This window comes from Rousettus aegyptiacus, unplaced genomic scaffold (assembly GCF_014176215.1).
Source record: "Rousettus aegyptiacus isolate mRouAeg1 unplaced genomic scaffold, mRouAeg1.p scaffold_m13_p_12, whole genome shotgun sequence".
Lineage (NCBI taxonomy): Eukaryota > Metazoa > Chordata > Mammalia > Chiroptera > Pteropodidae > Rousettus > Rousettus aegyptiacus.
This window is the reverse complement of record NW_023416287.1, coordinates 51,777,311-51,921,489: the sequence shown is the minus strand read 5'-3', so window position 1 is coordinate 51,921,489 and position 144,179 is coordinate 51,777,311. Positions and strand designations below refer to the sequence as shown.

Genomic DNA, 144,179 nt, shown 5'->3' with positions numbered 1-144,179 from the left:
CCAAGTGCCTACTTTTACCACTAAGGGCACCATTAACTAGGCATATACTAGGACTACCTTCTAGCTGTGTCACTTTAACCCTTTAAGGTCTTGATTCCCATTCCCCATCTGTAAACTAGAGAAGCTGCACGTGGTTTGTTCTGAAGTGGCTCTAACCCTAAAATCCTGTGATGTCTCCTAAGTAAGGTGAAGGTGCAGGAACAGAAGGCAGGAGCCCTGCAGGTTGGTATTATTGTAATTTCAGAATGTGGTCACCAGATGACAGCATTGTACTTCATTTTGACATAGTTCTCAGGGGACTTATTTTGCCACCAAGTAACTGCCCAAGTGCCTGTTATGAAAATAAGTGTTTCTCCTAGAGGCATTCTGCTTATCACAGAATTTTACAAAATGCTACTGTATTAAGCTTGTGGCAGCAATATCACCTCCCCATCCCTCTCCCAATGATTTTTAAATAATTTGATCTTTCAAATTAATAAGTGCACTTAAAAATAGTTGTTCTGAAAAAAAAGTTCGAACTTCTTTGTCTTCCCTATACTTACTTTATCACGTAAGATTGATTTCATCATACTTTACATGTGTTGGGTTGAGTCTAGAAATATTTTCATTGCTTAGGGCTTTCTGAGGACTTAGTGTAGCTTTGCAGTTAGTTGGGGTCAAACAAGGAATTTATAAACAATATGTATTTGAATCTTTTTAAAAATATTCATGAATGATCCTTTCAGAAACAATTACTTTTCTAATAAAAATGGTTGACTTATTATTTCAAACTGAGGAACTTTCTCAGCCTTATGCAGACAAAATTGAGAAAACGCTCTTTACTTGACCTAGATTCTCAAACCTCTCAAAAAATCCAAGGCTTTTTACTCACTATAAAACATTTCTGAATACAAAGGTCATTTCTTTTATTCAAATATTAGACTTATTCTTTCTATGTTTTCAATTAATTCTAGACTCTAAAACCTCCAGGTTTGGGCAATTTCCACATCAGAAATAACAATTTCAGGGACCTTCTCGTTTGCATGTCAGCCTGGAGCCCTGAGCACCTAAGATGCTGCCACCCGCTCAGCACCCACCTGATTCCTGTTAAGGTTAGCAGGTTCCAAACACACACAGTGACTTCGGAGAAATTGGACCCAAGATTAATGCTATATAAAAATTCCCGCTATGAATGTAGGCTCTGAACTGCAGAATTTCTGTAAATTAGAAGGGAAATAAAACCTTAAAGGCATTTTCTCTCATTGCAAAATGTTAAGTGACCACACATGGAAGACAAGGAACATAGATGTAATGATACAAGGAGCATTATTAAACAGAGAAAGTTTTATGCCACCCATAAATAGTCATAGAGCAATGCATCATTTCACAATCTCAAATTTCATTTCAATGAGGAATCCCTAGGAAGAAAAAAATATACCACTAACAAAAAAAAATAATAATAATAAAATAAAATTCTTAGGGAAGCTATTTAAAAAATAAATGGTCATTAAAAATACAAATGCTAGTGGCACATTATTTCTAATATCTCTAAGGCTCCTTTCTTAAACCCCAAAAATATACAACACATAGTAAAAAAAAAAAAAAAGTATGTTTATTTGTCACTAAGAAAGAAAGATGCCTGCCCTTTACATTTTAAAATTCTCTCCAAGCTAAAAAAAATTTTTTTAAAAATCCTTCCATAGGATTGAGAAGGGCAGAAGGCAAATGAGATTTCAAATTTGAGATCTCTCTTTGGCTTAATTTGACCTGCAGGATATATTTCTATGACGCAGCACAGCCATGTTTAACTTATATTATCCCGAATTAAAGATAACACAGATGTTATGTCATTATTTTATTTTCTGATTTTCAAAATAGATACCAATTATCACTCTCTTATCCTCTCCTTTTTGGAGAAAATATCATAAACCCACACCTTGACATGATATTCCTTTCAAACTAACACATTAATTTATTTCAGATTACACTAGCCCCAACAATTATAACCAAAGAGTGCACATTGAGTCCATAAAGTGGGGATTCAGGCATATAAAGCAATTCCTAGAGAATTGCTTGAAACTTAGACAGGCTCTAGGTAGCATAAATTGTTTGTGATACTTAATTGAACTTCATATGCTAGGATTTACTAATTCAGAATTCTTGATAATTCAAGCTACATAAGCTTTTATTCTTTCATTCACTCTTCATTCATTCATCAAATTTTCATTCAACAACTTGTCTGACACTCTGCTAGGAATTAACAGTCATGAGCAAACCCATTCACATGGATGTTAAAGGCTGCAGTTGGTGCTCTATAGAAACATTCAGAAAGCTTTGTACACCTAGGCTCACAGAGCAGAAGTGAGAAGACAAGAGGGATATTTAGGAATTGGGATTGGCAGGACTTGGCAATTGGACATGGAACTGAGAAGGATGTGTCAAGAACAAACCCTAAGTTTAATTAGGTATAGATTTATCTAATTAAAATGTAGTGTAAAACAGTAAGTTTTAGGATGACCTTTAAGTCTATTAATAAACATAAAATTATAGTAGAGAGTTTATTCATAATGCCAGGGACCTATTGCTTCCAGCTTAAATAGTATTTCTGAAGTTAAAAAATCTTAACTTCAAAATGACACAATATTTTAGAAATACACTTTAGCCCATAAGTCACTGGTATCAAAAAAAAATGGTATATATAGTAAGAATTCAGTAAAACTTACAATGTCTTTTCTTTAGTACGAATCAATTGAAGAATGTATTGAGTATCATCAATTCATACTAATTAACACTACTTAGTTTTATCTACAAATTAGCAAAAATCATATAATATTCTGAATATTTAATACCATAAACACAATGAACACATTTAACATATTTAACATAATTTTGCACACACAAAAAAATCAAAATTAGCACTATATTTTTATTTACTCTTAAAATAGTAAAACTGTAAAATATGTGTGGAAATGTTTTTCTGGAAACATTTACTGACCTATAGTTAGAAGTATGACAAAAATCACTCCCCATCAGAAGTGATCTTTGAAAAGATCCATCGGTGCCCTCTGCTTACTCTATCTACATCTTCCTTCACAAATTTTGCTTGTCTATAACACCTGGAATATATCTTGCTGTGGAGTAAATGAACTTTGTTCCATACAACTTATAAGATTTTCATAACATCGAACAACTTCTGACAGGGTCATCTTTCATATGTCTGTTATAAACTTCATCACACTGTCTGGATCATGTAGTTTAGGCCACTGGGACATATCTCCCCATTTCTGCAGCCCGGCATATTACACTCCTCTCAGTCCCTAAAGTAGACTGTAGTTCCATTGTGGTGGTAGTAATTACAAAATGATCATAACAAAATTCTTTCAGAAGTATCCTGGTATTTGGATACCTTTCATATTTATGCTCCCAAATAAATAAATTTCTGTATAGCCTCATGTATTTTACTGAAAGCACATGAACTCAGCACTGAGCAATGGTCCCTGTCCTCGAAGACCTCACAGTTTATTTGAAAAGCTACCATGAATACACATGAAACAGTGGTAAGCATTCCAGATGTGCTCCATCAAGAAGCAGCAGGGTCTTTAAGTTATATGGTAGGTAGTTCATGGAAACAGCCAGGCTAGGATTTGCCATTGGTACTTCAGTAAAGGCTAGCTGTGATTTTTAAAAGGACAGCAGAATTCGTCAAGAATAAAATATGAGGAAGAAACTAGTCCTAGTTCTCTATCCCCAAATCTAAAGAAATCCAAGCTACTCAGAAATTGTAAAAATAAAAATAAAAATAAATCCATTAAGAAGTGGGGATGTTATGATGTGTCAGCATAGGTTTATCAGTTGTAACAAATATACTACTCTGGTGAGGGTTGTTGATAATGGGGGAGGTCGTGCATGTGTGGACCAAGGGGTATTTGAAAAGTCTCTGTACTTTCCTCCCAATTTTGCTTGAACCTAAAAATGCTCTGAAAACTGAAGTTTATTTTAAAAAGAAAGAGAGAGAGGAAGGAAAGGGGGGGAGGGAGGGAGGGAGGGAGGAAGGAAGGAAGGAAGGAAGGAAGGAAGGAAGGAAGGAAGGAAGGAAAGAAGAAAGGAAGGAAGGAAGGAAGGAAGGAAGGAAGGAAGGAAGGAAGGAAGGAAGGAAGGAAGGAAGGAAGGAAGGAAGGAAATGTAAGTTTCTTTAAAAATTGTTTCCATCCAGGCTCTGGTCCCTTAGAACTTAGAGTGCTATCTTCTGCCATGTAGCTGGCTTTCTGGCTAGAGGCAGCTCCCTGACTCATCTTCTGCTCCATTTCCCTGAACATCATAGTGGTGACTCTGTGTGTTCTACTTACAGGAACTGAGCCTACGTTTCTCAGTCTTGCCTTGTGTTTTTGTCCTGAGAAACAGTAGGTGGGTTTGTGAGGGAAGCATTCTGTTTCAATGCACTCTGTGCAAACGTGCTCGCGGCTAGGCCAACACAAGCAGCTTTAATTGTTCCGAGTGGGTCATGCTGGATAAGCAGGCGTTATCTAAGAGCACTCTGCCAGCTCAAAAAAAAAAAAAAAAAGCCCACTGCTGGCCAGGCCTTGGCATGAGTGGCAATATTACCCATGCCAAAGGATAATTCGCAGCAACACTCAGAAGTCATGTCTATGTGGAGCAGAAGATACCCGAGACAGCCTCCTAACTGTCCTCCAATCGAATGTCATGTCCGCATTTTAAATCTAATTTGAAGTCAATGGTATACGTGGGCAGCCAATGATCTTTAATTAGCCTCTAGTTTTTCTGTTTGTCAGGAAACCTGCCTTCTGTTTGTGGAGGCAACAGTCGCACATTGGTGGCATAGATCATTGAGCCTGAGTGTGCTGTAAGACAGCGACTGGATAGTTGTGGAAACGATAGCCCCCAATTTTCTGTATTGTGGAAAAAATGCTGAGTCATTGTGTAGATACCACTTGACGGTGGAAAGAACGGCTTCCTCAGAATTTCTCTACACCAAACCTCAGACTACAAATTCTGAGAGGGACTGGCTTAACCACCAAGAAAATAAATCTGAGATATTGACATTGAGGCTGTTCCATCAATGTGTTCTAAAGGGTCTGATTGTAGCCTAGCAGAGGAAAGTGAGGTGGAAGTCATCTGGGAATCTCTTAACAAGAATAAGGGAATCTAGGGATACTCAAGAGTCTTCTCTGCGGGATTCAAGTGACTTTAAGAGACAGGCCTAAGGGCATCACAGGGAATCACATAATGTTGGGTTAATTTGTGGCTCTCACTTTGGATTTACCCTTCTCTATTCCTTGGTAAAATTTAGACAACCACTAAGAAAATGATAGTGCCTATGGAACATAGCCACTTAATGGCCTCCAATCGAAAGGTCATGTTTGCATCAGAAGGTTTGCTTGAAGACAGCGGCATAGGTTAACAGACATTTGTTATTAAATAACTGGCCTTAGGTTACATCTGTGGTCAGGCAACCTGCTGGAGCACAATGGAAGCTGCTGTCAACACCAACTGCATTGATATTTGTAGGCTGATTCTTCTTGACGAAGATACTTTAGAGTAGTTTAAACTGAAAGCGCCATTTGGCTATATTATAGCAAAGAAACTGAGTCCCCGTGAGCGTAACTCTGAATGGCTTCATGTAGGACTCCTGAACTATTCTTTTATGTGTACCTTTGGACACTATTGTCGACAGGGAATTGCTTAAATGCCACTGACTCAATGCTGAATATTAAAAATAAGACTTTATAAGATGAGGTTTGAAAACATTTGTTTGAAAATAGGGGAAAAGGAATAAGTTGGAAATGACCTGAAATTCACTTAGATCTCCAGGGAAATCACACAAGGATCAAGTAAACAACTGGTGGATTTCACATGGGGATCAAGGAAAACCCCGCACTAATCTGGTATGTACCAAGTGACCAGTCTTGTTGCTGTGGCCTTAGGTTTTCACTTTTCTTTGCAGAATAAACCAGGCTTAAGATCATGAATCATATTGCAAACAATTTACCTTATATATGAGATTGGGGTGATGTTGTGTTTTCAAACATCCACCCAACTTACCCCAGTTCCAGCAGAGGACTGCCTCCTAGGCCAGGGACTTCTAATAACTTTTCTTTTCCTACCAAGAATGTCTTGTGACTGTTTGCCAAGTCCTCTACCTAAAGATTCATTATGTAAAGTTAGTCTAAATTTTGTGGGCCAAGGTCTCCACTCTACTTCCTAGAAATAAGAGCAATACTTAGTTTTGATTCCGGTTCTCTAATCAAGTTTTTTAAAGAACAGTCCACGCTTTAGCCAGGGTTCTTAGTGTCCACACTACCTTCTCTTACCAGAAGAATGGCTTGGTGCTACAAGATATGGTCACCTTTCAATAATTGTCTAAAAGGAAAATTGGCAACGTTGGACATGGTTGTGTTAAATGTACTGTTTGATGACACAGGGTTGGTGCCATCGACCCAAATTTTATCGTAAATGCTTACAAGGGAGTACAGACTTGGAGGCATGCCCCAAGTCCTCCATTCTTCCTCATCCTTGATGATGACAGCTTAGTTCTATAGGCCCAGGTGAGCACAAGAGTTTCAGGGAACAAGGGACAGGATAGATGTTTGTGGACCTAGGTCTTCAGACTGGACATTGTAACCAATTGGATGGTCTTGATATTGTGGGCCTGGGCTTTAACTATGTCCTTTTAAGAGATCCAAGCTTGGTTCAGATTTTCATAGTCTGTTTTATTTTTCTTACCTAAAGAAGCCTTTTGCTTTGAGACAAGGACTTCAGGCAACATTTGTTGACAGAGAACAGGACTGGAACTGTGGGCTTATGCCACCGTTTCAGTCTATGTCACAGAAAGTCATAAGAAATGCTCTGGGCTAATTTCTCAAATCTACTCTCTGGAAATAGAGATAGGATTGTAACTGCAACCAAGGAAAGTACACTGAGTCCCAATAGGAAATGTAGGCAGAAGTCAAAGTCCTAAGTGTAGAGATAAAACTCAAATTACATTAGGACAGACCTGCCCTGTAGTTTAAGTTATCCTATCTACTAGTTTACAGAGAGGATAGGATTAGTGCTTTTGTTCCCCGTCTCCCTTCTAATTTTTGATAGGAAAAGATATGCTTTGTATCTTGTGCCCATGTCACCAATCCACTTTTTCACAAGGGAAGATGATTTAGTGCTTTCTTTGAAGTGACAAGTGCATATCACTGAGAAAATTCACATCGACACTAAGAAATCATTACTATCCCTGGAACAGAATGTGGCTGAGACAGACTTCATAATGACCTCCAATCAAATGTCAATCAAATTATGGAGGTCAACAATATATGCAAGCAGTCAATGATCTGTAATTACCTCTACTTTGGTCTGTTTGTCAGGAAAACTTTCTATGTCAGTGGAGACAAAAGTCACACCTTAGCTATGTTCATATTTGAGCCTGAGTGTGCATGAGGAAGCGAATGGATAGCGGTTGAATCCATAGCTGCCATATTGCTTTATTGTAGGAAAAAATGCTGAGTCATTGTGAGGTTACATCTTCATTGTAAAAAGAACGGCTGCTGAAGTATTTCTTCATATCAAACCAACGACTAAAAATCTGCGAGAGCCTGGCTAAACCAATATGGAAAAAAAGCTGAGAAACTGACATTGAGGCTGTTTCTTCAACATGTTCTTAAAAGGCTTGTATTATCCTAGCAGAGGTAATGAGGTAGAAGTCCCCTGGATATCTGGTACCAAGAATTAGGAAATCTCATGATACTCATGAGCCTTTCCCTAGGGATTCAGATGACCAAGAAGAGACTGGCCTGAGGGCAACACACAAAAATCACGTGAAATTGGGGTGATGGTGTGGTGCTCACTTTTGTGTTACCCTTCTACATTCTTTGGTAAAATTCACATAAACTTTGAGAAAATAAGATTGCCTGTTTAACATAGTCACCAAAGAGCCCTCCAATCAAAAGGTCATGTCTGCATGAGAAGGCTTACTTGAGGTAGCAGCATAGGCTAACCCACACTTGTCTTAGGTAACTGCCCTGAGGCTTAGTCTCTGGTAAGGCAACTTGCTTGTATACAATAAAAGCAGCAGTCACACATTAAATGTGTTGAAATTTAGAGGCTGAATCTGAATGATGAAGCTACTTTAGAGTGGTGGAAATTCTAAGTGTCGTTATGCTGTATTGTAGCAGAGATGCTGAGTCACTGTGAGCATAATCCTTAACAGTTCTGGTGGAAGATTCATGCTATTCTTGAAGGTGAATATTAGGCTACTATGGTTGAGAAGAATTAGCTTAAAGGCCAATGACCGAATGCTGAAATATTGAAAATAAGAGTTTATGAAATGTGTTTTGAAAACACTTGTTTGAGGATAGAGAAAGAGAAATAAAGTGGAAGTCATCTGAAAATCACGTAATACGTTGGGAATTACATGAAGGTCAGTGAATACCTGGAGAGATTTGCATGGATATCAAGAAAGATCCTGCAAGAATCTTGTGTCTACCAACCAGGTGACCTGTCTTATTGCTGTGGCTGTAGGTTTTTACCTTACCTCTTATCATGAATCAGGCTTCAGTTTGTGAAATGTTTTGCACCGGAGTGTACCATTTAAATGAGACCAGCATGGTGTTTAAACATCCTCACAACTTACCTGAGTTTGGGCAGAGAACTGCTTCCTGGGCCATGGACTTCCATCGACATTTTTTTTTTTTTTACCAGGAAGGTCTTGTGACTGCGTGTAACGTCCTTTATCTAAAGATAAGTTCAGTAAAGTTAGGCGAGATTCTGTGTGTCAAGGTATTCAACCTACTTTCTGGAAACAAAAGCAATGCTTGGCCATGCTTCCAGGCTCTCTGGTTTTGATCCAGGTTTCTTAGTGCCCAAACTATGTTTTATTATGAGGGGAAAGGCTTGGTGCTGTAAGGTTTGGTCACCTTTTAATAATTGTATCAAAAAAATTGTTGATGTAGAACCAGTTTTTGCTGAATGTGCTGTTATGATAACACAGGTTGGTGTCTTCGGCCCAATTTCTATCATCAGTACATTCAAAGGAGGACAGTCTTGAAACCGCGTCCTCCATTCTTCCTCCTTCAAGGAAATGACAGCTTTATTCTATAGGCCAAGGCATCCACAGTAGTTTCAGTTAGCAGTGGCCAGGCTGCATGTTTGTGGACCTAGGTCTTCAGACTGGATATTGCTACCAATTGGATGATCTTAACGTTGTGGCCTTGAGTTTAACTACTTCCTTTTAAGTGGTCAAGACTTGTTTCAGATTTCCACAGTTTCAATTTTATATTTTCTTCCATAAAGAAGGCTTTTGCTTTGAGCCAGGGCTCCAGGCAACATTTGTTCACAGAAAACAGGCTTGGAACTTGGACTTTCGCCACCATTTCAGTCTACATCGGAGAAGGTCAGAAGAAATATTGTGGGCTAATTTCTGAGGTCTACTTCCAGAAAATGAGGGAAGGGATTGGAATTGCAAAACCAAGATCAGCATTCTGGTTCCTAATAGGTAATAGAGACAGGAGACAAGGTTGCAGGTTTCTAGATAAGGCTCAAATTTCATGAGGATAGTCTAGTCTTACACTCTGGATTAGGTTTTCCTATCTGCTAGTTTTGAGAGTAAACAGGCTTAGTGTTTTGGGTCCCAGTCTCCCCTCTAATTTTGTTAGACAAAGACAGGCCTTGAGTCTTGGGCCCGCTTCACCAATCCATATTCTCACAAGGGAGGATGATGTCATGCTCCCTGTGTAGTCAAAAGTGCATATCACTTAAAAAAGTCACATCAACAGTGAGAAGTCATTAGTCTACGTGATGCAGAAGGTGATCGAGACAGCCTCCTAACTATCCCCCAAACAAATGTCGTGTCCATACTACAAATCTAATTTGAAGTCAACGGTATATGCAGACAGACAATGGTCTTTAATTCACCTCTAATTTGGTCTGTCAGGAAAACTGCCTTCTGTTCATGGAGGCAACAGTCGCGCGTTGGCAGCATAGACCATTGAGCCTGAGTATGCTGTGAGGTAGCAACTGGATAGTGGTGTTATGGGTGGACAATTTTCTAGTAAGCCAGTATTAAATATTTACTTCTGATTCTGTTAACCAGGGTGTGGTAATCTGATCAAGGAGATGCTGTTAACCAGGGTAATCTGATCAAGGATATGCTAACGGCCAACTGTTAACCAGGGTGTGGTGATCTGCTCCGGGATGTGCTGGTGGCTATATAAACTGCCTCTTCTGGGAGCCCTGGGGTGATCTCTTCTAACCCTGCATGGTAGAGAGTCAGTCGCCGGCCAGCTAATAAAGGCTCACAATTCATCTCAATTGGCTCTGTGGGTCTTGGATTTGATCGCACCACAACTGTCAATAGCTGCCAATTTTTTGTATTGTAGGAGAAATGCTGAGTCATTGTGAGGATACCACTTGATGGGAGAAAGAATAGCTGCCTCGCAATTTATCTATACCAAATCTCAAGCTACAAATTCTGAGGACTGGCTGAATCGTCAAGAAAAGAAAACTGAGATTGACATTGAGGCTATTCTATCATCATCTTCTGAAGAAGCTTATTTTTACTTAGAGAAAGTAAGGTGGAAGTCACCTAGTAATCTCATCACAAGAATTAGAGAATATCATGATATTCACTGGGCTTCCCTGCTAGATTCACATATCCATCAAGAGACATGCCTGAGGGCATGACAGAGAGTCACATGATACTGGGTAGATGGTGTAGCACTCACTTTAAAGTGACCCTTGTCCATTGCTTGGTAAAATGTAGATAACCACTGAGAAAATGGTAGTGTCTGTGGAACATAGCCACATAATGGCCGTTCAATTAAAAGGTCATGTAGGTATGACAAGATTCACTTGACGATGGCAGCATAGGTTAACAGGCAATTGTTGTTGGATAACTGGCCTTAGGTTTTATATTATTAACTGCGTTAATTGGATGCTGAGTCTGCTTGACTAAGCTACTTTAGAGCAGTGTAATCTGTAAGCACCAGTTCGCTGTAGTATAGCAAAAATACTGAATCAGTGTGAGTATAACTCTGAACGGCTTCATATGGAACTCAGCACTTTTCTTTTATGCTGACCTTTGGCCACTACTGTCGACAGGTAAATGCTTAAAGGACAATGACTCAATGCTGAAAACTGAAAATAAGAATTTATTAGATGAGTTTTGAAAACACTTGTTTGAAAATAAGGGGAGAGGAATAAGGTGGAAATTACCTGAAAATCACTTAGAAATCACTAAGGAATCACACAGAGAGTTAGTAAACACCTGGTGGAATTCACATGAGGATCAAGGAAAACCCCACACTAATCTGGTATCTACCAAGTAACCATTTTTGTCACTGTGGCTGTAGGTTTTCACTTTACTTCATATAATGAACCAGGCTTCAGAGCATGAATCGTATTGCAAATGAGTTTACCTTATATATGAATTTGGTGTGGTGTTGTGTTTTCAGACATCCACCCAACGAAATACAGTTCCAGCAGATGACTGACTCCTAGGCCATGGACTTCCAATGACTTTTCTTTTTCTACCAAGAATGTCTTGTGATCGGTTGCCAAGTCCTCTGAAGTTTGGCTAGATTCTGAGGGCCACGATCTCCACTCTCCTTCCTAGAAATAGGAGCAATACATGATTGCAATTTCAAGCTCCCCAATTGAGTTTAAAGAACAGTTTAGGCTTTGGCCAGGTTCCTTAGTGCCCACACTACCTTCTCTTACCAGAAGAAAGGCTTTGTGCTGCAAGATATGGTCACCTTTCAATAATTGTCTAAAAGGAAAATGCATGACATGGAATCAGGTTGTGCCAAAAGTACTATTAAAATGACACAGGGTTGGCGCCATCAGCCCAATTTCTATCACAAATGCTTTCAAAGTAGTACAGTCTTGGAAGCATGCATCGAGTCCTCCTTTCTTCCTCTTCCTAGTAGGTGACAGCTTGATTCTGTAAGCCAAAGTTCCATCATAGTTTCAGGTAGAATGGCCTAGCTGAATGTTTGTGGATCTTGGTCTTCAGAATGGATATTGTTAGCATTGAATTTTCTTGACATTGTGAGTCTGGGCTTTAATTATGTCCTTTTAAGAGGTTCATGTTAGGATCATATTTCCACATTCTCCATTTTATTTTTACTTCCGTAAAGAAAGCTTTTGCTTTGAGACAAGAACTTCAGGCAACATTTGTTCACAGAAAACAGGCTTGGAATTGTGGGCTTACATCACCAATTAGTCTATGTTGGAGTAAGTCTTAAGATTTGCTTTGAGATAATTTCTCAAATCTACTTTCTGGAAATAGAGGTAGGGATTGTAACCATGGACAACACACTGGATCCCAATACAAAATGCAGGCAGGAGACAAGGCCCGAGGTTTAAAGATGAGACTCAAATTACCTGAAAGACAGGCTTACATTGTGGTTTAAGTTATCCTATCTACTACTTTTCAGGAAGCATAGGCTTAGTGCCTTGGTTCCCAAATCTCTTTTCATTTTTCTTAGGAAAAGACAAGCCATGTGCCTTGGACTCATGCCACTGATCCACATCATTGTAAGGGAAGATAAGGTAGTGCTTTCTTTGAAGTGACAAGTGCATATGACTGAGAAAATTCACATCAACACTGAAGATCATTAGTATGCGTGGAACCAAATGTAGCCGAGAAAAACTTCGTACTAACCTCTAATCGAATGTCGTGTCCATATTAAAAAACTTGTGTGAGTTCAACAGTATATGCAGGCATCAATTATCTTTACTTCACCTTCTACTTTTGTCTCTTTGTCAGAAAAACTGCCTATGTCAGTGGAGGCAGAATTCGCACATTGGTTGTGTTCATAATTGAACCTGAGTGTGCTGTGAGGAAGCGAATGGATAGTAGTTGAAACCATAGCTGCCATATTGTTTTATGTAGGAAAAATGCTGAGTCACTGTGAGGATATCTTTTTCATTTCTAAAAGAACAAATGTTTAAGAATATCTCTATATGAAACCACAGACTAAAACTCTGCAAGAAACTGGCTTAAGATATATGAAAAAAACAAAAGGTGAGATGCTATCACTGAGACAATTTCTTCAACATGTTCTGAAAAGGCTTGTATTAGCCTATCAGAGAAAATGAGGTGCAATTCACCTAGAAATCTTGTACCAAGAATTAGATACTCTCGCGATACTTAAGAGGGTTTCCCGCGGGATTCAAATGACTAGTAATAGATTGGCCTGAGGGCAACACAAGAAAATCACCTGAAATTGAGGTGATGATGTGGTGCTCATTTTTGTGTTACCCTTCTACATTCCTTGGTAAAATTCATATAAGCACTGAGAAAATAAGATTACCTGTGTAACATAGCCATCTAACAGCCCTTCAATTGAAAGGTCATGCCTGCATGAGAAGACTTGCTTGAGGACTGCAGCATAGGAAAACCCACACTTGTCTTAGGTAACTGCCCTGAGCTTTGGTCTCTGGTCAGGCAACCTGCTTGTGTACAATGGGAGCAGCAGTCACACATTAACCGCATTGAAATTCAGAGGCTGTGTCTGATTGGCGAAGCTACCTTAGAGCGGTGGTAACTCTTAGCGCCATTAGGCTGTATTGTAGCAGAAATGCTGAGTCTTTGTGAGCATAACCCTTAAAGTTGGGATATTAACGCTATTCTTGAAGGTGAACTTTAGGTCACTAATGTCAAGAAAACCAAGATCATCACACTGGTTCCTAATAGGAAACAGAAGCAGGAGACAAGATCCTAGTTTCCTAGATAAGACTTAAATTACAAGAGAACAGGCTTACCATTTAAACTAAGTTCTCCTATCTACTAGTTTTCAGAAAGGACAGGCTTAGTGCTTTGGGTCCCAGGCTCTTTTCTACTTTTTTTTTTTTTTTTAGGACATACAGGTCTTGTGCCTTTGGCCCATGTCACCAATCCATATTCTCAAAAGGGAGGATGATGCCATGCTCCATTGGTAATTACAAGTGCATTTCAATGGGAAAATTTTTATCATCAATGAGAAATCATTATCTACACAGAGCAGAAGATTTCAGAGACAGCCTCCTCCTCAAACAAGTGTTTGCAAAACACGTCTCATAAACCCTTATTTTCAATATTTCAGTATTGAGTCATTGGCCTTTAAGCAATTTCTTCTTGACAAAAATAGCCTAAGGTTCACCTTCAAGAATAGCATGGATCTTCCACCAGAACCTATAAAGGTTATTCTCACAATGATTCAGCATTTCTGCTACAATACAGCATAAGGGCACTTAGAGTTTCCACTGCTTTAAGGTACCTTCATCATTCAAACATAGCCTCAAAATTTCAGCTCGGTTAATGTGTGACCAATGTTCCCATTGTATACAAGCAGGTTCCCTGACCAGAGACAAACCTCAGGGCGGTTTACCTAAGACAAGTGTTTGTTAGGCTATGCCACTATCTTCAAGCAAGTCTTTTCATGGAGACATGTCCTTTCAACTGAAGGACTGTTAGGTGGCTAAGTTACACAGGTAATCTTATTTTTTCAGTGCTTCTGTGAATTGTAGCAAGGAATGTAGAAGGGTAACACAAAAGGGAGCACCATACCATCACTGCAATTTCATGTGATTTTCATGTGCTGCCCTCAGGCAAGTCTCTTCCTGGTCACCTAAATCCCACGGGAAAGCCTAGTGAGTATCACGAGATTCTCTAATTCTTGGTAACTTTGCAGGCAACTTCCACTTTGCTTTCTTCTGCTAGGCTAAAATAAGCCTCTTCAGAACCATTTCCATATTAATATCTTAGTTTTCTTTCCTTGGTGTTTAAGCTAGTCCCTACAGAATGTGTAATCTGAGGTTTGGTACAGAGAAATTCGAGGCAGCTGTTCTTTCACCATCAAGTGGTATCTTCACAATGACTCCGCATTTTTCCTACAATACAGAAAATTGGCAGTTATTGTTTCCACCACTATCCAGTCACATCCTCGCAGCACACTCATGCTCGATCATCAATGCCGCCAATGTGCAACTGTTGCTTCCACGAAAGAAGGCAGTTTCTTGACAAACAGACAAAACTAGAGGCGAATTAAAGATCACTGACTGCCAGCACATCTGTTGACTTCAAATTACTTGTGTAATGCAAACACAACATTTGATTGAAGGACAGTTAGGAGGCTGTCTTGGCTACCTTCTGCATCACATGGACTAATGATGTGAACTTTCTCAGAGATATGTAGTTGTCATTACACAGGGAGCACGATATTGGCGTCCCTTGTCAGAATATGGATTGGTGACATGGGCTCAAAACACAGGCCTGTTTTTTCTTAACGAAAAGTAGATGGTAGACTGGGATCCAAAGCACTAAGCCTGTACTCTCTGAAAACGAGTAGATGGAGAACTTATTCCAAAGGGCAAGCCTGTCCTCATGTGATTTGAATCTTACCTAGAAACCTAAGACCTTGTCTCTTGCCTCTATTTCCTATTAGGAACCAGGGTTCTGACCTTGGTTTTGCAGTTCCAATCCCTACCCCTATTTCCAGGAAGTAGATCTGAGAAATTAGTCCATAGCATTTCTTCCCACTTTCTCTGACGTAGACTGAAATGGTGGTGTAAGCTCAACTTCAAATCTTATTTTCTGTGAAAAATCTTGCCTGCAGCCCTGACTAAAGCAAAAACCTTCTTTACGAAAGTAAATATAAAACAGAAACTGTGGAAATCTGAATCAAACCTTACCCACCTAAATGGAAGCAGTTAAACTCAGGGCCACACCCTCAAGATCATCCAATTGATAACAATATCCAATCTGAAGACCTAGGCCCACAAACATCCAGCCTGGGTTCTGCTACCAGAAACTATGGTGGACACCTTAACCAATAGAATCAAGCTGTCATCTTCTAGATAGAGGAAGAAGCATGACTCAGTGCACGGTTCCAAGTCTATACTCATTTTGAAGTATTTACGATAGATTTTGGGTGGAATACACCAACCTGTGTCATCATATCAGTACATTCAGCACAAACCAATTCCAGGCCATTAAATTTCCTTTTAGAAAATTATTGAAAGGTGACCATGACGTACAGCATCAAGCCTTTCCCCTGGTAATAGAACAAAGTTTGGACACAAAATAACTTTGATCAAAGACTGCACTGTTTTGTAAAATACTTGATTGAAGATCATAAAAGCATGGTATAGCACTGATTTTATGTCGAGGAAGTGGGTAGGAGACCTTCACATAGAGTATCTAGTCTAACTTAACTGAACGGATCTTAGATGGAGGATGTGGCACACGGTCACAAGACCTTCTTGGTAGGAAAACATGTCAATGGAAGTTCATGGCTCAGGACCCATTTCTATGCTGGCAGTAGAGTAAGTTGTATGGACATTTGTATATACAACACCACACAGGTCTCATTTACAGAGTACATGCCAGGGCAATATATTTCACAAACTGAAGCCTGATTCATTGTAAGAGGTAAGGTAAAAACCTACAGCCACAGCAACAAGACACGTCACCTGTAGACACTAGATTCCTGCAGGGTTTTTCTTCATGCCCACGTCATCCCTCCAGGTATCCAACTAACCTCCCTGTCATTCCCTGGTAATTACTACATGATTTTCAGGTGAATTCTACCTTATTCCTGTTCACCTATTTGCAAATATGTGTTTTACTAACACTTCTTATAAACTCTTATTTTCAATATTTAAGCATTGAATCATTGGCCTTTAAGCAAATTCTTCTTGACAGTAGTAGCCTAAGGTTCATATTCAAGAATAGCATGTATCTTCCAACATAACCATTAAAGATTAAGCTCACAATGACTCGGCATTTCTGCTATAATACAGCATAATGGTATTGAGAGATTTTATTGCTCTAAGGGAGCTTCATCATTCAGATCCAGCATCTCAATTTCAAAGACATTAATGTGTGACCTCTGCTTTCATTGTATACAAGCAAATTGCATGACCAGAGACAAAAGCTCAGGACAGTTACATAAGACAAGTGTGAGTTAGCCTATCTCGCTGTTTTCAAGCAAGTCTTCTCATGCAGGCATGACCTTTCGAATGAAGGGTTGTTGGGTTGGCATGTTACACAGGTAAACTTATTTTCTCAATGCTTATGTGAATTTTACCAAGGAATGTAGAAGGGTACACAAAAGTGAGCACCACACTATCACACCACTTTCATTCGATTTTTGTGTATACCCTCAGGCCAGTTTCTTCCTGGTCACATGAATCCCTCAGTAAACCCTTATGAGTATTGCGAGATTCCCTCATTCTCGCTGAGTGATTTCCAGGCAACTTCCACCTCATTAACTCTGCTAGGTTAATATGAGCCTTCTCAGAACACATTGAAAAACTACCTCAATATCAGTATCTCAGCTTTCTTTCAATATAAGTTAAGCCAGTCTCTCGAAGATTTTTAGTCTGCAGTTTTATATAGAGAAATTTGTAAGCAGCTGTTCTTTTTGCAGTGAAGATGTACCCTCTCAATGACTCAGCATTTCTCCTACTATAAAGCAATATGGTAGCTATGGTTTCAACCACTATTGATTTTCTTCCTCAGAGCATACTTCGGCTCAGTTATGAACTCTGCCAATATATGAATTCTGACTCCACTGACATAGGCACCTTTCCTGACAAACAGACAATAGTAGAGGCAAATTCAAGATCACTGACTGCCCGCATATACTGTTGACCTCACATAAGATTTGTAATGGGATTTTGACTTTCGATTGGAGATCAGTGAGAATTCGGTTTCAGCTGCCTTCTGTTCCACCTATACTAATGATTTCTTGGTGTTGATGTGAATTTTCTCAGTGATATGCACTCATCACTTCAAAGAAAGCACTACATCATCTTCCCTTGTGTGTATGTTTATTGGTGACAGGGGCCCAAGGCACAAAGCCTGTCTTTGCTAACAAAGGTAGAAGGGAGACTGGGAAAAAAGGCACTAAGCCTATCCTCTCTGAAAACTAGTAGATAGGAGTAAGTTTGTCCTCATGTAATTTGAGTCTTATCTCGAAACTTAGGACTTGTCTCCTGCCTACCTTTCCTGTTGAGATCCAGTGTGCTGTCCTTTGTTGCAGTTACCACCTTGAACCTCCATTTCCAGAAAGCAGATTTGAGAAATTAGTCCAGAGCAGTCTTTCTCTGACCTAGACTGAAAGCGTCACGTAAGTCCCCAATTCCAAGCCTGTTTTCTGTGAACAAAGGTTGCCTGAAGTCCTTGTCTCAATGCAAAAGCATTCTTTACATAATAAAAAACAAAATACAGACTGTGGAAATCTGAATGAAGCCTAGACCTCCTAAAATGATATAGTTAAAGCCCAGGTCCACAACATCAAGGCCATGCAACTGTTAAAATTTTCCAGTCTCAGGATCTAGGCTCACGAACATCCAGCCTGGCCCTTGTTACCTGAAACTCATGTGAACATCTGGGCCTTTAGCATCAAGCTGTCATCTCTTAGGATGAAGAGGAATTGTGGGCTCAGTGCATGCCTCCAAGGCTGTACTCTTTTGAAAGCATTTGTGATAGTAATTGGGCTGATGGCACCAACTTTGTGTCATACTAGCAGTACATTCAGCAAAACCTGCACCCACATCATCAATTTTCCTTTTAGGTAGTTATTGAAAGATGACCATACTTTGCAGCACCAAAGATTTCTTATGGTAAGAGAAAGTAGTGGGGCACTAAGAAAACTGGCCAAAGCCTGGATTGTTATTTTAACAACTCAATTGGGGAGCTTGGAATCACAACCAATTCTTGGAAGTAGAGTGAAGACCGTGGCCCACAGAATCTAGCCTAACTTTACATAACGAATCTTTAGGTAGTGGACTTGGCGAACGGTCACAGAACATTCTTGATAGGAAGAGAGAAATCGTTTGAAGTCCATGGCCTAGGAGGCAGACGTCTGCCAGAACTGGGGTAAATTGGGTGGATATTTGAAAACACAGCAACACACTAGTCTCGGATATAAAGTTAACTCATTTGCAATATGATTGATTCCTTGAAGCTTGTTTCACTCTACAATGTAACATAAAAAGCTATGGCCACAGCAACAAGACTGGTTACTTGGTAGATACCAGAATAGTGCAGAGTTTTCCTTGATTCTTATGTGAATTCCATCAAGTGTTCACTTGTTCTTCATGTGATTCCTTTGTTATTTTGAAGTAATTTTCAGGTGATTTCCACTTTATTTCTCTTTTCCTATTTTCAAACCAGTGTTTTCAAAACTCGTCTCATAAACTCTTATTTTCAATATTTAGCACTGAGTCATTGGCGTTTAAGCAATTTCCTGTCGACAGTTGTCTCCAAAGTTCTGCATAATAGAATAGTGCAGGAGTCTCACGTGAAGACATTCAGAGTTATACTCACAATGACTCAGCATTTTTGCTATACTACAGCAAACTGGCGCTAACAGTTCACGCCGTTCTAAAGTAGCTTTGTCAAGCAGACTCAGCCTCCAAATATCAATGCAGTTAATGTTCGACCACAGCTTCCATTGGCATTCAAGAAGGTTGTTTGCCCACAGATGAAACCTAAGGTCATTTATCTAACAACAATTGTCTGTTAACCTATGCCGTCATCATTAAGCCCAGATGCTCCTACAGACATGACCTTTCAATTGAAGGTCCTTCAGATGGCTATATTACACAGGCACTATCATTTCTTCAGTGGTTATGTAAAACCAAGGAATGAAGAAGAATAACTCAAAAGTGAGTGCCACACCCTCACCCAACTTTCACGTGATTTTCTTGTGTGCCCTCAGGCTAGTCTCCTCCTGGTCACGTGAATACCGCTGGAAAGCCTTGTAAGTATCACAAGATTCCCTCATTCCCTGTATGGGATTTCCAGGCGACTTCCACCTCATAATCTCTGTGAAGCGAATACAAGCCTTTCTAGAACATGTTAAGAAACTGTTTCAATGTCAGTATCTCAGTTTTGTTTTACAATTGGTTGAGCCAGTCTCTTGCAGAATTTAGTCCTTTTTTTTTTTCGACATAAAGAAATTCTTAAGCAGCCCTTTTTTTACAATGAAGACTTCCCTTCACAATGACTCATTATTTTTCCTACAATTAAGCAATACGGAGCTATGGTTTCAGCCACTATCCATTCACTTTCTCACAGCACTCACAGGCTCAATTATGAACACAGCCAATGTGCAAGTTCAGCCTCCTCTGACACAGGCACTTTTTGATACCAACACACAAAAGTAGAGAGGAATTAAAGATCATTGACTACCCACACATACCATTGACCTCACATAAGATTTGTACCATGGACATGATATTATTAGAGGTCTGTGAGAAGTCTGTCTTTGCCACTTTGGTTCCATGCATACTAGTTATTTCTCAGTGTGAATGTGAATTTTTTCAGTGATATGCACTCACCACCTCCAAGAAAGTACTTCATTATCTTCCCTTGTGAGAATGTGGATTGGTGGCATGGGCCCAAGGCGTAAGGCCTGTCTTTTCCTAACAAAGTGTAGAATGAAGACTGGGAAAAAAGGCACTAAGACTATCCTCTCTGAAAACTAGAAGATAGGAAAATTTAAACCTAAGGGCAAGTTTGTTACCCTATGTCACTGTCATTAATTGAACCTGCTCCTACACAGATGACCTTTCAATTGATGGGCCTTTAGGTCGCTATGTTACACATTTCCTCAGTGGTTATCTAAATTTTACCAAGGAATAGAGACAGATAACTCAAAAGTGAGCGCACACCATCACCCCACTTTCACATAATTCTCTGTGATACCCTCAGCCTTGTCTCTTGACGGTTATGTGAATCCCTCAGGGAGGCCTTGTGAGTAACACGAGATATCCTAATACTTGGTTCGAGATTTCAAGGCAACTTTCACTTCACTTTCCTCTGATATGCTAATGTAAGTGTCTTCAGAACACCTTGATGGATCAGCCTCAATGTCAATATCTCAGATTTCTCTCCTTGTTGGTCAAGCCAGTCCATCTCAGGATTTGTAGTCTGAGGTTTGGTATAGAAAGATTCGGAGACAGCTGTTCTTTCTGCCATGAAGTGGTATCCTCACAATGACTCAGCATTATTCCTACAATACAGAAAAATGGCAGCTATTGTTTCCATCTCTATCCAGTTGCAGCCTCGCAGCACACTCAAGCTCAGTTATCAATGATGCCACTGTGCGACTGTTGCCTTCATGAACAGAAGGCAGTTTTTCTGACAAACAGACAAAACTAGAGGTGAATTAAAGATCATTGACTGCCCATACATATCATTGACTTCTACTTAGGTATATAATGTGGACACAACATTTGGCTGGAGGACGTTAGGATGCTGTCTCGGCCACTTTCTACCCTACATAGACTAATGACCCCTCAGTGCTGATATGAATCTTCTCAGTGATATGCACTTGTCACTAGAAAGGGAGCACTACATCATCCTCACTTGAGAGGATATGATTTGTGACATGGGTCCAAGGCACAGGCCTGTCTTTTCCTAACAAAAAGTAGAAGGGAAACTGGGACCCAAAGCACTTAGCCTGTCCTCTTCAAAAACTAGTAGATATGAGAACTTAATCCTAAAGGCAAATTTTATGTAATTTGAGTCTTATCCAGAAACCTAGGACCTTGTCTCCAGCTTTTATTTCCTATTAGAAAACAGGGTGCTGACCTTGGTTTTGAAGTTCCAATCCTTGCTTCTATTTTCAGGAACTAGATCTGATAAATTAGTCCACAGCATTTCTTTCATCTTTCTTTGCCTTGGACTGAAATGGTGGCATAAGCCCAAGTTCCAATCCTGTTTTCTATGAACAAATGTTGCCTGGAGACCAGGCTAAAGCTAAAACCTTTTTTACGGAAGAAAAAATAAAACAGAGACTGTGAAAATCTGAACCACCTAACAGAAAGCAGGTAAACTCATGGCCACCTCATCAAGATTATGCAATTGGTAACAACATCCAGTATGAAGACCTAGATCCACAAACATGCAGCCTAGCCCCTACTACCTGAAATTACTGTAGACACCTTAGCCTATAGATTCAAGCTGTCATCTCTTAAAAAGAGGATGAATGGAGAACTCGGTTCACAGTGGCAAGATTTTCCTCCCTTTAAAGTATTTAAGATAGAAATTAGACTGGAGACACCAATCTGTGTCATCATAATAGTACATTCAGCACAAACTGGTTTCATGTCACCAATTTTCCTTTTAGACAATTATTGAAAGGTGACTATAACTTACAGCAGCACCAAGCCTTTTTCTTCTAATAGAACATAGTTTGAGAACTAAGAAACCTGGATCGAAGCCTGAAATCTTTTGTAAGTTACTCGATTAGAGAGCCTGGAAGCATGGCCAAGCATTGCTTTTATCTCTAGGAAGTAAAGTATTCGGCACATACTATCTAGCCTAAATTTAATTCATGGATATTTTGATAGAGGACATGGCACACAGTCACAAGACTTCTTGGTGGAAAAAAATTTCAATAGAAGTCCATGGCCCAGAAACCAGTCCTCTGCCGGAACTAGGGTAAGTTGTTTGGACATCTCAATACACAAAACCATGCCAATCTCTCTTACAGAATACAATTGAGTGCAAAACATCTCATAAACTGAAGGCTGATTCATTATTAGGGGTAAAGTGAAAACCTAAAGCCACAGCAACCAGTCTCATTACCTGGTAGACACCGAATTCCTACAGGTACTTCATGATCACCACGTAAATTTCTCTAGGTATTCATTTGCCCTCCATGTAATTTCTTGGTGATTACTACGTGCTTTTTTGATAACTTCCACCTTTTTCCTCTTCACCTATCCTCAAACATTTGTTTTCAAAACACTTCTCATAAACAATTATTTTCAATATTTCAGCATTGAGTTATTGGCCTTTAAGCAATTTCTTCTAAACAGTAGCAGCCTAAGGTTCACCTTCAAGAATAGCATGGATCTCACACCAGAACCGTTAAGGATTATCCTCACAATGACTCAGCATTTCTGTTATAATACAGCAAAATGGCACTTAGAGTTTCAAACGCTATAAGGTAGCTATTGCATTTAGACTCAGCCTCTAAATTTCAAGGTGGTTAAAGTGTGACTGCTGTTCCCGTTGTATACAAGCAGTTTGCGTGACCAGAGAAAAAACCTCTGGGTGGTTACATAATGATAAGTGTGTATTACCCTATGTTGCTATCCTCAAGCAAGTCTTCTCATGCAGACATGACCTTTTGATTGAAGGGATGTTAGGTGACTATATTACATAGGTAATATTATTTTCTCAGTGCATATGTGAATTTTACCAAGGAATGGAGAATGGTCACACAAAAGTGAGCGCCACATAGTCACCCCAATTTCACATGATTTTTGTGTGTTGCCCTCAAGGCAGTCTCTTTCTGCTACGTGAATCCCACAGGAAAGCCTTATGAGTATTGCAAGATTCCCTAATTCTTGTTACAAGATTTCCAGTCGATTTCTAACTCACTTTCCTATGTTAGGCTAAAATCAGCCTATTCAGAAAACTGTTTGGAACAACCTCAATGTCTGTATCTCAGTTTTCTTTCCTTGGTGGTTAAGCCGATCCTCACAGAGTTTGTACTCTGAGGTTTGGTATAAAGTCTGAGGAAGCCATTCTTTTCATCATCAAGTGGTATTCTTCAATGACTCAGCATTTTTCTACAATACAGGCAAATGGCAGCTATTGTATCCACCACTATTCAGTTGCTGCCTCACAGCACACTCAGACTCAATGATCAATGCCGTCAATGTGCAACTGTTGCTGCCACAAACAGATGGCAGTTTCTCTGACAGAGTAAACTAGAGGCAAATTAAGTTCATTGACTTCCTGCATATACCGTTGACTTCAAATTAGATTTGTAATGAGGACACAATATTCAATTAAGGGACAGTTAGGAGACTATCTCGGCCGCCATCTGCTCCATGTAGACTAATGTCTTCTCAGTGTTGAAGAGAATTTTTTCAGTGATATGCACTTCTCACTAAAAAGGGAGCACTACATCACTCTCCCTTGTGAGAATATGGATTGGTGACACAGGCCTAAGGCACAAGGCCCATCTTTTCCTAACAAAATTAGAAGGAAGACTGCGACCCAAAGACTAAGTCTGTTCTCTCTGAAAATGAGTAGATAGAATAACTTAATCCAAAGGGCAAGCCTGTCCTCCTATAATTTCAGTATTATATAAAAACCTAGGACCTTGTTTCTAGCCTCTATTTCCTATCGGGAACCAGGATGCTGACATTGGATTTGCAGTTCCAATCCCTACCCCTATTTCTAGAAAGTAGATCTAAGAAATTAGCCCACAGCATTTCTTTCGACTTTCTCCGACACAGACTGTAATGGTGGGATAATCGAAAGTTCCAAGCCTGTTTTCTGTGAACAAATGTTGCTTGGAGCCCTGTCTCAAAGCAAAAGCCTTCTTTATGGAAGAAAAAATAAAATGGAGACTGTGCAAATCTGAAGCAAGTATGGACAACCTAAAAGAAAGCAGTTAAACTCAGGGTCACAACCCAAGATCATCATATTAGTAACAATACCCGGTCTGAAGGCCTAGGCCCACAAACATCCAGGCTGGCCCCTACTACCAGTAACTACAATGGGTACCTTGGCCTACAGAATCAAGCTGTCTTCTCCTACTAAGAGGAAGAATGGAGGATTCAATGTATGGTTCCAAGACTGTCTTCCCTTTAAAGTATTTATGAGAGAAATTGGGCCAGAGACACCAACCTGTGTCATCATAACAGTAAATTCAGCACAAACTGGTTCCATGTCACCAATTGGCTTTTATACAATTATTGAAAGTTGACCATACCTTACAGCACCAAGCCTTTCTTCTGGTAATAGAACATAGTTTGGCCTTTTATTTCCAGGAAGTAGAGTGAAGACCTTGGCACACAGAATCTAGCCTATCTTTACATAATGGATCTTTAGAAGGAGGATGTGGCACAAGGTCACAAGACCTTCTGGTAGGAAAAAAATGTCAATGGAAGTCCATTTCCCAAGACTTAGTCTTCTGCTGGAACAAGTGTAAGCTGCGTGGATGTTTGAATACACAGCACCGTACTAGTCTCACTTATAGGGTACAATCAAGGGCAAAATATTGCATAAACTGAAGCCTGATTCATTACAAGAAGTAAGGTGAAAACCTACAGCCACAGCAACAATACTCGTCACCTGGTAGACACAAGATTCCTGCAGGGTCTTTCTTGATCTTCACATGAATTGCTCTAGGTATTCACTTGACATCCATGCAATTCCCTTGTGATTACCACCTCCTCCTAACTGTTCTCCAATCAAATGTTGTGTCCACGTTAAAAACGTAATTTGAAATCAAAGGTATATGCGGACAGTCAAAAATGCTTACTTTGCCTCTAGTTTTATCTGTGTTTCGGCAAAGCAGCCTTTTGTTCGTGGAGGCAACAGTTGCACATTGATAGCATTGGTCATTAAGCTTGAGTGTGCTGTGAGGCAGCTACTGGAGAGTGGTGGAAACAATAACCACCAATTCTCTGTATGTAGGAACAATGCTGAGTCATTGTGATGATACCACTTGATGGTGGAAAGAATGGCTGCCTCAGATTTTCTCTATACCAAATTGGCTTAACCACAAAGGAATGAAAACTGAGGCTGTTCCATCAATGTGTTCTGAACAGGCTTATTTTAGGGTAGTAGAGGAAAGTGAAGTGGAAGTCACCTGGAAATCTCATCACTAGAATTAGGGAATGTCGTGATACCCATGAGTCTTCTCAGTGGGATTCAAGTACCTGAGAGCATCACAAGGAACCATGTGATATTGAGTTGATGGCATGGCTCTCACTTATGAGTTACCCTTCTCCATTCCTTGGTAAAATTTAGATAACCACTGAGAAAATGATAGTGTCTGTGTAACATAGCCACCTAATAGCCCTTCAATCGAAAGGTCATGTCTGCTGGAAAAGGTTTGCTTGAGGATGGCAGCATAAGGTAACAGACTATTATTTTTAGATTATTGGTCTTAGGTTTCATCTGTGGTTAGGCAATCTGCTGGAACACAATAAAAACTGCTGTTTAACATTAACTGTGTTGATATTTGGAGGCTGAGTCTGCTTGACGAAGATACATTAGAGCGGTGTAAACTGTAAAGGCCATTTTGCTATATTATAGCAAAAATACTAAGGTCATTGCAAGTATACCTATGAACATCTTCATGTGAGACTCCCACACTATTATTTTATGTGGGCCTTTGGATAATACTGTCAAGAGGGAATTGCTAAAATGCCACTGGCTCAATGTTGAATATTGAAAATAAGAGTTTTTGAGATGAGTTTTGAAAATAATTCTTGAAAATAGGTGAAGGGAAATTAGGTGAAAATGACCTGAAAATCACTTAGATATCACTAGGGAATCACGCAGAGATCACGCAAACACCTGGTAAATTTCGAATGGAGATAAAGGAATATCCCACACTAATCTCATATCTATCAACTGACCAATCTTGTTGCTGTAGCTGTAGGAATACAAGTTTCTTTGCGGAATCAACCAGATTTCAGAGCATTAAACACATTACAATCAAGTTTACTTTATACCTGAGATTGGCGTGGTGTTGTGTTTTGAAACATCCATATCCTCACAAGAAAGAATGATGTAATGCTCCCTTTGTATTGCTAAGTGCATGTCACTGAGAGTTTCTCATCAACACAGAGAAGTCAATACTCTATGTGGAGCAGAAGGTGGCCGAGACATCCTCCAAACTGCCCTCCAATCGAATGTCATGCCCACATGTCAAATCTAATTTGAAGTCCATGGTATTTGTGGCCAATGATCTTTAATTCATCTCTAGTTTTCTCCATTTTTCAGGGAAACTTCCATCTATTCGTGGGTGCAAAAGTCGCACATTGGTGCCATCGATTATTAAGCCTGAGTGTGCTGTGACACAGCGACTGGATAGTAGTAGAAACAATCGCTGCAATTTTTCTGTATAGTAGGAAAAACGCTGAGTCATTCTGAAGATAGCGCCTGATGGCAGAAAGGACACCTGCCTCAGAATTTCTCTATGCCAAACCTCAGACTAAAAGTTCTGAAACTGGCTTAACCACCAAAGACAGAAAACTGAGATATCAACATTGAGGCCATTGTATCAAAGTGTTCTGAAGAAGCTTCTTTCAGCCTTGCAGAGGAAAGTGGGCTGGAAGTCGCCTGGAAATCTCATACCAAGAATTAGGGAATCTCGCGATCCTCACGAGGCTTTCCCGTGGGATTTTCATGACCAGTTAGAGACTGGCCTGTAGGCAACACACAAAAATCACGTGAAATGGGGGTGATGGCGTGAGGCTCACTTTTGTATTACCCTTCTACATTCCTTGGTAAAATTCCCGTAAGCATAGAGAAAGTAAGATTACCTGTGTAACGTAGCCAGCTAACCGCCCTTCAATCTCAAGGTCAGGTCTGCATGAGAAGAGTTGCTTGAAGACAGCGGCATAGGCTCACACACACTTGTCATTAGGTAACTGCCCTAAGGTTCGTCTCTGGTCAGCTCACCTGCTTGTATACAAGGGGTGCGGTGGTCACACATTAACTGCGTTGAAATTCAGAGGCTGAGTCTGAATGGTGTACCTACCTTAGAGTGGTGGAAACTCTAAGAGCCGTTATGCCGAATAATGCCAGAAATACTGATTAATGATCAGTGTTACCCACGACAATTTTGATGAGATATCCACTCTGTTCTTGAAGGAGAACCATAGGCTACTAGTGTCCATAATAAATTGCTTAAAGGCCAATGACTCAGTGCTGAAATATTGAAAATAAGAGTTTGTGGGACACATTTTGAATACACTTGTTTGAGTATAGAAGTAGAGGAATAAAGTGGAAGTAACCTTATAATCACCTAGTAATCACCAAGAAATGACAAAGAGATCAAATGAATACCTCTATGGATTCATGTGGTGATCAAGGAAGACCCTACAGAAATCTCGTGTCTATCAGGTGATGACGATTCTGGTTTCTGTGGCTCTAGGTTTTTATTTTTCTCTTTACATTGATTAGGGTTCAATTTGTGAATTGTTTTGCACTTGAGTGTACCCTGTCAATGAGACTGGCATGGTGTTTTGTTGAAAAACGTCCACACTACTTATTCTATTTTCGGCAAAGGACTGAGTCCTGGGCCACTAACTTCCATGGACATGTTTTCTACCAAGAAGGTGTCGTGATCGTGTATCACTTCCTCTATCTAAAGATCTGTTTAGTATCTTTATTCTAGATTCTGTGTTCCAAGGTGTCCAATATGCTTTCTGGAAATAAAAGCAATGCTTGGCTCTGCTTCCAGGCTCTCCAATAGAGTAACTTACAAAACAGTTTAGGTTTTGATCCAGGTTTGTTAGTGCCCAAACTACATTCTATTACAAGGGTAAAGGCTTATTGCTGTAAGGTATGGTCACCTTTCAATAACTGTATCAAAGAAAAATTGGTGATGTGCCACAAGTTTGTGCTGAATGAACCATAATGATGACACTTGTTTGTGTCTTTGGCCCAGTTTATATCGTAAATTCTTTCAAAGGAGGACAGTCTTGGAACTGTGCACTGATTCTTCCATTCTTCCTCCTTTAAGGAGATGACAGCTTGATTCTGTAAGCCAATGTGTCCACAGCAGTTTCAGGTAGCAGGGGCCAGGCTGCACGTTTGTGGACCTAGTTCTTCAGATTGGATATTGTTACTAATATGATAATCTTGAGGTTGTGGCCCTGAGTTTAACTGCTTCCTTTTAGGTGGTCAAGTCTTGTTTCAGATTTCGCCAGCCTCTGTTTTATATTTACTTCCATAAAGGCTTTTGCTCTGAGCCAGGGGTCCAGGCAACATTTGTTCAAAGAAATATAGCTTGGAACCTGGGCTTTCACCAGCATTTCAGTCTATGTTGGAGAAAGTTGAAAGAAAAGTTATGGGCTAATTTCTAAGATTTACTTTCTGGAAATAGAGGAAGGGATTGTTACTGCAAAAATGAGGTCAGCACCCTGTATCCTAATAAGAAATAGAGGCCAGAAACAAGGTTTTAGTTTCTAGATAAGACTCAAATTACATGAGGATAAGCTTACTCTTTGGATTAGGTTTTCCTGTCTACTAGTTTTTAAAGTAAATGGGCTTAGTGCTTTGGGTCCCAGTCTCCTACTTTTTGTTAGGCAAAGACAGGCCCTGTGCCTTGGGGCTGTGTCACCAATCCATAGCCTCACAAGGGAGGATGATGTAGTGCTCCCTTTGTAGTGAAAGGTGTCTATCACTGAGAAAATTCACATCAACACTGAGAAGTCATTAGTCTCCGAGGTGCAGAAGAGGGCCGAGACTGCCTCCTAATTGTCCTCCAATCAAATGTCATGTTCACATTACAAATCTAATTTAGAGTCAACAATATAAGTGAGCAGTCAGTGATCTTTAATTTGCATCTAGTTTTATCTGTTTTTCAGGAAAACTGCCTTCTGTTCATGGAGGCAACAGTCACACATTGGTGGCATTGATCATTGAGCCTGAGTGTGCAGTGAGGCCGTGACTGGATAGTGGTGAAAACAATAGCCACCAATTTTCTGTAGTGTAAGGCAAATGCTGAGCCATTGTGTGGCTATCACTGATTGTGCGTCAAATGGCTGCCTCGGAATTTTTCTATATCAAACCACAGACTACAAATCTCAGAGGGACAGGCTTAACCACCAAGAAATCTGAGATACTGACACTGAGTTTGTTCCATCGTTTTATGAAAGGGCTTATATTAGCTTAGCAGTGGAAAGTGAGGTAGAAGTCCTCTAGAAGGTTAAAAACAAGAATTAGGGAATCTCGCAATAATTATAAGGCTTCCCTATGGGAGTCACATGACCATCAAGAGACAGACCTGAGTGCATCACAGGGAGTCATGTGATATCGGGTTGATGGTGTGGCACTCACTTTTGAGTTACCCTTCTCCATTCCTTGTAAAATTTACCTAACCACTGAGAAAATTATACTGTCTTGGAACATAGCCACCTAAGGGCCCTTCAATCGAAAGGCCATGTGTGCATGAGAATGTTTGCTTGAGGAAGGCAGCATAGGTTAACAGACAATTGTTGTGAAATAAATGACCTTAACTTTCATCTGTTGTCAGGCAATCTGAACACAGTTTAAGCTGCTGTCAAATAACTGAGTTGATATTTGGAGACTGAGTCTGCTTGACAAAGCTACTTTAGAGTGGCATAGACTGTTAGCGCCAGTTTGCTGTAGTATAGCAAAAATGCTGAGTCATTGTGAGTATAGCTCTGAATGGCTTCATGTGAGACTCCTGCACTATTCTATTATGTGGACCTTTGGAGACAACTGTCAACAGGGAATTGCTTAAAGGCTAATGACTCAGTGCTGAATATTGAAAATAAGAGTTCATGAGATGAGTTTTGAAAACACTAGTTTGAAAATAGGAAAAGAGAAATAAAGTAGAAATCACCTGAAAATCACTTTGAAATAAGGAAATCACACAAAGAACAAGTAAACACTTGGTGAAATTCACATAAGAATCAAGGAAAACCCCACACTATTCTGGTATCTACCAAGTGACCAGTCTTGTTGCTGTGGCTGTAGGTTTTCACATTACATCGTAGAGTGAAACAGGCTTCAGAGCATGAATTGTATTGCAAATGAGTTCACTTTATATCTGAGATTAGTGTGATGCTGTTTTCAAATGTCCACCCAACTTACCCCAGTTCCAGGAGAGGATTGCCTCTTAGGCCATGGACTTTCAACAACTTTTCTTTTCCTGCCAAGAATACTTCTGACCGTTTGCCAAATTTTCTACCTAGAGATTTGTTATATAACATAGGGCTAGATTCTGTGAGCAACAGTCTCCACCCTACTTCCCAGAAATAAGAGCAATACTTGGTTGTGACTCCAAGCTCCCTAAGGGAGTTTTTAAAAAAATAGTCCAGGCTTTACCCAGGTTTCTTAGTGCCCACACTACTTACACTTACCCTAAGAAAGGCTTGGTGCTGCAAGCTATGGTCACCTTTCAATAATTGTCTAAAAGAAAAATTGGTGATGTGGGACCATTTGTGCTGAATGTACTGTTATGATGACACAGGGTTGATGTCATCTTCCTAATATCTATCAGAAATACTTTCAAGGGAGTACAGTCTAGGAGGCATGCACTGAGTCCTCTATTCTTCCTCCTCCTAGGAGATGACAGCTTGGTTCTATAGGCCAAGGTGTGCACAAGAGTTTTAGGTAACAAAGTCCAGGCCAGATGTTTGAGGGCCTAGGTCTTGAGACTGGGCATTGTTACTAATTGGATGGTCTAAACATTGTTGGCCTGGGCTTTATCTATGTCCTCTATCTAGGTCCAGGCTTGTTTCAGATGTCCACAAGCTCTGTTTTATTTCTTCTTCCCTAAGAAGTTTTTTGCTTTGTGACAAGGACTTCAGGCAATATTTGTTCACAGAGAACAGGATTGGAAATGTGGGATTACACCATCATTTCAGTCTATGTCAGAGAAAGTTTTAAGAAATGCTCAGGGCTAATTTCTCAAATCTACTTTTTGGAAATAGAGGTAGGGATTGTAACTGCAACCAAGGACAACACACTGGATCCCAATAGAAAATGTAGGCAGGAGACAAGTCCTAAGTTTTGAGATAATACTCAAATTACGTGAGGACAAACTTGCCCTGAGGTTTAAATGCTCCTATCTACTAGCTTTCAGAGAGGATAGGCTTAGTGCCTTGGCTCCCAGTCTCCCTTCTCCTTTTGTTTGAAAAGACAGATCTTGTGCCTTGGGCCCATGTCACCAATCCACATCCTGACAAGGGAAGATGATTTTGTGCTTTCTTTGAAGTGACGAGAGCACATGACTGAGAAAATTCACATCAACACTGAGAAATCACTAGTATGCATGGAACAGAAAGTTGACAAGACACTTCGTACTGACCTCCAATCAATTGTCATGTCCACATTCCAGATCTTATGTAAGGTAAACGGTATATGCGGGCAGTCAATGATCTTTAATTTGCCTCTAATTTTGTTTGTTAGTCAGGAAAACTACCTAAGTCGGTGGCCGCAGAAGTTGCACATTGGCTGCGTTCGTAATTGAGCCTGGGTGTGCGTGAGAAAGCAAATGGATAGTGGCTGAAACCATAGCTGCCATATTACTTTATTGTAGGAAAAAATCTGAGTCATTATGAGGTTACCTCTTCATTGCAAAAATACACAGCTGCTGAAGAATTTCTCTATATCAAACCAAAGACTAAAAATCTGTGAGAGACTGGCTAATCCAATATGGAAAAAAAAAAAAGCTGAAAAACTGGCATTGAGGCAGTTTCTTTAACATGTTCTTAAAAGGTTTATATTTTCCTAGTGGAGGAAATGAGGTGGAAGTCGCCTGGAAATCTAGTACGAAGAATTAGGGAATCTCACGATACTCACGAGGCTTTCCCACAGAATCCAGGTGACCAGGAAGAGACTGGCCTGAAGACAACACATGAAAATTACATGAAATTGGGGTGATGGTGTGGTGCTCACTTTTGTGTTACCGTTCTACATTCCTTGGTAAAATTTACATAAGCATTGAGACAATAAGTTTACCTGTGTAACATATCCACCTAACAGCCCTTCAATCAAAAGGTCATGTCTGCATGAGAAGACTTGTTTGAGGACAGCGGCATAGGCTAACACACACTTGTCTTAGGTAACTAACTGCCCTGGAGTTTCATATCTGGTCTGGCACCCTGCTTGTATATGATGGGAGCAGCAGTCACACATTAACTGCGTCGAAATTTAGAGGCTAAGTCTGAATGACGGTACTACCTTAGAGCAGGTGAAACTCTAAGGGCCATTATGCTGTATTGTATCAGAAATACTGAGTCAGTGTGAGCATAATCCTTAACAGTTCTGGTGTGAGATCCACTCTATTCTTGAATGTGAACCTTAGGCTACTACTGTCAAGAAATTGCTTTAAGCCCAATGACCCAATGCTGAAATATTGAAAATAAGAGTTTATAAGGCATGTTTTGAAAACACTTGTTTGAGAATAGTGGAAGAAAAATAAGGGATAAGTCACCCGAAAATCATGTAGTAAACACCAGGTAATTACTTGGAGGTCAAGTGAATACCTGGAGGGATTCACGTGGGGGTAAAGGAAGACCCACAGGAGTTTGGTGTCTACCAGGTGATGAGTCTTATTGCTGTGGCTTCAGGTTTTCACCTTAACCCTTACAATTAATCAGACTTCAGCTTGTGAAATGTTTTGACCCTAGTGTACCCTGTAAATGAGACCAGTATGGTGTTGTGTATTCAAATGTCCAAACAACTTATTTTAGTTCCGGCAGAGGACTGGGTCCTGGGCCATGGACTTCCATCAACATTTCTTCCTACCAAGAAGGTCTTGTTACCAGGTGCCACGTCCTCTATCTAAAGATTTGTTAAGTAAAGTTAGTCTAGATTCTGTGTGCCAATGTCTCCACTCTACTTCCTGGAAATAAAAGTGATGCTTGGTCTTGCTTCCAGGCTCTTTAATTGAGTAACTGACAAAACAGTTCAAGTTTTGTCCAAGTTTCTTAGTGCCCAAACTATGTTCTATTACCAGTGGAAAAGCTTGGTGCTGTAAGGTTTGGTCACCTTTCAATAATTGTCTAAAAGAAAAATTGGCGACATGGAAACAGCTTGTGCTGAATGTACTGTTATGATGACACATATTGGTGGCTTCAGCCCAATTTCTATTGTAAATTCTTTAAATGGAGGACACTCTTGGAGCCGTGGACCATGTCTTCCATTATTCCTCCTTCTAGGGCATGACAGCTTGATTCTATAGGTCAAGGTGTCCAAAATAGTTTTGGGTAGCAGGGGCCAGGCTGAATGTTTGTGGACATATGTCTTTAGACTGGATATTGTTACCAATTGGATGATCTTGACATTATGGGGCTGGTCTTTAACTATGTCTTTTATGGAGGTTCAGATTTGGTTAAAATTTTCAGTCTCCATTTTATTTTTTCTTCCATTAAGAAGATTTGCAGACAAGGACTTCAGGCAATATTTGTTCTCAGAAAACAGGCTTGGAAATGTGAGCTTATGCCACCCTTTCAGTCTATGTCAGAGAAAGTCCTAAGAAATGCTCTGGACTAATTTCTCAAATTTGCTTTCTGGTACTAGAGGTAGGGATTATAATTCCAACCATGGACAGCACACTTGAGTCCAATAGTAAATGCAGGGAGGAGACAAGGTCTTAGGTTTCGAGATGAGACACAAATTACCTGAGGACTGACTTGCCTTGTGGTTTAAATTATCCTACCTACTAGTATTCAATAGGACAGGCTTAGGCCTTGGTTCACAGTCTCTCTTCTATTTTTAGTTAGGAAAATACAGGCCTTGTGCCTTGGGCCCATGTCACAAATTCCCATCCTCACAAGAGAAGACGATGTAGTGCTTTTTTTGAAGTGACGAGTACATAACTGAGAATATTAACATCAACAATGAGAAATCTTTAGCATGCATGAAAAAAAGGTAGTCGAGACAAACTTCGTACTTACCTCCAATCGAATGTCATGTCCACATTACAAATGTAATTTGAAGTCAACAGTATATGCGGGCAGCCAATGACCTTTAATTAATCTCTAATTTTGTCTCTTTGTCAGGAAAACTGCCTTATGTTCATGGAGGCAACATTCGCACACTGGTGGCATTGATTATTGAGCCTGAGTGTGTTGTGAGGCAGAGACTGGATAGTGATGGAAACAATAGCCAATTATATATATATATATATATATATATTATATGAAAAATGCTATCATTTGAGAGTAAAACTTGATGGTGGAAGGAACAGCTGCCTCAGAACTTCTGTATACCAAACCTTAGGCTACAAATTCTGAGATGGACAAGTTTAACAACCAAGGAATGAAATCTGTGATATTGGCATTGAGGCTGTTCCATCAACTGTTCAATCAATGTGTTCTGAAGGGGCTGACTGTAGCCTACCAGGGGAAAGTGAGGTGGAAGTCATCTGGAAATCTCATAACAAGAATTAGTGAATCTCACTACACTCAAGAGGTTTCCCTGTGGGATTCACGTGACTGTCAAGAGACTGGCCTTAGGGCAGCACAGTCAAGTGATATTGGGTTGATGGTGTGGTGCTCACTTTTGAGTTACCCTTCTCCAAACCTTGGTAAAATTTATATAACCACTGGGAAAATGAGAGTGTCTGTGTAAAATAACTGCCTAACAGCACTTCAATTGAAACATCATGTCTGCATGAGAAGGTTCACATGAGTACGTCAGCATAGGTTAACAGACAATTGTTGTTAGATGACTAGCCCTAGGTTTCATCTGTGATCAGGCAACCTGCTTGAATGCAGTGTAAGCTGCTGTCGAACATTAACTGCATTGATATTTGGAGGCTGAGTTTGCTTGATGAAGGCACTTTAGAACGGTGTAAACTGTAAGCGCCATTTGGCTGTATTATAGCAAAAATGCTGAGTCATTGTGAGTATCACCTGGAAAGGCTTCTTATGAGACCCCTGTACTATTATTTTTTGCAAAACTTTGGCCACTATTGTTGACAGGGATTTCCTTAAAGGCCAATGACTCAATGCTGAATATTGAAAATAAGAGTTTACAAGACGAGTATTGAAAACACTTGTTTGAAAATAGAGGCAGAGTAATAAGATGGAAATCACCTGAAAATCACTTTATACCTTATATATGAGATTGGCAGCCAAGGGGGCCAAGCTGCAGGCTAGTGGGGACTTGTTAGCATGCCTGACTTCCAAAGAAGGCAATTCTTTGGTCCAAGGAGTATACCATGTAATGAAACGGAATCATATCACCAGCTGTGGCTGTTTTATCAACTTACCCCATTACGCACGGCTTAGCATAACTGATAGAGAAGCAATTCACTTTGGCCTCTGTCCCAAAATAAATATGACATTCAGCATCACATTTATAAAAGTTTGGAATGAGAGGAAAAATGCCTTGCCAGTGAAGAAACAATGTTGAAATTTTCAATCCCAATCCAAGAAAGAATCACTGGCCACAGTTTAGAAGACCAGAAGTATACAGAGATGGTCACTCAGACACTCCTGTTCAGGTCACAACCTACAGGGTCCTTACTTAGCAGCAAAGATACAAAAGCATAAAGAATTGTCAACAGAAGAAAAGATGAGAGTTAATTAATCACGCAAGCCATCTGACCTTGCCTGCCGTGAGGTACTGCTTCCTACAGGTTTTCACAGTACTCCAGAGCCTTAGGGTCCCAGACAAGGGAGATCATAGGCTTTTAAAGATCACAGAGCTTGGCAGAAAACCCACAAGGCTACCAAGTAGATCTCTAGATCCTCAATGCTTGCTACTCTAGCTCATGGATAATGGGGATGGGAAAGGAGGTAGGATATCACCTCAAGGGGTGAAAATCTTTGATTCACTGTAAGTCTAGAACTTCTCTCTGTATAAAAGAAAGCTCTGGAGGTGAAATAAGAAATAAAGGATAGAGAAACAGTTTTATTTTTCTAAAGAACCATCTTTCCTGGTACTGCTGTGCTCTGAGGCAGTACTCTAGTGGTCTTTCTGCACACCATCATTACCAGATATAAAATCTTGAGCATTCTTATAGTCTATGAAGAAGAAATCAGAAAAGAAGAAATAGTACAGAGGAGTCACTGAAGAAAAAACGATAGGTTGGGATCAGATCTAGGATTCTGGTGGAGCAGCTGGCCTCAGCCAGAATAGAGACAACATGTTCTCTAAGACTAGGAAAAACAGGTAACAATTAATGAACACCTATTTGCATATATCATATTGGAATGGGAAGAGAAAACTAAAGGTCATGGTTGATGGCCTCCATGTTTTCTAAAATGTTGGAAGTAAGGTCATCTTCTGAGAAGGAGGGCTTGGAATAGAGAAAGATGCTTAACAATAATGCAAATATGGAATGGTGGCTGATAGAGATGATAGAGGAACATGACCAAGGACAACTATAAGATTTAACAAAAGGTACTGAAGTGCCCAGCTGCATTTGAAGGAGTGAATATATAGCTGAACCAATCTTTGTAGTAGCAGATTTCTTTTTGGCAATGCTCAGCTGCCTAGGTGTAAAAACAAAAGAAGATTCAGTTCAAATTTTACTGGGAAGATAGGAAAAGAAAAGTGTGTAAAAATTGGTGTATTGGTCAAAGTGTTGTTCAGAAGAAAAAAGGGCTCATAGATGGGAAGACAATATAGACATGTAGAAAGAAGTGCTGCAATAAGGAAGTGATTCAATACTTTGTAAGCGAGACAAGTGTAGGAAAAGTGTATGTGAAAAATCAAAATGTTCATCATCAACTCAGTAACACTCAGCAATAATTGCTTGAGTTTAGAGAAGGGAAGATAATTATGGGTGAAAGTTGTTTGGGAACACTTCCTATTTGGGGTCATGGTTTTAAAGCAGATTTAGATCTGGGAAAGAGAGTAGAATAGACTGGTAATAGCAGAGGGCTCACGCAGAAGAGTGGTGAAAAAGTAGGAGATATAAAATGGAATTCGATTTTCCTGGTTCTCAGATAAATACCTTAAGGAATGTAGACATTATTCCTCGGGCTATAGCAAGTCACTGAGGTGTTTGAGCAGAGACGTGGCAAAATAGTGCTTAGGTATGTGAAAAGAGAATTCAAAGGGAGACCAGCCGTAGAAAAGAGAGTAGTGCAATACTTTAAGCATGTGGTGTAAAAAGGTCTTGAACCAATAGTGGCAATAGCGGAGGACACCAGCGATGAGAGAAACCTATGAAAGATCAGTAGAACTTGCTAAGTAATTACAGGTTGAAAAAAAAGGGCCAAGTTAAATATGTCTTAGGTTTCACAGCAGCCTATCCAGAAAAATACACATGAGCTTATCAAAATTGAGCGCAAAAAGGAATTCACTTTTACAGTGAGGAAAAAAATGGAGGAGAGTCATCTGAGCTGTGTAGATAATTATTTTTAATATGTTTAAGAAAAAATAAAGACTAAACATCTTCTACCACAAAAGAAAAGTATTGGCTTAAAAAAAATTTCACAAGATATTTGTAGTAACTGCTTATGAAAAAAAAGATAGAGATTACACTAAGCTTTTGCATTCCATTTTACTGTTTATTGTTTTTAATTCTAATGAAAGTAATAATATTCTTATTTTTGAGAGAGCTTCTAAATGATTAAATAACTTGTCCAAGGTCACACAGTTACTAAATGGAAATAAAATCCAGGGATCTTCTGATCCCAAAATCTAGGCTACTATCCAAATACAACACAAACAAAAAAGCTGACTTAGTCAACTACTGGAGGTTAATATAAGAAAGAAAAAATAAACTTTAATAGTGACAACTAATATTATACCTAATACAATTCTTACCTATGAAAAAGTATGAAGCTACGAACCAAGTGCTATTATCTATATTATCTCTTTTAATTTTTATTAATATTTTTAGGCATGCAGAGAAAATATTGCTGCTCCTACAGAGAGGGTAATTTTTAACAGAAATGGAATACATTACATTGGAAACTGGAATGGTAAGTTAGAAATTGGTTAAGTTGGTAAATATATTTTTTAAAATTATGCAGGTCAATAAGGCCTCATAGAGAAACAGACAATGGAGAGAGGGCAAACCACAGTTTGTACCTGTGGTGATAAAATTGAGATAAGTCTAGAATAGGAGTGAATTCTGAACAGTAAAGTTGAGTTCTATGTAAGGAGTAACCTTATACACAACTCCCATTATTCTAGAATGAGCCCCATATCCTAATAATTGTAAGAAGCAAGGACTAATATAAATAAAGTAAAGGAATGTAAAGGCAAAGGAAGACATTGTGTATGCTACCTCTACTCTGGGAAACGTTTTGGAGAGGAACTGGAGATGTGGCTATGCCATAGACATGGCATGATGTTATGAGTGAAAAAATGTGTATTACAAAGCTTAAGCTAGGACATTATATATGTGTGTATGTGTGTAGATGTGTGTGTGTATGTATATATGTATACATATATATACATATATATGTATATATACATATGTATATATATATGTATATACATATACATATAATCTGAGCTGTCTTTAGTCATTGTCAGAGCCAATAATAAGCTTAATTTCTTGTCAGTGATGCTATTCGTGCAGAGGAAGAAACTACAGATCAGGAAACTGAGACACAAGATTGGATGACATATTTATGATCATATAGTTAGAAGACCTAGCATTAGAGTTCTCATGATGAATAATCCCATGATTTGTTTCTTTTTAACTATGGACAAAAGCTTGAAAACATTTGGTAGTGGCCCAAAGATCATTTGGCTTATTAATTTCTACCAATAGCATAAAAAAAAAAGAACCACTATCAAGTCTGCTTCAAAGGTAAATGAGCTTGGCCAGGGTATATATCCCTAAATACCTATGTCCATTCTTATCTCTTCTGGAACTGACCTAGGAGTTGGATGAGAAGAGTGGGTGAGATTCTAGGGGACAATGTGCCTAAAACACCAAGACATTCAAAATAGTAATAAAATGGGGACTTTAGCAAGAAAATAATGGAAAGCATAAAACCTAATGGAGTAAAAGATTCATTACATTGAACAGGAAAGGAATAAGAGATAATTGAACCCATCAGTCAGAGTCGCTGCTCTTAAGTGGTAAGGAAAAGAATCAAAGCTAAAAGTAGGCTGCAGAGAAGCCGGTGAAGACCCAGGTTTAGAGATTCAACTTTTCCATTTCCTACACTGATTTGGAGTGTAACTCTTTAAATCACTAGATTCTTTAAAAAAAAAATGGTGTTGATGAAGAAGCCAAATCTGTAAGACGCCTTTTCCATCTTAAGCATTGAATGTTGTTGTAGAATACAAAAGCCATTGGTTTATAAAGAGTTGTTTTCACTAGAAACCTTATTCCTGGCTACCTAAAGAATCCAACTGGAATGTATACTAAAACCAAGACATCTGAAATTATCTTTTCACCAGAGAAAATGTTAGGTGATTCTAAGAGTGTCTGGAAACCATTCAGATGTTTGCTTCTTCCTACTTCTGAGACCCTCCCATCTCATCAGGTAGGCAGCTTCTTCCTGAAGTTCACAATCTAGCTGGGGTGACAGTGCCAAGTGAACAAGGAGTGATGATACAGTGTTTCTAGGGTAAACACACTTAGAATTTCCATGGGGGACTTTTGAATGTTCCCTACAGGAAAACTGCTCTAGGAAATATTTGTGGTGCTGTATCACAAAATGTACTTAAATGCTTTTCTGTATCAATTTGAATTCTTTTGGGTGCAAGTTATGAAATCTAGACTGAGTACAACTTAAATAATGGTGGTATAATATCTCACATAAGAAATTCAGAAGAAAGAGTTCCTATGGTTGGTTAGTTCACCAGCTCAATGATGTTACGATTCTAACTGGACTTCTCTGCTATTCTCTTGGCTTTCTCCTCACGGCCACAAAATGACTGTTACAGCTCCAAGCAGTCACATCCTCACAAGAGAAAAATCCAAACCCAAGGATGAAAAAAGATTTCTCCTTTTTTGCTTCAATTTTCGATAGGAGGAAAAACCTTCCCAGAAATCCCAGCTGTCTTTTCATTATGTTTCATTGCCCAGAACTGAATCACAAGGCAAAGAATGGGATTGACAACACGTTTAAATGAATCACAATTTATCCCTGAAGATGAGTCTGTCTTTCCTGAGCCCATTACTATCCAAACCCTTAAAAACCTGAGATTCTATCATCAAGAAAAACAAGAGGAATGATTATTGGGTAGGCAATTAACAAGTTCTGCTCATCAACTATTGATGTTTTCCTGTATTTAAAGGTCTACTTCTAAGTTTACATTTAATATTTATTAAAAAAACATCATCCTAGAAACTGTTCTGAATAAAGCAAATATATTTCAACCCTAACTTCAAAGGAGCTATATCAGAAAGTAACAGAGAAACATGTACACAAAATCGGACAAGAGAGCTAACATGAAGTGAAGGGGAAATGTGTGTGTGTGTGTGTGTGTGTGTGTACACACACACATATATAATTATATATATATATAATACACACATATATTTTATATATGTGTGTATACATATATATATGAATAGCTTAAGTGAAAGCATTTTACTTCTCTGTCATTTATTATATTTTATTTCCTCAAAAGGAAATATTATTCAAAGTGATCTTGAAAATGAGGCGTTATTAGGAGCTACAACCCCTCAATTCTTCACAATAGACCCTGGAGGCCCCAACCCTGCTGCCTATGTTTATCTGCCCCATAACATGTTTGCATCTATAGATATCCCAAGATAGACATTCCAAATGTATTTGTTTATTTAAACATTATTATATAGGTGGATATAATCTCTTAAACCATTAGAACAATACTCTATAGCACATATACTATGAACTACAAATTTTCTTATGTGCTAGATAATTAACCACCATTTTTAAAAAATAAATTTTCAAAAGGTAATTTCAACCTATCTTTAAAATACAATCCATTTGTAATGGAAATTGTAACTACAACTCTTAATCTCTGAACTTAAATCTGTCCTCTATATGCACTTCTCATGAAAAGATACTTCTTTAGTAACGTATTCAAGTTACTCTTCTCCATGGACTACACAAGTTATTAGAAGGAAGTCGATAGAAATGTGTATTTAAATTTGCTAATTTCAGGAGAGTCTGGGTATTGATTGACAGAATAAGGACAAAATCTGAATGAAGCAAATAAACATGTGCTTGAGAGAGCTGCCTGGTAGTCAGCCTGCTTAGGAAACGATACTAGAAGTGGATTGTGATGGTTCATTTTATGTGTCAGCATAGCTAGGTTATGGTACTCATCTGTATGTTCAGATAGCAATCTAGGTGCTGCTGCGAAGGTATTTTGTAGATGTGATCTACATCTACCATCAAGTGACTTTGAATAGATTATCCTCAATAATGTGAGTGAGCCTCATCCAGTCAGTTGAAGGCCTTAAGAACTAAGACAGGTTTCCCTGAGAAGGAATTCTTCATCAAGCCTGTAACATAAAAACTCTTCCTGAGTTCCCACCCTGCCAGCCTGCCCTACATTTTTCAGACTTGCTGACCCCCATAATCACATGAGCCAATTCCTTAAAACAAATATCTCTCTTCCTCTCCCTCCTTCCCATCCTCCCCTTCTCGCTTTCCTGCTAGTGAGCCTATTTTGCAAGAGAACCCTGACTTAAACAGGGATTAATTCAATAAAAAGAAAGGGATTTAAAATCATGTCATTTCATATAACTAAGATTAAGAAAAAGGCCTTTCATAGAACTGACCTGGGAAAATTAAGAACATTAGTAGAGAGCTTTCCTTACACAACATAAGAGAACATTTCATTTCCTGATTGGCAGGGCTCAAAATATATAGTTTGGGGATATGCCTTCAGCCTAGAATGATGGAAATGAGGAAACACAAAGTCTAGGATTTGGCACTGCATAGCTTATTTAAATATGGTATCTACAAAATCCTTAGCAAAATAGATTCAGGATTAAGCTATGCAATACTACTAAAGAATCACTGAAATAGATGGCAGCTGCGACACCCAGCAGAAGCAGTAATGCCCAGTGGCAACAGTGAATTGCCACAGGTCTCCTTGTGGTAGTTGACCTGTCTTATGGATGAGGACTTGGATACCTGAGGATGCTCAGAAATCCCTGAAGTGAATTTACAGGAGGTGTGGAGTCCTGCATCAGCTGCCTGTGGTGTGTGTTGTAAACCAATAAAACACATTTTTCCTTTAGTTCTGTTACTAAACCAAAATCAATTGAAATATTTGAAGAGATATGGCTGCCATAGTATATTACAAGCTTAAGCACTGTTTTATGCATCATATAATTCTCACCATTGAAAACATCAATATTCACAACAGCTACACCTGAGCTAGTAGCACACAGATCAGCCCATAATGAGGTTTGCTGTCTTGCAGGGTATTAATTCAGGAATACCTTAGTAAAAATTATCTTTCTTTATTGCAACCAGAAATCCAACTCTGGAGAATTATTTCTTTCCTTTAAGTTTAAACAACTTCAAAGTCTTCACAACCTTAAACACAAAAAACCATTCAGGGCTCAAAAAGAAGTATCTTTTTTCTAAATGATGATTCAATCTATCTTCTGTGACTAATTAAGTACAAATTTCACAAGCCAGAGCACATTTACACTTTTAAGTCTGGGCTGGAGAATGCCAATTTTTGCAAACCACTTTACTTATCAAAGCAGTAAGAGCCTCAGTAAAGAGTATATTTCAGAGTCATTATTATTTTAGGTCTCTTCCACCACCACCCAAACTAGGTCATTAAAACCCAGATAAAAATTCTAGAAATGGTTGAAAATATAATTTAACCACATTGCTACCGATATGTAAATACAAGCTAATATCTATATCTGTAATGTTCGAGATCTTTTTCTTTCTTTTCTTCTCCCCTCCCTTCCATCCTTAAATCTTTCCTACAACTCCCCATGCTCCCACCACACACCTTTCTTACCTCAACTCTTAAACCCTCTCCTACCCATGAACATCACCAAAATAGAAATCTACATCGGCAGAGGGTAGATCAAAACTATCACCCAAATTATCTACCTCCTAAAATGGGTGGAATCCAATGGTTGGGATGGGGGAGCAAGTGACATTCCACTTTCTGTTTCTGGAATATTGCTTCCCTGGTGTTCTCCAGGTGGGAGCTACAGGGGAACGCCCAAGAATTTATGAGGCAGGAAGTTGTGTTCTTGCTGAAAACAGCATGAACATCTGTGGGCCATAAATCTTTGAGGAACAGTTAACATTTCGGATCCTCCAGCAGCAGGTATCAAGCAAGAATTACTTAAATTTATCCAATAAACTGTACCAACAACATGCTAGTCATTCTGTCAAATGCTAGGTAAACACAATGACAAAACAGATATAGAGATCCCTTCCTCAAAGAAACTTATAACCTAATCATGGAAAAAAAAAATAATCACAGACACATCTATAATGTGGATCAGAATAAGCTAAATATTTCTTCTTTATTTGCTCAAATCCTAGATGTCTATAAAGAAATAAACACAATATAAAGTGTCAAATTATGAGGTGAAAGCTAAGGGGATAAGATTGATGCTTCTCATTCTTTTTGTCTGGATTCAGTTTTAGGCTTAAAGTTCTTTTAACCATGCAGAACTTTTTATTTTTCTTCCCTAAAATTAGACCCTTGGTCTTTCAGAGACAAGGAATTATTAACATTGGGGAGCTGGAGACCAGGTCATATTTATTGGTGACACTATCCCTGTTTGCCAGTAAGTGGTGCTGGACCTGTGGTCAAAGCTACCAGTCAGCTACCACCAGTTCCCACTCACATATTCCATCTTGCAAAATGGTATGTTCTTGTGTTCAGATGCCTATTTTTCTGTGAGCTTTTTTTCTGCTCACAACATATGGAATTTGTCTGAAGAAGCCAGTATTTCGAGATTTCTTCTTTTTTTCCTCATGGGTTTTAAAATTGTAAAATCTTAACAGGAAAGGTTTTTTAAGCTGGCCTTGAACCTGGAAAAACCTTTGGATCTACTAAAGGACTCCCTGAGCTTCTCAACTAGTAAATTGCCAAAAATTAGCTTTGGAGTTAATTTCCCTTTGGGGCCAAGGGCAGCTATCATTCAAAGTGATACCATCAAGGTGAGTGACTTCATTCAGCATAGGAATCTGTAATGAACATCATCCTCAAAACCCAATAAAGATGTATTTCTCATTCATGTAAAGTCTTCAGCTATAAAGACTACACCATTTTTGCAGCTTTGCTCTCTCAGTAGGGGAACTTTGTTTTCCCTGCTCAGGAAGAGAGATCAGAGGTTCATGCAAGGACTTATACTTTCTTAGTCCAGAAGTGATTCCTATAACTTCCACCCAAATTCCAGTGGCCAAAACATGTTACATGGCTCCACCAAACCACAAATAAGCCTGAGGATTCGATGTACCACATACTAGGATTGAAAATAACAATATGAGTCAAGGGCTTATAAAATGGATGAGAGCAGGAAAAATAAAATGAATGACTACAATCTAAAGAGTCATTTCCTTTCCATTGCCCCCTTTGTGATGTATTATCCAGACAGGTTCTAGGCTTGTAAAGTCAAGACATTCTCTACCTTTGCAAAAATGTAGCTACTCATTCCAGTCCTCCCACTTCCACCCACAAATGACTGGTCTTTGCTAGGAATGATATTAGTATAAGAATCAAAGAGAATTAAAAATGATGATGTAGGTTTGTATTTATTAACATAAAAAGGTGGTATTTGCTACATATTTATAAATAAAAAAGTGTGTATTGGTACATATGGTTTTCTATATATATGTACATATTCTTCGTGAATGTTAAAAAAAAAGCAACCACTAGTTAGTAAGCATGGTATATAAAAATAGGCCATAATGACCATATTTTATTTTCTTTATGGTAAGGATGTCAGATAGCCATAATAGAATAGGAATCAAAATCTTCGAGTTTGTATAGCTGTGGGTAAGTCACTTGATCTGGGATTAAATATCTCAAACTATTTTCCCTACAAGTCACTAGTAGCTGTTTGGCTAGGAAGCATCTACTGTAAAAATATACTGCAGAGGCCATTGGTTACAGAAAGATCAACAGGATTCATTACTACAGAACTGTTCAGAGTTCATGTGCATTGTCATTTTCTAAGAGTGAGCCGTGGTATGCAGTTTTTCTCAACTTGATTGCACAAAGAGTGGTATTTTTTTTCCCAGAGCATCTTACAGACTAGCTTCTGCAAAACTCTGAGAAATGCTATTCTGAAAATCACCTTCAGTTCCAGTATTTTATGACTATACATGGTTAATTATAAACTATTAAAGTCAATATAATCAACATTGCTATAATTAAATCCCGTAGTTTAGAAATTTGTATCAACTTTTCACCAAATGATACAAAAACAATGAAAGTCAAAATATGTCATAGTTTCAAACTCTGGAACTCATACATTAAGTGATTCAAAACCCAGTTTCCAACTAAATTTTAAGGCAAATTGAGATTCAGTTAAGCTTATTTTTCTATTAGTTTTTGTTCCAGGAGCTATTTAAGTATCTCCTGATAGACTATAATTCATTCCGCTTAAATTGCATGTTAATTCACTTACAAAAAGAAGCAGGAGGACAATGGGTGGAGGGGAGAGAGATCGGCTCCTTTATAATTCAGTTAAGTAATCCTGCATCCTTGAGAGAAACCTTTTAACTTTATCCTATATTTGAAAGGAACCCTGAGATATGTTCCAGATACAGCACAAAAGGAATAAGGCTTAACAGGCAGTATCATTCTGTAACTAAAATATCCTCTAATCACATTTAAACTACTAATATGCATTTTAAGTCTCATTAACAAAATACTTTAGAGTATTGATCAAGACATTCTAAGGCCAATTAACATTTATGATTTATATATGTATAGTATATAAAGTCTGCAAATACCAATTTATTTAAAAAAAAAAAAAAGGATTCTCCTTTCTTCTGTATCCTACTCCCAGGGCCCTTTACTCTGACCAAGACTTTCAGGGAACTCTGCAGCTTCCCGGTGCCCTCAGTTTCCTCAGTGCAATAAACTGAGAGAAGGAATTCACTGTTGCCAAAACTCCCAACTCCCACATCTCTGTTCACCTAGTGTTTGAAAAATATACTCCTATGCCAGGCATTTTATAACCACCTAGGTATAACTCTAACCCTCACAGTAATCTAACAAAGACAGAGAAGGAGTTCTTGCGTTATACTTCTACACATAAGGACACAACTGGATAAGGGCCCAGTAGAAAGAAGAATTAGGACTTTGTTTTCTGGCTACCCTGTGGTCCTTTCCACTCCATCACATAGTTCCACGATAGGCTGTGGTCACAACTTGTAATAGCAAGGGACTTTCCTCTAGATTCTGATCCCAGTATTTATTAGAGGATGGCTTTGGGCAACTTACTCGACCTCTCTACATCTCAATTTCCCTAACTAAAAAATGGGCATACCGTGATACACACTTCACAGAGAGATAAGATTAAATTGGTTAGTGTGTGTAAGAAACTAACCATGAATTTTGGTATATAATACATACTAATTTATTAATTCATTAAAGTTTCTATCACTTAATTTATTTGCCTAAATATATATGTATATTGAGCTCCAACCCTGTGCGAGGCAAAAGAGTCACAGTCATTTCCCTCATGGACTCTGTAGCTATTTTATTATAATTATTGTAAATTACATGAGCACTTAACAGATGAAGAGACCAGAAAGCTGAAGACTAAGAAATAAACTAGAAGCCAGAATAGTCTCCCAGGGTAGGGGGATGAATTATACCTATGTAGGCCAAAGTATTATAAAATAATGATAATATGTCAGAAAAATTAAGCTTATTAACATTTTTCTAATAGTACTCATACCTGTTTTCCAAAATTTCCATATATCTCTTCAAACTGATTTCTTAGTAGAATAATTTTAATTACACCACTCAAATTTAAAGAACATGTTACTTAAACCACTACCTTAGTTTCTCAATTAGAGAAAAAATAAATTTAAGAAATGTCTAAAAGCTTGAGAAAATATCTTAAGGAAATCATAAGCAATCTTTAGATCTTGGGTGTACAGATACAGTTTTTCTGAAGGAACCAACAAACTCATTTTAATTCAACCTTTGTTTGATTCCTGTCTTGAGGGGGTCTTACTATAAATCACAATTGAGACTGTCCCCTGAGCACTTTTCACCTTCTGCTCAGCAGTCATATTCTTCTCTCTGGTTTGGTAATGTTTGCAATACACTTGAGGGGTGGTTTTTAATGATAGCAAAAGAGATGGAGATAGATATGAGCAATACAAGGAGAACTGACATTACTGGAGATGATACAAAGAAGCAGAATCCTTGTAAGATCTGAGAATCTCTTTAAACCTCTATGTGCCTGCTGAGGAATGGAGTCAGATGACTTTCAACTGTAATAATACATAAACATGATTATTTTCTTTATATCATGATACACATTTGCATTTTGCCTGAGAGTTTTCTGATTCATTGACTTGAAGTATAGGCTGCTACTGAATATCCCTTGGACATAATCATTTCTGTCGTAAGATAATGTATATCTTAGTCTTCATATACCTCTTAGTAGCTTCCAGTGATCATTATAATTAGAGATAATAATGCCCCCACACCCATTTAATCAAATGTGCAAAATAAAAGTCAGACTGAGCAGAATCTCTCTTCATCTGTGCTCCATTCCTAAAATGTAACACATCTCAGAATATACACTGGAAAGTCTGAAAATACAACTCAATTCCACATTTGCTGTGAATAAACCCTATTCAAGGTGCTGTACTATATCATGTGACTCCAAGAATGATTAAGACATGGCCCGTGCCCTAGAAGATTTATAATCTAGCAGGGGAGATGGACACTGTAGTAGGCCATTGCAAGAATATGTGGTAGATACTAAGGCAGCCTAGGAACTTCGAGCACACAGATGATGTGTTTAGACCAATTTCACTGGTTGGATGAATGAAAGAGTAGAGGTGTGAGAAAAACCTTTCAGGAAAATAAGTTGTTTGAGCTGATTCTTGAAAGTAAACAAAAGCTTTCCAGATAAAAGAGGTTGGGGAAAGTGTTCTAGGCAGAAGGGACTGCATGATCACAGGCACGAAAGTATGAAATCAAAAACTACAAGTATTTTAGAAAGTCTAGAGCCTAAAATATTAGGTAGAAAGTGACAAGGAATGAAGCTAAACATGTAGAGGAAGGCCAGAATTTACAAAGTATTTTCAATATGAAAATGTGTTTTTTAAATCTGAAAAACATATACAGTAACTTGGAAGCTTATTTAAAATGATTTTTCTTGCCTTTTCTTTCATATCTCTAGTTTAGAAAGATTTACACTGAAATACTCTTTTCTCTATGGAACCATTCCTGCTCTCCATCCTTTTGTGTCTATCTTAATATAAGTTAAAATGCTTATTTTTTATGTAAATTGTTGTTATAAAATAGGACTACTTTTGATTTAGAACCAAGACCAAGAAATTTCTCTTAACTTCATCCTAAATATACATGTTTAGACTTATGTACACATGCACATTTCTACACTGAGCATAAACTTTATTACTTTCCTGATTTATTTTAGCCTTTTTCTCTCTTTTTCTTCTCTCTCTCCCTTCTCCTTTCATAGTTCAAAATTGTTAAGGGACAGTGATGAGGCAGAAGCTTAGAAGAGGTAGGAAATGATTATTGTAGAGGAATACAAGGAGTTTACAGAACGTTGGACAAAAAAGACAAGAGATGAAAAGAGTTGTCATCTAATAGCACTGGATTCCTTTATTACACACTTCACGTGTATTCCTAAGTAACTATAATCCTATCAGAATTTCCTCACTGCAAACCACTGCATATCAGAAAGCATGTTAGGACAGTAAGTAGTTGCTCAGTGTTGCTTCCAATGTTATGATTTGAGACAAATGAAAGTGAAAATTGAGTTTTCATTCTTATATTTGACCTCACTATCCTAAATGTGATCTATAATGGATATGCTGTCAATGGGTACCAACATGTCTGGATTAATAATGCACAGAATCAGAGGATTTCTGCTCTGGGAAGGATCTAACCCATTGCTCCCACTGCAGCAACTAGATAAAGAGTAGATACAACTTAACAGCAAAACAAACAAACAATCCAATTTACTAATGGGCAGAGAACCTAAACAGATATTTCTCCAAAGAAAACATATGAAAAGATCACCAATGATCAGGGAAATGCAAATCAAAACCATAATGAGGTATCATCTCACACCAGTTAGAATGCCTTTTATCAAAAGACAAGAAATTACAAGTGTCGGTGAGGATATGGAGAAAAGGAAACCCTTGTTTGTACACTGTTAGTGAGATTGTAAATTGGTGCAGCCACTATGGAAAACATTATGAACAAAGAGTATATTGCATGATTCCATTTACATGTAGTCAATAAACGAGGGAAACGAACCTATGATTATGTAGGTCAGAATGGTAGTTAACCTGGGGAAGGTATCAACTGGCAGGGGCACAAGGAAATGTGCTGGGTGCTGGAAATAGCCTATCTCAATCTGGTGACACTCACTTGGCTATATACATATAGAAAAATTCACTTATGTGAAACCTCAATAAAAATTTAAAAAAAAAACAGACTCATTTAATTTTAGTACTAGAAAGAAACTTAGTAATTACCTTGGCCAACTTTTTTTACATATGAGGAACACAAGGCTCAGAAAAAATTAAGAAGCTTATAGGTAATTTATTTGTCCAACGAGTAATGATTAGACACTTGCTCTTTGCTGAGAACATATTAGGATAAAGGTTAAATAAGACAGACACATTATCTGCCTTCATAAGGTTTAGCTGTAGAAACAGAAGTTAAACAAATTACCTAAAAATTAAATATATAGCTCCATTTTGTGACAAATGCGAAGGACTGTTAACAGGGTGTTTTTAGCGATTACACGTGGAGCTAGAATTTAGTTCACCTGGCCTGACAAGGGTAGTGCTCTCTTGACTCCAAAACACTGCATTTTTTCATGAACTTTGAACTTTTTAAAAACTAGGAGCAAATTATAGCCCTGCATGAGTTTCTCCCCACAGTTTTCAAAAAGCAACCTTTCATTGTAAAACATAAGCAAAAGTATAAATAAATGTAAAATGATGACTCTCTCCCAAGACTTGCCAAAAAAGCCTCAAATTCAGCAAGGAAGGCACTGCTAAAATTATTAGACTTGAAATCTGTTTCCTGTTCATTAAATCTGGGTTCTTTAGATTCATGGGTTATATGGCCTGGCAATAGCCTCTCAACTGCTTTCTGTTAACAGAGCGGCCTCTGATGACTGTTTATTTGATATTTATGTGAACTCAGTGGTTACAAATTAGTCATCTTAGAAAACAGAACTGATATAAATCAGTCTCAAGACAAACAACACATCCATCATAAAATTAAAACACACAACACATTCGATTTTTTAGCCAACTCACAGTCTATTACTTTGGGGATTTGTTTTGAAAGATGCCAGCTATCGTTCAATACCTGGCGGGGGCAGAGTGCCTCTGCAGAAAGGCTAGTCCAATTTTCCTGCAACAAAACACAAGTCATTAGTAACCTCAGTTTTCTTTGATAAGAAAAAACATAATACTGCTGTCTTTAGTTTGGTTCCCTGAGAAGTAGGCCCTGAGACAAAGATTTGAGTGAAAGTTCATTTGGGAGCTGACCTTAGGATGTACCAGAGTGAAGATGGTAAAGTGAGAGAGAGAGAAGGAAAGGGCTGTGCACACCTGGGTGGGACTCAGCAGGCTGCCTATGGCTAGGAGGCTGTGCATCAAGAGCTGGCCCCACTGAGAGGTGAGGAGGGTGGGGTACTTATGCACCACCTCCCAGTCATCATCTTTAAAGGGCTGCTCCTTGGGCCTCATCTTCCTGGTGCTTCGAGCCTGTGTGCTAAGCACACAGCTATAGGTAGAAAAAGGCCACAGGCAAAAACTGATAGCTATTTGCACTAAGAAGCCATCTGTCCTTAGGGAAATGACAAATGCTGAGGTCATGTAGATGGCCACTAAGAGTGGCTACACATATAACTCAGGTGTGCAAGAGAATCAATTCTTAGACACAAGGTGTGCAGAGAAAGAAAGATAACCGTTATCAGGCTCCCTCTCACACCTGTAGCTAACTTCTGAGGGGAAGTGACTCAGCACTTCTCCCCTGATGTAACCATGTGCCCGGTACGCATGTGTGGGCTCCCGTTATCTGGCAGTGTGCCACTATTGTTTACCTGGGTATAAAAAGCGCCACTGCCTTGCCAGGGTGCGGCGCTGTGCTCTTGCTGGGTACCACTGGATAACCTGTGAGGTGGGCTATGCCTTAGCTGGAATAAAGAGCTATGTCACAGCTGGCTACAGCTCCTCACATTTTCTTCCAATTGCAGGAGTTTCAGACCCCTTACCTCAGAACCGCGACCCTGCAGCAATGCACCAATGACAGGCATGTGGGGAAAGCACTGGTTAATTGGTTAAGTAGAAATCAACTAGGACAGGATCTACTGTCCAATGGTAACTTGCTTTAAAAATTGAAAAGTAGTATAGCTATAAAACTATCCTTTTCTTTACTTATTACTTAAACTGTGGACCATTTATATCCTAAGTCTAATGATCAAAGAAATTACTTTTCTCAAAGGGAGATCACCCAAGGTCTTCACATGTTGCAAGAGTCTTCTAGGTCAGCTTCATTGGAATAAACGAATAGTGGTCATGTATGACATCAAGGAATTTATATACATTATCTATATATAAACATATATATATAGGTCCCAGGCCTGGCAGGTTCCAGGTCTGGCTGTGATCCAGGCTTTCAGCTAGTAATAGGAGGACCCCAGTTTTAGAATGTTACATTAGCATAGTGGGATGCCTGTGCCTAACATATGTAAACATGATTCAGCTTATTGTGCCACACGTGTGCGGCAGAATGCCACTATTGTTCTCTGACATATATAAAGCTCATGCAGTCCCCTAGGGAGCAGAAGCGCATTCTCCACAGAAGTGCGCTCCCGTGATGAAGTAGGTGCCTGCTATTTCATTCTCACGTCAGCCCCTTGTACATTCTGCCAACTAGGCATCTCACCACCCAAACCATCCCTTCTCCATCAGCTTAGTGCTGATACATGGTATAGTCAGCAGGATGAGGTGAGTACAGCTCCCAGTGCTCCGCACAGTCCCCAGGTGGAGGAGACCCAGGTGTAGGACATGTGGCCCCGGCCTCAAAGTGGAATCCTGTGGCCACGTATCTTGCTACGTGGATGTCCCCAGAGGATTGGAGTGGAATGAAGCCATGTCAGAGGACATGCAGAAAGCCCTGGAGATGTTGGAACCAAATGTCCCGACCGCACACCCGGAGGCAGCACGTCAGGTGGCCCGGATGTTCCTGGCGGTGCTGTGACAGGCCAACCTGGAGGTTCAGGACCAGGCTCAACAAGTACAGCAGCTACGACGCCAGGAAGAAGCACTGGAAAGGCCGCTGGCAGCAGCGGAATGCATGCTGCGGGGTCCTGATGAGTCACTGCCATCATCCCAGTCTGGGAGCCCTCCTGCGACACTGCTACAGGCACAGCTGGTGATATGGCAGCAGGTCGAAGTGCAACACCCATTGGGCCCAGGGTTGGGGCAAGCTGTTGGCACCCCGCAAACTAAAAACCACACCACCATAATCTAGTACACCCCCGTCAAACACCCGGACCTGGCGAAACAGGTACGACAGAGAAGCAGGGAGACGGTTCCAGGGTGGCTTTTGTGGCTGCAGGATGACGGGGCCAAAGATATTGAATTTTCTCTGGAAGAGATGGCTCGGCTGGCCTCTGTTACGACCCTCCGGCAGCGCCTCCAGAATGTGGTGCATACAGTGCAGGGCACAGGCAAACACTCTCTCATTAACTGGCTCATGTCCACTGTACGGACAATGCAGGCCGACCCAGGAGAGCTGCCAGAGACAAAGAGCAGATGGACCACGTACTTAAATCTAGTTCAGATAATTCAGGAAACGGGCATGCAACAGATGACGTTTCGCGCCCAGTATACTAGCCCCAATGAAGAACTATTTACCACCCATGTCAAGGACTTGATTGTGACTTCTGGCCTGGCCAGTACTTTTGGTACCATGGTGGCACAGCTGGCCCCTTGCGTGGATAGGCGGATCTATAAGGTGACAACCACTATGGCTAGGTTGGAGAATGTGGAAGTGAAACGCAAGGAGTGTTCCATCCGAGTGTGCGCAGTACCACCCGATGCACTCCCAGACCGGCCAGTGCACAGATGGAGACATGGCTGAAAGGGGGGGGGGGGGGTGGTGGAGCCGCCTCCAGCTCACTGGGCTGTGAGCCACAGGCAGATGCAGTTTGATCTCCTCCCGGCAGGGGTCGCTGCAGAAAAGATTGAGCAGCAACCAATTGAAGTGCTGCTGGTGCTGTGAAATCAGCTGCGCCCTGACCAGCAATTCACTCTGATTCCTAGGAAAGCCACAACCCATGAGGTGTGACTGGCCAGTTATCTCCCTGATGAAGGATTTGGCCAGGGCACTTGGTTGGCGGGGAGTCGAATAAGGTTACGTGGCCCCTGCATGCCACCATGCCGAACATCGCAGACATCATGGACGGGTTATCACATGAACTTGGACAATACCATTATGTGGTAGACTTGGCAAATGCCTTTTTCTCTATTGCCATAGCCCCAGAAAGTCCAGAATAGTTTGCTTTCACCTGGGAAGGGTGACAGCGGACATTCCTCCTTCCCCAGGGCTATCTGCACAGCCCTACCCTGTGCCATTGACTTGTGGCTCAAGATTTAGTCATATGGAAACGACCACCTGCAGTGCACTTGTATCATTACATTGATGATATATGCTAACCTGATTCTCTTACGGAACTAGAAGCAGCAGCAACCAGCCTGCGAGAAGCTCTAGCTGACTGGGGTTGGGAGTGAACGAGGACAAGGTTCAGGGACCTGGGTTCTCTGTTAAATTCTTGGGAGTTGTCTGGTCAGGTAAGACAAAAGTAATGCCAGAGGCAGTGATTGATAAGATATGGGCATAGCCCCGACTTGAGACTGTGAAGCCACTCCAAACCTACTTGGGAGTGCTGGGGTTTTGGAGAGTATTCATCACCCATTTGGCTTCCTTGATGCGACTCATGTGTTGTCTAGTGTGACAGGGGCCCAGTGGGATTGGACCCCCAAGATAGAAGAGGCCTTTAAGGCTACAAAGCAAGCCGTAGCACAAGCCCAAACTCTACATGTAGCAGATCCAGCCCTCCCATTCCTGCTTATGGTGTAGATGGATACGATGTAGGGTTTGGATGGGGCTTGTGGCAGAAGCACAGTTCCCGGAAGGTGACAATAGGCCTCTGGTCCCAATTGTGGAAAAGCACGAAAGTACGGTGTTCTCCGATAGAGAAGCAACTTGCTATCATATATGCAGCCCTTCTGGCCAGTGAGGCCATCACTGGACTTAATCCTGTAACCGTGCAGTCCACATACCCCATGGAGGGGTGGTTGCGGTCTTGGGTGAAGACCCAAGGGAATTGCACAGACCCCTACACTGACCAAGTCGGGGGCGTACCTAGAGCAATGGGCGCAGTTCTCTGTGAGCCCCATGTCATGTCAACTGCACTCCCTGTTTGGATCAGTACAGTTTCAGGCAGAGCTCCTGACGGAGGCTGCTGAGATGGGAGAAGTACTGAATCCTTATATAGAGGGTTGGGCTCCCATCCCTGAGGATGCCTGGTACACAAACAGCTCATACCATGGAACAGGTAGCAAAATGATGGGGGCTACAGTTGATGCGGTCACGAGTTGCTGTGTCACAATGCCCCTGGTGTGCTGAGCAGAACCCAGAGAGACAGCAGGTAAAAAGTAACCCAGGGTAGATGCCCCGCGGGGCTAAAGTACTCTAGCAACGGCAAGTGGATTGTGGGCCAGATCCTGTGCCACAACGTGTAGGGGTAGAGTGTGGGAGCCAGGCCTGGCTGATCCCAAGTCTGGCTGTGATCCAGGCTCGGGGCTAGGAATAGGACCCCGGATTCAGAATGTTACATTAGTGTAGTAGAGCACCTGTGCCTAAAATATGTACACATACTTCAGCTTATTGTATCACACATATGTGGCTGAAGGCTATATTGCACTCTGATATATGTGGAGCCATGCGGTCCCCTGGAGAGCAGAAAGGAGCACAAGAAGGGGAGCAGAAGTAGTGCGTACAATACCGCACTCCCGCCCAACAGAAGTGCGCTCCCCACGATAAAGTGTGTGCCTGCCGTTTCATTCTCATGTTGGCCCCTCATTTCATTTTCATGTCGGCCCCTTGTGCATTCTTCCAGCTGGGTGTCTCACCACCAAAACCTTCCCTTCTCAATTAGCTTGGCGCTGACAATATATATGTCACTTTATTTTTAATTACATGAAAGAAAAAACTAAATGGAAACTAAAGGAATTGATCAACTTTAAATAAATATTATCATAAGATATATTCTTATATACTCACTTAAGTTTAAGAAAAAGAATGATAAAATCGATTAAGAGGTTAGTATCCTTGAGGTTTTTTAACTAAGTCTTTCAATTTAAAATAGTATAATTTCTCTTTTCTCTAATAGATGAAGTCATGAGCTTGATGCCATTTCCCTTGCCTCACCTCCTGATTTTTGTTAGTTATATTTTTATATTCTCAAGATAGAACAATTTATATTCTTTACTTTAGCTTAACTTTCACAATTATGTAATATTCGCTTTATATTTAAGTGAAGGCACTGCTCTTCACCAGTCCTTTTGCTGCAGCAACCCTAATCCTAGATCCTTTATTTTGATTAATCTTTAAGTGGGCTGAAGTTCATCGTCAATTTTTTCAAGAAGAGCCCTTGAGTACTGGTAACCCTTGGTAATTTCTTTTATGCTTGCCTTTATGCTTGAGTGACATCTTTGCTAGTAAATGACTCACTCTCAGCCTACAAGTTTCAAAATTTTTTCTTTTATTCTGGAAGTACTGCCGTTGGGCATCTTGTATCCATTTCCCTAGACTATAATGAGGAGATTTTTAAATAGATGCTTCCTTTTTTTCTTTTTCTTTTTTTTTCCTCTTTTTTTTTTTTTTTTTTTTTTCATTTCTGCTAGAGGAGGGCGTCACTGCTGAGAGAAGTTCCTTTCCTATTTTGCCTATTTCTTCCCAACAGACATTACACTGCAGCCAGAAGACAATGAAAAAGTCACCCGGTCGTCTTTCCCCAGACCTGGGCCAGACCTGGGTCAGGATTCTGGGGCTGACCAGTATGGCTTCTGAGGAGCAGAGGAAAGAAAAGCTGAACATGTCATGCTGTTGTTAATCTTCCATTTTGTTCTCTCTGGAGTTTCCTGGGTTTTTTTGTTTTTTTGTTTTATTTTGTTTTGTTTTCTTAGTACTCACTTTTTGAGGAAAATGGATTGAACTTTTTCTATTGATGATTATTTTTGTTGGCCCTTTACTATTTTTGATTTCTTACTTAGAAAGGTATTCTATAAGGCAGTTTTATTCTTCCATCTTAATATAAATATTCCTAGAATTTATATTCTTAAACTCCTTAGCTAATTTATACACTCATGAAGTTCAAGATCAGTGATTTATGGATTCTTGTGCCCAATAATACTTGCTTTTTGCCATCCAGGATATATTTATCCTCTCTTTAACACATTGACTTCATCTGCAAAAGGAGAATAAGACCTTCCTGCTTGCACCTTATTGTGAGCAGTAGCATTGAGACAAATAAGATAATGTGAAGTCATATATTTCAGAAAGCTTTCTTATCCTCTAGAGAGATGATATTATTTTAGTTTCTAATCTCTCCTTACAAGAACTGAATGATTTGCTCAAACGTTTAGTCTTTACATCTATTTGGGTAGTAAAATGGCTAAATTAGTTACTAGATTTTTCAGAGACTTCATTCTCTACTGTTTTTTATTAGAACAGTTGTTACAGTGGATCAATTTTAAAATCCTTCTTTTGTATTATTTTATAGAGTCCTTAAAAATCTTGACAATATCCTGAATGGCATAAATTCAATAATTTTTTTAATGATTGATCTGTTTATTTATAACCTGAAATCCTACCATAAGGGAAGACTAAATGGCTAAAAAAGAGAAAAAAGGAAAAAAATAATGAAGGAAGCAATAAGTTGTTTTGTGTCTATTTATAATACTCTTCGTGCTGGATAGATGATTACAGAAAAGCCAAGTAACGTAAAAAATTTTTCCATTATTTGAACCCCAGAGACAAGCAAAATGAAAGATGAACAACTAAACACAAATTTGGAAGGCCCATGTATGCTTTACCATGTGGTAAACCAGGAAGATAAAGGACATGAAATAAGTGTGCCCACTAATTCCTAAAACCAAAAGCTGTGTGCTGGTTTATGATAATAGCCAGTGGAAGCCCTTAACCCTATGTCAAATGATGTTCTGTCAGCTCTTTAAGAATCCAGTAACTTCATACAGATGAGTGCATCTGTAAAAGTCTAACAGATGCACTCATTTTAAAACAGCTGAGCTTCCTTAGCTCAGCTGTTTTAAAATGGCACCTACCATTTTAAATAGGTAGGTACCAATATGGCACCTACCTATTAAGTGCAGGAGTTGCTTAACTTTTTTTTCTTCTTCCAAGAACTTCTCCATATTTCTGTTCCTCACTGTACACTTTCCATCTCAGAAAGATTATGAAAGACACTCAACTTTCCAGATCCACTTACCTTTACTTCCTGAGATCCAAAGGCCACTTCTTAGCACATGTCCTTTTCGGTTCAAGCCTCAGGAACCATTATCCACGGCTTTCCTCACAGTCACAGTGGAGGCCCATTAAAGGAGTGCTTTCCTGGGTCATAATATTTAGAGATTTGGAAAACAGCCTGGGGACGCTTCCTGGTGTCATACAAATGTAAGGTTCACATATAAAATGAACCATAACAGTAGGACATAGAAAACTTTGCTTAAAATGACAACATACTTCAAAGTTGGATATATTTTATTTACAAGTAACATTTAGATACCGAGGTTCATCAGATGTTTTCAAAGATCCCCAATGTGTCAGCACAGCACACAAGAGAGGAAAGATGATATGTTAGTGTGTTTCTACATATGTCAGCAAGATCCATTGCTGGTTATATCCAGACCTCTCAGTATACATAGTGCCAGATTACTTGCAAACTACAAGCATTGGAATTTTGTGTGTGTGTAGTTTCTCCTGGATAATTTCCCTTTATACCTTCATTCACGCTATCTATACTATGCAGTTATCACACATCAGTGATATGCCTTCAGATCAACTTAAATTCATTCTTTAGTTGTCATGAGTTCTGTTTAAAAAATTATGAATAAACCTTATTTAAATTTTAAGCCCTCTGCTCTCCCCTGCTGCCATTCTCCCTGTGAATTTATTCCATCTGTGCATTGTGTGAGCTAGTCTAGCTGAGATGATAAGAGATTATTTTCATTCATCTACTGTTATCAATAGTATCCATTCTGGAAAGTGTAACATATTGGAATCTTATAAGTATACCTTAATATTAGTCATACTTTAGATGTAAATACTTGGCTTTTTAAAAAACTATCAAATGTAGACATTGATACTCTCAAGCCAAAAGGTTTTTAACAAAGGTTAAATTCTTCTTCTGTCCCCAGTAGCATCAACTCAATAACAGTTGTGAAGCCCAGGAAATAGGACTCTCAAGACTCCAGAAAGATGTGCATTATCTACATAGGAATGAAACAGAAGTCATATATTGTTGCAATATAGATGGCTTTATTCATTCACACACATATATCTCAACTACATTCACGACACTGTCACTTTAATATTCCCATTGTATTTTCATGCTTTGGAGAGTTTGAAAAAAAAAGTTTTCCCATTTTAAGTGTTATTCATTCCTGATATGTATGATTTTCATAATCTCAAAAAAATAATTTTAATCTGTCAGTGGGTAAAAGGAAAGTTCTTAGTAGCGAGGTACTAGTGCAAATACATAGCCTGATGGCAACACAGCATTTATAAGGCCCCAGGGCTCCTTTCAAGGACACTGCATCCCAGAATCAGACCCTAGTTTAGCTCCAGGGTGGAATCTACAATTGTAGCTGCTCTTCGTGAGGCTGCTAAAGAACTGAGTTATGGAAAACTCATGCATATAGATATACTTGTCTTATTTTAATTTTGAGATGAAAAAAGAAATCCATAATATTTCCAAAGGATTTCTGCACAGAAAGTAAATACCAACTATCAAACAACTGAGAGTAAAAGACAGTTCTTGAGATGCTAAACTCCTCCTTTTTAAAAAAGTAATATAAATATATGCCTTGGTAAGATCCTCAGGGATTGGTCTTAGAATTCACCTTTGCTTAATTTGATCTTGGACCTGAACTCACTTTAGAAAAGCCTTCAGTTCCATATTTGAAGATGACTGAAACTCCATTTCTTCCTTTTGCAGCAAGTCTTTTAAATATATAATGAACACAGTACTGTACTCAGTATTTCAGCAAAAAGGACTGCTGGTTAAATTCACAGAAAGAATGCATAAAAGGCAGAAGTAAACGAACAAGACAGAATTATTTTTCTTAAAAAGAACTTTAAAAATAAATTGTGCTACAAACTACTTTTGCAATTACAGTGTTGTGTTTGGCCCCACTGTTTCAGAGGCACTGCATTAATATAAACAGACTCGTCTAACGCACTTTTTCAAAACAGTGCTTCTCAGCCAAGGGCTAGTGTGAAATCATTCTACTGCTAGGTGTCAATGACACTTTCGTTTGCTTCACTGGCAACATTTTGGCAACGCATCCTATACTAAGAGGAAGGCTAAGAGCCAAGCATATGACGGCAGCCAAATCCACTGTGTTACTTCTTTTCATGCTTCTTGGTCAATTCCCCCACACCCAACTGGAAGCTGCCCCGACTGTCACGGGCTCTCTCTTCCCTCCGCCGACTCTCCTGGGAGACTTGACGCACAGCCTGCAGGATGGCATTCTGCACAATCTGTCTGCTGGCATTCTGCAGCTTCACTTCTTCTGGCTCATTTCCGGGCTTCTCACCTAGCCGAAAATATGCAAGGGAGGTGAAAAGAACAATATTAATTTTGGGAACTGTGTGACAGGAAAGGGCAGGTAGGAAAGATGAAAGGGAAGGTGAAACTATAAGAACGTGCTAGAGTAGCTCAGTTTACTGTGAGGTGCCCTCTGCAGCACATACTGCTCTTGTCTCCTCTTCTTCCTTTCCAATAGAATCTCTGTTCGTTTGCCCCAGTAATGTGCCCAATTTATAGTCTCACCGTCCCAGAATTCTCTGCTGCTAGCCGTGGTCATGAGATATAGTCTTGGCCAAGGAGCACCTCTGGGAAAGTTTTTAGAAAGCAACAGACTCGTGCCCCCTTTGGCCTTCGGTACCTTTCCCTTCTCCCTCCATGTGATGCAGACACAATGCTTTTAGGTGCTGCAGCCACCTGACAATAGGCATGAAGAAGAACAGCAACATCCTGGATATAGTAGGGGAGAAAAAAAGGGTCTAGTTTTGAAGGCATCACTGAGCATCTGCACCAGCCTTGGACAGTGAACTTCTGGATTTCTTTACATGTGAGATAAATAAACTCATTTTTGTCTAATCCACCATTAGTCAGGTTTTATGTTGCTTGCAGCCAAATGTATGCCTAATAGATGGATATAAAGTCACTGGGGATCAAGAAGACTAGATTATTACTGAATCCATATTAAACTCAATCCTGCTCCTATAATAGTATCCCAAGGAACGAAGCCATTCATTTGTCAAAATCTGTCCTCCATGATCTAGAGCAGAGGTTGGCAAACTTTTTCTATAGAGGGTCAGATAGTCAATATTTTCGGCTATGGGTCATCTCATCTCTGTAACAACCCACTCAACTCTGCTGTTGTATCATGAAATCAGTTGTACACAATACATCAATGAATGCATATAGCTTGGTTCCAGTAACTATTTACGATAAACAAAAAAAACAAAACAAAATAGAAACAATAACAACAAAAAACATTAAAAAAAAACAAAACAAAACCAAAAAAACCACAGAAACGAAAACAGGCCGAAGGCCAGATTTGGCCCATGGGCCAGAGTTTATCAGTATCCCTGATCTAGAATGGTGTTAATTTTCTAATTAGATGGCAAGACAATCTACCCAACATTGATTCTTCCCCTTCTTCCTTAGTTAAAAACAAGACAAAACTTTGATTTTATTTGGTCTGCTACATAACTAGGTATTATTAAGTTCTAATTAATGGGTGGAAATTTGTTTAGTGAAAATTTTAGAAAAGATCTTTGAAAGGGAATAGGCAGATAAAGGCCATTTACCTTCTCTGAATTCTATTGCCTAAAACTCTGTTACAACAGTTGTCATTACAGGGGCTCCCACTAACCATGAGGGCACCTTTACAGTGGAAACCATTTAGAAGGAAAAGTTAGAAGGAGCTGGGGATCCCAATGACCAAGTAAGTGACTACCGTATTGGTCCTTGGCTGATCACCTCCAGGCCTCTTTCGTGTTAGAAAAAATAGATATATCTTATTTAAGGCAGTGTTATTTTGGATTTTTTTTTACTATGCAACCAATGTATCACTAACTCATGCACAACAGAATGATCATGAATCTAACATTTGTCTAAAGTGTGACTGCAAAAATTTTAAATTCCACCTGCTTATATTTCTAGTGACAGAATTGGCATCATTCCTTGTTCAAAATCATCTTTTCAGATATTTCCTCTATGTAAATACACTGTTACTATGAAAATATGTTTTAAGTTAGGGGAAGGGTGTTTTCACCAGGACTGATACATTTACAGCAGAATTTATATACCCATGAGAACAACATCACATAAGAGAATACTGAGTCATTCTAGAATACCAGACAGCCCTTATCCCTTTAGACATATAATTGCCATTTATTCAGCATTTGTATCATTAGTACATCTTCTGAGGGATTTACAATCTAACAAACAAGCCAAGATGAATCTATATTCAAAACTAAAAACAATACTCTCTGCCTTCCCCAATCCCCCAAAAAGGCAGGACAAAATGATAAACGTATACCAAACCCAGCACAGAAAGAGTCTAAAGCTATGGTGTGTAACAGACTAAAACTTTAAAAACTTTAAAGTGACAGAGAGGAATACTTTGAATATTATCTATAGAAAAAGAGCGAACAGTAATATTAAGAGACCTGAGGACATAACAATTAAAAATGTGTGTTTTTAAATACCTCAGAGCTGAGTTCAAGTTCTACCACGTATACCTGTGAGATCTTGGGCAAGTCACCTCACCTCTCTTAGCCTGCTTGCACATCTGTAAAGTGGGCAAGTAGCACATATTTTAGGATCATTGCTAGAGAAAAGAATGACATAACAACTGTTCAGTACTTAATGTCCACTATTGTGTTGGTTGAGATATATAGATTAGGCTATTATAGCAGAGAAACTCAAAACTTGAGCAGCTCCCTCAAGGGAGAGATATTTATTGCTCTCTCACACAACAGCGCAGAGGCACTCCAGTGTGTAGGTGACTGTGCCCCACCAGATTACCTAAGGACTCTGCTTCCTTCCACCTTATTGCTCTACCATTTCCTACTATATTGTCTTCAACTGCATAAGTGGAGCTGGTTAGCTGATATCTGGGGCTGGAATGTAGATAAAGAGAAAATAGAGGTCAAGCAATTCACATTTAAGAATTGTCACAGAAGTTGCAAACATCATTTGCTCACATTCTATTGAGGGAAACTGAGTCACATGTCTGCACCTAGCCACATAGGAGGCTAGGAAATATAATCTCAAGCCAGGCAGCTATATGCCCTACTAAAACTCAGGGAGGTTTTGATGCTAAAAGGAAATAATTAAGAATTTTTTAAAATTACTTCCATATAAAGACTAAGGTTCAATTGAAAAAGGAGAGTATGCACTTGGCAGCAGTTCGAATGTGATCCTCAGGGAGCTCTTCATGCTGCTGGACAACACAAGTGTGTGGAAAAGCCAAAAAAAGTTCGAAGCATCCATGTTTGCTCCAGGAAAGAGTATTTTAGCCAAACCAGATATGTGTTAACTATAAAATATCCCTGCAGCACAGCTATTTTCCTGTCTTTGAATGGAGAAGAGAAGAATCTGGGGACAAGAGTAAGCTGATTCCTTAATAATAGAGAGAGAAAAAAAAAAGAAAATCTACACTATATTTAGCTGTGACCTTATATTTGAGTTAAACTGTCATGTCTTTCTTCATTCATTATGAAGATAAATTGATTAAAAAGTCAAAGGCAGTCTGTACTAAGCTGTGTCAGGAAGATCTCTTTGGTGACTTTCAAGGTTGGTTTAACCCTCACTGTTCTCATTACCACTTTGCTCTGGGTCACGAATATTTTTATGTAGTGGAGGGTGTGGGACAAAAAGAGTGGCAAGTAGCTAGAACAGAGAAAGGGTGGAGTGAAGATGAGGGTAAAAGCCACCCAGTGCACTTAGACAATAAAAGCAAAACAAAAAGTTATACACAGAACCACAAAAGACCCACTAATATGCAAAGCAATCCCAAGAAAAAAGAATAAAGCAGGAGGCATCACACTTGCTGGTTTCAAGCTATGTGATAAAGCTACAGTAATCAAAACAGTATGGTACTAGCAAAAAAGCAGACACATAGACACATGAAACAAAATCAAGAGCCCAGAAATAAACTGAAGCATATACACTCAACTAACACTTAACAAAGGATCCAAGGACACCGGATGGAGAAAAGACCGTCTCTCTAATAAATGGCGCTGGGAAAATTGGATATACATATGTAAAAGAACGAAACTGAACTCATATCTTATACCACTTACAAAAATTAACATAAAACAGATTAAAGACTTAACTATTAGGCCTGAAACCATAAAACTCCTAAAAGAAAACATAGGAAAGAAGCTACCTGACAATGGTCTTGGCAACAAATTTTTAGATATGACATGTAAAGTACAAGAAACAAAATCAAAAATAAATGAGACCACATCAAAATTAAATGCTTCTTCATGGTAAAAGGAATGATTGACAAAATAAAGGAAAACCTACAGAATGGTGGAAATATTTGTAAATCATATATGTGAAAAGGTTTAATACCCAAAATACATAAAGAACTTATATAACTCAACAACAGAAAAACAAATAATCCAATTTCCACTATGGAAAACAGTATGGATTTTCCCCTAAAAAGCAAAAATAGAACTACCAAATGATCCATCAATTCCATCATGAGTATATATTGAGGGAAACAAAATAACTATCTTGAACAGATATCTACACCCCCATGTTCATTGCAGTATTATTTACAATAGTCAAGACATGGAGATAACTTAAGTGTCCATTGATAGATGAATAAATAAAGAAAAACATGATATAAAATATACAATGAAATACTATTCAGCCATAAAAAGAAGAGAATTCTGCCATTTGAAACAACATGGATGGACCTTAAGGACATTATGCTAACTGAAATAAGTCAAGCAGAAAAAGACAAATACTGTGTGATCTCACTTAAATGTAAAATCTAAACAAAGAAAGTCAGAGAAAAAGAGATAAGATTTGTGGTTGCCAGGGGTGGGTAACAGGAAATAGGGGAATTGGATGTAGGAGATCAAAAGGTGCAAACTTCCAGTTTTGAGATAAGGCCTGGGAATGTATGTACAGCATGGTGACTACAGTTAACGCTGCTGTACAGCATATTTAAAAGTTGCTAAGGGAGTAATTCACAAAAGTTCACATTACTAATTTTTTTCTTAATTTTTTTTTCTTGTATCTATATGAAATACTGGATGTTAACTAAAATTACTGTAGTAATCATTTCACAATGTACCTAAGTCAAGGCACTCAATTATATACTCTAAACTTTTACAGTGATGCATGTCAATTATATCTCAATAAGACTGAAATAAAAGTTTTTTTGTAAACTATTGCTACATACCATAGGTTAGGTTCTTTGGAATGTAAAAAAAAAAAAGGTACTCTTAAGGTTATTTTTGGAGGGTGACGGTTGCTATGTGGATACATGTGTCATAGCTAGACATCATGGAAATATCTGGCAAAGTCTCACATTACAATTTAGAAACTGGAATAATCCAATACAGTTCCAGTAATTGGATTATGTAGATAGTTCTCTACCATTAGAGCTTCAACTTTCCCTCAGCTGCTTCCATCTAACAACTCTCCCTTCCTTCTGGAGTCTCCCCAGCTTCAAGATATATACCTACCCTTGTTTCTACTTATTCATGACTTGTAGTGCTTCATGATTTCATATACTGCCTTCTCTCTGGGGACATTTCAGCTAAGGTTCTGCTTGCAACTGCCTGATTCTTGCCATATTTTCAATTGAAATTCCTGAGAGAGAAGCTGAAAGACTCAGCATACCCCCATTATCCCTGAAAAAAAACCATTTTTATGCCAGGTCACCTCTTAGGCCAGCCATAGAGTAAATGACTGTGGCTCATTACAGTCCAGTCAGCTGTGGCCTGAGAGGTTGGCTCAAGAAGTAAGAATGCAGCTACTTAAGAGAAAAAAACCACCAAGGCCCCCTGTCTTGGCAAGTCACCACGGACAGAGGAAGCATTCACAGGATTGGCTTCACCCACCAGAATAACCAACTGGTGCTCCATTTGAAATGCTATTCATTTGAAAGGAAAGGGTATTTTATCTCCCCTTCCTGGTGGGGAAGTACAATACAGCCCAACAGAAGGCAGCCACAGAAATCCTGAGTCTTGCCATTTATATATATGCACTCATTTATTTGAAATTAATAAATCATCTACATGTTGTAGGTAGCCAATTGCTTTTTTTTAGGTGATGCAAATGTCCTCTAGCCTAATTAGCATTTACAAGATCATTTTGCTATTTCGCAAAAGATGAATCGATTTAATTCACTTTAAACTTGAAATGCCCAATATAAGTACATCGACGTCATGAATGTGATGTAACTAAATTTGTATCCAGTGTCTTTCCACCTTCAATCATTACCTGCCTCCTGCCCCCTGCCCCTTGACATATGCACATATTCGGGCAACCCTGGAGTCACGATTTCCTGTGATATCCAGCCCGCTCCATGGGGGCCAGCCTTCCACAGACTTCCCGGAGCTCCATACTCTCCTCCCTCACCTCAGAGCTTACGGTTCCACACGTCAATCTCACCTACCCCAGTGGAAGGTGTCTGAGGAACTCAATTGCCATATGGTTAATAATTTGTCTTAATTCCTAATTTATACCCACTAAAATCATATTTCTAATGACCATAGGAAGGTCCTCCTGATAAAAATTTACTTTAGTATTTTTCCCCCTAAGAACCAAAGTGCCATTTGCCTCTATTACATTAACTCTATAATATTCCAGGGAGGTGTATTTTAGAAAAGATCAGTGTTCCCATTTTAAGGCAGAATTCGATTAGTGATTTCCCCTCGATCTCATTGAGAGTGTGGCGGAGGTCGCATCATAAGCAATATAATTATCTCTTGTCTTTCCACACTGGGTCACTATGTATGCACATTACAGAATTCCCTATTAGGGTAGGATAGGGTTCTGCCTGCATTGCCTGTCCATTCTCTCTAACACACAGTGCTGCTGATAGTGTCCATAAAGCATATTTTTATCTTACTCTTTGACTGCTTGAGACTATAAAGACAGTATTATCATTCATCAATGACTAGCCTACGGAAGGAACGCAGAGAACAAGAACTAATTCTGCTACCCTTATTAATGGAATGATAGTCTATTTTCCAGCTCTGTAACGACAGGAATTTTTCATGAAGGACCAGATGTTAGATCTCACTTATTTATGCCAACTGCTAATGAAGCTGTCCTGGTTGCCCTGCTTTGCCCCTGAGCAAGCTAAAGTTATGTGCCTTCCCAGCAACAGAAAGTCATAGTCTCTTGAGTGTCCAGTTTGTGGCTAAAGCCACCAAGTCATGCTGTGCCCCCATGTATCATAACCAAATCAGAAGCAGCATTTTAGGGTTTCCAAAACGTGGATTTGAAATACTGAAGGCAAAACAGATATAGAACACTTTTGAGTTACATTTGAGTGATGTCCCACTATTACCACCACCCTTAATGAATCAGGTACAGGGCACTAAGAGTTACCTCTGACTCTGCCTACAATGGCCAGGCCCATCATTTCAGAGTGCAGTAAGCTACATTCATAAACTATATGGAGTTCTTTATTAAAATGTCCTATAGAACAATGTGAAATGAACTAGAAAGATATTTATTGAGCATCTGTATGCAAGGTACTATAGAGAGTTACATAGGCCACCAGGTCAAAGTGTATCATTCATTCATGCATTCATTCATAAAAGATTTACAGAGCACTTACTATATGACAACCACTAGGCTAGGTATTAGAGATTAAAATGTTGGGCAACACAGTCACGGATCCTGCCTTATTGGAGCTTACAATCTAATGGAAGCGAGGTGCTAACCAAATAATCAAACAAGTTTATAATTTTGAGCTGTGGCACATGCCATGAAGGCAGCACAGGGAGCACATTTCAAGGAGAACTGATCTCGTGTGGGGGTCAGGGAAGGGTCTAGGACAGGAGACTTAAGGGTTACTGAGGCATTAATCAATAAAAGGAAGGTGGTGGGAGCAGGAAAGGAAGAACATGTCAGGCAGGAAGGCCAAACCCAGAGTGGAAAGTTCCTGAAATGTGCAGGAGCAGGGTCTTGTAGGAAACTGAAGGCAATTCCTGCCTGAGTGGCTGGGTGCCCACTGGGTGAGGGGGAGACTGGAGGTGAAAAGTCGGCTAGCCCACAAGGTGCAGGGCCTGGGAGGCTGGGAGGTGCTGGGTCTTTTTCCAAGAGTATTTCTGCAGTGTATCATCAAATCTGTGTCGCGTAGGGTGACTGAAGAAATCTGAGGAGAGTTATGTAATCAAGGTGGGTACATGGAGGATTTGGAGCAAGCCTTGAAAGACAGATAGAATTTGGAAATGCCAAAGGGAAAAGATAGAAAATTCTTTCTGTAGCCTCGTGGCGGGGAGGGGAGGGCAGTGGGCAGGACAGACATGTGGCACACTGACCTACAGTGTCCTAGAAAGCTTTTACCTTGTAGAGCTATTTTAGTACTTTAGAACATCATTTGACTTTTACTATATTACTGGGCTGCAATGTATTATTTTTAGGAAAGCTGTAAGGAATAGTCCCAACAAAACTTGAAAAGGAAAAGACAATTTTAATTTAGAAATCAAATGAGTATTTTGGTCAAGAAGAACAAAGGTAATTTATAAAAGGACAACAAATAGGGAAGACCCGATTCAGTAGCTTAAACCATGCACAAGATAAAAAGATGCAATTGAAAGACGAAGTAAACATGTATGTGTGATGGTGATGACAATATAACACGGCATACTGTTTCACAACAAACTGTTTTTGTAAGTAGAAAGAGTACATTCTAAAATAATGATAAAAAGTATAGAATGGTAAATACGTAAATCAGTAACAGCCATTTATTATCAAGTATTATGTACTGAACATAATTGCATATGCTATACTTTTATACAATTGGCATTGCAGTAGGTTTGTTTACAGCAGCATCATCACAAATACGTGATGTGTTGCACTATGTTATGACTACAATGTCACTAGCCGATAGGAATTTTTCAGCTCCACTATAATCTTATGGGAACATTGTTGTATATGCAGTTTTTCATCTGTCATCTACCAAAATGTCATTATACGGCACATGGTTGTAACCAAGAAAGTGTGATACTGATATAGAGATAGAAAAGCTGACCAATAAAATAAAATGAAGGGTCCATAAACAGGGTCTTACGCTTATGTGATCACCTGATTCATGAAAACCATGACAGTGTAGTGCAGTGAGGGGAAAAAATGGTATTTTTAAGCAATGAGATTGGGCCAAGTACTTATTCACAAAAAAAAATAAGGAACTTTGACTACCTTGCACTTCACATCAAAAATCAATTCCAGGTGGATTTCACATCTATATTTGAAAAGTAAAACAATCTGGAGCCCAGAGGCTTTTTAGGGCAGTGAAATTACTCTGTATGATATTATAATGGTAGATACAAGTCATTATACATTTGCCCAAACCCACAGAATGAACAGAACTAAGAATAAACCCTAATGTAAACTATGAACTTTAGGTAACAAATGTATCGCTCTGGTGGGGGATGTTGATTATGAAGGAAGCTGTACTTATGTGGTGGCAGGCGGGGGAAAGATATGGGAAATCTCTGTACCTTCCCCTTAATTTTGCTGTAAGCCCAAAATTGCTCTAAAAGAAAAAAGCTCTTTAAAAGTCTATCAAGCTTTTAAAAGAAAATATAAAAGAATATCTTTATGACCTGGGAGTAGGCAAAGATTTCTTAAACGAGACACAAAAAACAACCACCATAAAGGAAAAAAATGATACATCAGGCTACATTAAACTAAATGGCCTTTGTCATGGGAACACACACACACACACACACACACACACACACACAGAGGCTTTTCATTTGAGGACGTTGAGGCAGGGGAAATGCCATCTTAAAAATGTTCTATTTAATTTCCTGAACTTTGGATAAAAATATAATTCAATTAAGACTGGGTTATGAATTTAGAGAGACCCCAAAAGGCTATTTTGACCACTACAGATTTCTGCAAAATTCAACTACAGGTTTTTCTCCTTTCACCCGGACAAATTCAGGAAATCAAACTCCTCCCCAGTTCCTAGTTTCTTGCTGTCAGAAGCTGTTCCAAAATTTTCATAAAGAAAATTTAGGGATGGCAACCCAGAGGAAAGGGAAAACCAAGAATTTGATCCAAAGCAAGGGTGTACATTGCACTTTAGGCAGAAATGATAAAATGCCCAGGGGTTGGGATGAAGGAGATGGGGCCGGGCCACCCTTTGTGACAGCCATTACCGCAGTCTCCTCACCTTCCCTAACCAGCTCATTTCTCCAGAGTGTCTGTGTCACCCAGTGCCCATCCTTCCCTTCCAGAAGTATCAAACAAACCCAGCAGGCCCACACCGTCCGCTCCTTCGTTTCTGCCCAGGGATACGCCAGAAAGGGAGAGTAGGTAGGGGCAGCACATCCCAGACCGACATTCTGGAAATCCGGTAGTCAAGTATTTAGGCGACAGAAAAAGTAGGCACCATGTGAGCCTGTGTATTAAAGAAAGTGACAATACTAGACTTAAAAAGAAAGCAGAAGAAATCTTGGGACCCTCGGGATCACATACTCACTTCCCACCCTCAGAATCCGCTCTTCGCCCTCACACACTAACTACCTCCACCCTCAGAGGCTCAGCGGCCAGTCCACCCCTGTCCCAGCGGCTCCACTGCACGTTCTGCAGCCTCTGCTGCCCCTTAGTGGCCACTCCTGGGGTTGCCTCAGACTCAGGGACCCGCTGTCCTTTGGCAGGGAGCCCTCTGCCCTTGTTCCTGGGTAGCGCTCAAGCAAGGACGTTGCAATGCGCAAATGTGTGTGTTAGTGTAGGGGAAATCTTTGACTCATGAGACAAGAATGTGGTTTTATTTTATCAAACGCCGTAGAATAACTAGCACATCATGGTGCTTTCTGACCACAAAAAAATCATGCAAGGCCATTTACAGATTTGTCCTCCCAAGAGCTCTAGAGCAGCTGAAAATAGTGTAGAGGTTTCCTATCTTGATTCAGATGAAAATTACTTGACCGAATTACCAGATCGCTTAAATATTTAAAAGATTCCAAATTCCTAGGCAAAACTAGCCACACGCTCTCCCTTCCTACTCACTTTGGAAAGTGAGAAAGGGAGGAACAGACTGGAGAGGAACTGATGTTAGCTCTCTGAGTGATTTTTTTTTTAAAGGAATCCTTTAAAAAACAAAAAAGCCCTCTCACACTGTCCTCCCTAAAATAAACAGCATAATCCTCACAATCACTATTTTTCTGCTATAGAATGATTTAAATTCCCAGTTGTGACAAGTCATCAGAAAATGCATGTCTAGAATTTAACTAAACAATCTCTCAAAAGTAATTCTTCATCCCTGGAGGATATGAGTACATAGCAAGACTTAGGAGGAGAACCAGAGGAAGATTATGCTCTAACGTGATGTAAAATCTTTTCTACTCTCCTTGAATTAGCAGCTCCCAACTTTTTGAAGACAATGTCTTTGCAATGTCAAAATATTTCACATATGACAAAAAGAGGCTATGAATTGAGTAATGCGTTTAGATGAATTTGAATGATATTAATCACAACAGCCTCCATATACATGTGAAAATTGCAGGAGTTATGTGAAACTATATTCCAACCACGGATGTGTGCTGCAAAGTTGACATCCCTGTCATTTGAAACAGCTTGATCACTCCCGGGGTCTTTCTTTCTCCTGCACCAGCTGGAGACATAGGAGCAATTAAAAGCAAGCAAACGTCTTAAACTAATTCCTAATAATGAAACGCAAGTAGCAGCCAGGGCACAGAAGTAGAACCTTCCGCCAGCTATTCTCCAATTCTGCCCTCTCCTAGTCATTCATGAAACATTTATTAAATGTCTAAATGTGCCAGGTTTGCACAAGACAAGCCAAATTTTCACCTTCGGGAAGGATTGATGCCTAAGATTTCTCACAGTTTTAGATACCACGAAATATTTTAAGACTTTAAAAGATTGACAGAGATAAAGAATCAATTCTCTCAATTTTTCAAGTGGAAAAATGGTAGTCCAAATTTTATGTGGAGTCACTCACTTGAGGACCTACTCTGTGAGTCCCAGAGCTGGCCTGGAACTGTGCGCTCTGGAGTCCCTTCCATGGGGCACTACTACCTCACCTTCAAGAAGGCGAGGAGTTGGCAGCTAATAATAGAACCCTTAGCTATTATTAGAGCCCTTCTATTATTAGCTGCACAAAATGGAAAACACGTAAATGTATGCCCTCGCTCACTTCCTAAATGTTTTTACCATATCAAGTCACAGTCTTGTTATTACATCTTTTATTTGTTCTTCCACTTGTTCCTCTGACAGCAGTCAGAGTAACCTTTTTAAATGGAAATGCAAGATGTCACTCAATGGCTTAAAGCCTTCCTTGGCCTCCTATTGCAGTTGGAATGAAAGCTTAACCTCTCACCATGGCCCTCAGGACCCTGCTGACCAAGTTCATGTCTTGTCTCTCACCTCATGCCCTTTCTCCTTCTCTTACTTGGCCTTGTATTCAATGCATCACAAATAAGATCTAGTTTTAAATGTACGAATAGCCTGATATCAATTACTGTGTGTTAGTCTGTTCAGGCTACCAAACAGGCTGAGTGGCTTATGCATCAAGTATTTATTTCTCATACTGAGTGGCGTACACATCAAATAATTATTTCTTACAGTTCTGGAGGCTGGATGTCCAATATCAAGGTGTTGACAGATTTTGGGTCTGGTGGAGGCCTGATTCCTGGTTAATAGATGATTGTCTTCTCGTCATATTGTCACATGGTACGTCACATGGTAGAACAATTAAGAGATCTCTCTGGGGTCCCTTTTATAAGGACACTAACCCCATTCATGAGGCCTTCATCTTCATGACCTACTCACCTTCCAAATTCCCCACCTCATACTAAAATCAGCTTGGAGGTTAGGATTTTAACATATGAATTTTGAGAAGACACAAATTTTCAGTCCATAGCATTGTAGGACCTTGGGCAAGTAAGGTTCATCTATAAAACTGGTACAATAACACCACCTCCCTAATAACATTATGAAGATTAAATAAGTGTATATTTGTAAAGTGCTTAGAACTGTGACTTAAAGTGAGCAGTACCTAAATGTCTATTAAACTAATAAAAATAAAAAGAGTTTGGGTCTACATGGATTCCACACAGTCTTTGCTAAAATTCAAAACCTTTGTGTGGGGCATTTCACAACTTGCAGCCACACTGCATTTAGCTTTCTGACTTTAGTACTGAGAAGAAAAGCCTTACATATGTAACACCTCTTTGAAAGTCTCGCATCAAGAGGGAATGAATGTACAGCTGTCAGAAATGAAACTAACATGTCCTATCTGCCAATTTCAGCACAGCCTGTGCTTATTATCCATCTTTCCTCACTAGAGCTTCAGCTCCCAAGGCATGACCCCACTCTGTCCCCAGGACCTAGCACAGCACTGGCTCACAGTGGACACTCAGTATTTGTTCAACTAATGATTGCTGCATTGGCTTTCCAGTTTCCATTTTCCAATTTGTTCTTTCTTTCCCTCTCTCTCTGCTCCCGTTGGTTTCCTGCTCTTGGCCTCCTTTGCCACATTTTGCTGCTTCGCTGCAATTAGAGTTCAAGCACAGGAGGAAGCAGCTGAGGAGATGCTCTTTTGGCACCAGCTCAGACTCTATGCATGAAAAGCAGTGCAGAAGCACAATACAGTAAGAATATCAGAGAGGCTGTTCCAAATTTCTAGGTCATGTGTAACTAGGCCAATTACCATTTTTGAAATTTTGCACTAAGTTCATATCTCTTACTTCCTATCTTCCCGGTTTTCTCCATTCTGTCTTCCTTTTGCCTCCCTATCAACCCCTCTAATGGTCAGTTCTTAGCTCCCTCCATTTGGTTTCAAATACTTTTCAGAACAAGGCAGTGTGAAAACAAGCTCCCTTCAATTAAGTCCAGTAATATTCCTGGGTGATTTTGTTCCATTGGCCAACCATTTGCCATGGAAATGCACTCCACACATTTATAAACTCCCTGAACTCTGCACAAATGATATATTATGAATCAGTTTTCACCAGCTCTCAGAGGCCATCAGGGGCTATGCTGAGCAAGCCCCTGTCCTAGAGGCTCTGACTGTGACTCCTATCTCTGGGCCATTCTGCATAGTCCTCAGCTTTCTCACATAATACACATACAAATATTTGATTAATTTTTTGAAACACAAGAATGGGAAGACAAGTCACCATTCCTTCATCTACAAATTGTACAAAGAAATATAAAACTTCATCTTCAACCATGCATTTCCTTGGGCAAAATTCTAGTATATGTGGCTTTTCTTTCATTATACCTTTTTTATATAACCATGAGAATCTTGGCTTCCTTTACTGTGTTGGGGTTAATTAGAAAAAGGGAACAGGTGGCTGGAAATAGAAAAGGAAGTTAAGAACGAGATCAGATTTTTTTTTTTTAGTGATATTTCAGAAGGCAAAAGAAGCCGAAGGAAAATTAACCCAGATTTAGAAGTGTTTGTTAGAGCTATGTGACAGGAGGCTAATTTCATGTCTCGCCCTGTGTCTCAAGGAGCTTTGTCTGGCAGCATCAAAACTACAAGACAGAGCAAAGCAAATCAACTGAGCATTTGCTCTAAGAATCAGATATTGGAAAAAGAAATAAGGGAGGGAGAGAGAGATGGAGGCAGGGAGGAAGAGAGAATATCTGAGGATACAGATTAAAATTAAATTACATCTATCTACTTAACATTGTAGATAGTACCTTTAAAAGTTTCTAGCAAGCAAGCTACAAAAATAGTTTATAGAAATTAATTATAGAAGACATATTATAACCAGTTTAAGATGCAAAGGTTTACATTGATAGACTCTCTAAAATGACAGGTGGATCTCATCTCCTGGTCTCCTGTATAAGGATTCAGAGCAATCTAGATGACACCTCTGCTCTGATTTCTCTCTCTGTCCTTGCTCTGGTGGGTTGAGCCTACCAGAGAAGATAAATGATACATGGAGTCATTCAAACATTTACCAAGTGTCTATTATGTACAGACAGTGTGCTAGGCATTAGGGATATTTACATAATCCATATTTCCTGGTCCTCGAGATGTTCACAGAAGACACAAGATATACTCCAGCTTTATGAGCAAGCCTCTTAATCCCCTTACCAAGTTTAACTCATTTTTTCCAATAACAGTGGTGAGGCCTTCCCAGGTATACCTCATAGGATAACTATGAGGATAAAAATTTATAAGAAATATTCAAATGTTATGAAAAGTTGAATTTGATATATACATCATATGTATGTATATATACACATACATACATACATGTGTGTGTGTGCGTGTGTGTATATACACACACATATAAAGGCTGATGGGCTTCTTTTATTTTGCCATGCATTCAGAATTCTCATTTTGCACACATTTCTTTTTAGAAAGATCTAAAATCAGCACTACTAGGGCTATAAAGAGAAAAGGGCTTGCCCCATCATGGCACAAGTGATAGGAAGCAGAGAACAAAGGGAAAGTGATAAAGAGGATGACCTGTGTAGGAAAGGTCAGATCTTTGTAACAGGCCTCAGGCAGGTCATTATCTGATTGGTTTGTGGTTCTCAAAATCTAGCATCATAAGAACCACCTTGGATTAATAGTTATAGTGAGCACCATGTAGGATACAGCTCAGAAATTTATATATTTAGCCATTACTGCAGGTAATCTGATTCAGGTCTCAGGCCACTCTGTTATTTAAGACTCACCTTCGATCTATATCCACAGCGCATGAGAAAATTCAGTGGCTAAGAGATCATTTCACAATTGATTTAATTAATGGGACAATCAAGTAGATGATACAAACCCCGAAGTACAAGGTGTGTCTTCTCCATTTACTGAATTAGTTGATTGCCAAATCTGTACTATACTTTGGGAAACAATAATTAGTCATTAATCTTTGACAAGGTTATAACCATTAATTTTAAAATTCTGACTGCTGCTTCATCTACCCCCTGTCTAGGTCTGAAACCAGGGTTATAGAGATTAGTGTCATCTCCAGGGTTTTTCTCTTTCATTATAGTTAAATTTGTCAAAGGACTCAGATTCATGGACAATATAAAAAACAACCTTTTGCTAAAAGAAAATGAACGTGCTTCTATAATTTTTGGATCATGGAAAGATGAAAATAAATCAAGTGAAAAATATTCAGATTCTACTTTGTTGTGAGGCTAAAGGTATTGTTGGCCAGAAATACCCTCAAATTAGAAGTTCTTATCTATGGGAAATTTCCCTCTCATATACATACTTTCAGTTCTTTGTTTGTTAGAGTCATGTTGTCTTCTTGGCAGTTTTCAAGCTATTTATTTCAATACTTGATTGGAGTTAATAGGTATGAATTAAAATGAATTCCAGGAAGTAAGAAAATTAGAAGACACACTTCTGAATCTCATGAAGCATTAACAGGTAGAACATTTGCAGATGATAAAGAAATGCTGGCAGATACTGTTATCAATATGTGTGTTCAGAAGGCTGAACAATATGACTCAATATCTTTTGGATCCATCTGGTATACTTATGTGAGTCACATAATGTACTGGACAGTTTATTTTAAAAATCCAATGGTATGACAATTATCCCTTTTTAGAAAACTGGGAGGGAGGGGGCGTAATTCTATCAGATGAACAGAAAAGATCACTACAGATCTGAATATATATCATAGGCAGGGAGGCAGATACTATACCTGTATTTAGAAAGTATTCTCTAACTGCATGTGGAAAATCTAGAGCAAGGTGAAAAAAGGACAATGGAAAAAAAAAAAAAAACCCAACTAACATTTGAATTTAAAATGCACATAAAAATGATTTGATGTAAAATCATGTTATCCTGGGAGGAGCAATAAATTAATTCATAGCAAGATGATAAAAAATGAAAAATATACCCTATTAGTGCCCACTATAATTACAAAGTTCATTTGCTTTAATAGGCTAGAACTCAGTGAAACAGAGGGGTAAACAATTCACTGTTTGTGATTTGCGGACAGGGTAATACAATTTAAAGCCACTGGTGGATTGCAGATGTACGACAATTTTGTATTTAATTTACCAAATCATTTTTTTATTCACTGAAAAATAAAATTATCTCTGGAAAAGCAAGTAAAATTCTGTATCTAACTTCAACTTTATTATCTCTAATCCAATGAACTCCACTGTTTTGCACAGAGCTAAGGAGGTCAAGGTCATACAAACTGAGATGAGCCAGAAGGCCTCATACCCTTCCAGAAATACAGATAACATTTCTCAGTTATTTAAGCTTTCTTCAGCATATTTTCCAATGGTCATGAGGGAAGAGGTAGCTAAAGGTAAGTAGCATAACAAAACTTCATCAAAAGATTTGAAAACATTTATAGCTCCTGCCTTACAAGTAATGTATGGTACATTAGTGTCATCCTTAATACAAAGGGCAGACAGCTCATAACATTTATGTCACCCACATATAACATACAACTTGGTACAATATGCATTCCTAAGAGAAACTGACACATTACTGTTCTTTGTAGATGGATATTAAAGAGTTGGAGTAAAACCCACTAATTTTTATTTCATTATGTCTAAAAATAAAATTTATAGGTAACATTGTACTCAATGATTTTAATCAATTTCCACTTTTTTAGCCCATTAATTGAATAAGTTTCAATTTATCTTTTCTTTTCCAGCTGTATACAACTGGTGTCTCTCTTATGTTTACTTCCATCTGTCAGCCAATTAGGTTGTAGAGTATGAAAACTAACTGAGGAAATATGGATCAGTACAAGTGCTCACTAAAAAAGAAAGATGAACCCAGCAAAACATTAAAATATTCTATTGAAATGTTTCAACTGTGTGTTCTGCTTATCAAAAGGAGATGTCATCCAAGGCTCTAACTGATGCCTAGTAAAAGCAGATAAAATGGGCCATCAGCCACTGTTTCAATCCTAAACTCAGCTTATAACCAGAGGGTGCCACAGCCTGCCTGGCAGATACCTGTCAACACTCCAAGGGTGGTAGGAAATAATGAGTAAGGTGCAAGAAATAACAGCAACCATGACAAAGCACTTCACTGCCTGGGCTCTATCTCCTCGCTGTAATTATAGTATGAACTTAAACCCCTAAAATCAGTATGAGAATAACAACACTCTGGGCCACAGCCAGTTTTCAAATAAAGTAGAAATGAGAGTTTTCAAAAGCCCCTTAGAATGCCAAGTGTTCTGATCTGAGCGCTTGTTCTAACTGTCCTTAACTCAGGTAAAAGGGAACTTTACCCACATGTGCAACATGTCCTGTGTGGGATCTTTCACATATAAGGCAAGATTATCTACAAACCAGTCTCTAAGTAAAGGAAAGGTGTGACACAGAAAGGGCAGATATGGGCCTCATGTGTCGCCACTTCTCTTTCTAAGGCAGGTACTGCCATCCCTTCATGTCACTTGTTAAAAGTGAGCTTAGCTACTCCTCAGGAACCTTCTCCACACAGTGCTCCAAAGGGCCTTTGCCAGTTGATCCTTGCAGTTTGCATTTCCTAGGTGGCAGAACATGCACTGGGCTTAGATAAAGTCTGGACTCGCAGCCACTTCACCACTAAACTACTAAGTAACTGACAAGTCACTTGACTTGTCTGGCTTCAAGCTTCCTTTTCTAAAAAGAGAATACCTCTAATATTCAACATTCTAAAGTGTGCTTGCAATTATTGTGATAAGCTATTACTTTCATAGTCTTTAAACTATCCAATTTTTAATAAATTAATTAAAACATAAACAGTAACCAGAAAGATTATAAACATCTATTAGTGAAAAGATTCCCTGAACTAAATAACAAATTACCTAGGTGTCATGTGGTCGTTTATGTGTAATCCTCTCTCTTATTGGTAGGAATTAAAATGCTCATGATCTTATAGAAGTGCATTTGGATTTTACTGTTTTGCCACAATGAAATGCTAGGGTTTTTATTTTTCTGAATAAAAAATAAATTTGATTCTTTAGGTACTAGTGAGTTACCAACTTTTCCCCTCTTGCTTTGCCATAGGTAGCATGAAAACGTCTTTCCTATGCTTTTCTTCATTTTCCTCCCTCACAACCAGCACATAGAACCACAGCCCAGTGCTGCTTCATGGAACAGGGCACCATTTTTGTGTCCAAAACCAGCAAATCAGATTCTCAAAACCACCACAATGGAAAAAAAAAAAATACTCAAACCACATCCTAAAATAAATATGAAAAAAAAAAGACAAAAGCTGTTGAAAAAAGTCAATTCCAAACAGAAGAGTCTGTTCAACATGGACAAAAAGAGGGTTAGAACTCAACTTCACAATAAATAAGTAAAGAAAAAGAACCCAGTTTCGCTTTTAGTTCCTATTTTGTCATGTTCAAAATGACATTGGAAATTGTTTTCTTACAAGTGGACAAAGCATTATGTAAAGATGCAAGAATCTTAATCACAGTGAGCATCCTGAATGACTCTAAACCAGCGTTCACAAAAACATAGCATCTGTTTTCTTTTGAATCAGTTATAGGCACTTCTTTTAAATATGCTTCTACTCCTAAAGTCACACTTTCCAGAATGTTTTTCACCATCTGCAAACTGTAGCACATGATTGACTTAGGTGATAGTGACTAGCAACTTGCTATGCTGACATATATAGTCGTGCCAATTATTAAAGAATAATCCCCCTTGTCTATCACATTAAAAAAGAGGAAAGAATTAAATGACACAGAAAGAACATTACATGTAATTTGCACTCCTGCACACTGAAAAGTTTTTTAAATTACATAATAATTAAGGCGGTGTGATCCTAGCACCAGAACAGATAGATGGATAAATAGAACAGGTTAGAAAGGCTGGTACCTCCCATTGGTAGAGATGGTAGTTCAAATGAACAGGAAAAAAGTAATGAGCAAATTGGATAAATGTCTTTAAAATTTTTTCAATCTCTAACTCCAGATAGAGAAGAAGTGGTAATTTTGTTGTAAATAGAGAAAATGCACTAGATACACCAGAATAGATGTATATGGCTGAAGAGATAATGGCACCAAAGCTGAAGGGTAAAAGAACAAAAAACAATAATAAAATAACAAACAGGGGCTCTTCATGCATCAGTGATGATGGTGTGCCATGAACTGAAAAATGTGATTAGATAGATCCAGCACATTTGAGGTCTAAAAATAAATAAATAAATAAAGGAAGAAAGGGAGAAAACGAGAAAATCAAAATGATGTAGTGAATATATATCTGATCTTAGGAAGAAAAAGTCCATCTAAGAATAAAAAACAAAGAAAGAATCAAGAACCAATAAATAAAAAGATTGATAAAATGTACTACACTGCAATAAAATCTTTGGTATATCAACTAAAACAGGGCTCCTCAACCCCGAGGCCTCTGATGGGTACCAGTCCGTGGCCTGTTAGGAACCAGGCCATGCAGCAGGATGTGAGCAGCAGGCGACTGAGCAAAGATTCATCTGTATGTGCAGCCGCTCCCCAGCACTAGCATCGCCAACTCAGTTCCACCTCAGATCACCAGGCATTAGATTCTCATTGGAGCACCAGTCCCTGGTGCCAAAGAGGTTGGGCTAAAACACAAATAATACTTTTAAAAGGCAATAAACTAGAAAAAATATTTGTTGTATGTGCAAAAAGGATTATCTTAATATGTAAATAGGTTTTCAAATTGATAACAACCCAAATACAAATACGAGTTTATAATGAACAATTTGCAAAAGAAATAGTCCTAATGATCAACTAAGCACAAGCATTAGCATGTGCAGCTTCCAATGTATAAAAATACAATAAATAAATAAATAAATAAATAAATAAATAAATAAATAAACCCATAACCATAAAAAGAAGAGAAAATGGAACAGAAGTCGCTAATGAAGAGAGATCTCTACAAATTTGTGGAAGATGGAAATCATATAGGAATAAGTAGACATAGAAAGTAGTTGGAAAAAGCTACAGCCTGGAACATATTATTAAGAGGACTGCCAAGAAAGTGGGTCAGAATCTGAAGAATTGTGGAGGCAGAAGTAAGAAGTAGGATTCAGCACAGGTAGAATGTTCAAAGGAGACAGACATTCATCCTCCCTAGTCAGAATAAAAACTATCCTCATTCAGAATAAAAACACGCCAGAATGACAGCATGCCTTTCTCTCCAAGCAAAAGTAAGCAGATAATAATAATAATAAAATGATGGCTAGTATCTCCCTCATATCCACAAGATGGCTGCAATAGATCCAGGATCACATCTTTATAAAGAAACATCCAGAAGCAGAAATTGGACTTCTTCCTTGTGACTGTTTCTAAGAGCCAAGAAAAGGATCTGTTTTTACTAGATGTTTTCCTCCCTTTCCACTCTCCTCCACACACATCTCAACCAGCAGACTTTTTCTCTTCTCTTTGGTATTATGGCCACTCATGAACCAATCACTGGCAATAGGAATGGAACCATCATTATAGACTATATGAGTCAGCATTTACCTGAGTCACATGGGTGAAAGGTAGATACCAAGACAGAATCACGACTCTTTTAAACAGATAAAGGAGGAGTTGCTATTGTTTAGGCAAGTATTGATGTCTGCCATGTCAATGTTAACTTTGCAGAAATTTGAGCAACAGCATCCCATAAAGAGTTTACAACAACTGAGTGTACAATAAAAGTGATGCTTGACAGGATAGAGTCACATAAACCATTGTAATAACATCCATGTAACAGTTTTTTGAGTTTTATGACATTGTTCTGGTTCTACCTTAAATATTTTATTGTTCACTAATCCTCAGTGCAAAGTTTTTTTCAGTAGATTTTTCCCAGGTGGCTTTTTTTCATACTTTCACTCCACTGGCAGTGCTCTCTGCCAGTCCTTGTAATAAATTACTGCAGCTACTGCTGCTGCTGCTACTTTTTCCAACTAACTTTTATTGAATACTTGCTATGTTCCTGGCATAGTAGGCACATTTCATGAATTACCTTATTTATTCCTGTAAACACCCTTAGGAAGTAGTGCTATTTTCCCTACGCCCAGGCAGATAGATAGGACTATGTATATAACTAACTGCAGAGGAGACTACCATTTACTTTCCCTGTCCTCCAACCCAATCTGAGCCTGACTTTCCCTGAATTGTGGTCGTTGCAAGAATTATGTCACTTTTGCTTTTCCTTAAGCCTTATTACCAAAAAGGGGTAACAATGTGTGCTCTTATTTATCTCTTATCTCTTGATCAGAATGAACAGTCTGAAAGCAGGGACAGGTAAAGTAAAGTAAAGGGAAGAGACTAACTTGGGGGAAGAAATTGTTTAGCAGAGCAGAAGGAAGCAATAAATAAAAACATAACCCATTTATTTTGCTATTTCCCTAATGTGGCTTTTCTTAATAAGCAAAACAGCCAAAGTGGCCACTATTGATCGAGAACCTACATTATCTACTACCTACCAAAAGGTGGACATCATTTCCCCTGTGTTACAGATGAGGAAGACTGGAGCTCAGAAAGGTTAGTTACCTTTTCAAAGGTAACATAGCTACTTGCAGATCACAGTTCAAATCCCAATTCTAAATTCATGCCCATTCCTTCTCAGTACCACACTGTCTCCACATTTCCATATCTTATATTGTTTAAAATGCTACTTTACCTTGAAATCTATAAACAATTTTTTGTATCTTTGTCTTAGTGTAAACACTTCCTTATGGGTTTTGCCTCCAAATCTAGATTTCCTAAAAATGTGGAATTTGGATGATATGGATAATAAACATGTGCTCGTCTCTTCACATGAGGCAATTCTTTTTAAAAGGAGGGGGCACTACATAACGGACCTAAAGGAGAGGTATTACTCAGAGTTCTTCAGAGAAACAGAACCAATAGGATAGAGGGAGGGAGGGAGGGAGGGAGGGAGGGAGAGAGAGAGAGAGAGAGAGAGAGAGAGAGAGAGAGAGAGAGAGAAAGAGAGAGAGGGGATAGTGTAGGCAAGTCTGAAAACTGCAAGGCAGGCAGCAGGCTGGAGACACAGGGAAAAGTTGATGTTGCTGCCTCAAGTCCAGTGGCAGTCTGGAAGAATTCCTTCTGCAGGGAACCTCAGTCTTTTCTTTTAAGGCTTTCCACTGATTAGATGAGGCCCACTCTCTTATGAAGGATAGTGTGCTATACTCAAAGTCTACTGATTTAAATGTTAATCACATCTAAAAAGTACCTTCCCAGTAACATCTAGACTGGCATTTGACCAAAATTTGGTCACCATTGCCTATACAATTTAACACATGGAATTAGCCATCACAGGAGTGTTGGGTGAAATTCACAGCAGAGGGAGCAAATACATAGTATGTTGGTACAGCCAGCCACCCCCTCTGCGTAAAACTATGACAGACACCAATTTATCAGCTGAGGTCCTCTTCCCCAGTGAGTTCCACAAAGCTCAGCTCCAGGAAATCAGGCTGAATTCAAATATGAAATTTAATCTACTAGTCAGTCACCCATGGCCTATGAGGTAGGGTATGTAGTATCCTTCCCTACAACAACGCCATGACCATGGATCACATTCAGCATGCCCACTACCCACTCAATGGGCTGCTTCAGGCTCCTCTGAGGTCTCTAAAGGGTCTAATTGACAGGTTTAGAAAATCCAGACACACCAAAGTGAGAAAAGCACTTTCTCCCAATTAACATGTTTCTGAGCAAAAGATAAAGCTTTATAATAAACTACACACATAATTCTCTATGAAATAAATGAGTACATGCTCATTAAAACCTGCCAAATTAACTATCTACCACTATAGCCAATGCCCAGCAATTATATTTACTGTTCCCTTGCACCCTCTCAGCCTAAAGTTCTAATAACTGTAACCATTCGAAATTTTACATTGGGCGCCATTACATTTGTACATGACTGGCATGCCTTCTGTACTGCCAATTCACTCATTTGCAACATTAAAAATATTATTTTAATAAAAATGGTGTTTATTATGCATTACATGGCAAATATGTGGTACGAAAACAATTTTGGCAGAATTTAATCTGATCCTAACAATCACAAAGGCAAAAAAAATAAAAAATAAAACCTTTACAAATACACTCGAATATACAAGTTAGAAAAAGAACCTATTCCTTTTATAATCAGGTCTATATTCAAATCAGATTCCAAGGATCTCTAGAGACAGAGCATTCATTATTTGATTTAATTAACTATTTATAGGTCTATTTCCGTGATTGTCAGCTCTGTAAGTTTCCATACTACACGGTTTGACCTTAAGTAATAAGTACTCACAATTTTGGACTCGAGGCACCAGTTCTTTAATCTCTGGGCTTCAATTTCCTTATGTTTAAATTAGAGATTGGACTGGAAACTAGAATTCTGAGTCTGCTAATCTAAGAATCTGTACAATCCTCTAGCACATTTTACATATTCAATAATAACAGTAGCATACTCATATATCCTAAACATTTGATATAGGAATCAGCTCATTTAATCATCATGAAAACCATATTAAGTAAGTGGAAGCTTATTATTTTCCAAAAATGACCACAGCAATATCTCTTGTCCTCATGTCTTCAGAACCCTGCCATCGCTTATCAAGAGATGAAATCTATTTCCCTTTTCTTTGAACTTGTGAGAGCATTTGCGACTGCCTTGATTAATAGAAGATGGTAGAAAGAACATGACATGACTTCCAAGGATAGACATGCAGCTTCCAGGCCAATATGATTGATAACAACATTTTAGGAAAAAAATAAAACAAAACAAAACCTCATATGAGAAAAAAATTTTTCTTGGCCTCTTCTATTTGTAGTACCCAAGAATATAAGAAATTAAAATTTTACTGCTGGGAGAAGCAATTTCTAAGGAGCCTGACTCAATTCATTTATATCATAGTTATAAAATTTTCTCTGAGGAACATATTAAGACTATAAATATCAGAGTCCTACCAATAAAGAAGAGTTATAATGCAAGAAAATAGAGTTGGTATCTATATTACATACTTCTTTTAAAGTTTATAGCAAAATTAGATATTTTAAAGCAAAATAAATGATTTGGTGAACAATTTTTTTTTAAACATTGAGTTTTAATGCATGGTAAATGTTTCATTTCACAACTGGTTAAAAATTATTTAATCATTAAAATTCTGAAAATTGATGTTTTTATGTGCAAAATAAAGAACTTAATAAACCATTCTAATTACCAGTAACCATTAAAATGCTCAAATCCTTTCCCATGAGAGAACTTGCTTTTACTGACCATAACAGGAATGCATAATACATGTGAATTTCCTCAGGTCTAAATGAACACAATTGCTGAAAGTCTTTTGTAGAATTAAACCAAAAATTTTAAATATTAAATTTGGGACATTGTAGGTGTCTTTTGTGTGTGTTGTAGTATGCTTCATAGCTTTTCAATTTCTGTATAATTTTTCTTTTCCAAATCATTAATTCAAGATACTGACATTTTCCCATTTGACATGTCCAAAAAAGAAGAACAGCCATCAGTAATATGAAAGCCCTACAAAAGCAGCTGGCAAGTCTACTGTGAGCCAAGTCAGAAATGAAGAGTTGACTCCTATTATATTCTAGTTGGGATAAAATGATGTACTTTCCTTGGCAGATAAAACATAGTCAAGACAACTAGCAACTGTTGTTTAGCACAATCATGCTAAACCCCTGGAGGACAGAGTTCATGTCTGTTTAGCACTAGCCCAGGTCTGGTGCATAATGCTTGCCTAATAAATAATTAATATGACCCAAGCTCTGTTATAGATGCTGGGAATTCTGAGATAAATTTCAAAGAATAATCTTGAACTCTAATACAGAAGCATAATGAGGTTGGCGATCATTTAACACTTGACTGCATTGATGGTGGTAAGCAACAACAACAAGTGCTATTAAAGCTCCTGTCCCGCCTGGTCTTTTTATGATGTGATCTGCCTGCCCCACCTCCGTCCCCTTCTCTCTGACCCCACCATCTGCTGTGAGTGGTTAGAGACCCATAAATGGAATTCCAGCCAGAAAAGGGGGTTGGGAGATTAAATCTGGGCTGTCCGGGAGCTTTGCTCACCCATGCCCACACTCTTCCTGGAACATGAAGCCCAAAATCCAAAAATGATGCTCTGAGCGCTTATTTGCCCGGAGCCCTCCCCTTGCATTCATTCTACACCTGTTCTCTGCTCCCCGTCCAAAGTTTCTTGGCTGCTAAACCAGATTTTCTCCTACGAACTTTTTTTTTTAACTTTCAGACTTGGAGGAAAGTTGCAATAGTGCTGTGAACTTTGGCATTGGAGACGATCAGCCTGGCTAGGACCACCGCGGAAACTATTGCGTTAAGGGGACACAAGCTCTTAGGCGCCGCCTCTCCCAATATCCTGCCGCATGGGAGAGGCAGTGCCTGTGAAGATTCCTTTTCAAGGGGGCACTGCCTTCAGAGACCCTGGAATCCACATACCACATCCAGGACAGGTCAAGGTCTACATTGGAGATCTTGTCTGTCCTTGTCAGCAAACTGACAGCAAAAAGAGCAGTAAGCAAAACTGCCTGCTCAGATAAAACACTGACTGAGGGGCCTGACCATGTGGAGCAAACAGTCCCTGGAAGAGCAGAAAGCGGTTTTCTCCGGTAAACATGACATTGTGGAACACAGAACAGGGCCCCATGGGAACAACTCTATAGAAAAGAGGAGAACTGGCTTTGTGTACAGACTTCAGATGTTCTTCAGAGATAGAATAAGAAATACAGAGAAGTAACAAGAGCGTTTGATGTGCGGGGCTGTCCCGGGCAACGTAGGATGTTCGGCAGCATTCCTAGCTTCTAGCGACTAGATGTCAGGAAGGACCCTGTGCTTGTTTTTTTGTTTTTTGTTTTTGTTTTTGTTTGTTTGTTTGTTGTTTGTGTGTGTGTGCTCTGCTGTTGCCATCTTGGAATTCTGAATAATCATACCTTTCAACTTCAGTTTTGTAAGTTAAGTTCAATGGGACAATGGAACATACATCTATGTAGAGGAGAGAGATGTGCATTAATTATGTCATTCCTTGCCAACCCATCTACATACACGTACAGCTTCGGTGATGCCTCATGTGCACAGAATTCTAGTGGACTTATGATGTGTGTTCACTGAGGCTCAGATCCTCAAAGAGAGTACAAGGGTTGGAGGAGGCCACAATTTCTGTTAGAACCATAACTTACTTAGAACACAGAAAGGGAACTGTATAATAAGAAATATGAGCAACCAAGAAACCCCATCATATTCTTTCTTGCTCTTATTATTTCTGTGTATTTCTTATGCTGAAAACGATGACAGAAGAAAAAGGAAAGATAAGGTGATCTTCAGTTTCTTTACTTTCAGCCCGTTCCACCTCATCAATAAGCCAAAAGTGGAACATGTTGGTAGAATTTGTGCATATCAAGAAGTGAAATAAAAACAGTTCAGTAAGTTTTGTGCAGCATTTCCACTGTTATGGTAAAAAATACATATGCATGTACAAGGTACGAAATTTAAATTGTATAATTTGTTGATTTGGCATACAAGTTATATTTGCATTTAAAACTAGTATTATATGGTATTAAAATGAAAAGTAAAATTTATGCTAATAATTTAAATTTTTAATTTTTCTTAACTTAGGTAAATATTAAATAGCACATTAAAATGACTATGATAAATCAAGGTGTGGAGGGAAAGAGAGTGAGAGAAAAGAGGAACAGGCATAGAGGGAAAGACATCAAAAAAGAAAGGATAAAGTTTTCTATTTAAGTACAATTAATGGCATTTGTCCTGCTTTTTTAAACAAGGGGCCTCACGTTTTCATTTTGCAAATTATGTCGCTGGCCCTTCTAGTAGAGCCCCTTAGCCACAACAAGTACAAATGTCTCCACACCTTGTCAACTGTCCCCCTGGAGAGGGGGAAAGAAGACAAAATTACCGCTGGCTGAGAACCTCCTCCCTAGACTGTGTATTTAGCAAAGACGGGCTGTGCCATGAAAGCCTAGCGCTTTAAATTCTATACGTTATAGGATCCAAGTGCTGTAATAAGATACTAAAACTTAAAAATTCTTTCCCAAATGTTTGGCACATCCGTTTTCTCTATTTCAGGACATTGTAAAATTAGGGGAGGGTGAGACAAATCTCTTTCTTTTGTATAAAGAGAAAAGGGCAATTATGAAAGTGATGGCTAGATAGTGAAAACTGCAGACTACAAGTGGTCTCTCAAGCAAATCAACCCTGAGAAGAAATAATTGACTCTTGAACAATGTGGGAGTTAGTGGCAGACCCAGACCCCTGCACAGCTGAAAATCCACACATAACTTTTGATTCCCCCAAAACTTAACTACTAATAGCCCACTATTGACTGGAAGCCTTCCCGATAATATAAACAGTCAATTAACATATATATTTTGTATGTTATATATATAATATACTGTAGCCTGACAATAAAGTAAGCTAGAGAAAATAAAATGTTATTAAGAAAATCATAAGGAAGAGAAAATATATTACAGTGTTGTTCTGTATTTATTGAGACCGTAAATTTACATCATCTGTTTACAAGATGAATTGTCCGTTAGTACCTACCTACATTAATATTGTCTAATATGACACAAAAACACTGCAGGTGTTATACACATTACTAACACTGGACATCAAAAATGAGAAGATGATGTAAAAAGGAAATTCATATTTATTTACAGGTATAAGGATTCATGCATCGATAATGAAGAAGCAGCAATTTGATTGCTTTATGAAAGCCTAGCATAATCAATAGGATTGCCTCATAGTAGTAAAAAAATTTGTAAAAATTTTTTCAATATATTTATTGAAAAAACATCTGCATGTAAGTGGACCCACACAATTCAAATCTGGTTGTTCAAAGGCCAACTGTATATTTAAAGTAATAACATAGAAACTGATTTTCTTAACACTCTCCCTGTACCCATATAGCCTTTGGAAAGTCTTCAAGAACTTTCAACATATAGTCTCACTCAGAGACCATCTGTGGCTTCAGAGTGTGTTGGTCATGGGGAAGCAGCAAAATATAGCAATTTTCAAAGGCCAGCACTGAATGGAGTTAGTACCTGAGTTAGCTCAGGGGAGCAGAGGGCTCGTAAAAGATGGAAAACACTTAAGGATATCATAGGATATTTTTCTTACAGTTTCATGCAAAGCAAATCTCTAATTAAAGTTTAACAATTCTAAATACAAATTATAACTCAAATTTTTATGCAATGTATATCTATTCAACATATTTTATAGTGATTTCTCCATAAATCATTATCCCGACCCTATATGATAAGAAAGATTATTATTATTCTATAATTAGGCAAACCGAGGTTCAGAAGGACTAAGTAGCTTCCCTAAATCACATAGCAGGTATAGAAAATCCCATTTTTAAAGTTTCTGATTCCAAGCCACGTAATGTTTTCATGCTGCCTATATACATCATATATTAACTTGGAATTATATTTTTATAAAATTTGAAGACAAACTAATTATTTTAAAGACTAAATATTCTTTCTTGTGTATAATCACCTTTCATAGCATTACAATGAAATATTTAGGCAATTTAACCCCAGGACTTCCAATACAATGTGGAACACAGCATGTTAAATAACATTAAATATTTATTTTCAGACTAATGCAACAGTCTGAAATATTGCATGTAATACTCTATAAATAATAAATAGACTTCTTATTTCACCATATATAAATGCCTTCTAACTTAAATTATATAACAAAAACATGTTTGAAGCCTATGGGAAAACTGATTTGATAATATACTTACCTCGATTATTTTGTTCTGTGTTTGAAATTTACAGTAATCTGCCCTTCTGAACTGTGGAACCAAGAAAACTGTCCCTATTTCTCCATTTAACCTAGGTTATTGTAGGAATACCACAAGCTACTTAGGACATCATTGGAGAAGATCTATATTTTCATTGCGAGGAGGAATGCCTGGCACATATTTTGAGCTCTGCCCTATTTCTTTCCCAAAAGAGTCATCCCTGTAGGCAAACCACTGGGCAAGAGAGACATCATCCCCAAGGTCCTCAGTGTAAATCTCTGATTGATATCCCTCTGCAAAGCCATGCACCCCTGCCTTCTGCTTTGGAGCTGTACCAACTCAGCTTACCCCTTCCCCAACCACAGTAGGACTCATCTGCCTACAGACTTATAGACCCTCTGCTAAATGATGTGTGTAATCCTGGTTTTATGACTGTTATGACCATATTGAGTGATTCAGATCTCATTAATAAGTGGGACAAAATAACTCCCAGTTTTTAGAGTGACAATCCTATAGTCCTGCCAGAGGTATCTTCCTCAAATCAGGCAGGGCCTGGGTGAAAAGGCCCCATGTGGGCAGCAGAGTTAGAATAGTATCTTAGTTTTTGCTTTAATGGGATAACTGTGAGGTGAAAGAAAAGAAAAATGACCATTTGTTCACTAATTCATTTGTTTATCCAACTTGTACCAAGCACTTGTATATGCCCTCTTCTGAGAAGAGAAGACATGTGAGGAACGGCAGTGTAAAGAATCAGCAAGCTGCTGCCTGTTGTGCTTACCCTTTGACGTTAGACCAGTGGTTCTCAGCCTGAATGCACAATCAACCACCTAGACGCATCTACCAAACACTTATGCTTAGGCACACCACTAGAGATTTTTATTGTACCAGTATTGGTTGGACCCAGAACAATGACATATTTTAAAAGCTTCCCAGGGGATTTTAATGTATTGCCAGCACTGAGAAGCCCTGAACTACAGCTTGCATAGTAATGGGATGGGCTGGAACAGGGACCAAGAAGTGAAATATCGATGGATAAAAAAAGAAACGGAAAAAGACATGCCTACCCATGCTCAAAGCAACTCTTTAAAAGGAGCTTTGCACACCCTTGCCATGCCCTGGTGGTGGCAGTCATTAAAGGAAGATGATCAAGCGGAAGATAAACTTCAGGGGCCAGAGCCAGGCCCAGATCAAATATATCAGCTCTCCTTAGAGAGTCTCCTTTCAGGTCTTTCATATGGTCCTGCCTTGAGGGCATCTTTATTGTCATTTAAAGGTAATAGATTATTTTTTACCAGGTGCATTTATGTGCTGAAAAGGAAAAGACAAAAGGGACTCTCCTTCTTCCTTGGTAGTCCCTGGATCCCCATCCCGCACTTGCACTTCAGCACTTCAGCACTCACGAACAATGCCCTTATGCCTGGCCCAGCATCACCACAGAATGGTAGACAGAAGAGAGCTTCTCTACTGGAGTAAGGCTTTCACCATTCCCATATAAGGCTTCCCAGGAGAAATCAGACCAGAGAAGATAGTCACTTCCTCTCTAACAGAACTGACCCATCCCTCCTCCCTATACTCCTTTACTGTTTGCTCTTTAATCACAGAATTCTAACCTTTTAGTGTACTTTTTTCAAGTAAAGTCCTAGTGCCTACCATCTAGTGGAGCACCTGGCTCAGAGGAGACAGGCAATGCATGCGTTGAGTAAATGAATGAATAAATAAATGAAAATAAATACAGTGTTTATACCCTATCCCCACTCACCTATCATGGCCTTCCCTAACACCCCCAGCTCCATTCCCACCAAAGCTACTACCGTCTCTTTCCCCGGATCAGGCTGTACATGACCTTCGCTAAGAGATCTGCTCTGATCTGAGGTGTGGGGTAGAGGATTGGTCATACACATTCTTTTTATCGAGTTCCAGTTTAATGGCCAACAGCTCCACCAAACTAGCATTGCCCTGTAGGCATAAGAAAGAATAATAAGATAAATAATGCTTTAAAAGTTGTCCTTCTTGACATTATTTTTAGAGCAAAACAACTATTATTTATTGATTTTTACAGCATGGCCTAATGATGTGGTAAAATAATCTATTCTAAGCATGAGTCAGATTGCAATTAAGGCTATAGGGAACTATCCTAACTTCCCTGGTTAGGAGTGATCAAAATCTCATCTATGGTACTATAATAAACATATAATTTCATTTTTATTCCCACAAAAATGTAAAATCAAAGTGGAAATGCAGAAATAAATACATAAGAATGTTCAAAATAAATTCCATAGAGATGGAAATTAACAACTTCTGTCAAACAGCACAAGATTGTGGATTCCATGGATTTCTCCTATCTAAATACCAAACAGAGCCGGCATGCAAGGTTTATGAGAAGTGTTCAGAACAGAAATATTACATTCATAATTTGAATGAATTTCTTAAGTACCATAAGTACTATTTCTCTCATTTTAAAGAAAAAAAAATCAATTGTTTAAAGGAATGGGAAAAGATATTTCATTTTTTTTCTATTAGTTTCAGCAAATAGATCATCTGTGACTATTTGGAACAGGAAATAGCATTTTAGCCACAAATTAAAGAAAAAGAGATTTTTTCTGACATTTACTTTATAAAGTTGCTTTTCGCTTTTTTTAAAAAAAAGCATGTGACATACCTAGCACACAGTAGGTCTTCTACATTTACATTTATCTCCTCTGTCCAATAAATGCCTGTACTGAAAAATAAGATGCTAAACCTCCAAGATGCTGAGGATGATTAAAAAATGATTGGGAAAGAGGCATGGGAAGCTGATTAACTAATTCATGGTCACATAGCAAGTCAGAAAACCTTGTGAAGAAAAACTACAACCCCTCTCCTAATCTATAATAAAAATTGTGTGGGTGTTTCACCAACAAAGTTTCTTTATAAAGAAAAAAATGAAAAGAAAAAAGAAAGAGCTTTCTTCCTAAGGAGATTCACATAGGACCAGAGATAATATGCAAAGAATGGTATCTAAGAATGTGTGTATGTCTATGACATAAGATCACAGAATGGAAACTTATGTCTCCAAGAAAAAACAAAGGTAGAGAGATTATGAAACATTATCTCATATCCAAAAATACAAATTTACCCTAACTAAATGATTAAATATTAAAAATATAATACATTATAACCGGAAAATCATCATTCAACTTTTAAATTTAGACAAGATCAGAATTATTCAGATCAGCAAGATGGCCATCTGCTTTCAAGCATGCAGCTGCTAGCCTTTAAACAGCAACTTTCCATGATTCATAACTTATTCATCCCAGGATGCACTCAGACATCTGCTTTATCATCAATTCAGTTTGTCATAGCATTTGCTTTAAAGTTTCATAACTTCTACCCAGGTAACATAGTGAACCAGTCAGTTTTCCTCCACAAAAAGAATCAACTGTATAGCTTCCTAAGAATGATAACCCAATATTGAAATCACATACATGTATATGTATATAAAAAATACATTATTAGTCATTCCCTTTTAAAAACAATAACACTAGTAATAGTTGCCATTTAGCCTACCGTGAGCCAGATACTTTATCTTTATCTTAATTACCACTCCGGAAAATAGATACTATGATCTTCATTTTACAGAGGAGCAAATCGGCAAGACTGGATGACTCACCCAATGACACTAGGTGTAGACATAGCAGAAGACAGACCTATCCGTCTCCAAATCGGTGCTTCTGCAGCAACCAACTTTGCCTCATATTTGAACTGCTATTGAATAACTGAAATATTCTCATCAGTTGTATAGAGAAGGAATGGTTACACTTATTCTCAACTCAAAAAATATCTTATATATGGTAGTATTAGTTGATATAAATTATATGAGTTAATATAAATGCTTTAAAACTTATGAAGCACTGTGTAAATGTTTTGAATCTTTTTATTCTCCTGGTCAACTTTTGGCAATCCTTGCTGTCCATCCTTTCACTCTCCATTACTAAAAGCAGCAATCTGGAGAATATGAAGAATTCAGTGAGTGTGAAAAGATAGACCCCATTTCTTTGTGGTTGTGAGAAATGCTTATATACTCTAAAGTGGAAGAAGAAGTGTTCAACATACATATTTTCTCCAAAAAAGACAAGTTTTACCACTTTTTGGTCTCTAATTATAGTTTGCAAATTATTTGATGCTGCTATTTGCTTTAAAGCTACGCTGTGCATAGAAAATAGGTGGATCCAATGTCAAATTTTGGTTCTGCCACTGAAAATTGTCAGGCATTCTGAACTTTACTTTTTACATCTGTAAAAATGGAAAGAATGACATCTTTTATTCTATGTCTGTATTTTTTTAATGACATGTAGAAGACAACTAAATGGTATGAAAAGATGGTAACGGTACATTGTATAAACAATAATGTCAAAAAAATAATATGCATGTTGGGATACCATTTTTGTTTAAAAAAGTAGGAAAGATATTCATAGAGACAAAGTTTGAGAAGTTACATATAAAATATTAACAGTAGTTACTGCTGGATAATATTGAATTTTTTATTATCTATGCTTACTAAAATTTCAAAAACTACAGCATCGAATAATTACAAATGATGAAACGCTACTTAATTGTAAATAATGAAAAATTAGAAAATGCAGTAATTATAGAAGAAAGACATCTAAGCAGTCAGTAACTAGCTTAAATCTCTTTTAAAATTCTATGCATTTGATTAAAAAGCAAGGTTCAACAATATGCTGCCTATAAGAAACCTACATTGAATATAATGATAAAGGTCATTTAAAAGTAAAAGGAAGGGAAAAAGTATATAGTCCATTCTTGTTATTTACAGTAGTTATGTTATATAAAGTAGCTACAAAACCTGAATTAGCAAATATGGAAACATTGTTCATAAGGGAAATACAAGGTTAGGTTCCTGTGAGCCTCTGGTCACATCATTTTTGCCAACTGATCAATGTATAACCTTGTTTTATGTGTGTTTCTATTTAAGGAAATTTTATTAAATACATGTTTTTGATTCATTAACATTCATCTCACAGCCAACACCACTATAACTCGTGCCAGAATGAAACTTATCTAACAATTTCCTCTATAAGGCACACCACAACCTTCTTGCACTTAGAAACACTAGATAATACTTCAACACTACACTTAAGGGCCATATTGAACAGTAAATACATCAACAAAAAGCACAAATGTGTGATAAACCAAATAGACAACAAAAAGCACACCTGTTTATAGTATCGAAGCTAAAACAAGAAGGCAAAGCATTGTCTTGTTCGGTCTCAGCTGGGAACATGTGTATCAGTCAACTCAAATTTTTTGACATTCTGTGCATGACCTTAAATGACAGAGAAAGTGCTACCAAGTATTGATTTTAACTGATTTATTTTAGTGAGTAGGCAAATTTGCAAACTTAGAATTCATAAACGAGGATCAACTCTATCATGTAAATGCTAATTAAAAGAAAACTGAAGCAGCTATGTTATTATCAATCAAAATAGATATGCGAGCAAGAAAAATTACCAGAGATAAAGAGGGACACTATTTAGTGATAAAAGAGTTGATACACCAAGAAGACATAACAATCTTAATAAGTGAGCTACAAAATACGTAAAGTAAAAGTGATAAACCAAAAGGAAAACTAGAAAAATCCATAATTTTTGCTTCAGCATTCCTTTTTTTAGTATTCAATAGACCAAGGAGGCTGAATATGAGCTAGAATACACAAGAAATAAAAAACACTATCAACAAACTGTATCAAAATGATGTTTACAGAGTACTTTGCTCAAAAAAAAAAATCTGAATACACATTCTTTTTAGCTCACATGAAACATTTACCAAGATAGATCATATTCTATCTCATAAACATGCCTTACCAAATTAAGAAGAGTTGAAATCATAGAAAGTTTATTCTCTGACCATAATGACACTAGAAATCAATAACAGAAAGATATGCACAGAATCTCCAAATAACTAGGAACTAAAAAACACACTTCTAAATAATCCATGGGAAAAGAGGAGATATCAAGGGAAATTAGAAAATATTTTAACCCAAAGGAAAATGAAAATATAATACTAAAATTTGTAAGACATGCTAAAGCAATGCTTAGATGGGAATTTATAGCATTAAATGTTTATATCAGAAAAAAGAAAGATCTAATATAAACAATCTAAATTTAATCTTAAGTCTAGAATAAGAAGAACAAAATAAAGTTAAAGAAAGTAGAAAGAAGGAAATTATAAAGAGCAGAAATCAATGACATCGAAAACAAGAAAAATAATGAAGAAATGCAATGAAACAAAAAAGGATTTTTCTTTAAAAAAAAAAATATTTAAAAATTAACAAATCAGTAGCCAAACTAACAAAGAAAGATAAGTAAAAACACAAATTATGACTATCAGGAACAAAAGGGAGATATCATTATAGACCCCCACACACATTAAACAAACAAGAAAATATCACAAACAAATTTATTCACATAAAGTCAATAAATTAGATGAACCAATTCCTTGAAAAATACGAAAAGTCACCCAAGATAAATAGAATGGTCTTATATCTATTAAAGAAATTGAATTCCTGTTTAAGGAGCTCCCTTCAGAAAAAAATCTCTAGGCCCAAATAGTTTCACTGGTGAATTCTACCAAACACTTAAGGAAAAAAAATTATATCATTTTATACCATATCTTCCAGAAAGTTTAATAGGAAGGAACACTTCCCATCTCATTTATGAAGATGGCATTACTCTGATACCAAAAGATGATGCATGAGAAATAAACCACAGACCAATATCTCTCATTGACATTGACCAAACTATCTTGAACAAATTATTAACTAGTTGATTCCATTAGTATCTGAAAAGAATAATCATGACCAAGTGAGTGTTATCTCAGGAATGTAAGGCTGGTTTAACATTTGAAAAACAATCAGTGTAATTCACAATATTATCAGCTTAAAGAAGAAAACCCACATGGTCATATCACCACAAGGAGAAAAAAAATTGACAATACTCACCATCTATTGATAATAAAAACTAGCAGCAAACTAAGAATAGAAAGGATCTTTCTCAACTTCCCAAAAGGAGCATCTACAAAAAATTCCTACAGCTAACATGTCTAATGTGAAAGACTGAATACTTTCCCAGAAGACTGGAAACATGGCAAGAATGTCCATTCTCACCACTATGTAATATTTTATGTGAAGCCATAGACAACGCAAAAAGGCAAAAAACTGGAAAATAAATAAAATGGTCCCTATATGAAGACATCATGATTGCCTACATAAAAACTCCTAAGAAATCTACAAAATAGCACCCACGGAAAATGCAAAAATCAAGTGAGATCATAGAAAACAAGGTCAACATGAAAAATCAATCATGTTTTTATACTAGCGATGAATGTTTGGAAATTGAATTGTTTTTAAATGCCATTTACAGTGGATCTTTCCGAAAGAAAGACATAGGTGTAAATCTATAAAAACATATGCAAGATCTGGAATGTGTATTCAGATTTTTTTTTTGCTGAAAACTACAAATTACTGATGAAAGAAATCAAAGAAGAGCTAAATAAATGCAGAGACATGTTTATGTATTAGAGACTCAACATAGTTAAGATATTAATTCTCCACAAATTGATCTATCGATTTCACAGAATTCCAATCAAAATCTCAGCAGGGTTTTATGTAGATATAGAAAAGCTGATTATAAACTTTACAGGGAAAGACAAAGAGACTACAAAAGCCAAAACTATTTTGAAAGAGAGCAAAGTTGAAGGATTCCTATTACTTGATTTTTAGGTTACTATAAAGCTATACTAATTAAGATGGTGTGGTATTAGAGAGAGACATATATATGAATGAAATAGGATAAAGAGTCCAAAAATAGACCCACACAAGTATAGACAATTAATTTTTAACAGGTTGCAAAGGTAATTCAATGGGGAATTATTATCTTTACAATAAATGGTATTAGCACAATTGGCTATTCATATGAAAAAGAAAGAACTTTGACCTATAATTTACACCATATCCAAAAATCAACTTGTTATGGAGTGAACGTGTCCCTCAAAAATTCACATGTCGATGCCCTTACCTTCTAATACTAGAAGGTATGATTTTAATCATATGGGGGATATCAAACTAAAAGCAACAAATGAACAAGACAAACAAACAAAAACTCATAGACACAGACACCAGTTCAGTGGTTACCAGAGGGAAAGGGAGGAGGGAGGGAGGTAGAAAAGGGTCAAATATATGGTAATGGAAGATTTGACTTTGGGGTGATGAACACACAATGCAATATACAGATAACATATGATAGCATTGTACACTTGGAACCTGTATAGTTTTATTAACCAAAGTCTCTCCAATAAATTTAATTTAAAAAATAATAAATGCCGGGCATACAATAATAGAGATAATTATGTTTATATGAAATAATGAGGGTTGGCATCTAATCCCATGATTAGATCTAAATGTAAAATTATAAAACATTTAGAAGAAAACATGGGAGAAAATTTTCCTGACCTTGGGTTATACAAAAGGTTCTTAGATATGATATCAAGAGGAAAATCTACAGAAGAAATTGATAAATTAGACTATCAAAATTAAAAATTTCTGTTCTAAAAAAAGTAAAGAATAAAAAGTCAATCTACAAATTGGAAGGAAATATTTGCAAATCACATATCCAACAACAGATTTGTATCCAGATATATAGAAGTCTTAAAACTAAATAATAAGAAAAAAATCCCCTCCGAAAAAGTAGACAAAAGATTTGAACACATACTTCACCAAAGAATATATACATGTGGCAAATAAGCTCCTGAAAAAAAAAATGTCAAAATCATTGGTCATTAGGGAAATTAAAATTAAAATAACAATGAATACCATTATATACCTATCAGAAGGACAAACATGCACAGTAACTGTAATGCTCATATACTGCTTTCTGGAAAACAATGAAGCACATACTTACTATAAAATACAGAAGTCCCAAGCCTAGGTATTTACCTTATACAAATGAAAACCTATGTTCACATTACATGTACGAGAATGTTTATCATAACTTTATTCATAATCACAAAAAACTGAAAACAACCTAAATATCTTTCAATGGGGAAAGGGATAAAAAACTGTGATTACATCTATATGAGGGAATACTACTCAACAGTAAAAAGGAAGGAATTCTTGATAAACATACGACATAGATAAATTTCAATGGCATTATACCGAATGAAAGAAGCTAATCTCAAAAGTTGACATACTGTATGATTCCACCTATATAATCTTTTGGAAAAGGCAAATTTATAGAGCTATAAAAACAGTGGTAACTAGGAGTAAGAAGTGGGGGAAAGGGTTTAACTACAAAAGAGTAGCAGGCGATGACTTTTGGTACAATAAAACTATTCTGTGGTCATTATACAACTCTATACATTGTTAAAATTCATAGAATTGTATGCCCAAAAAGTCAATTTAACTGTATGCATATTTTCAATATAATAAATTAATAAAAGTCTTTTTTAATCTGTATGACAACAGAAGAGAGCTTATTTGGGTTGGCAGATTATAACCTTACATTTAAGACAGTTTGCAATATAATTTTATTTATTGATTTCTCATGTATTAGTAAGAAGTTTATATATATAAATAAAGACTATATGCCTTATAATAAAATGTCATTTTCTTAAATATTTTTGATAGCTCTCTCTAATCTGTTGTCGTTAAATGTTTTTCAAACTAATCTTAGAAGTTAAGGGGCTGATTGTCTAACTGCTTACAATTATACCATTTTAATCCTTCAGTGAAACACCTTGCCTAATTCATGTGCAAAAAAAGAAAGATTTTTTTGTCTGCAACACATAATACTTGAAGGCAATCCAAACAAGTTAAAATGTCTTAGGTCCATCCACAGAAAGGTGCATTAATCTCTAAAGTACCATATACTAACAATTAAGGGAAGTAGGGAATGGCCTAAAGATAAGGAAACTTCTGCCCATACTTTCACCTCATAATCTATTCTTCATTAGGACTTCCTAAAGGCGGGAGGAGTTAATAATCTGATTGTTCAGGGTCTGAAATTCTTTGGGCAAAACCATGGCATTGACATTCTCCTGAGTAATTTTTCACTTTCGATACCAACATCCAATGGTCTTCCTTCTTTCTTCTACATCGACTTTGCCCACAAATTAGTAAGAATGCCTTGATATTCTCCTGCAAAACCAACAGCACCATATGGAAAGCCAGAAATCTGCCCCTAGAACTTTTTTCCCTCCCAAACAAAAGCTGTCACTATAGCCAGAGTCTAAGTAACCTGGATCAGTCTAGTATTATACACAGAAGCCAAAATATTTCCCCATATCAGTTGTGTCACCACTTTTTTCTGGCTCTGGTGGTATACTTCTAAATCTTACATTCCTCCAGAAAGAGAGATTCCACCTTCATTCTAGAGAAGGGAAGGAAACAAAATAGATTTAGGAAAAGGAAGCAAGGGGTCTTATTTTGTCCTTTAGCCTCAGTCATGTGCCTCAGCTAGGTTTAACCTATATTTAGGAATATATGCTACTTACAACGAACATATTTATACTTTATTTCTCTTTTTATTTTTATTAATTTTGTATAATTCCTTTAGAGGAAAGAAAAAATGAGTTCTAGGCTTTGGATAACTGAATACTTCAAAAAAAGCTTTGGTCCCTTACCTTTAAGAGGTTTAAAAATTGGTGAGCATAAAATTAAAACCCTCCTAAATTACAAAACCTGTGAATACTAAAAGTAAAAGTAAATAATTGAATTGTCTGCTTTATATAAACTGAGAAACCACCCAAAGACCCTGTTCAACTTAAACTCTGTTCCTTCCAATCTGCGGACTAACTGAAATAAAAAAATGCAAGGAAATTTTATACCATATGATAAGCATGAAACCTAACTAGAATTATATAGTCTCATTCATTGTACTTCTGGACTGAAACTTGCTTCATGAATCCCTGTCACTTTTCACCTTTGCCTTTAAGTTAAGCAGAGAGGCAGTAGAACCATTCAAAAGCAGGTCAATCCACAGAGACAAGGCCAGAACCTTAGGGTTCTTATTTCCCTTTGCTAAAATCCAAAAAGCTACAGTGGATTTTGAAGGGCATGGTACCCACTGATCCAATTTTATGAACAGCTGGTTGTTAATTCATTGTTATATTCATCTTGGATTATGAAACACATGTTATTAATTTTGGAGGGATCATAACACATTCCTCTGTTTCCTCCATTACTGAGCGTTAGGTCGGTTTAAAGAAAGGGGTGGGGGTATATTTCCCTTGACTGGTACAAAACATCTGGATTCCCAGATTATAGAGATTTAGAAGAGAAACAGTCCTAGAGATGAGGCTGTAATGCTAAAAAGTGGACAGAATTCAAAAACAATTTATTGTTCTGATTTTCTTTCAGAATAATATCACTATATGAGTTAGAAGACATATGATTAGTAGATGAAAAGGTAAGTTGACATATTTTTGGCATCATTCTTATTGCCTAAAAATGCTTATAATTTTTCAAGACAAACTCAAAATTAAACAAATGACTCAAAAAGGGATTTATCATAGATTTCTGTACATATCCTATTCAAGTTAATTTATGCCATCTCTGATAGTTATGAATAACTTCTACTGTCTCCACAAGGGGTGGGGTGGGGAGAACAATCTAATACAAAACTTATTTAAAAATTGGAAAAGTAAAGCCCTCTCCAAACAGTAGGTTGCTTAAACCAATCAGTCAACTCCAGAAATTCCCCACTGCTCATCACACAATCCTTCACCCACGATCATGCTTTTAGAAAATGCCTTGTTAACATTACCCAAGGATCCTAACTCTGGACAACTCCAGCCCATCCCCCACTTGGAAATGGAAAGACACTTCCCCTTGGCTATATCTGACCTTAAACCAAAAAACAGCTATCCCTGGAACTGGCGAAGCATTTTTTTCCAGGAAGATAGGCTTTGAGGTATAATATGGAAAGAAAAAAAAAGACACAATCTGAGGTCAGAAAACTCTAGCTAAGACTGGCAAGACCATCTGGAATCAGCCTCCCTTGGGGTAGTAAAAGAAAAATGTTATTTTTAATCTCAAAGTTCAGTTTAAAGACCTAATGAGTTAACAGCATGAAAGTGCTTTATAAAGTGTTAAGTTGTTTATATATGCAACAAAGAGCTGTTGTTTCCCAACTTTACTACAGATCCTATGTTCATTGAATATCCTTCACTATGCAGAACAATTTCTTGCTTTGAGTTATTTGGGATGGTGGGGGAGGCTGGCAGAAGGGCTCCTGGGCTTTCCTCTAGGGATTCCTTCGACTCACTGCTTGTGGCCAGTGTCAGAACTGACAGAAACTGAATTCTTCCCTCTCCAGCAAGCATCCTGATTTGGGGAGGAGGGTGCAACTTCCTCTGCTCATTGACTCTTTTGAAGTCCTGACCGAATTATTCTATTAAAAAAAAAAAAAAAAAAACTTTCCTTCCCAGCTATCTGAGGTCCATGGCCAGAACAAATGCGAACCAAACTTTCAAATTAAAGAACCATATCAGTTAAAGAGGTATAGGCTCCTCTACTCTTTTTTTCCCACAGCAGTCTTCAATGAAAACAGAGCCTGGAATTTAAGACAGAGAGGGGAAAAGGCTTTGCATATACCCCTAGAGACAGTTTAACATGCTAACAATGACTACACTTTCTTCGCTGTTCCCGAACTCCACACGACCTCGTCTGAAACACACATCCATGTCTTTGCACGCAAGTGCGCGCGCGAGCGCACACACACACACACACACACACACACACACACACACGCACACCCTGGTAAGCCTGTCAAAGGCAGACAAATCTGACTCTTCCCTAACTTGTAGCCACAGATAGCATCGAAGAGACCAAAGTCGTTCACCGCCATATCAAAAACAAAACAAAACAAATCAAAACACTGAAACCCTGCCAGCAGTGCAGTAGTAAGTAGCAGCCTCTGTGCTGCAGCCGTCGGCCGGCCAGACTTTCAGGTCTAATTCCTTAAGGAATATCGCTCTTCTGCCCTTTGTCCCACTCCCCTGGGCTTTACTCACTTCTCTCTTCAGGTTGAGAGGAACCGGGTGGGTCACTTTGCCACTTCTTCAGAGGAGGAAGTGTGAGTAAAAAAGATTCCCACCTAAGTAGCCTGAAGCCCACTGCTCTTTGCCCCATCTCTCCACTCTCCCGCCCATGTAGGTGCCTGTGACGCTGGCGAAGGTGCCAGTTCTCAAGGTATCTGAGCTCCTATGGGATGTGGAGAAGCCAGGCGGGAAGAAAAGCGGCGGGACAATGGCTGGAGATTGTTAGAGGACATATGGGGCAGGACTGGGGAGAGGGGCGAAGATGCCGCACAAGGGCACTCTCCCGCCCCTCACTCAGACAGTAACTCCGAAACGCGCAGATGGGTCATAAGGTAAAAGGCCTTTTCTCCCCATTGTCTCCATTTGCTTCCCCGCTCCCCTCTGGACACTTGATGAAAAAGCAAGGTGCAGGTGTACCTGGAGCGAACACCATGATTTCCTCCAGCCGCTACGCCCCTAGGTAAAGAGAGACAGACAGACGGAATGTGGGAGGAAAGCCAAGACTTCGAGGGGTCCGGTGCAGGTACTCGCGCAGGGCGCGGGCCGGTTGCCGGCCAGGGAGGTCAGCACCTCGGACAGCTCCCCGCCGCGATGCCGGGGCCGCAGCTCCAGCTGCTGCGGCGCGCTCAGCCTCCACAATGCACTGCTCCGCCGGCGGCCACCGCGGCGGCTGGAGGAGGAGACGGAATCCCTGCTCAATTCATCCCTCATTCCGGCGCCAGCTCAGCTTACATAGCTGCTTAGAGAGCAAAGCACTTCTACCGCTTCCACGAGAGAGAGAAGGACGGAAGAGGAAGCGAGAAAAAGGTAATTGCCCAGCTTCCCGGCAGGGGGACAGCTAATTGCTTCTAATTACCTGCTGTCGCTCGCCCCCGTGGATATTGGACTGACATTTAAGATAGGTTTGCCCTTTTTAAAAAATAATGCAAAAGCTTTGTTCTAGAGGCTCAGTTCTCCGAGTTGGGCTGGCTCTGAACAGGGCGGTTGGGACCTCCAAGTTAAACGGTCCTCGGGGTCCAGAACTCCTCTCTGGCTCTGAGTCCCAGTCTTGTGCTAACGTCAGAAAGACAGCTGGAGGGAAGGACAGGGTGAATATGGAGGCATGAAGAGGGCGCTCCTGTCAGGCCCTGCTCCCAAGCAGCCAATCCGGCTCTAAAAGCTCCTAAGCTTGAAGGCCCTCAAGGTCATCATCACTTTAGAGAAAGCAGGGCCAGACAGAGCAAAGGAAAGAGATCTCGATGAGGCTGGTCTCATCCACTGACAAACTCACAAATCCTATGAAATGATAGGCCAACAGAGTCCCCTTCAAGTGTGAGAACAGCTGAAACCCATAAAGAAATATTAGTGCTTCCCTTGCCTTCACCAAACTGAAAATTGTGTCTATGTATATATACCCAGTTCTACTCTAAGATACTGGTACATACCTCATACTCACTTCGTGCTTCTAAATCCATTGCTCACTTTAAAGCAGTATCTAGTTCACCCAAGAAATGCTTGTGCAATGTGGGAAGCCCACACTACATGTTACCCGGCTTGAAACAAGTCCATCTGGGTTACAACCCCAGAGCTAAAATAACAAAGGATCCTCCAGTCTCAAGGCAGATGTCAGTTGGTTTGGCTTTAATCCTCTATTTTTGGATAGAGTTTTCCAAGAACAAATGTTGATCAGGGTCATCTCCAGTGTTTTATAGAGTTTCATCACTTGCACCTCTCCCTGGAAAATACAGCTATTTTGAAAATATAATATTTCTTAATGACTTTATTGGTGACCATAAGTTCCACACTCCTTTAGCAAATATAAAACATTCAAATAGCCTTATTGGCATTGGTTTTGTTCAAGCCATCTGATAGATTAAAAATGCAAATAGTCTTACAGTCCTTGACTACAGTTTGCATGAAGGCATATGGGCAACCTCAACATAACACAATCAGTACTGCTCTTAGCACCTGGCTCAACACAGGCTTGAACAGATGGGTCCTGCCTCAGCAACAAGATACAAGTCAGATGGGCAGGATAAAGTGTGGGCATGACAGGATGCAGTCCTCTCACTTCCCCAAGTTACACCAAAAGCCAGAGACCAATGATGCTTCACTCTGTCTTATTTGCTTTATTGCCATGAGAAATGTGAAACACTGCTTAAAAGTCTTTGAATGATTGAAAGATTTTTTTTCTTTTAACACACTCGATAGGGCTCTCTTTTATAATCTTTATTTTTAATGAGCTTTATTCTCCTAAAGCATAAACAATTGGACATGATTAGTTCAAGAAAAACCAATAGAGTATAGGAAAAGAAAAAAGACTTGGAAACCAATCAGACCCAAGTATAACATCTTCATCATGTATAGTTATGTGATCTTGGATAAATTACTTCATTGTCTCATCTTTGATATAAGGATCAGCATATCTCTAAGGCTTGTTGTGAGGATTAAATGTGATAATAGATTAATTAAGAGAGAGCACAACCTTAGTTAAACCCATTCCAGGAAATTACTGATACCCTGGGAGTAGATGACATCCTACAAGAATGCACACTAAATATGTTTATCATATGTGAATCTCATGGAGAATTAAAATACAGATTATGATAATTCAGGAGAGCAGAGTGGGTCATTAGATTCTGTATTTCTGACAAGTTCTCAGGTAATGTTGATTCTGCAGGTGCTGCTGGTTCACAGACTATATTTTGAGCAGCAAGTTATTAGATGTATCAGCATTTAAAAAGAAATAAATTTCTTACATCCTCTCCAACCTCAGAGTGCATCTTTCTAAATGTTATATAAGGAAGGAGCCCCATAGACTTCTAAGCTAAATAGAGGCCTAGATGGTAGCAGAAAGAAAAAATGCCCAAAAAATGGTCCCATATCTCCTTTGATTAGCCTACTGTGGCGATAGGAGGTAATATAATCCAGTAAAAACCAAAGCAACAGGTCAATGACAGAAGAAAAAATTTCTTCTCAGCTCCATCCTCTTCTCTGCCCTTCTTCCTGCCATCATCTCTTCGTTATCTCTACTCAATACACCACTGCTACCCAGCCAGAGGACAATATACTCCCAATCCAGTTTTTGCTTGATTATATTTTAGTAAGAGCAATTAATTCTATTCCCAATAAAACCAAGGCACTTTAATTATTTTTGTTTACAGTTATTTCATCACTAAATTTTATATTTAACAATATCATCTCCAATTTTTACTTCTACCGGAGTTGTTATTCTGTCAGTTTAATTTAAATACCCTAATAATCCTACTATAGCTTTTATATCTTAATGTAAATGATCAATTTAATGATAAAATGCCTCAGAGAAAAATAAAAATTCCCTTTTATTCTACCATATGATCCAGGTTCTTTGATATATCATTTACCCAGTCTTACTCCATAACCGAGGCTTAGGTTCCCAATATTGTCTCACTCTGTCTGCTTAAAGACCTCCATCGAGGCAAATCAATCTCTTCTCAAACAATCCACTGGATTTTGAGATAGATATCTATCAAAGAGGCAGCCGCCACCACCACCACTAGCATCTACCTTATTCTAGCACCCTAATTTCTAGCCAATGATGGGGATAGTGATAGGAAGAAGGAGAGTAAATAAGTTGGACTAGATGCCCCAACTTTCTTGCTATTGTGCTGAGCTTATCAAACTGGACACTCCTATCCCTAGGGATAATTGAGCAAGGAGCTAGATGAACTTGCAGGCACAAGGGGAAAAATGTTACCTGACAGAACCAATGATTTTATTTGGAGACTTGGAAGAATACTAAGAGATTCAAAAAAGATTTTTTTTAAAACAAGTCAGAAAAAAAAAAGAATTTCAAACTTTTAAAAAAGTATAATGACAAAGAAGAGAGCCTCAGTACAGTCCAAGTTGAGAAACTGGGTACTATTCTCATATTCTGCTCACTTGAGCTATATGTTTAAGAATAAATCTATCATTACTTTTAGAAATACTTATAATTTTTTAAACAATGATTTAAAGCTCTTCATCTCTATTCAAAGGCTCAGTTCAGAATTAGGAGAGTCACAGTATACTATACAAGGATTTTGGTATCGGAGAAGAATTATTCTTTAGACCATGGTAGCTAACTAAGCTCACAGCAATACTGATTCATTGGTTACTTCTCAACCTATTTTAAAAATCAACTTGTAACATAAGAGAGATTCTTTGCAACCTTAGAGCAGGCAAAGATTTCCTATATAACACACAAAAAGCATGGATCATAAAAGAAAATAACTGACAAATGGGACTTCAAAATTAAAATTTTTTGCTATATGAAAAATACTGCTAAGAAAATGACAATGCAAGCTACAGCTAGGAGAAAATATTCATTTTACATATATGAATACACACACACACACACACACACACACACACACACACACGAAATGTATCCATAACTCTTACAACTCAAGAAGACAACAACTTAACTGAAACTTGCCAAAATGTTTAAGCAAATACTTCACAAAAGGAATAAATTACTATGGCCTATAAGCACATGACGACTTCTCAACATCATTAGTCATCAGAGAAATGTAAATTTAAACCACAGTGAAGTATCATTATAAACCCAGTAGAATGGGGGAAATTAACAGGACTGACAATGACAAGTGTTGATGAAATATGGCACAACTAGAACTCTCATATACCGCTGGTGGGAATGTAAAATGTTAAAATCATTTTTGGAAAACAGTTTTATAGTTTCTTATAACATTAAGTATTTATTTACCCTAAGACTCATCCATTCCACTCCTAGGTGGTTACTCAAGAGAAATGAAATCTGTGTCCACATAAAGACTTATGCATGAACATTAACAATGGCTTTATTCATCATAGCAAAAGAAGGTAGACACAAGAGAGCAGCAGTCCCCACCTTTATGGCACTAGGGACCATTTTTCCTATGAGAATCTAATGATTGATGATCTGAGGTGGAGCTGAGGCGGTGGGAGTGGCTGAAAATACAGATGAAGCTTCGCTCACAGACCCACTGCTCACCTCTTGCTGTGCAGCCTGGTTCTTAACAGGCCATAGACTGGTACCAGTTCATTGCCCAGGGTTTGGGGACCCCTGCAATACAGTACATACTGTATGGTTTCATTTATATGAAATTCTAGAAAAGGCTTACAAAGTTATAGTGACGGAAAGCAGATCAATGATTGGGGATGATGGAACTGCTCCTTATCTTTACACTTAGTGATGGTTGTATGGGTATATACATGTGTCAAAACTCATTAAACTATATACTTATAATTAGTGCATTTTACTTAATGTAAATTATACTGCTATAAAGTTAATCTAAATAGCATATTTTAACCATCTAATATTTAAATATGAGTGCAAATATTCTAAAAATGGGACATTTTGAGAGTTAGAATTAACTATAAAGTATGCTAACTCAATTTTTCCTAAGTTTTAAAAATGCTTTACATCTGAAATAATTTTACATTTTCTATTCAATACCTTTGAACTACTGTAATTAGCTAATATGAATAATTGATGAATGAGTAATTAAATATAAAATGTTGCAATTTATTTTTAAAACAGCATTACTCTTCAGTAATTTATTCCACAAGCATTTATTGATCAAAGGATCAATACTAAAAACAGCAACAGATACTGAAGGTTCAGAGTCATAAAATACAGGTACGCTTTCAACTAGCTTAGAGTCCAGTATAAAAAAAAAAAAGAAACCACAAGGGGAGGAAAAAGGAAGAAGGAGAGAAGAACACAGATGCGGCTGAGGTCTCCAAATATTTATCTACAAAGCTGTCAGATGGTGTGGTCACATGAAGTCAGAGCATGTATGTGTTAAAATATCTAAAGTCGGCCCAAGATGGATTCACTCCTGCTAAACCCTCCCATCGGCGAACCAAAACTTACCTAAGTTTCTATGCTCAGTTCTCCCAGAAAAGGAAGGTGTAAGTCAATCAATCAGTGCTTACTCACTCAGCACAAGTTACCAGCTCCAAGACTTCTCTTTGTTCCATATGAGGAACATAACCTTGCTTTAACCATTAGCAAATGCCTGGTATAACTTACTTGTTCCCAATCACTTTGTTCTATAAAAATCTCTCACTTAGTACAGCTCTTTTGTCTGTACTAAGTGATCGGCCGGAGGAGACGAAAATGAGGGTGCAATTGAACCAAAGCGAAGTATAAAACAGGCTTTATTAGGGTCTGTGGGTGAGGTTTGCTGGTCCAGCAAAGGGGACAGGGAAGTCGCGCGTGCCTGGGGTATAGGCGCAGTTTTTAAAGGTTTTGGCCCAGGATGTCGGTGGGGTTATAGGCGGAGACTTTTCCGTTTGGCTGATCTTGCCGCCAGGGAAGTCTCTGCTGTAACTTGGGTCGTGAGGTGTTGGCCATCTTAGGTATTGAGCCACCTTCCTGCTGGCGTAATGGTGCCCATGAGCAACCGAACACTAAGGATTGGACCTGTACATCGGATTGGATGCTACCCTATTCATGAATCACTAAATAAAGCCAATGACATCTTTTCAAAATTTATGATTGCTGAATTTTCCTTTAACAAATGAGAATGCCATTAAACCCATGGGATCCAAGTTGGGGAGGGAAAGAAATTAAGTCATGAGGAACTCTCTAAGGACAAAGGAAATACAAGGTCATTCTGGACTAGAAGTTACGAGGTTGAAAGGCCAGCCCCACAAGTGCAAATACGAAAGCTGGCAGAACTGCAGGCAGGATTTCTGAGTTTAAGGTTTCAGCTGTGGAGCTCTTTTGGAAGACAAAGTCTTGGGAGTGCTCCTGTAAAAGACTGCTAAACAATCAGCAGAGAGGAAGTGAAAGAGTGAAGTGTCAGGGCTGTTTAGAGTCATCCTGAATGGTGAGTGGACAAAGGTGGAGAAGATCATGAACCACACAGCTTGGTGTCTAACTGTGGGGGAGGGGGAGTGAATAGTTACAAATACTGAGACATTGCCAAATAATCTAAGGAGAAAATACTATAAAGGTCTTTCAATACGTTAATAATGCTTAAGTAGCATAATAACAATTGGAAATTGAAATTAATAGTTTTCATAGTAATTGATGTTTACACTATTTTATGTAAAAATTGTAGACATTAGGCCCAATCTTGGCATTTGAATTTTAAAATATGTGCTTGAAATGCAAAGCAGAGAGTAAAGTCTTGAAAGCCAATGCTTTTAATTAATTGCAGGAGCAGAGGGGAAAAAGTTTTTTGAGTCCTAACCTCAAGATTAAATTGGTAAGAGTTGGGGAGAAAGGCCAGAAAAAGCATAGCTAGTTTTTCCACCCCAAAGGAAATATTTTGCATTCATTTTATTTTGTTTGAAAACTCATTCTGGGTTTGTGGGTAAAATTTTTTTTACAGGAAAAGAGAAGAAATAGATTTAGCAGGGCTTCCAGAAAAGGAGACTGTGTCCAATGGCTATGCCAAATTCCATGGGGAGGTGGAGCCTCAAAAAGGAAATGACTGGAAGACCAGATGAATTTGGAGAAATTACAAGACCTTAATATAACTTCTGAGAAAAGAGTAAAGATAGTGTCAAAGATAGAAAGTCCAGCCTAAGAAAAAGTCTAATAAGAGTTTATTTGAGCCAAACTGATGAGAATTTCTGGAAGCAAAATCTCAACGGATTGAAAAAATACTCTAGCAAATGTCAGTTTTGCAGCTTATCTTATACATTAGAATCAAAGAAGGAGACATAAAGAGGGTTACATGATATTCATTGGTAGTAGTTTAGGGAGGTAGAAAAAAGTAAAGAGGATAAATCTCTGTGATTGGATAAAAAGTAAAAGAAAGAGGCACAATCTTCTTTTACATTGATGATATGGGATAGTCAACATTTACAAAGATATTTTGGCATAGCTTAAAAAACAAACCATTAAATAATCTTTTTTTTAATTTTTATTTTTATGTATTTTTTTATTTTTTACCATACTGCAACAGCCACCCTTATCCCAATCTCAAACCTCAGACCTTCTTGATCCTGAGGCTCACGAATGAGGTGACACGTGGGTTGATATCGGGGATCTTAGACACACTTCATTCAAATTTTTGTCATCTTTCCTCCCATTTTAACATTCTCCTATAATCTTACTCTCTCTCAATTGGTCCAGCATCTTTCATCTACACTAAAAATCTACAAGTGACCCTTAATTTGGTTGACTTTACTTTCTAAATAATTCTTAAATTTACCAGCTACTTTCCATCCCTATCACCTCTGCCCTAATCAAACCCTCGTTATCTCTCACATGGTCTAGTACAACAACAGTCATAACTGGTTTCCTGGTCTCATGTTTTCATAGTCTTCTGCTTATAGTCATCTGCTTTATGTTTATCTCTTTTAAAATCTCTCAACTTCACCTTCAGAATGGGAAAGCAGTCATACAAATAAATGAGTGTGGCTTTGTTTCAATAAAACCTTATTTACAAAAACAGGTAGTGGGCCAAATTAATCCTTAATTTACCACATAGTTACCAGAGTTATCTGTAGAAAATGGGACACTAAACATGTAACTGTGTCACTCTTCTTCAAAGAAAAAACTAAAAATTTGATAATGCTACATTGTCTACAAGATAAAAGATCCAAATAACTTCTAAATATGTCCTACACATTTCATCTGGCCTCCACCTATCTAATTTTATGTCAGCACTTTCTACCTTCTACTTCACATTCCCGCAAAACTGAACTATCCCGTGCCCTGTACACAAATGTTGTTCCCTGATGGTCCTAGTCTGATATCTTTATTCATGTCTTTCTTCAGCCTGGAATGACCTACTCACATTTCCACTTTACTTGACTAATTTCTACTTATTCTTCCAGAAAAGATCCAGGCCTCCTTCTGGAAGCTTTTCATAACCTACACAGGATTAGGTGACCTCCCCTGTGTCCCAAGAATTCTATGTTTATCTCTTATTGTTAGTACTGCATTGGATTGTAATAATTACTTGCTTCCCCTCAGTAACTATGAGATACTCAACAGGTTTCCTTTCAACTGAATGCCCAGCATTCTTAGTACATAGTAGAAACTATACATATTTTAAAATGTTTATTGAATCAATGAATGTTTGAAAGAATACAATGAACTAGTTTGATTTTTAAAAGTTTATATAAATGAAACAGGGCTTGTTGAATACTAGCGCTATCTCTGCCACACACATCTTTTGTTATATTTACATATGTGTCTGTGCAATCACATGTGTATATATACTATTAGAAATTATATGTGTGTATATTTAAAACATTTTTACTATGAAAAATGTCAAATATATAAAGAAGTAGAAAGGATAATATAATGAATTCCACCAGCACCACCCCCCACCCCCAGTATATCCCTCACCCAGTACAGATATATATTAACTTATGGCAAATCTTATTTCATCTATACCTGCACCCATACCTCCAACCTTCCCACCTCAAGATATTTTGAAGCCCATCTCAGATCATTTCACTTGAGATTATTACAGTATATCGCTCTAAAAATTAGGTATTTGAACATAATCACACCGCTGTTATACCTTTAAAAATAACTTAACTGTATTAAAGGTAATCAAAATTAGTCTGTTTATCCTCTCCCCAACAGTAGTATGTCTTTAAAATGCTTTGACTCTGATCTCATTCTTCTCAGTGTATACATTACTAGTATCTAATATTTTAGTTCTAGCTATTTTCTCCTAAAGTTAGATATTATTGTTTTATAGAATCAATATTTGCTTGTCAACATATATATAGCTGGCTCAGTTTAAAAATCCCTATAGTGGGAGATCTTTTCATAATAAACTCTGGTTGTGTTTATCTAAAAGTGTCTTTATTTAATTCTTATTTTGAAGAATTATTTTACTGGATAGGTTTCTAGGATAATTTGTTATTTTTCTCAGCATATCAACTACTTCTCTCAGTTTTAGACAGAGTAGATTTGAATGGGAAAAGAACTTTGTCAATAATATCAACAGAATGTGTTTCCCATCTACACCATCTTTAGCAGCAAAAGTAGGAGAGTCTGCTTTCTACTCAGAATGGGCTCAGACTAAGCCTAAGTTGTAAGTAAAATCTTAGCCCTCTCAACAATCACTGGACTCTTACCTAATTTAGATAAAGCTGGTTGTATTCAACACTTTGAATACTCAGGCCTTTAACACAGAAGTCTTTGTCCAAGGATATAGTAGTCAAAAGAGGCTATTGTGCACACCCTTCCCTTTTCCCCAGAACCCTAGGTCCTAAGGATAGAATTTTCTCTCCAGAAAAGCTCTGTGGTTTGAGTGGGCTCTTGATGCAGAAAACAGCGTACATTGTGGAATACGCTGGCAGACCAGCTTGGCACTTTAAAGAGCAAGGTTGGGCCTCAGGAGCAGTCTCTGGAACTACAGAAGAGTCAGAATTTGCAACAGCACCACCTCCTAATATTTGCTTTTTTATTTCATAAATAACTAAAAATTTCTGATTGGTCAGCTCTTCACACATGTAATGCGCAGAGATAGAGGATGTTCCAGTATGTCAGTTTTGAAATTTTTTGACACTTTACCGCCGAATATTTTCATTCTTCAAATGTGTATAGAAATCCTTACTATGCACATTTCCCTGACACAAGGCATCTGGCATCTTTGTTATGATTGTTCAATCAATACATTTTGATGCTTACTGCACTGGTATGACATAGAACAAACTAAGACATAAGTACACAAGTAGACTAGGGTTTATGCTTAAAGCTAAGGTATTATATGTTTTCACCTGTAATTTGCCATTAACTTCAGAAGTAGGGTTGGCATAATTCATTACTGAGCACAAAGCTTTTCTTGAGCTGATCTCTACCACACACATAGAATTCAGAAGGATGTGCAGAATAGTTCTTTAATTCAGGTTCAAATTGCCCATTCCCAGGCACCTCAAAGCATCCGCTTTGAATGGCATGAAAGGGCTTTGAAAGTCTTCATCCTTAACTTATGAAGTTACTCTTCTCCTGGACAACATCTTCTTCCCTCAAGTAGGACCTGCTACTCATCCTCAGCTTCCCCTATGTTATTGGTCATTTAGTTTCATCCACTTTCCCCCTAGATGTTGCTTAACAGGCGTAGGCTCTTTGTGAGTGCAGAAGGGATAAAAAAAAAAAAGATGTCTTCATCAGGGAGGCCTTAGGACCAGGCATCTTCATTACCAGCCTTCTATACAACTAAAAGTGTCTTCTTACCCTAAGGCCCAAGTGCAAGAGAAATCTTTGTCTCTTTTTCTTCTTAGTCTGATGACCCCAAAGTGAGTAGTTATTAATAAAAATGCAGCAATTTGAGACAAGAATAATACAAAAGTAAGTGATACCTAGAAAGTAAGTAGTGATTTTATTTTCTACTCCACAAATAATTTTGAGTACATATTATATGCCAAGCACTGACCTAGCATTCATCAGTGAACAAAATAAAGATCTCCACCCTCACGGAACTTACATTCTAATAAGAAAGCTTACATCCTGATATATGATTAAGTGGTCCTAAGAAAAAAATACTGGATCCTGTAATTGCTCATTACAAGACATCTAGCCTAGTTCTGGGGTAGAGAGAGCTAGGACAATGAGAACTTTACTGAAGAATTCACGTCTGATTCGAGATCTGAAAGATAAGTAAGAATTAACTACCTAGAATATCTATCCTCTCATTGCTAATAAATGATGAGGTACTATGATATGTAAACATATAATATATAAAATAAACATAGTGTTTAATAAAAGGAATTAGAACAGTAATCATAGTAACTAATAGACTACAATATACTTGTTCTTCAGAATCTCCTTGTAGAAGTCCCAGACCACACTGCTCCCAGCTGCCAGGCACTAGGATATGACCACTCTGGGAACATTGGCTAAGTAGGGCCCTTAATCAAGTACTCTCCCATTCTTTTTCTCACACTCCTCAGGTCTGAATTCCATCTACACTGCTAGGTCTCAAGTTCCTAGAAACTTCATATGGGCCTTCTTTCCTGTTCCTCAGAGGCTGGGGTTCTGGGCCCATTCTAGGCATTACGGAAATACTTGTTTACTTTTAAACTAAGATGATTTATTCCAAAGATCAGGTTTTAATCTGGATACTTAAATTCCAAACCAAAGAGAAAATTATTATTACTTTCTTAAATATGTTTTCTAAATAAATTTTTATTTTATCCACTTTCTGTGTGAGATTTTGTGCTTAAGAAAAGCACTATCCATAGTTTATCCCATCTTTAGGGTAATACCTTTATTTCCATTTTGGATGAGCATTTGTTGATCATTTTATCATATTACAAGGATGTATATTGAAAATACAATTTGAGTTCATATGACAAACTAGAAAAGGACCATGTAGGATGAAGAAAGAAACATTAAGAGTAAGACAGTGCGAGAATATAGGCATATTCCCAAACCTCTATTTTCTAAATGCCAAGATGGAAAATTTAATACCCAACACATAGGGTTTGGAAGAAAATTAAGTGATATAACAAATAATAAAGTACAATGCTTGGTTAATGAACAGCAATTAGAGGCTGTAGTAGTAGCAACCATCATAGAAGTTGTCACTTTTGTTATGAAATATCAACTTTTGTGACCTGGCTTAATTCCAAAAATCTACGCAATATTTTCCTCTGCAAAAAGCTGCTTCTTACAGAAATAAGTTGAGAATAAGTTAGTGTGAAATCCCTTTAAAATGGTATGAAAAATGTTTAAGATTATTCATTAAATAATCATTTGACATATTTTTGCTGAATACCTATTACATGCAAGGCAGAAAGTTAATTGCTGTTTGAGATATAAAAATAAGATATGATTCCTGCCCTTAAGAATTTTCCATTTTAATAAAGGTGTGAGACATACACATAAACCACCAAATTGCCAGGCAGAACATAATTAAATGCCATGTAACAGTGTAAAGAAAGACTACAGAATTCAAACAATGGGCAGATAACGTCCAACTTTACAGAGACGAGTTTTATATAAGTTAAAATTAGAAAATCATAGGCAAAAGTGTATAGAGGTTAACTTTAATAGACAAATAACTATAGATAAATGGGCCTCTGTCCATAGAAAATCATTCTTTTGACACTGGTCTTGAGATTTGAGATTTTAAACAAACAGCAGTCCCAACACACAAGGAAAATCTGATCACCACCAGTATTTTTATGTACTTATTTTTGAATACCATATCTCTATTGACCACTGAATCTGTACCCTGTACATAGGCATATACATTTACAATGTATGTATCATATTATCAAGACTGCCCTGCCATGCTGGTTAGAGAACAATAATTGCTTAGAGTCCATATTTGCACCATGACAACCTTGACCGTCAATAAACCTTGGAAAGGTTCCCATAAATCCCACTCTGACGATACTGTGTCTCCTTGGTCAGAATCTCTATAGATCCTCTACTTCTCTGGATCCCTAGAGTTAGACTGTATAGAATATCAGTTCTTTCTTTTTCCCTAGAATTCTTGAAAAAACAAATTCCCATTACAAACAGCAGCTTACTATAGTTACAAAATATCCTGGCCCAAATCAAGGAGATCCTCTGTTTAATAAAACTACTATTGAGGTAAAATAATAAAAAATAATATTAATAATAATAATTCATGAGAGAGAGAGAGCTATCTCTGAAGTAGGACTTCTTATCTCTTCTCTAGGCCCAAGCCCACCCAAACAGCCTCATGCTTCAATTTAACTAAATTTTAAACTATGAGTTGTTACTGAAAGTGACAGTACTGTGCTTTTGGGAATTTCTACTTAGGGACTCTGAGCCCAGGACTGAATTATTTCTATCTCATGACTTTCTTTCCTCCTTCTTTTATACAACCCCCAAAGTTTATTTATCTCAATTGCATTTGTTGAGTGTCTCTGTGCTAAACCCTGGAAATACTATTATGAATAAGGCAGTCAATGCATCCAGAATCTTCAGTATTTATAGAGCCATGAGACTAGAGGAGAGAAAATGAGAAGAGAATAGGATGCATAAGAGTTCTAAGGACTGAGCCCTAAACATTCCAGTGTTTAGAAATCAGGAAAATGAGGAGAAAGCAGCAAAGGCTGAGAAGAGAAGCCAATGAAATACCTTCATACCCCTGACCTGTCTTTCTCTTTTCTTATCCCCCTCCTCATTCTTCCCTCCCTCCCTCCCTCTCTCTCTTCTCTCTCTCTTTCACTCTCTTTTCTCACTCCCTTCTTCCTTCCCTTCCTCCCTTTCTCTCTCACTCCCACTCCTTCGTACTCTCTCCCCCTCTTTGCCCAATCTATATCTCTCCCCTAAGGAGGAGTAACCTACTTGATTAATGAGTTTAGGAGAGAACCTGATAATTGATGTCTACTTCTTCCTTCCTTCTCCTTGCCTTTAAGGACCTGGCTGCCTGCAGAAAGCCTGTGTTCTCTGCTTCCTTATGGTATAATGTGAGAAGGCCTGAAATTTTCTGTGCTACCCATGACTCTGATGGGTAAATCTACCTCATCCTGGAATTCATTATTAAATAGCCCATTTGCCCATAGCTCTAAGCTACATTCTCCAATGTCAGATTTATCAGTAATAAAAACAATGTTTTAATCTATGTCTGCCTGACTTCTTTGCCTTATCTCTTAATTGGTTCAAAACTCTAGTTATCAAGAAGGGTCAAGATCATCACATCCCCTCAGAAGCCAGTATCTCAGAGCACAAACTCATAATCAGATGATCTGCAAGAACAATTCCAACTCCAAAAAGAAGTCTATGATTTACACCACTGCTTGTCATTTGAAAGCAGCCAAGATGGAGACAGAAGGTCATAGACTTATAGATTTTAGAAGTGAAAGGAAAATAAGATCACCTATTCACAGCTTTTTCCCTAGAATTCTAAAACTAAAACCCAGAGAGAGAACCTAACTAGCGGCAGAACCAGGACTATGACTCAGGTCTCTTGACTCCCACTCAATCCAGTGAGAATTTACCTCTGAGGAAAACCTTAGTCTTACTCAATCTCACTCATTTCTGAAGGAAATAAAACACAAAAGACTTACTACCTTCCAGAGTGTTTTTCTTCAAACTATCCCTACAATTTCCCCACATATATATTGACTCATTATATAGCCAAAACAACAACAACAACAAAAAGTGGATACTTGGCCACTTAAAATAATCCCACTTATAAATACTTTTCCCTCAGTGATCTTTGCTCGATCAAAGACAAAGCCTATTATTTCCTGCAATCATGCAGGTAACTGAAGAAATGTCTACTGATGATTCATGATTATCAACCCTAAAGGAGCCCTTAACATTTTCTTAGTCAGTGACCTGCTCACTCTTCTAACTGCTTTAAGTCACCTCCCTAACTCTCAGTTCCTTCTTCTCTCAGAGAAATTGAAGACTTCAGATAGCAGTGCCCTCTCCTTCTTCTATCCAACTCTACAAACCCAGCTATGTATGTGCCCAGCCTCTTTTCATCCTTTTAGTTACAGTAGAGAGGTAATCCTCAACCCACCTAATGCCAATCATCCCATCTGTCCTCAGATCCAATCCCCTGCCACCTTCTCAGATAAAATGCCACCATTATCTCTTCTATGTATTCTATGTATTCTGCTGGTCCCTCTCATCTGGATCCTTTCCGTCAACATTTAAACAAGCTCAAATAGGTTGCAAACAAAACCAGAAAACATGCCACACCCACTTCCAACTATAACCATATTCAGGGCCAGATTAGATCATTCAGAGAACCTAGGTATTAATGTATTCTTTCCCATATTTAATGCAAACATTAAAATAATGACAGAAAGCTCAATAAAATTATTAATTTTTCATGATGACTTCTTTAATTCCTTGTTTTCAAATTGTCAATTACTAAATTCTTTTCAAATTTGTTTTGTTTTGGTGCTTCTGCATACTAGGAGCTTTGCCTTAAGCATATCTCAATCTGCTAAATGGGTAATCCAGAATTTGCCATTCTCTCTTATATTCACAATCAAAATACTTGAATTTTCTGTAACTTGCATTTTCTTCCAACTATTCCATCGGTCTTCCTTAATCACTCCACCAAAAGGTCCAAGATATCTAATAGCTATTTTCCAGTCTAATCTTAATTGATCTCTTAGTAGACTTGGACTCTATTGGCTACCCTCTCCCTTTTGCACTACTCTTCTCTCACCATTTGTGCTTTCTCCTGGTTTTGCTCCTTCTTCTCTGACTGCTCCTCAAATTCATTTTCAGATTCCTCTCCTCCTAGAAGCCTTTACAAGTTAGAGAACTTAAGGGCTCTTTCTAGATCCTCTTCTGTTTTCACTCTGTAGGCTTTCTCTAGGCAATCTGGCCTTAAGGTTTCACTTAGGAGGACTACACAACTTATCGTTCAAATGAGAGCATTTTGAAAAGGGAAGTAAAGGTTCTATCAGCAATTATACCCAGATTGTTCAGGGCCAACTTGAATATATGGCCACCCTCTCTATATGCCAATGAGTCCCAAATTTATTTCCCTAGTGAAGACCTCTTCTCCAAGCCCCAAGCTCATAAATTGAATTGCCTACTCACTATACACACTAGGATTCATTAATTCATTCACTGAACAAATACTGAGTATTTGTTATGGGTCAAGCACTGTGTGTGATCAGATAAGGTTTCATTGAAAAGGTGACATTTAAGAAAAGACATGGAAAACAGTGAGAAAGCAATGAAAGTGGACATCTGAACAGAGGGGGGAAAAAAGTAAAAAGTCTCGTAAGTGGCAGTGTACATGGAATCTTTAAGAAATACCAATAACATCATGTAGGTGAGGCTGAGAGAAAAAAGGAAAAAGCAGAGATAAATAAGAGCATTAACAGGAGGTCCATATCATATAGGACCTTATAGGCAATTATAAGGACTTTGGCTCTACTCTGACTGAAATGAAAAGCCACTGGAGGGTTTTGAGCAGAGGAATGACATGATCTGATTTATGTTTGAAAAGTTCTGCTCTAGGTACGAGGTTGAGAAGATACTGAATGGAGAGTAAAGGCAGATGCAGAAAGCCCTGTTGGGAGGCTACTGCTGTAACCCAGCCAAGTAAATATGGTGTCTCAGACCAGAGCATCAGATGTTAAACTGGAGAAGAGTGATCAGATTCTGTATATATTTTGAAAAGGGAGCCAACAGTATTTGCTGATGGATTGAATATAGAGTTTGAGAAGAAAGAGAGAAATCAAGGATAACTTCCAGGTTTTTGGCCAGGACAACGGGAAAGATGAAGTTTCCATTTAATTAGATGGAGTAAACTTCAGAAGGAGTAGGTTCAGAAATGAGGATCAGAAACTCCCTTAGGGATATATTCAACTTGAGACATGCATTAGACATCCAAGAAGAGCTCTCAAGTTAGATACACTAGTCTAGAGTTCAAAGAAATGCCTAGGCTGTAGATAGAAATTGGGGAGTCTTCAGTTCTATATGTGGTACTTAATCTATGAGCCTGAACAAGATCACTAAGGAAGTGAATATAAAAAAGAGGTCAAAGAATTAAGATCTGGGCAGTCAATATTCAGAACTCAGGAAGATAAAGAGGAACCAACAAATGAGACTGAGAGGTACATCCAGAGAAATGGGAGTTAAACCAAGAGAGTGTGAAAGCAAGAAAAAAATGAGTTTTAAGGTGGCAAGAGTGATCACCTATATCAAATGCTACCAATAGGTCAGAAATTATCAGGATTAAAGACTGGCATGAAGGTCATAGTGACCTTGGTATATTCAGGATAAGTAAAGTAACAAGTATGAAAGTCTAATTGAAGTAGTTCAAGAGAGAATTGGAGGAGATAAAATAGGGACAGTGAATACAAACACTTCTTTTCACTGTTAAGGGAAAGAAAGAAAATGGACAGTAGCCATAGAGAAAAGCAAAGCGTCTGGTGGACAAGAGGAGTGATAATTCAGGGAAGAGAGGAGAGAATTTCCTGAGTATTGCCCTTGTCCCCAAGTGGTCCAATCCTAAGAGGAAATGGGGTCACAAGTGAAAAAGTTCTCCTTTGCTGGGGGTAAATTTAATTTATGTATGGTAAGGAGAGAAAAGGCAAAATAATGGATTTGGAAATGACCATCAAGGAGAGCTGAAGAGTGAGTACTAGTAAATGTTAGTATGATTTCTAGACATTTTAGGCACACTTAATATTAATGATCACATAAACTGAGCACATTCAGAATGATTTTGTGTTTTTCTCTAACATGGATACAACTAAGGAGCAAGTAGAGAACTGAATTTAAGAAGGATTGTGTTTTTTCCAAGAAGATAGAACGAAGTAAGAAGTCAAGGGAGTCAAGCATGTATGCAAAGGAATGATTATAATGGTGTCATGGAATGAATATAAATTTAATAAAGTGGTCAAAAGTGGGCAATGAGTGAATATAAGTTGAATAAAGTTGTCCTTCTCACAAAAGAAATGAGAAGCAATGAAAAAATAAGAGATCAATGGACGATAGATGCTAGTAGAAAAGCAACACTGGAGTAGGGGTATTAGAGAGTGTTACCTGGAAACATAAGAACTGGTAGTAAGAGGATGGTTGGAATTGAGACTAAGGAGGGTTACAGTAATTGATAATGGCAGACTCAACATGTCGAGGATGAAACCATGATCCTTTTCCAATGTTTCCTATCTTAGTGAATGAAACCAACAAGCTCTTATTTCACTGCATGCAGTACATTACTACATCTTGTCCATTTGACCCTTTAGAGAACTCCCAACGCTCTCACTTCTCTTCTCACCTGCTACTCTGATAATCCAAGCTACCAACATCCCTTGCTTGAACAAGCGCAGTAGCCTTTTAACTGGTCATCCCTCATCTGCTCTGACCCCAACTATAGACAGGGTAATCTTTTTAAGACAAACAATTAATCACGTCCCCCACTAATTAAAACTTCAGTGGCTTTCTATTGCTCTTAGGAATAAGACCAAAATTTGTCACATGACCTACAGGGTAACATAATTGTCTAGTTCCTGCCTCTTTCTCCAGCTCCATCTACACTGCTCTCATTCTCACTCACTCTATGCTGTACACACACTGAAATTTTTTAAGTTTTCAAATAGATCATGCTTCTTCTAACAACAGTCTTTGCCTCTTGCCTTTGTAAAAACCACTCATCTCTTCCCTTCTTCCAGTTAATGCCTTCGAATTATTTACATCTTTACATTTCATCTAAAGTACACTTTCTTCAAGAACCACTTCTCTAACTCCACAGTGTAAACTTGGGTCCCTTTTTGTATGCTCTATCCATGCTAATTATCTTTTTGTGTGCCGCCCTGATTTTCCTTAGCCATGGATCACCAGCTCCAGAATAGCAGCAATTGTGTCTGTTTTCATTCATTGTTGTGGCCCTAGTGCTGAGGACAATCCTGACACATAATTGGCAATTAGAATTTTTTTTCATAAATAATGGTGTTATTTGCATGTGTATGTTTAATGTTTCCTTTTTCCAGAAACATCTTGCTATGCCTTAAGCTAATCATCCTCATTAATTTTATCTCATATGTTCTAAAACCCATTTTGCTCAATTCAGTAAGAATTTATTTAATATGTACCATGCTTCAGGCATAAGGGATTCAGAAATTAGTGGGTATAATCTTTACTTTTAATTTGTATATTCTAGGATGGCAAATAGATATGTACACACACACACAAAAACTATAATTAATTCATCCAATACATAGGATTTATTAAATATCAAGATTTCTAGGTCATAGAAATATAGCAGTGAACAAACCCTTGTGGAGTTTATAATCTGGTGAAAATTATTCTGGAGGTATGTAGCACCATTGAGGAAGAAGCAACTAATTCTTCGATGAACTAGGGACCACGAGAAAGGCATAACAGAAAAAGCAATGAATAGAGGCTCACCAGGTAGATAATGAGACATGGAGCCAGAAGGCTACCTTACCACACTTTTTATTTTATCCTGAAGATTCATGTTTAATGTTTAAGCATTACAGTGGCATCATTGATTGGGTATTATAGAAAGATATTTGCAATGTGAAGGACAAATTATAGCAAAAACAACAAAAATGTTCTTTTGAAAACTATTCCAAAGTCTAAGGAAGAAATTATCAAGATCCATCTATGGCCATGCTACCCTGAACAAGCTTGATCCTGTCTGATCTTGGAAGCTAAATAGGGTCAGGCCTGGTTAGTACTTGGTTGGCAGACCACCTGGGAAGAACAGGTGCTGTAGGTGTAAAAATAAAAAAATAAGGGATTGTAAGATGACAAGGTCCTTGCAATCTGTGAGGTTAACCAGGGGATCCCTCACCTAAGAAAGAAAGAAAGAAAGAAAGAAAGAAAGAAAGAAAGAAAGAAAGAAAGAAGAAGGAAGGAAGAAGGAAGGAAGGAAGGAAGGAAGAGAAGGGAAGGAAGTAGGAAGGAAGGAAGGAATGAAATACTTACCTCCTCTACTTCCTTCCTCCATCCTCCTTCCTTCATTCCTGCCTTCCGCCCTCCTCCCTCCCTCCCTCCCTCCCTCACCTCCCTCCTCCCGCCCTCCCCCTCCTCCCTCCCTCCTCCCTCCCTCCCTCCTTCCCTCTTCCTCCTTCCCTCTTCCTTCCTTCGTCCTCCTCACTTCCTCCTTCCTCCTTCCTTCCTTCCTTCCCTTCTTTCTTTCCTTCCCTCCTTCCTTCCTCTCCTCCTCTTTCCCTTTCCTCTCCCTCTTTCCTCCCCTCTTTCCCCTCTTTCCCTCCTTCCCTCCCCCCTCCCCTCCCCTCCCTCCCCTCCTCCCCTCCCTCCCCCCCTCCACCTCCCTCCCCCCCTCCCCCTCCCTCCCCTCCCTCCCCTCCCCCCCTCCCTCCCGACCCGAAAAAGAAAAAATTACCAAGATCCAGAATAGGATAGTGGCAGTAAGAATAGAAAGGAGAGGATAGATTTCAGAGGTAGAATTTACTTATTTACCTTAATGGCTAAAAAAAGAAAAACTCTTAGATGAGAAGGTTTTTAACATGAATGGAAAAATGAGTTATAGAAGATATTGCTATATTCCTATCAAACATATTCCTTATTACTTCTGAGCACACAGCCAAATTATATATCATGATCTCCTTTACAGTTAGGTGTGGCAACATGACTAATTTTTGGTCAAAGAAATGTGAGTGGAAATGATGATCACCACTTCCATCACTTGATCTGGATATAATCAATAAAAATATCTTCCAATATATCTTCCATTCTCTTCCCCTATCAGCTGGAAGTCAATGCTCAGGGTAATCAAAAGAAGAGCCTCTGATAGCCCAGGCCCCTCAAGGGAAATCTCACATGCCCTTCCCTTTGACTGGACTTTACATTAGTAAGAAAGAAACATCTATTGTGTTAAGCCACTAAAATTTGGGGATTTACTCAGCAGCAAGGGTTAACCTAACTAATACAATAGTGATGCCATTAGCCAAGACAGAGATTCAGAAGCAGAAGGTGATGCTAACGTAAAGACAGAGACTTCAATTTAGGTCATATTTAGTTTGAAATCTTTTTGACATATCCAAGTAGCTGGAAATAGTGATCCAGAAATCAGGAGAGAGCTAGAGGCAAAGCTTTGAAAGTTTTTTGAAATATAAGTGACCATAGCTTTGGTCCAGATTGAAATAACATAGAAAGGATATAAAGAAGAAAAGATAAAAGATAAAGTTCTGGAATGAGTAATATCAGCATTTAAAGGAATGCAGAAAAAGGAAGAATCAGAAGATTAAAAGAACACTTTCTCAAAATTTTTCATGATCAGTATTTTTTACAATAAACCAAAATAAATGGTCTTAGAATTCTTTTTAGGGACCACTTAATCTTGTTAAACTGATAGTCATATAAACGATATTACTACATCTGCTATTAAACCTTTGTTTTCAATTAACTCCTTAATACTTTGCTTCCTACACTGAAATAATATTCAGTTAAACCATCCCTCCCACCTAAAATGCCAAAATACATTTAAATATTATACAAAGGTTTGAAACCAACAGATTGCCTCCAATGAATTCTCTGATACGTTTTATAATCTCTTTGGTTACGACATTGTCTTACCTGTATCAACTTTTTAATATTTAATCCCTTACACATGCATTATTCGTTTGATGCTATTAACAAAGCTGTAAAGTTGGTGAATATAGTTGGGGTTCCATACATCTGACAAATGATCAAAAGGGACCATTACCTTAGAATGGGGCTCATGTCAAAAGAGAGCCCATTCCAGGAGGCAAAAGAACTATCTCCCAAGGATATCTTCAAAAAAAAAAAAAAAATGTCCATTTAAAAATGCTATTTCAATCCCATAGGTTATCCATTCATCAAGTCCCTGTTGTTTATGAGTCTCGCAAATCATTTTACTGTGACATCAGGGAACATCCTACTTCCTGACTCACAGTTTGAGTCATTGCAAATGATCCCCCAAAGAGAGTGAGCAAATGATAAAGGGTGTATCCTGAACAACAAAAACAACCATTTATTTGATAGTCACACTATCCTTTATCATAAGTGCTTTTAGCAATTTCAAATATATTCTGATTAATTCCTCACTAATAGAGAAGAGTTATGCATTTACTGTCTAAAGGAAGTAGCTATTTTGAAATATTCCTGATTTAACTTGTTTTCTAAAAAAAAAAAACTCAGTCAAATAAAAACTAACATTCAATGAGTTCTCATAAATGTCAACTTTTGTTTAGGTCATCTCTGATATTATCTTAAAATATTATTCTAAATGATCAAATTTCTAGCTGATTTTATGTGTCAACCTGGTAAGACTATGGTCAAACAGTAGTTTACATGTTGCTATGAAGGTATTTTTTGGATATGATTAATATTTACAATCAGTTAATTTTAAGGTGAGCAGATTACCCTCTATGATGTGGATAAGCCTCATTCAATAAGTTGAAGGCTTTAAGAGCAAAGACCAAAATTTCCTCCCAGAAAAGAATTCTGCCCGCAGAATAGAAATTCTGCCTGAGCTTTTGGTCTTTGGGTTCAGAACTTTGACATTGACTCTTACCTGAATCTTCGGGCTAACAGTTTATTCTACAAATTTCAGATTTGCCAGTCCCTACTATGGCAAAATCATCTCCCTTTCAATAAATCATAGACACTTAACATTTTCTACTACAAACTTGGCCATGTCCAAAGCTGGTATGTACTGTCCTTCAATGTATTTTCTCTTGTCTTTTTAAATATTGAGAAGTTGTTAGAACCACAAAGGGAAAAAAAACCACAAGCAGTCCTTGTCCTTATTTGTTTGTTATAAGAAATTTTTTTGATAGGATACACTTGAAAGATGATTTCCTATAGGAACATATCAATAAATATACCCTTGATTCATGAAGATTTAGAAATGAATAAAAGAAGAATGTATTAGGGTTCTCCAGAGAAACAAAACCACCCTTACGACCTCATTAAACTTTAACTGCCTCCCTAAATGCCTTATCTTCAAAAACAGTCACATTGAAGGTTAGGGCTTAACATATGAAATTGAGGGATAGGAGAGGTGAAACAATTCAGTCTATAACACATATTAAAAAACTAAAAAAAAGTAAAGGAAAGAAAATTAAACCCAAAGTTAGCAGAAGGAAATAACAACAATTACAGCAGAGATAAATAAAATGGAAAATAGAAAAATAGAATCAATGAAAACAAATGTTTGTTATTAGAAAAAAAATCAATAAAATTGACAATTTTAGCTAGATTGAGAAAGAAAAAAATAAAGAAGATACAAATAACTAAACTCAGAAATAAAAATGGGGACATTACAATAATTTTATAGATATAAAAATAAAAATAAAAGAATGATATGTATGAATAATTATTCACCAATAAATTAAACAAAGTGGACAAATTCCTAGAAACACACAAATTACCAAAACTGAATCAAGAAGGAATAGAAAACCTGAACAAATCTATGACAAAAGATTAAATCAGTGATTTAAAAAGAGCAAACAAATCAATAAACAAAAAAACAAATAAATAAATTACTCTAAACCCGTTCATGTCCGGGACCAGATAGCTTAATGGTGAATTCTACCAAACATTTAAAGAATAATTAACACCAGTCCTTGTCAAACTCTTCTAAAAAACAGGACAGGATGGAACACTTCCTAACACATTCTGTGAGGCCAGTTTTACCCTAATACCAAAGAAACTTCAAGAACGGAAAACTACAAACCAATGTTTCTTATGAATATCAATGTAAATAACCTCAGCAAAACCAACAAACTAAATCCAGCAGATATTTAAAAAATTATACATCATGATCAAGTGGTATATGCGCAAGTGGTTAACTATATGAAAATCAATATTATAACCACATTAATAGAATAAAGAAGAAAAAACACATGATCATCTCAGTTTGATGCAGAAAAAAAACATTTGACAGAATTGTATACTTTTCTGTGATTAAAAAAAAAACACAATAAATTAGGAATAAAGGGAAATTTCCTCAAGTTGATAAAAGGCATATACGAAAACCCCAAAACTATCAACATGTGTTATAGTGAAAGGCCAAAGTTTTCACCCCCAAATTAGGAACAAGTTCTATTGTTTTGGAAGTTCTAGCTAGAGAAATTAGGCAAGAAAAAGATATAAAAAGTATACAAATTGAAAAGAGGTAAAGCTATCTGTATTTTCATATGACATGATCCTATATATAGATAACTCTAAAGATCACACACACACACACACACACACACGCACACTAATACGGCTGACTAATTTAGCAAAGTTCAAGAGTATACGGTCAAAACATAAAAATCAGCTGTATTTCTATATATGAACAATAAGTACTCCAAAAAGGAAATTAAGAAAAAAAAATTGCATTTATAACATCCAAAACCATAAAATACCTAGGAATAAGTTTAATCAAGCACACAGTACACTAAAAACCATAAAATATTTCAGAAAAAATTAAGGATCTAAATAAATGGAAAGCTACCCCTTGTTCTGGATATGGAGACATAATATTATTAAGATGACTACCAAAAATGATCTACAGACTAAATTCAATCTCTATCAAAACTCCAATGGCCTTCTAGGCAGAAATGGAAAAGACTATCATCAAATTAATGTGGGATTGTAAGGAGCCCCAAATAGCCAAAACAATATTTAAATAGAAGAACAAAGTTAGAGGATTCAACTTCCTGATTTCAAAGTTGCTACAAAGCTATAATAATCAAAACAGTGTGATACTGGCATACAGATAGACATACAGATCAATGGAACAGAATAGGCAGTTGATTTTCTACAAGTATGCCAATGTTATCCAGCAAAAAATAGTCTCTTCAACAAATGATCCTGAGACAACTAGATATCCATATGCAAAAGAATGAACTTTATATCATATTATAGATAAAAATTAACCTAAAATGTATGAACAAACTAAGTACAAGAGCTCAAATCATAAATCTTTTAAAAGAAAACATAAGGGTAAGTCTTAATGATGTTGGATTTAGCAATGGATTCTTCAATATGATATCAAAAGCATAAGCAACAACAAAAAATAGATAAATTGGACTAAGTTTTAAAACTTTTGTACATCAAAGGCAATTATCAAGAAAGTGAAAAGTCAACCGACAGAATAGGGGAAAATATTTACAAATCATATGTCTGACAAGGGTGTAATATAGAAAGAACTCTTACAACTCAACAATAAAAAGACAAACCAGTTTAAAACTGGGCAAAGGATCTGAATGAACCTCTCCAAAGAAGATATACAGATTGTCAAGAAACACATATATGAAAAGATACACAACATAATTAGTCATTAGGAAAATAAAAATCCAAACCACAATAATGTACCACTTGACATGCACTAGGATGGCTATACCTTTTTATTTCTTAATGGAAAATAGAAGTGTTGGTGAGGATGTCAAGAAATTGGAACCTGTCTATTCCTGTTGTGAGTGTAAAATAGTTCAGCCAATGTGAAAAATAGCTTGGCAGTTTGTCAAAGAGAGTTAAGCTTAGATTTACAATAAAACCAGGAATTTCACCACAAGTATATATCCAAGAGATGAAAACAAGTGCTCAAACAAATACACATACACATATGTTCAAAGCAGTACTATTCACAATAACCAAAACATGGAAGCAGCCCAAATATCCATCAACCTAATAGTGGATAAACAAATTGTGGTATATACTTATAATAGAATGTTATTTGGCAACAAAAAGTAATAAAGTACTAATATATGCTACAATATGTGGAACTTGAAAACATATAGTAAGTGAAAGAAACCATACACAAAAGTCATATACTGAATAATTCCATTTATAGGAAATATGCAAAACAGGAAAATTCACACGAAAAGAATACAAATTGGTCGTTACCAAACCGGGAAGCAGAGGAGAATGGAAGCAACTGTTTAATGGGCACAAGATTTCCTTGAGGGTGATAAAATTGTACATCATGAATGTACTAAATGCCATTGAATTGCTCTCTTTAAAATGGTTAATTTTATTTTATATGAATTCCACCTCAATTTTTAAAAATTAGACATAAAAGAAGAGATTCTTGAAATAATGCCCCTTTTGTAAATTATAGCTTCCAGGAGGATTTTTCTAGTGTTAAATTCCTGAAGTTTTAGAATTTCTCCTCTAGAGGACTTTAAAATAAAGTAATAATACTACTTAACATTTTGAGCCCTTACAGTGTATCAAGCATTATGTTAAAAGTTTTATATATATTATATCCTTTAAACTTAAGTATAGCCATCACTACATTTATTTTAAAGTGAAAAAGTGAGGTATAGAAAGGTTAAATTGCTCTAAGTCACACAGACAGGAGATAAATGAACCTCAGATGAACATTTAGCTATTATCTATTCTTTAGTTTAGCAACATAATTAAACATTTGTTCAAGTATAGTTTATTGAGTGCCTGTTAAATTTTGTTTTTCTATGTAATACAGGTAACACTGATGATACAAAAGATTTTTTGAAACATGTGGGTAAACATTTTTAATAGGTATGTGACTTAAACTGTACTAAAATAAATATAAATTAGACATCAAAACTATGTCACAGACAATACTACTTAGGATAATTGATTTAAATAAAAATATTAAAAATAACAGTTGACACTTATTGAGCATTTACTATTTGTTAAGTACTATTCTAAGGAAGGGCTTTACCATATTGATATATATACTCATTTATTTAATCAATTATTAATACATTACTTGTATATCAACATTATGAAGGTGCTACTCATATGACTGAAGTGTAGAAAAAGCTGATATAATTAAAAGATACAGCTTTTGGAATTGGAAAGACCTGAATTTAATTCTGAGCTGTACCAGTTAATAACTGACATGGACCAGGAAACTAACCGTTGTTTCCTGTTAGAACATCTGTATCCAAAAACATTAGATTATCAAAATAGCCAGACTTATTTTTTAAATAACTAAACTTCTAGAAATAAAAATATATATTGTCAAAATTAAGAATTCAATGGATAGGTTTAACAGTAGATTTAAAGCAACTGAAGAGAAAATTAGTAAAATGAAATAGCTCAAAGAATTTACCCAAAAGTAACAGAGAGTCCAGTGTCTGGTAACCCTGAGATAAGAAAAGGAGAAGCTATAATAAGAAGATCTAACTCATAGCTAATATGAGTCCTAGATGCAGAAAATAAAAAAGAATAAAAAGAAGCAATATTTGAACATAGAACGGCTGGAAAATTTCCAGAACCAAAGTCAGAAATCTACAGATATAGGAAGCACAAAATTTATTAAATAAACTAAATAGAAAGAAATCCTTCTCTAGACACATCAGAGTGAAACCATAGCCCCCGAGACAGAATCTTAAAAGAAGTCAGAGGCGTAAGGAAGGCTGTTAAGAGCTCAACAAACTGATCCTAAAATATATAAAGAAAGGCAATGACCCAAGAATAGCCAAGACTCTTATGAAGAAGATCAATAGGACCTACCCTATACAATATAAAAATTTATTATGAAGCTCTATAAATTAAGATAGCTTGGTATTTGTTGAAGTACAGTCCAAAAGACAAATGAAACAGAATAGAAAGCCCCAAATCACAAATATATGTAAAAAGATGGCATAGCAAGAAAGTGAGTAAAGGAGACGCTATTTAATATTGTTGAAACAAATGATCGGTCATTAAAAAATAGTTATTGGATTTCCATCTCACAAAATTTAATCCAAATTAAGTCTAAAATTGAAAAGGTAAAACTTTAAAAGTTAGAAAAAAATATAGGATATTATTTTTCTGATCTTGGGATTGCGAGAGTTTTTTTTAAAGCAGGCATTTAAAAATGTTAAATGCAAAATGAAAGATGGATAAATTCAACTAAATTAAAATAATAACTTCTACTCATCAAAAGATACACACACAAAAAAACTAAGAAAGCGAATCGCAACCTTGAGGAACACATATTCAATCCATATAAGCAACAAAAAGTTCATGTCCAGGGTATATAAAGAACAAATTGATAAGAAAAAAAAATGAACTAGGTAAAATGCATGAATAAGCATGGCATAGAAAAAGAAAATTTAATGGTCAAAAACCATGAAAAATGCTCAAACACGTTAGTAATCAAGGAAATGTAAATTAAAAGAACTAATTAGATAATTAGATAAAATATTTTTCCTACTAGATTGGCATATTTAAAAAGTCTGAAAATACCAAGTGTTTGTGAAAGTGTAATTTGGTACAACCATTTTAAAAACAATATAGAATTATCTTGAAAAGTTTAACATTCATATCTCCTCTATTCCACTCCTAAATGTAAGCTCTAATGTAATTCTTAACATGTGAACCAGAATGCATGCACAAGAATAATCATATTATTGTTTGCAATAGCAAACAGCTGGAGACAATCCAAATGTCCACTATCAGGAAAATGAACATAGACTATGGTATATTAACATATTATCAATAAAAAGAAATGAACTAACGCTGCAGGAATGACACAACTTGAAGAAATTTTAGAAACTAGTCTTGAATTAGTGAAGCAAATTACAAAAATCTAAAGTAGTCTTATATTTTTTATGAAGTTCAGAAATAAGCAATACTAAGCAAATGCTATATAGGTATAGATAATTATAAAACCATATTTAAAAAAAAAGTCAGATTAACACGCATTTCAGGATACTGGTTAGCTTGGGAAACATGGGATATGGGAGTACCACACATTAAATTGAACATTCTAGGCCTTATTCTAGGTCATAGATTCAGACTCATTTATTTTATTAATTAGCTTCATAATTTAAATATATACATTGCATGTTTATTAAACATCTATCACATGTCTGGCAATTTTTAAAATGTATTTTATAATATATGTGCAAAAAAAATATATGGCAGGCACATCCTGACTGTTTTGAGCACGAATGCCCAGTCTTATATTTGAATTAGTTTTATAATGAATATTGAGGACAATGGAAGAGTTCATTTCGGCTTTGAAACTTTAAATGACATATTGATACTATCTGTAGCTCCAGGGAAATTCCATAAATTATACAGACTCAGTAAATGGCTTTCCTTTTTTTATATGAATTGAATACGATGACACGTTATCTTTTTCCTTAGGAAAAAAATTGATTTCTGGCTAAAAAGGAATAGAATACTACAGATTCTTCAGATTAAGCCTGAAATTTAAAATGCAGTCTCAACTAAGCTGTGGATTCATCCTTTGGGGTTTCTGAAACTCCCTTTTGGTAATTAATATGCTAAAACAACAACAACAAAACCAAAAAAACATATTTCTTTCATAGTTCCTTAATTTTTTCTTTCAGTTTACTAGATTTTATTGTTTTCCTTTATAAAAGCAATAATCACTTTATTGTTCCACAATAAAGACATATAAAGTAAAAAGTTTACCACCCAAAGATAACCACTTTTCGTTGTATGATTTTTTCTTTCTTGAGGTACATATATTTTAAATAATTGATATCGAATCGTTTTGCATTTGCTTTCGAAAGTATTTAACGCAGTTTATGACCTGTGGTTTCATTAGGAAAGATATTTTATCAATACAAAGTAGTCTCCAACAGTAAAATACCAAATAAATCAATTAAAAATCGCAATCAAAACCTACCACATCAATGTAAATGACAAATGAAAGATTCTAGCGGAAGGTATTAGCTTTCCTTTCTAAAAACTCCTAAATTATATTATTTAAAGTAAATGTTACTACTCATCAATATGTTATTTGAGTTTCTTAGTCCCTCAACCGCATAGCAGTACCCCCCTTCTTGAAATTTGCTACTCACCGATTTACCTAAGGTGTTCCTTGCATGGGATGGTTCACGGGAACGATCTTTGAGTGCCTCAAATTTGGTCACAGTGGGACAAAGACCTAGAGGTCCCAGATACTGATAATGGTTTTTGGTAGAGTTTGTCCACTCAATAAAGGAATATGCAGCTGGGGATGACTTTTAAAAATTGCTGGTTGCACACACACACACACACACACACACACACACACACGTTTGTCTTCTTTAACTAGCATATCACACCGACGGAAAAAATACGAGACTGGTTAGGTAGGAAGGAAGTGCTTTAAGACAGCGCCTGTAAATGGTGGCTCAATTGGACTAGATTTCATATGTTCCTTTCATTAATATAAATATAAACGGCATTAATCTAGACATGGTCCTTTCTCATCCAAGGATTCTGCGCACCACCTGAAGTTTAAGACCTGGCATTCATGATGCATTCCCCCACTGTTCCACCAACTTTGTAGCCCAAGTAAGTTTGTATATTCTGAGCTGACTTTTGTCCTCAGGAAAACACAAACATAAACATGGGCTTTTGGAGGGCGGAGAGCGGGACGGGGTGCTGGCGGGAGTGGGCCTAGCATACTGTCAGGTTGGAAGCCCCGCAGGTTAAATCTATTCTGAAGGCACGGAGGGCTTTATTAAAACTGCCTCCTCTTAGCTGTGAGGCCTTGGACATAACACGTGAAGAGCCCAGAATACGGAATATAACACACATTATAACTAAACGGCACCTTGAGGAGGAGCCGCGTAAACCGCAGCCTCTCAAGGATCCAGGCTGTCCAGCCGGCAGCTTCTCCTTTAAACACCTGCGGGCCCGCCCCGCGGAGGAAGCCTCCCGGAAGTCACTGCGCGCTGCCACGAAGTGAGATTCCTCCGCCGACCGCAGCGCTTGGTCCTGCGGCTAAATACCGGTCTGCCCTAGATTCTTCCCCTCCCGCCCGCCTTCTCAAATGTGCTGTCTGCCGCTTCTCTGGCCAACAGACCCACGACCCTTTCCGCCGGCACCGGGACCTGAGCCCGGTCTGTTCTGCTGGAACCCGACCGTGCCGCCGACGGGGTCCGCCCCCGACACGCACTTCCGTCGACGCGGTGGCAGGGACTGAGCCGGGAGGGGAGCAGGGCGAGCGGCCGGCGGCGGTGGACGCGCTGGCGGTCATGATGCAGGACCTTCTGACCCAGAACCATGCCTCGAGCAGGCAGAACAAAGATCTCATGAACCAGGTGCGGCGGCTACTGTGCGAGAAAGCCAACCTACTGGCCCAGGTGCGTCCGCCGGCCTGCCCCGTGCCCTTTCCCGAAACGTTTACAGGCGACACCGCCCGGCTTCCCGAGTTTTTGACCCAGGCCGTCTCTTACGAGGTTCTTTCTTCGAGGCCAGATTCTCGAACGACACCCTAAAGGTGGCATTTTTAATCAGCCGCTTCTCTAGGGCGGCAGAGGAGTGGGTAGTAACCTACCTACATTGAGAGGGAGAGCCCCATCTTAAGTCATTACCTGGGCTTCGTGGACGCGCAGAAACGGGCCTTTGGCAGGAATGGTTAGAAAACAACCGAGCCTGGACCCCTCGTGTCTTGACGGATGGCAGCGAGCCACTGCTCTCCGCACAAACTAGGCCCTGCTTGGCTTTGATTCACAAAGAGCTCTCCAGGTCCCAGCTGCTGGGCCCCAATAGTTGCTTAGAAAGTTTGGCGGCCGCTTGCTTCTACCATCCCACTGCCTTTGCAGTCCGCCCAGCAAATCAGTCACAGGCTAGGGCCTGTTAGAAATTAAATGGACCACCCAGGATTACGCCCCTTCCATCTGGGAAGACTGTTGCTGACCGTCCTTGAAAATCAGGGCCAAACTGGGAAGTGCCTGAGTTTGCCACACACCCACGGACACAGATTTGGATAGCTCAGGTTCCGAGACAGCGTCCAGGGTTAGTGTGTAGTGTGCCTGGCAGCCAAATTTTGACCTTTTTCCTCCTAAGAACCAGTTTTACACATACTTCATTTCTGTTCTAAAAAGACAAGATCACAGATTGTGCATTTGGTCAGAGAAATTCAGGCACTGGACACTACATGGAAAAAAATATTTACTTTTAAAAATTTAAATATATATGTCTTACATTACCATATACCAAGTATTCTTGGTGTTACAGGAGAAACAAAGATGAATAAGACAAAATAGATGTCCTCAGAAACCATTGTGTTCTGATAAAAAAAAACTTTGAAGTGCATATTCTAATGTCTGGTAAAATAATGCTTTTGTGTGTAAAGAATGGCAGATTTTTTTTTTAATGGCCTTTTTTATTTTTTGCCCCCTAGTTTAAAAATATATGTTAAAAACATGCAACTTAGAAAGGAGACAGAAAACCCACTTGAGCAATTTTTATGTTTGCTGCTGAATCTGGTAAGGATGGTGTTTTTTAAACTGCAGGTTAACTGGTGGCAAAAAAAAAAAAAGGTATATTCTTTGAATTGTATCCACTTGGCTTCATTTCTTTGTTATATAACTTAGCTCCCTCATTTTTTTTTTGTAAATTACATTTCGGGCCTGTTTTTCTATAATTAAAGGCATTACTTGATCATTAAAATCTGGTTCAAAATTCTGTGATTCTTACATAACCAAAGAACAGGAAGGAAATGGAAGGAGTCACTGAAACCTTCTAAGGAGAAAAATTCATAACTTTTCTTACAAGTCCATGGGTTTTATTATTTTGGTAATCAATACAATCTCACTAAAATGTCTTCTTGAATTCCTGGTTAGGCATCTTCATATTCAGAAAAACTAATCACTGCTTCCTTGGACAATTTATATGAGGACCATAGGAAAAACCTAATTATATTTTTGCAAGGTGTGATTAAAGGCAGGTTATAGCAATTATTTTATCATTGCTAGTTAGCATTAAAAGAGTTCTTAAGGAGACTGGGTCTCTCAACATGACCTCTTATATACCACACTTTTGTAGCACATGTGTACTAACAAACTGAATCTTGGGCCTACTGGCTGATGATTTCAAAGCAGTGTTTTTCTGACAGTAAAAAAATCTACAGATGATAGCACCAAAATATTTTTTCAATAAACTTCACAAGAGCACATATTTGATAGGATACAAAAACTTCCTAATGGAAGTATCAAGACATAATTAGTCAAATAGAGCATGAAAAAATGTAACTCAAGTCAAAATATCTCATAATTTTCTTTAGCTACCTCTTTTTTGTTGAGGATCACTAGATCACCAAAAGTAAATATGAGAAGAAAGTACTTGAGGCTTGCTCATAGTTACACATAGAGAAAGGAGTAGGGAGAGAAGGTCACTGGTAAATGATCCACATTAGATTTTTGCACAGCTGAAATCAAGTCATAGGAGGTTATGATCAAGTCATTGTTTTCTTTAGTCTTCTGCTGAATGATCTCCAGGGAATGGTTCCTCATTGGTTCTTTATCAGGCTCACTTAGATGGGCAACAGGCTACTGGGACCTTCCTCAGGACCTGAGCAATGTCCCCACCTGCTAGATTTTCTCTCCTGAGTGGGCTTTTAATGCTTGGTATCTGACCTTAACATTTGAATTCATAATATGTAATCCTCAGTATACTTCTTCAGCTATTCTTCATTCTCAGGATAGCCTTCGATCCTTTATGCTTCTCAAATCCCTTGAAAAGGTCAGAAAAAGATGTGTTCATGAAGTTTGTATCTAGTAAGTTGAAGTGCTTTCAAACCTAGATTTCAGTTTTGACAAGTTCCTTCTGTTTCTGAGCTGCCTTCATCACCAGGAGTAGTCCCTAAAAAAAAAAAAAAATGTCCATAACTTTCCCCATTTCCAGGCATTTTATGTGGAGCTCCTCACATTTGCTTTCCAATTCCAGATTTTCTATTTGCATAGCTTTAACCATCATGTCCAGGTCCTTCTGGGTAAGCTGCAGTATATCTATTATGGGACCAATAGACAGACAGCCCGAGGACACATGGGGGAAGAGTCCATCACAGGAATGTCCAGAGCTCCTAAGAAATCAAATGCCTTGCTTTAGGTGAACTTCCTCAGGAAGCCTTGGTATCATGAATGCTGTTTGTCTCCTGGGACCACAGAAACCAATTTATTAGGGCTTTCTTTCAGTAGTGTGTCAAATGTGAGGTATAAAAGACCTTACTCAAAGCAGACTCTTTAAATGAGGATATTTTAAGCTGCTTCAAATAGTCCATCTCAGCCCTGGTGCCTAGAACTTCAGCTGGTACTCTGAAGCTCTTCTGTCTGAGGTCCATGGCAGGCCCTGGCTTGTACTGAGGGGAGCAGGGCTCACTGCCTAAACTGCTTATGTAAACTGATGCACTCGAAGAATCCACTGTTCCTCACCCGCTGCTCTCAAGACTATCCTCTGAAAGTATCTTTTTATCCTCAAATGATTCCAATTTGCATCCAAAATTGAGGAACACTGATGAAGGCTAGATTAGTCCCCTAGTAGAGAGTCTGGAGCCCGTGTGGAAAATGACACCATTTTCTAGTTTCTCAAGTTTGGTGTATATGACTTGACTTTTGCACATTTTGTGACTTTCCGGAAAATCAGGCAATTCTTCATATATTAGAGAATGTACTCCAGCCAAATGAGCATATTTTTTTATAATGCTTTTGCTTTTATTTCCCTCCATGATGCAGGTTAAGATTTGACTAGGTGAACCTAAGGTTCTAATATCTTTATTTCAAACATCTTAATTTCTTGAGTTAATTGAAGGTAATGTGCTAGCAGAGCAGGTGACTGCCTATGTAATGCAAATTTTAGATAACTATTAATTCAGGTCAAATAAAATCCTCTTACCTAGATCCTTTTAAAATGGTCTGCTCTCAACAGTTCTCTACAGCAGCAGTCCCCAACCTTTTTGGTATCAGGGACCATTGCTCCTATGAGATTGTAATGCCTCATGATCTGAGGTGGAGCTGAGATGGTGAAACTAGCGCTGGGGAGCAGCTGCAAATACAGATGAAGCTTTGCTCTTGCCCACTGATCACCTCCTACTGTGTGGCCCAGTTCCTAATAGGCCACAGGCAAGTACCAGTTCTCAGCCCAGGGTTAGGGAGCCCTGCTCTATAGTGATTCTCCAGCTTTAGGGAGCATCAGCATCACTTGAGGGGCTTATTAAGAAAACAAATTGCTTGGCCCTACCTCCAGAGTTTCTAATTGATTAGGTCCGGGTGGGGTGCATTTCTAAAGTTCCTAGGTGATGCTCATGCTGTTGGTGTAAGGGTAAAACAAATTAGAAATAAGAAAAATATGCTAAGCGAAATAAGCCAGACAGAAAAAGTTGAAAACCATGTGATATATATATATGGGATATAAACCTAAAAGCAACAAACAGGACAGACTCGCGGATGTGGACAATAGACTAGTGATTACTGAAGGGGAGGGGGGAAGGAGGGAGGTAGATGGGGAGAAAGGGGTCAAATATGTGGTGACAGAAAGAAATCTAACTATGGGTGATGAACATACAATGAAAAATATGTATGACTTATTGTTGAATTGTACACTTGAAACTTACTAGGTTTCTTAATATGCCCACAAATTCTTTCTCTTCTTTTCAAAAGGTAGAGTTTAATTTACTTTCCCTTATTTGTGGGCCTGACTCAGTGATTTGCTTCTAGTGAGTAGAATGTGTCTGAAGTGATGGTATATAGATTCTAAGACTAGATTATAAAAGGTATGTTGGTATCTCCTGGATTCTTAGCTCCAGGCAAAGTCAGATGCCATGTTGACAGGACTCTAAAACAGCCCTAAAAGAGTTCCATGTGGTTAAGGAATTGAGGCCTCCAAGAGCTGATATAAACTTGCCAAGTAAGGGTACCATCTTGGAAGAAGATCCTTGAGTCCCAGTCAAGCCTTCAGAACATGGCAGCCCAGCCAACATCTTGACTGAAACCTCAGAAAAGACCCTAGGCCAGAAGTAGCTAGTAAGCTATGCCTGAATTCCTGACCCATGATTCCTGTGGAATCATATATGTTTATTTTAAGCCACAAAGTTTTGGGATATTGTTATGCAGCAATAATGATACATACATGATCAAACTGATACATTATGGGTGGAGAAAAAAAGTTGCAACGATGGAATAACAGGAGAAGGTGTTAGTCTTACAGCACTACATCTGGGCTCTGATTTAGTTACTGCATGTGACTGGGGAGGAGGGAGCACATTTCAAGGTGTGACTCGACTCTTTTCTTTCCAGGGTTCTTACTGTTGGGACATACACAAAAGGACAGATTGACAAATGAAAATAAAGTAGCATTACTGATTAATTCCTAGACAAACACCCTGTACTGTAGGACTTCTAATAGACTTGGGGACTACATGGGATTTCATACATCTCTTCGGGATTTTAGGCAGCTGAAGTCTGGATTGCAATAACTCAAATGAGAAAGGAAAGGGTTTGGGTCTAAGGAAGAAGCAACAGAAGTGGAAAGGAGGGGATAGATTTGAAGTATGTTTTAGAGATAGAAACAACAGGCCTTACAGATAAGATGTGGGACGTATTTCTTCCCCTCTCCCATTCAGGAATATTGGAAGTTCCATTTCCATTTTTCTACATCCCCTTTCTTGTTCCCAAGGGAGGAGGAGGGATAAAGTGATCTGGTCAGAGCTCCTAGTCTTTAGACATCTTTTTCCCTGTGGGTGGGATCTGGAGACACACTTCCTATGCTCAGGCAGAGCTTGTCCTCTGGTGCCTGTTACTCTGCAGCATGGCACTATGCCAGTAGGCTCCTAACTACATCTAATTTTACTCTCTTCCAGTCCATTCTCCACACTGGTCATGGTTTTTTTGTTTGGTTAATTCCCCAAGTAGTTCATTTGCTTACCTAAAGAGGCTGGAAGTCTATTTTTGGCCTACAACAATGGGGATATTAGTAAAAAGCTTTTCCAGTCAAGTTTGTTCTTTGCTTTGATGCATGGATGGCATTGCCATTATCATGATATGATACTGCATACATCTCAGATTTCTCTCACGGGAGTTCATTGTTTGAAGCCACTCCGTTGTCAGGTGACTGTAAATATCTGCATCTAAATAAATAAAGTCACGTGCAATCTCCAGTTGTCTTAAAAATGAAATATATATATATATATATATATATATATATATAGGTTGATAGAGATATTTTCTATTTTTAAAAGACTTGTTAAAAATGAAACCAAAAATCTTCATTACAAGTTATGAAAAAAGCATTGACTGACCTTTGAAGCTCAAGTAAGCTCAAAAAGAACAAGATAATTAAAGAAGACTAAAAGTCCAAAAAAAATATATGAAGTTTGACTAATGAGCATGTTTAAAATAAATAATGTATCTTCATGAGTTACTGATTCTCTTACAATTCATGAATGCTGAGAAAAACAAAACAAGGAATGATATGTAAAAGGTCATCAAAAGCAAGGAAGATACCACCAGCTCATTGTATATCTTGTAACATTAAAGTTCTAGAAGAGCAAAAAACAAAAAGCAAAAAGGGAGATAACAGAAAGAGGTCTGTACTTGGTTGAATAATGTCTCCTTAAATTTCACATCCACCCAGAATACGATATTATACAACAATAGGATCTTTGCAGATTTAATTAGTTAAATTAAAATGAAGTTATACTGAATTACGGCGAATCCCATATCTAATATGATTGGTGCCCTTATAAGAGGAGGAGAGAAAGAGACACAAAGAGACAAAGGGAGGAAAAGTATGACAACAGAGGCAGAGATTTGGTGATGAGACTGCAAGCCTAGGAAAGCCAAGGATTGCTGGCAACCACCAGAAGGGAGGAGAGAAAACAGATTCTTCCCTAGAACCTCAGAGGGAGTATGGCTTTACTGACTTTAATTTCAGACTTTAGGCCTCTAGAACTGTGAAACAATATATTTTTGTTCTTTTAAGCCACCCAGTTTATGGTACTTTGTGACAGCAGTCCTATTAACTAATATAGGAGCCAACACCAAAACAATTTAAATTAGTATTTAATTTCAGAAAGTAAATAACGCCTTAAAGAAAAGAACAAGGAAAGATCATGGTGACCAGAACCATGATTCCTAACTTAAATATTGAATTCAATGTTTGTCAAAATCTGTGAGCCACATATCTTTTAAGTCATAAGTAACCCTATATTTGAACAAATATACAATCATCCACTAGAAGTCTAAAGGTTCTAAGATCTAAGGTTGATGAAAAGGAGAACTTTTTTAAAGTAGAGACCTCAAGTTACTTGTTAAGAAAACAAATAATAAATAACCATGGATAAAAGAAGACATATTATAAAATAGTTCATTAGGCTATAGTTAAGGTCCAAAGAAGAAAATACTAATTATAATGACTCTGAACCATCAAAAAGAGGATGGGCTGAAGAGGATAAGTTTGCTTCCTTGAAATCAAGGAATTTTGTGGAACCATAGACAATATTTGAGATTTGGTGAGGCTGAGTTAAAAGAAGCTGGGTGGGGTAAACATTTAAATACAGCTCTCTTTCAGAGGCCGATTGTAACAGGCTGTGGACAACATGAGCAAATGTTCAATCACTCTCTGCTTGGCTTTTCCTGATATGCTCTCTATGTATGTCTTTCTCTTGGAACTGTGACACTCAGGGTTGTCACGTAGCATGGGGTTAGAATTAATCTTGATTCTAGAATCAAGTACCATTAACTAAATACTATGAAGGGGTTTGAGACCATTAATAGCATCAAAGGATATAGATCAGTAACAAGATATGAAAAGTGAAAAATGTGAAACAATTTTGAGACATATTATTTATGAGTATAGCAGTTAATTTCTTCAAATAAATCATTCTTTACTTTGTAACACTTCTGTAATTGACATAATTAAAACTTTGACATGGAAATTTTATTTTAAATTAAATATAATCTGTTTCTGTTCAGTGATCATTCAATTTGAAAGTTTTTTAAATTTCAAAATCAACACTGTATTCTAATACATGACTGATAAAATCGACAATCAGATGTTGGGAACTACCTTATAGTTGAATTCAATTATAATTAAGTACACCCATCCAAAACTTCACAATTTTGTTATTTTTAAATGTTTATATTTCCATACTATTTAAATACTCTAATGTATATCAATCACCATTACATATAGAGCAACAGGAAATTATTGTGAGTTTTTAGCTAGGCTCCAGTAACTCTATAAGTTTGCTTTTAAAAAGCTAATGGATACCCAGTACCCAGATCTTGGTGTCTTATACCATTCTCCAATAAAAAGAACCAGGAATCCTTGGAGAAATGACTGATTCTAGGGATGGAGCAGAGAATATACAAGATGACTCTGGAGGATTTCACAGTGCCAGAAAGTACAGAAGTGCTTTAAAATAAAAAAATAAAATAAGAAATGAGGCCTGTCAAAGGGACATCTGACTCATCCTGAAAAAGCTTACAATGGTTAAAGCTACAATAATTTGAGCTCCAAACCCCGAAATAGTGCAGTACTGGATTATAACCCACAGTATAAAATATTCATGAGCCTCATGATGGCCCTACCTTACCACCTGGAGAGTTTCCTGTGGCAGAGCAGAGGGAGAATCCAAAAACCCCTTGAGTTCAGAATTGGTGGAGGCCACAACATCTGGAATTCACAGAGCAGAGTAACAGAGGAGACAGATGCACGGAAAACAAGCTATGGACATCTGCAGAGGGATTCCCCCAGGTCTTTAGCAGAATACTGATCCACACATGAGTGAGGAAATTGTGGACAGTAGGGAAAAAACACACAAAAAAAGCAAGCAGAACAGCTCTCAGATCTCGGCATGCTATGGATAGTGTGTATTACCACCAGCCAGGGTAGAAAGACCTATTGCTTAAGGTATCTAGGAGATTCACAGAGGCAGTACTGCCTCCTAGAGGGCCGCATTAGCCTTAGAATGAGGCTGCCCTTGAACCACCTAACAAAGCTTTAAATCAAGCCTGAAACATCCGACTGTTTTCAAGTAAATCAACTACACCTCAGAACAAAGCCTAAAACAGTTTAAGAAATACGAAAGTCTAGCGTCCAATAAGGTAAAGTTCACAGTTGTCCTGAATCTGATATAAAAGAGTTACCAGGCAAACCGAGAAGCAGGAAAATGTGATTTATAACAAACAGAAAATTAAAAAAAAAAAAAATCTAGAAACAACACAGATGATAGAATTAGTAGACAAGGGTGTTTAAAACAACTATTTTAAATATACTGCACATGTCCCAGACAGTGAAAGAAAACATGAGCCATACAAGGAAGCAAAAGAGAGATAACAAAATCAAATGTCTAAAGATGAAAATTAAAATATCTAAGATGAAAATTACACAGAATAGTTACTGGCAAATTAGGCACTACAGCAAAAAGTTAGTGAAGTTGAAGACAGAGTAATAGAAACTACACAAAATGAAACCAGAAGGAAAAAAGATTGAAAATAAATGGATCTGTGAAACTTCAAGCAGATTAACACATGATTGGACTCCTAGAATGAGAGAAGAGAAAGGGAGGGATGAAGAACTTGTATCTGGCATATATAAAGAACTCAAAACTAGTAAGAAGACAAACAACTTAAAAATTGAACAGCAGATTTGTACCAAGGAAGAAAGATGCACAAATAGCCAAAAAGTACATGAAAAGATGCTCATAATCATTAGTCATTAGGGTACTACAAATTAAAACCACAATGGGATACAACTACACACTTATCGTAATGGCTGAAACTAAATTAAAAAGATGACCATACCAAGTGTTGACAATGATGAGGAGCAATTTGAACTCTCATACGATGCTGGTAAGAACTTAAAGTGGTACAACCATTTTAGAAAACATTTTAGTGCCTTCTAAAAAATGTTTATACCACAAAGGAAGCCATCAATAAGAGGAAAAGGCAACCTATTGAATGGAAGATGTAAGTGATATATTTGATAAGAGATTAATATCCAAACTATATAAACAACTCATATAATTCAACATAAAAAAAAAACATCCAATTTAAAAATGAGCAGAAGACCTGAATAGACATTTCTCCAAAGAAGACGTACAGATGGCCAACAGACATGAAAAGATGTTCAACATCACTAATCATCATGGAAATGCAAAATCAAAACCACTATGAAATATTACTCATACCTGTTAGAATGGCTATTATCAAAAAGACAAGAAATAACA

General features: G+C 37.9%; 1 protein-coding gene, 1 long non-coding RNA gene and 1 pseudogene across 4 annotated transcripts; 1 reads left to right on the top strand and 2 right to left on the bottom strand.

The window, feature by feature from the left end:
• Window positions 1–59,174: 59,174 nt before the first annotated feature.
• AKAIN1 (A-kinase anchor inhibitor 1) lies at window positions 59,175–134,784 on the bottom strand. 3 transcript variants are annotated; one of them, XM_016120980.2, is made up of 2 exons: window positions 103,315–103,477; window positions 59,175–60,453 (listed from the first exon to the last, which is right to left on the bottom strand). In XM_016120980.2, the coding sequence occupies exons 1-2, from the start codon at window positions 103,328–103,330 to the stop codon at window positions 60,260–60,262; spliced, it is 210 nt and encodes a 69-aa protein (XP_015976466.2). In that variant the 5' UTR covers window positions 103,331–103,477; the 3' UTR covers window positions 59,175–60,259. The 3 variants fall into 3 exon arrangements, 1 of the variants encoding a protein (XP_015976466.2); XR_004953674.1 differs by lacking the exon at window positions 103,315–103,477 and adding an exon at window positions 134,545–134,784 and having other exon boundaries at window positions 60,352–60,453; XR_004953673.1 differs by lacking the exon at window positions 103,315–103,477 and adding an exon at window positions 133,042–133,920 and having other exon boundaries at window positions 60,361–60,453.
• LOC118610471 lies at window positions 122,911–123,029 on the top strand (annotated as a pseudogene).
• A 327-nt stretch (window positions 134,785–135,111) lies between the features above and the next one.
• Window positions 135,112–138,335, bottom strand: LOC118610028. Its single transcript, XR_004953675.1, has 2 exons — window positions 138,191–138,335; window positions 135,112–136,816 (listed from the first exon to the last, which is right to left on the bottom strand). It is a non-coding gene; the product is annotated as an uncharacterized LOC118610028 (long non-coding RNA).
• Between the last annotated feature and the right edge of the window lie 5,844 nt (window positions 138,336–144,179).